This window comes from Castanea sativa, chromosome 1, assembly GCF_040712315.1.
Source record: "Castanea sativa cultivar Marrone di Chiusa Pesio chromosome 1, ASM4071231v1".
In the NCBI taxonomy this organism is placed as follows: Eukaryota; Viridiplantae; Streptophyta; class Magnoliopsida; order Fagales; family Fagaceae; genus Castanea; species Castanea sativa.
In genome coordinates, this window is record NC_134013.1 from 86,918,166 (window position 1) to 87,062,344 (window position 144,179).

Sequence of the window (144,179 nt, forward strand, 5' to 3'; positions counted from 1 at the left end):
ATGGAAGGAGTTTGAATTGGATACTTGTTTTATTTTTTATTTGTGGAATGTATGGATCTTTTTTTATAAATGTGTTGAAATAAATGTATTATTCAAATGTGAGGTTTTAGTAATATAATAACGGGTTACAGGTTAATATCAAAGCCATGAAAAAAATAAAAACAGAAAATAAGTTTTAGTGACGAAATATTTCGTCACTAATGTAGCAAAATTTTGTAAGAAATGGTTTTAGTGACGAAAATTTTCGTCACTATATGTGCATGGATTTTCTTAAAAATAGTTTTAGTGGCGAACTTTTTCGTCACAATATGCATCCGAAAATAGTTTTAATAACGAAATTATTCGTCACTAAATATGAATTAATAAACTAAAGTGTTTTTAGTGACGAAATATTTTCGTCACTGAATGGTGTTTTTAGTGAGGAAAACATTTAGTGACGAAACGTTTTCATCTCTAAAAGTTTTTTTTTTTTTTAATCAAATCGGCCTTTTAGTGACGAAATTTTTCGTCAACGGGACTTTTAGTGACGGGGTTTTAGCAACGAAATGAATTTCGTCACTAAAAGTCCGATTTCGTCACTAAAGGTTCTTAGTGACGAAAAACTGGACTTTTAGTGACGAATTTTTTCGTCACTGAAAATACATTTTGTTGTAGTGCTTGGGTGCAAGTTTTAAGCAAGAAGTACTGTTCGGGAAGAAGATTGAGTGCTGCAAACCCCAACAGCCTTCCTTGTTCTTTAGTCTGGGCAGCAATGAAGAAAGGTATGGGCATATTTGAGAAGGGCAGTAGGTGGACAGTTGGAAGGGAAAGTAAGCTGAGCCTGTGGTATAGCAGCTGGTTGAGCAAGGGCCCCCTCCGAAGTCTTATTCAAGGCCCTCTTTCTCGGGAAGCTAATAAGTTGGTAGTTAAGGATTTCTTGAAAGACACGGGCTGGGATTGGAATGGTCTTTCAATTGAACTTTCTTTGGACATCAAAATGTTGATACAAGCCACTCCCATTGCAATTACAAGCAAAGGTTGTGATAAAATTGTATGGGTTGACTCTCCTCAAGGTACTTTTAATCTAAGAAGTGCCTATAGGATTGCGATGGGGCATGAAGAGAGTCCAAAATTCAGTGTTAGCTGGATATGGAAAGCAAACACCCTATCAAGAGTTAAAACATTTCTTTGGATGTGTGCCCACAACAGTATTGGGGTTAGGAGTTGCCTGATGAGGAGAGGTGTGTGTGAAGAAGCTATGTGTCCTATTTGTCAAGAAACGGAGGAATCAATTTTACATGCTCTTCGTGACTATCCTTGGGCAAAAGCGGTATGGAATCATTTGGGAAGAGTAGAAGTTGACCAAGAGTTTTGAAGAAGTGAGCTGCTGGATTGGCTTAGCAGGAATGGAAGTCAAAGAAGCACATCAGTTACTATGAATCCACCATGGGAAACCTTGTTTTCCTTTGCTGTTTGGAATATTTGGAAGAATAGGAATAACTTCGTTTTTCAAAGGAAAAGACCGAACCAACAGTTGCACATTGAAATCTTGAATCAAACTGTTGAGTTCATTCATTATATGGCTTCCCCTAGATTGATGTCACGTAGATGTGTTAAAAGGATTAGATGGGAAAAACCTCCTGTTGGGTGGATGAAGCTCAATACAGATGGGTCGGTTTTTGGTAGTTTGGGAGTGGCTGGTTGTGGGGGAGTGATAAGGGATGACTGTGGGAATTGGATTTCTGTGTTCACCAAGCACATAGGAATTACCAACAGTTTTATTGCTGAGATGTGGGGCCTAAGGGAGGGTCTTCTTATGTGTTGCAATCTTAACATAGCATCTCTTATTGTTGAACTAGATGCTAGAGCTGTAGTGGACGCCTTCAGTAAGAATCAGTATGTGAACAATTTTATATCTCCTATATTGGATGACTGCAAATTACTCAGCTCCCAATTCAGCCGGATTCAATTTAAACATTGCTATCGTGAAGGGAATCGTGTTGCAGACACCTTAGCTAAGATGAGTTATAGCCAAGAAGCAGATTGTATTGCTTTTACTAGTCCGCCTGTGGATGTATTAAAAGTGTTTGAGGATGACTGTAATGGAGTCTGTTTGAACAGGTTTTGTCCTGGCCCTCTTGTAATCTCTTAGTTTTGTTTAATGAAATCGTCTTTCACCACAACAAAAAAAAAAAAGTGCTATCAATCCAATATGTATGGATAAATGTTCACCAAAAGTCTATTGACACTGGCAGTTGGTCACATTTGACAATATTCCCATACATATATATAAATAAGACATATACGACAATCATGGCTGCCAATCAGCGGTGGTGCTGAAATTACAATTCAAATTCAATACATATACGGCATTAATTGGGACCACAACATCTATATATATATATATATATATATATATATATATATATATATATATATATATATATTTTTTTTTTTTTTTATAAAAATTTTTAACCTATGGCGTCCGCTCCTGATGATAGCTTTTTATCATCAGACCAAGATACTAATCAGTTTTTGGTGTAGGCAGGGATTGAACCCCAGATCTCTTATACAACTATCAGAGACTTTACCACTTAAGCTAAATGGAACCCACTATTAATAGGTAAAACTTAGAGAAAATCTAATTAACTTCTACAATTAAAATCTAATTTTGCACTATGTGTCCTAAATTATTTATTTTTAGAGAGTATTTTATTTCTTAATTTTGGAGTCAAATGTGGAACCACAACATAAATATCTATCCAAGTGAGTTATTGTGTACAAAAACCAAAGAGATTAGAATTAATTAACATAAATTTTTTTAAAAAAATAGACAATTTACATTTTCTACCAATAATATTCTTACAAGACTTTTTAAAGAATTAAAAATATATATATAAGAATAACTATCAATAATATTTAAATTATATACATAAGGATTATACTATGCATCTAAATATATATCTTTTATGTATATCCATGCATATACATGAGGTTACAATGTAGTTTTCATAATATGACATGTTCTTACCAATTTATAATAATTTAGTAGGGACATTATCCTCACCAAATACTTGAGTGGTAGGTTTATTAATTTTAGATGTGAAGTAAATCTGTAAGTTTTAAATTCAATCCACCATATTATCGGTCTATGAGATATATTTTCAATATGTTTTATAGACAATGGGTGTAGGGTAGATCTATGGCAAGCCTCGGGGGGCCATGGCCCCCAAATTTTAAAAAATTCTTTTATATAATGTATAATTATTATAAACTTTAAATATTTAGCTACAAAAATATATAAAAGTTCCCCAAATGTTTGAGTTAATTCAATGATGCTCTTAAAAACCGATAAAATTTGTTAATCAGTCTAGTAGTTATGGAGGCAAGATAGTTTTTGTTTTCTCAAATTTGTTTTTTGTACATGTTTAATGTTCAATTAGATAGTTTTTACATACTCATTGGAATTTAAAAGATAAGAAATTTCTCTAAAAATTTATTTTACAAATATACATATATGAAAGTTGTTAATTTTATATATAATATATTTATAAATTATGACATATTCTAGTATCAAAATATTAATATTTATATATGTGTATGTTTGTTTACGCATGTGTGTGATAGTTTATCTTGATTCGTGATTATTATATTAATGCCAAAATTTGGCCTTCAAACAAAAAATCCTATCTCTACCCCCTAAATGGGTGGAATAGTTTGGCTGAAGGTTAAAATGCAATTTCTTTGTATCAAAAAAAAAATATATATATATATATATAAAAGTTAATTTATTACTTATCTGGTAAAATGTTGGAAACAAACAAGAGTAATCGAAAATTACATTATACGAAACTCTTCGTCCAACCGGCCAATATTTGATGATTTCTTTTGATAATCCATAAGCTAAGCTTCTTCCCATTCCCTAATATATATCATTGACTGTTAACTGGTGCAGGTGGTGATGGAATAGTTGGAATGGTATTCCCTAACACATCAGAGGAGGTGGTATTGAAACTCAAGAAAGGAGATGTCATACCTTTAGCAATGGGAACAGTCTTATGGTGGTTCAATGATGGAGATTCTGAATTGGTTATAGTATTCTTAGGTGAAACTTCAAAGTCATATACTCCTGGCGAATTCACTTACTTCTTTTTAAGTGGGGCTCAAGGTATCATGGGAGGTTTCTCACCAGAGTTCCTTAGTAGAGCTTATAAAATGAATAACGATGAAGCAAATAAGCTCGCAAAATGCCAAACTGGGGTTCTGATAATTAAGCAACAAGAAGGAAAAACTATGCCTAAACCAAACCAAAACTATACTAACAAATTGGTCTATAACATTGAAGCTGCATTGCCTGATATTCGTGTCAAGAATGGTGGACAAGTCACTACATAGACAGAAGCCAAGTTTCCTTCTCTTGATCAAGTTGAGCTGAGCACCAAGCTCGTTAAACTTGATGCTAATGCAATGTTTTCACCAACGTATACTACTGATTCTTCAGTTCAATTGATTTATGTTGTGAAAGGGATTGGTCAGATTCAAATTGTGGGCATTAATGGTAAGCAAGTCTTGGACATTGAAGTGAAGCCTGGTCACTTGCTTGTCGTGCCAAAATTTTTTGTGGTTTCCAAACTTGCAGGTGGAGATGGACTGGAATGTTTCTCTATAACAACATCTAAGAAGTAAGCATTAGTTATATTTTACCATTTTCTATAGACTAATTACACTTTTAAATTTTAGGGTTGTTTTCATTTTAGTTTCTTAATTTTAAGGTTTTTATTTTCTTCTTCATTTTAGTTCATCAAATTTGATCCCATCTTCAAAATGGTCACTCTATCTATCTATGTGGCCGATCTAATTAATCTCTATGATTTAATTTTCAAAATGGTTTTTTTTTTCTATCCATCTCTATGATTGATATGGCTATTAAATGACAATAAAACGACATTAGTTATTGTCTTCTTTTTGTTCCCCCTCTCTTTTAAAGGTCAAATTTGTAACGAAGATAAACATAATGAACACTTTGAAAACAAAATCAAATTAGTAGAACAAAATGAATCATCTCAAACTTAAGGGACTAAAATGGAAATAACTTCAAACTTTATGAGTTGAAGTGTAATTTAGTTGTTTCCATTGTGTACCTTGTCTTGCCGATTGAATGAGATAACTAATCCAATCATACTAATTTAAAATTGGATGGCAATTGTTTTTTTGGTTAAATTTGTCAAAATATTTCATTCAATAAAATATTTTTTAACATCTCTCTCTTCCCCTTTTAAATGTTCTGCAGGCCTGCCTTCGAGGATTTAGCTAGTAAGGCATCAGTATGGCAAGCATTATCCCCTTTGGTGGTTGAAGCCTCCCTCAATGTTTCTATAGAGTTGGAAGAACTTTTCAAGTCAAAAATTGGAAAAAACACTATCCTTATCCCTTTCAAGAATTAATTAGATCCTGGTCATTTAAATATAATGTTTTGTAGTTATGTAAAATAAAAGTAACAACATGTTTTTTTGTTCCTACTAATATATTAATTAATAAATAAAATACATTTATGGAATCACAAACGTATATGTACCAAATAAATATTATTTCAAATGGATTATATGAAATGTTTCTTTTTATGTAATGTTAATTTCATAATATTGAAAGAAACTTTTGGGTTTGCCTCAACAGAATTCCATAAGGGGGTTGTGACAAATTGGTGGGTGACAGCACCCCATTATGGCCCCTAATTAATTTTCTCAAAATATTTGAAGCTGCGTTTTATAAACGCAGCTCTAGATGTATTTAAGGTGCGTTTAGCAAAACGCAGCTCTAAGCATCTTTGAAGCTGCATTTATTAAACGCAACTCCACAAATACTGAAAACAAAAAAAACAAAAAAACAAAAAAAAATCCCTGGATGGGTCTAGAGCTGCGTTTTCAAAAACGCGGCTTCAATCCTACCCAGCTAAACGCAGCCTGAACATTTGGAAAAAGAAGCTCCACCCCTGGTCTATAGCCGCGTTTAGTAAACACGGCTATATACCGGGGGTGGAGCTGTGTTTTCCAGAAATGCAGTTCAAATACAACCATGTAGCTGCGTTTTTATAAAACGCAGCTCCCAAACGCGGCTACAAAACGCATTTTTTGTAGTGTGGCTTGTTGTGAGCAAGGACATGGCTACAGGGGTTTTTCCAAGGGAGCTCGTGGTAAAAGTGTAGAAGCATTGGATGACTCTCAAAACCAACTGATGTTGACATTGATCCCTTGCATGTGGCCTCAAATTAAACAAGTTCTCACAAGAAACGAGGTGATCCTAATGTGGTTGAAGATGATGTTTACCAAGATTTGTCTACACAATTAACTTGGTAAGGTTGCTTCTGCAATAAAAAAGATTTCTGAAAATCAACTAAATTTAATTTGGTAATCGTTATGAAGAAATTATGCAAATGGATGGGCTTGAGAATACTATGCTTGCATCTTCATTTGACCATTTGAATGTGGATGAAAACAAGCTAGGTCATTCACGTTAAGAATGACATGCAAGTTCCATACAAACAATGGCTGTAGAACTTCTTTGATAACCCCTTTGGCCAATTTAGATTATGTAGGTGCATTTTTGTTAGAATTTGGATGCTTCTATATGGACAATTTGACATTTTAGTATTTATCAAACTATTTGTACTAGAATATTTTGTAGATTAAACTATTTAGCCGAATTAAAATGGAGCATATGGTTATTTCGAATTATGAGATGCATGATTGATACAATTTATCAAGGACTTAAATTTTAAAAAATTTTGCAGCATAAGAATGACAATTTTGTTGTCAAAAATTTTAATTAGTTTGAAAACCAAATTCATACTTGGTTTTTTATTTTTCATTTATTTTTTATATTGATTACATTAGTTGGGTTTACATATTACACATGCTTATGCATGTTTTGAATTAAACAAGAAATATTATAAAAATTTTGTATATACCAAACACTAGAAAATTTTCTCAAACTCATTTTTGAGGTCATTACAAAACATCAGAAAATTAGAAAATTTTCCATAAATAAATCCACAACCAGTTGAACAATAAACCTTTGAAGCAAAAATAAATATTCAGTATTGCATGACCCATATGAGACTCACAAATAGTATAAAAAAGATGTGTTTTACCGGTTTATAATAGCTAACCAAAGGCACATTAAATATTACAAAATCAAGATGCATGTTATGTCATTTAAAATATAAATAATGTGATATACTCTATAAAGTTAAATTTAGAAAATAAAATCTTAATCGTGCCATGGACTTTTTAAGGATCAGATTTTTCTATCTTAGGAAAAAGTATTTTGTATCAAATGATACCATATCATCCCTATTAAAATATAATAAATAAAAGATATGTGTGTAAAAATAATTACCCGCTAACACAAGTCTTTCATTTATTAGTGATATAATTATTTTTATTAAATTTTAATACGCTATCATGATAGAATTTGATAGCAAATGGCTTCTCCTATATTAGACCTAACTCCTAGGCTAGCACTTTCTAAGGATCAGATTCGAAATCTATCTTAGACCAAACTCCTAGGCTAGCATGCCGTCCCTCTATAACCAGAAAAGTGTACAACAGCATGAAGTGCAAAAACTTAAAGAGGATAAAATAGAAGGAAGAGACGGCATGAGTTGTAAAAAAATGTCTGAAAAGCAAAACGTCCCAAACGTGGACGTGATCCAAACGCCACCTATGTGTGCACCACGTGAAGTTGTAGATAATTTTTTGTTTGTACTTTCCCACCCTACCAAGTGCCAACTATTTTGTTTAATTTCAGCAAAAAACTCGTTTATGCTTTTTTTGAGGGTGAACCCGTTTTTGTTGACTTCTAATCTTTTTTATCTTTTTTGAAAGAATCGTTTTTGTCCTTATTGTCATCTTCCTTATGAATCCTAAGCATGCCCGTGTCCTTTCTTCCGTTTTCCGTTCTATCGTTTCATATATATATATATATTTGAAATAAATTTATTTTTCATGGTTTAAATTAAATAGGTCTTCTCAAAAAAAAAAAAAACAATTTAAATAATTATGGGAATTCCAAAAGCCATAACAAAATGTTATAATATTTTCACAACATAATTGTTTTTAGTTATAGTGGAGACATGTATACTATTTTATTTTAACGTATGGAGAGTTAATAGCTCAATTTGTTATGACATTTTTATATGCCTATAAAAGAACTAAATTTAAAATTGTATCCACAACAACGTTCTTTAAAATGTTAAATGATGTGATATTTCATATACTATCAAATCTATGAAACAAAACATTAAGTAACCACTAAAAGGACATTCTTCGTTTAAAGTGAACTTGATATGATCATGTTCCATTTATATCCTTGTGTTGATGTGAATCTTCATCGTTCTAGGCATAACATACTAATCTAAAATATGGACTTCTGCCATTAACTTTAACAGTTTTGGACTCGGCCGAATGATATCGGGAAAAATTCCTAATTGAAGAAAACAAGAAATGGGACTCAGTTATATAAAATATATATTTTATTCTTTTCCCGTAAAAGTTTTTAAAAATATTTTATAAACTCATACCTTCAAAGCATCCATTACCTTTTCCAAAAAAATAAAAATAAAAATAAATGATATGGTATTTTCCACAAAAGCGGATTTTAGGATTGACAAAATAAATGCACTGGCACCAACAAGATTGACTAAATAAATGGTGTAATAATAATCTTAATGAGTTTTGACTAGTAGAACCAAGTATGGATAATTGGGCTGGAATTGGGCTCTAAGTCCAAACCGTAGAATCCCACTATTTAGGCTTGTAAGACAACATGGGCTAGCTCGGTTGGTTCTTTGTTGGACACTCTTGTTTTACCAATGCAATGATAAATGAATTGGATAATGTTTCCCAATGAGATGATTAATAGAAATTAACTAAAATTTTAGAGAAATCACATTTACATCTTGATAGAAATAACACGATCGGTTTAATAAAACATTGAGAATATTTCAAAAGAAATTGGGCCAGGAAAAATATTAAATGATCTCTCTAATTAAAATAAAGCATTGTTTTAAAGGGAATCTCTTGTCACGCGTCTCAAAATATTTAGGAAAAAAAATTCGCTTTTTATTCAGAACATTTTGACATGTTGTCCAAGAAAATCATAGAATATTTTTCAATAAAATTTCTACGTGTTTTCCATTAAAAACAATTGCATAACTTTTTTCACCAAATAAATGGCCAATTGGATTTTTTTTTTTTTTTTTTGCAATACCTCACTTGATTTAAGGTTAATTTTCTTAAGAAGAATTTAAGTTTGATTTTTACCAATGAATAATTAAATCCTAGGGAATTTCATATTCTTTAATAAGGTATTACCCTTATCCTGGTTGGATAGTAAGAAATATATTTAAATTTAAGACAAACATGCTCAAAATTGGCTATCTTCAATCAGAATTAGGGTTTGACTATAAATATGAGAAATTCGTCATTTCGAAGTCCGATCAAGGTCAACAAGCCTAGTGAAACCATATCTTTGGCGTCTTTTGGTAGAATAATATATTTGGTACATCCATGTATTGCATGAAATATTTTGAGAAAATTAATTAGGGACCATAATGGGGTGCTGTCACCCACCAATTTGTCACCACCCCCTTATGGAATTCTGTTGAGGCAAACCCAAAAGTTTCTTTCAATATTATGAAATTAACATTACATAAAAAGAAACATTTCATATAATCCATTTGAAATAATATTTATTTCTCACTCAAGAAAATAAATAATATTTATTTGGTACATATACGTTCGTGATTCCATAAATGTATTTTATTTATTAATTAATATATTAGTAGGAACAACAAAACATGTTGTTACTTTTATTTTACAAAACTACAAAACATTATATTTAAATGACCAGGATCTTATTAGTTCTTGAAAGGGATAAGGATAGTGTTTTTTCCAATTTTTGACTTGAAAAGTTCTTCCAACTCTGTAGAAACATTGAGGGAGGCTTCAACCACCAAAGGAGATAATGCTTGCCATACTGATGCCTTACTAGCTAAATCCTCGAAGGCAGGCCTGCAGAACATTTAAAAGGGGAAGAGAAAGATGTTAAAAAATATTATATTGAATAAAATATTTTGACAAATTTATCCAAAAAAAAAAATTGCCATCCAATTTTAAATTAGTATGATTGGATTAGTTATCTCATTCAATTGGTAGGACAAGGTACACAATGGAAACAGCTAAATTACACTTCAACTCATAAAGTTTGAAGTTATTTTCATTTTGGCCCTTAAGTTTGAGATGATTCATTTTGTTCCACTAATTTGATTTTGTTTTCTAAGTGTTCATTATGTTTATCTTCATTATAATTAATTTGACCTTTAAAAGAGGGGGAACAAAAAGAAGACAATAAATAATGTCATTTTATTGTCATTTAATAGTCATATCAATCATAGAGATGGATAGAAAAAATCATTTTGAAAATTAAATCATAGAGATTAATTAGATCGGTCACATAGATAGATAGAGTGACCATTTTGAAGATGGGATCAAATTTGATGAACTAAAATGAAGAAGAAAATAAAAACCTTAAAATTAAGAAACTAAAATGAAAACAACCCTAAAATTTAAAAGTTTAATTAGTCTATAGAAAATGGTAAAATATAACAAATGCTTACTTCTTAGATGTTGTTATAGAGAAACATTCCAGTCCTTCTCCACCTGCAAGTTTGGCAACCACAAAAAATTTTGGCACGACAAGTAAGTGACCAGGCTTCACTTCAATGTCCAAGACTTGCTTACCATTAATGCCCACAATTTGAATCTGACCAATCCCCTTCACAACATAAATCAATTGAACTGAAGAATCAGTAGTATACGTTGGCGAAAACATTGCATTAGCATCAAGTTTAACGAGTTTGGTGCTCAGCTCAACTTGATCAAGAGAAGGAAACTTGGCTTCTGTCAATGTAGTGACTTGTCCACCATTCTTGACACGAATATCAGGCAATGCAGCTTCAATGTTATAGACCAATTTGTTAGTATAGTTTTGGTTTGGTTTAGGCATAGTTTTTCCTTCTTGTAGCTTAATTATCAGAACCCCAGTTTGGCTTTTTGCGAGCTTATTTGCTTCATCTTTATTCATTTTATAAGCTCTACTAAGGAACTCTGGTGAGAAACCTCCCATGATACCTAGAGCCCCACTTAAAAAGAAGTAGGTGAATTCGCCAGGAATATATGACTTTGAAGTTTCACCTAAGAATACTATAACCAATTCAGAATCTCCATCATTGAACCACCATGAGACTGTTCCCACAGCTAAAGGTATGACATCTCCTTTCTTGAGTTTCAATACCACCTCCTCTGATGTGTTAGGGAATACCATTCCAACGATTCCATCACCGCCTGCACCAGTTAACAGTCAATGATATATATTAGGGAATGGTAAGAAGCTTATGGATTATCAAAAGAAATCATCAAATATTGGCCGGTTGGACGATGAGTTTCGCATAATGTAATTTTCGATAACTTGTTTGTTTCCAACATCTTACCAAATAAGTAATAAATTAACCTCTTTTTTTTTTATACAAAGAAATAGCATTTTAACCTTCAGCCAAACTATTCCCCCCATTTAGGGGGTAGACTTAGGATTTTTTATTTGAGGGCCAAATTTTGGCATTAATATAATAATCACGAATCAAGATAAACCATCACATACATGCATAAATAAACATACATATATATAAATATAAATATTTTGATATTAGAATAGGTCATAATTTATAAATATATTATATATAAAATTAACAACTTTCATATATGTATATTTGTAAAATAAATTTTTAGAGAGAAATTTCTCATCTTTTAAATTCCAATGAGTATGCAAAAACTGTCTAGTTGAATATTAAACATATACAAAAAACAAATTTGAGAAAACAAAAACTATCTTGCCTCCATAACTACTAGACCGATTAACATATTTTATTAGTTTTTAAGAGTATCATTGAATTAACTCAAACATTTGGGGAACTTCTATATATTTTTGTAGCTAAATATTTAAAGTTTATAATAATTATACATTATATATTAGAGTTTTTTAAAATTTGGGGGCCATGGCCCCCAAGCTTTGCCATAGATCTACCCTACACCCATTGTCTATAAAACATTTTGAAAATATATCTCATAGACCGATAATATGGTGGATTGAATCTAAAACTTACAGATTTATGTCATATCTGAAATTAATAAACCTGCCACTCAAGTATTTAGTGAGGATAATGTCTCTACTAAATTATTATAAATTGGTAAGAACATGTCATATTATGAAAACTAACTTGTAACCTCATACATATGCATAAACATACATAAAAGATATATATTAAGATACATAGTATAATTCTTACGTATATAATTTAAATATTATTCTTTCTAAAAAAATATTATTAATAATTTTTCTTATATATATTTTTTAACTCTTTAAAATGTCTTGTAAGAATATTATTGGTAGAAAATGCAAATTGTCCATTTCTTTATAAAAAAATTATTTTAATTAATTCTAATCTCTTTGGTTTTTGTACACAATAACTCACTTGGATAGATATTTATGTTGTGGTTCTACATTTGACTCTAAAATTAAGAAACAAAACACTCTCTAAAAATAAATAATTTATGACACATAGCGCAAAATTAGATTTTAATTGTAGAAGTTAATTAGATTTTCTCTAAGTTTTACCTATTAATAGTGGGTTGCAGTTAACTCAACTAGTAAAATCTTTGATGGTTGTATAAGAGATCTGGGGTTTAATCCTTTCTTACACTAAAAATTGATTGGTATATTGGTCTGATAATAGAGAGCTATTATTAATTAAAAACAAACGCCGTGAAACTCTTTAAAAAAAAAAATCTATTAATATATATATAAATATATAGGTATTGTGGTCCCAATTAATGCCGTATATGTATTGAATTTGAATTGTAATTTCAGCACCACCGCTGATTGGCAGCCATGATTGTCGTATATGTCTTATTTATATATGTATGGGAATGTCAAATGTGACCAACTGCCAGTGTCAATAGACTTTTTGTGAACATTTATCCATATATATTGGATTGACAGCACTGGAAACTGATATATATAAATAAGACAATGTACTGTTATATATATTTAGCCAAAAAAAGACTGAATATCTTATGGTATATATAGACTGAATAAGACAATGTACTATTATATATGGTATATATAGATATAGTACAAACTGAATATCTTATCTTATCTCATCAAAGCCTCACAAAATGAGGGAGGGAGAGATGTCTTAGGAGATAGGATTGAGTTTACACATTATGCGTAAGGAATCACGGTATGGGAATTCTTACATGTTTTGGAATTTTTGGCGGTGAAAGCGGAAAATCACAAAACCATTTTTTTAAGAAAAAAAATTATTAAAATTAGTATAAATTTTATTACAAATAATTAAAAATCAACATGTTAATGAATGTGATTAACATTACTTTAACAATATAATAAACTTTTTTTTATTTTTTGAGAAAAATATAATAAACTAGTTGGTAACTCATATGATACACGAAAAAGGTTAACATAGCATAGATTTTTTTCGTTTTTTTCGTTTTTGTGTTTAAATCTGAAATTCAGTGACTATGATAGTTATTGATAGGTGTTTTTTATGATTGTGTTTATATATATAAACAATATAATTAAATTTTAATTAAATTTTTTTGGAGAATATCGTCGTGCATATATTATAAGACCTCAAAATTTTTTGTAACATAATATTATATGATCAACCATAAGTCAAACGTTTACGATTTTGTATATATATATATATATATATATATATATATATATATATATAATAAATGAAGGAAAATATTAAAGTTACTATCAATTTTATTATAAAAGACTTATAAACTGACATGGCAATTAATATGATTAGTGTTACTGCAACAACTAATAAATATAGAGTAATGCTAGAAATATAAACTTTTTAACAAAAACTTTTACAAACTGTTGATGTGATGAGTAGTTAGTAATAAATGAAAAAGTAATGTTAATGGTGCCCATATAAAAACTAATAAAAAGTTGGCCACATCAATGGTTTATAAAAATGTTGTAAAATATTTTGTAACTATAGCATTACTCAAATTATCTTTATATGATTGATATAATATTAATCTGTAAGATTTATGTAGTAAAATTTGCTAAATCTTAAGCACTACTCATAAATGAATTTTTGAATTAATTTTTTATGATTAATTACGTGTAAAACTTATGTAATAATAATAATAATATATATATAGAAAATTAGAGTAGAGTCATTAGTCCTATAATACAATATTTACGAGTGAGATGTAGATTTGTTATGTATAGACATATTGCACTTACCTCCAAGAACATAACCGACTTTGGAAGAATCTGCATAGTGGGGAAGAGCAAAGCCGCGAGGCTGCAGAACAAGCTTACCAGCACCAACCTTGCCCTCACCAAGTATCGGAAATTCAGAACTTGACCAACAGTAGTATGCTCCACCTTCTCCCTCGAAAACCTTTTGTGCAAACTTGGGTGTCAAGTCTAACTCCATCTTTTTCTTGCACTTTACTTAATTAGTACTACCATTTAAAAAAGAAAAGGAAAAAGAAGAAGCATTTTGATTAGTGTAATGTTTAAGACAGAATATATTGCCTTTAATGAATCAATCAATACAAAATTGGGTTGAGAAGTTAAGATGCTGATCACATAAGTGCATTGACAGTCATTTGAAATTTGAACACAAAACATAAATGTGTTTCCGAGGGTGTTGGTTCTATAGATTTGATTCTTGATTTTTACGTTTTGGAAAAAATTAAATGAAAAAAAAAAAAACTACGTTCACTTGTTTGTTTAAAAAACTTGCTTTTTTAGTTCTGAAAATTAGTTAAATTATAGTTATTATCCTAAACAAATGAGACTTTATTAAATTGAACATAAGTAACTAAACTTTAAATTTTTATTTTTAAAAAGGTATTAACAAACATATAGATACACTAACCTAAATAAAGAAAATAAGTAGCTATCAAGGGAAGCCAAACAGCCATAAGATAAATTTAAGATACAGAGAAAACAAAGAGTTATGAACTTATGATGAGTATCTACAAACATAATTTTCACATTATCTTTGTTTTTTAATAATATTTGTTACCGTCAGAGAAAAATAAAGTACAGAAATCAGATATTTAACAAACATAATTTTATTCATAAAAAAAATAAAAAATAAAAAATTCTGGCAGCAATGAATTTCGTGTACCTCTAAATGTATTTGAGGCTAGAAAGAACACTAGCAAATAGCAATTACCACTATAGCGATAGAACTAAGGAAATATGTACTTTTCTTTTTTCTCTTTTGGAAACAAACTTAAAAGGAAACTATATGATGAGAAAAATGAAGAGGTTGATCACTCCATTTATAGGCAAGTTTGAAATTAATCGAAGGTGGTCTTTGGTTGAGTATAAACACTGGCTCTTTTGTTGGAAGTACAGATGTCATTCATTCCTTAGCTGTTTACTTTTCACGTGGAATTTGTTTTTTGTAAGATAAACACGTATACCGTATACGTGTAACTTGGAGTTGTAGATCAATTTTACTATGTCCTTCACCTTGCCAAATCGTTTTTGTTTAAAAAAACCTCTTTTTTGTTTTTTGATGGTAGGGGTGGCGGACTGAAACTGCTTTTGCGCCTTTGACTGGTCAAACCTCTTTTTTGTTGACAACAGTGATGTTGTCTCTTTAAATTTAGAAATTGTATACGTAAGAAACCATCAAGGCCTGTCCTTACTCTCATCGTCTAGCTAGTGAATCCTAGCCTGTCCTTTTCATGGTTTGAATTAAATAGATTTATTTCATGGTTTTCTTATGAATCCTGATTCCCAAGCCTATCCGTTTCATGTTTTGAATCGAATATAATTATTTCATTGTTTGAGTTAAATATGAAAAATTCTAGCGGTTAAAAAAATGTAACAAAATTTTTATAATATAATTGTTTTAAGTTGTAGTGGACCCATGTATATTATTTTTATTTAATTTTATCTTGATGCATGATGGGCTAATAACTTAGCTTGTTATGATATTTTATATAGAAGAACTAAATTTAAAGATATATCCGCAATTATATTATTTAAAATTTTAAATGATATGACATTCTATACACTAAAAATCTAAGGAAAAAAAAACATTAACTATTAAATAGACTTTCTTCCAGGGAAGACAATATATACCATATCAAAAGTTATTTTGGTTTGATTAGAGAAATTAAACATTTTGGTTTTGATAATACTCGTGTACCATTTAGGGTTTATCGTTAATTTCATATATTTAAATATATAGATAAATAGCTAATATAGATATTTATTTATTTACTTATATGCTCATGAGTTAAAATTTTATATAAATTATTAAAAATATATATAAAATCATAAGTTCACATCTCATTTAATATGTTAATGAATTAACTAAAATGTCAAGTTATTATTAATAATAGACAATTGATGTACTATTATTATAATAATAATAGCACACACTGTATTTATTTTTCCTAAATGTGTCTAAGATTTTACCAATGAATAAAATGTTACTGTTTTGTAAGTATATATATATATATATATATAGGATCCACTAGATTAGCCTATGGAATTATACAATTTGTAATAACCTATTAAAAAGGGAATTTTCAGTCAAATGGCGGGATAGCCTTAATTAAGATTGATTAGGTCATCAGTCAGCTTTATATATAAGGACCTCCCTCCTCCAGTTCAGAGAATTACTACAAGATCTTAGTCTAGCCTTGACTCCGTCCAGGTCGCCGGAAAATCTAGCAAAGAATTAAAAGATCTTGCACAGCAACTGCTTCTCATGTCAGAACAATTAGAGTCAGAAGAAAGGGTTTCTCCTGCCTCCTCAGAAGCCTCTGTCAACCGCAATCCAATTGACCCTTTCTAGGATTCACAAGATCCTTACGATGGCTATAATTTGGATAGTGCACCAGTCACTATTCAGAACAGTTTCAGACAGGCTACTATTCATCTACAGTACCAGTCACTATTGATGAACAATTCTGAAATAAAGCAGCAACATAAGGACAAAAGACAGGTTACTATTCATGAACAGTACTCAGCACAATATTCCAGAAGTACTATTTGCAACCATGAGTTAATTAATTAAAATGAATAAATATTACAATATAAATGTAAATATGTGGGATTTGTGAGGTCAATGGACTCAGGAATAGGTGTTGGGCTAGAGGCCCAATCCGAGGACACTGAATGGTCCGAGGATGTGGGAATATCAACCCAAAAGGCAGTACTAATGGATAAAGAAGCGAGGTCTGATCAAGGTTATCCAAGAAAGTGGTCCGAGGAAGAGTATGTCATCGGCTATGTAAAGCTGAGGTAGGAGAGGGTTGTTTGGCGTCTAAAGACGATATTCTAGGAAATCCTATAAGTAAGGGTAGGCATGGTTGATGTACAAGATAAGAAGAAGGGTTACCACCACATTGAATGCTCTATAGCTAACTCTCTGGCCGCATTAATGAGGAAGTGATGCCTAAGCATCAGGGTTCAGCCTTACATATGCCTCCAAAGCCTTCAAGGATAGGTTAATGAGACAAGTATCTAAATCAGTAATATGATCCATATGTGAAAGATGGGGAGAAGAAGGGGATGATATAAAAAGCAAAGGAAGACATTTAGGGAAGGGGATCTGAAAAATGAAGGAGAAAAAGACTATACACATTAGCATCCATAATTGTAATTTGTCTTTGAAAGAGTGAAATATAATATCCATCATCCTCGGCTTGATTCCGATGACAATTTCTATTACATAAATAATTCAATGTGCATGATGTTGCAATCTAACCCATCATTTTTGTTATTTAACATCTCTAAAACCTAGATTTCAAGCCCACTCTTTATAAATTTCATTGTATTAGGCTTTTTGGGCCTATCCCATTCTTACTTTTGGGTTTGGGTGCAAATTGTGACATCATAAGAGTGAATATGGAAGATAAGGAGCTAGTGAAAATATTTAATTCCACATTGAAAAGGAGAGACACTATTTTATTCTTTATAATTGTGGTGATTAATGAGTAGGAATGGCAACGGGTCGGGTTCAAACCGGGTTTTTGCATACCCGGGCCCGACCCGCGAGCCAAGACCCGGAACCCGGACCCGGCCCGATTATTAATCGGGATTTTTTCTCGGGGCCCATACCCTCCCCACCGAGCCCTACGAGCCCCGCAGGCCCCGTTTATCTTCTTGGGCCTAAATCTAGCCTAACAAAAAAAAAAAAATTTTGAAGCCCATTAAATTTTTTTCCTAGATTCAAGCCCATTCAAACCATTTAGGGAGCTAGGGTTACAAATCTCAAATGCTCAATGATATATATATAAGGGGGGGGGGGGTGTTTAGTAATTTAACATAACCGGGTTTTTATCCGGGGCGGGTTTCGGGTCGAGTTTCGAATTTTTTTTATAAAACCCGGACCCGAGCCGAACTCGCTCCGGGTTTTTTTTGTTAAAAACCCATACCCGACCCTATTCTTTATCGGGCCGGGTAAAATCCGGCCCATTAGGGTCGGGCCGGGCCGGGCCGGGTTTCCACGGGGCGGATCTAAATTGCCATCCCTATTAATGAGCTAATATGAATTAATTCAAATATTGGACTAGATACGTGTGCAAGGGGGAGGTGAAAGGTGGAGGTATCAAAATGACCGGCTTTCACTTTAGCGTCCAAGACTTGCTCACCATTAATGCCCACAATTTGAATCTGACCATTCCCTTTCACATCATAAATCAACTGAGCTGTCTTTTCCAGTGGGTCCCCGTATTTTTAGCAAAACTTTCATTAAAATGGGTCCTACGGCACTATTCACACATTTAAAAATTATTTTACTACAATATTTTCTGTTTTTAGTTTTCAACAAAATAAGCGGTATCTAAACACATCCTAAATTAACGAGCTTCGGGCTTCGATGAACTTGATCAGATCAAAAAAAGGAAACTTGGCTTTTGTCAATATGGTGACTTGTTCACCACTCTTCACACGAATATTAGGCAATGCAGCTTCAATGTTATAGACCAATTTGTTAGGGTAGTTTTCATTTGGTTTAGGCACAGTTTTTCCTTCTTGTAGCTTTAATTATCAAAACCCCAGTTTGGCTTTTTGCGAGCTTATTTGCTCCATCCTTATTCATTTTATAAGCTCTACTAAGGAACTCTAGTGATGAACCTCCCATGATACCTTGAGCTCCACTTAAAAGAAAGTAGGTGAATTCACCAAGAATATGTGACTTTGACATTTCACCCATAAATACCATAACGGATTAAGAACTTTGAAAACCAATAAATCAATAGTGTTATGAATTGAATTTAGAACTTCTAAATCTATGTCACATCCTAAACCGAAATCGATAAACCCACTAGCTAAATATTCCATGGGGATGCTCCTACTAAATTATTATACTCTAGTAGGGCACGTGTCATGAAATGTTGTGGTCCTAGTGGTGTATAATAATTGAAGTAGAATTGCCTTGCCAGCACCCTTATGCTAATTGGCAACCATGAGTTAGTGAGAAACCTCCCATGATACCTTCAGGCCCACTTAAAAGAAAGTAGGTGAATTCACCAGGAATATGTGACTTTGACGTTTCACCCAAAAATACCATAACGAATTAAGAACTATGAAAACCGATAAATTAATAGTGTTATGAATTGAATTTAGAACTTCTAAATCTATGTCACATCCTAAACCAAAATCGATAAACCCACCACCTAAATATTCCATAGGGATGCTCCTCCTAATTTATTATACTCTAGAATATTCCCAAAATCGATAAACAGTGCATATTGCAGTGTTTATGACCTCACAAACTCTTTTTTTTTTTTTTTTTTTTTTAATAAACTCTGTTTGGTTGCAATGAAAGGAAGGAAAGTAAATAATGATGTCAAATTTTTGTTGATTGATTTATTGGTGCTGAATTTAATTCTATTTTCTCTTATTTTTTATGTTTTTGGTTTTTGGCTTAGGAATTGAAATCAAGTCTTATATTGCCTACAATTTTGTCAATTGTTTAAAAATGCTTAAATCCTTGTAATTTGTCTTCAATGGGCTTATTATTAGGTTCCTAATGATGAAAGTTTGAACCTTTATGAGCTATTTAACCAAAACATGAATGTTCAAAACACTAAAAGGCTTTCACAGAAAAATTTTGATAGCATATATTTCCATTTGGAGGTAATTATATAATATTGACTTTAAGTGTTCGTTTGGGATTCACTTATTTTGTTGAAATTGAAAACTTTTTGCTAAAAGCACTGTAGATAAAGGTAAAAGTTAGTTGAAATTGTATAGTGGGATCCACGAATAAAACCAAAAAGCGCAGCTAGACCCATAAATAGTACCAAAAATAAGTTGAATTGTAAAATAAGTTAGCAAAAATAATTCATGCCAAACGCACACTAAACTATCCGGGTCTATTTAGGATCCGTTTATTTTGTTGAAACTGAAAATGTTTTGCTGAAAATATTGCAAATAAAGGTAAAAGTTAGCTAACATAGTACAATGGGACACATGAATAGTACCAAAAAGTACATTGAGGCTCATGAATAGTAGCAAAAATAAGCTGAATAATAAAATAAGCTAACTTTTTAATTTGGAGCCAAACCCACACTCTATTTGGCATGGATTATTTTTATCAACTTATTTTACTATTTGGCTTGTTTTTGCTACTATTCATAGGTCTCACTGTACTTTTTGGTACTATTCATGGATATTGTACTGTTTCAGCTAACTTTTATTTTTATCTACAATACTTTCAACAAAAAAATTTCAATTTCAACAAAATAAGTTTTTCTCAAACAGAAAATACTGCTTGTAGACGTGTTGTTAAAAAGGCATGCTTTTTTTGTGTTGACTAATTCATATCGAGTGTAAAAAGAAACTAAATGGGTAGGACAGATGATCAAATTCTTAATTATACAAAATTTACTTTTTCAGATTTTCAATTGTCCAAGCATTCCCAGGAACTACTATAGATGCCCTGGCATACCCACCAGCATACCCATCTGCATAAACAAGCTTTAAATTGACAACAGTCTCAAATGTTTAATGCTATTGTGCTAGACAAAGACAATAGGGAGCACCAACTAGACAAAAACAAGAAATCCAGGAAAGGGAAAAAAAATTCAAAACATTACACAATAAATTATTTTTAGCAAGGAACAAAAAAGAAAACCCAAGCAAATCATCAAGCTTCATACTCAACGAGAAAACCTAGTCACTAATCAAATCAAACTTGAGACAAAATAAGAGCTTGTTTTTCATTAAAAAAAAAAAGCTGAAAATTTTTGTATCAACATTGTGCTTATCATATATAAGAATTATATCAAAACAATATATGATCATGAGAGATGATGACCCAATTGATAAAGGATGGGCTCAAGGTAAAATTTCTTTAGAAGCTATTAAAGTGTGTCATACCTATACAAAGAGAAACATTCAATTATCAAAATTTTCTATCCCTATGACAATAAATTTTTATCACAAAATTTTGATTGCAAACTTGAAATGCAAAGACTAAGAGGGTGTTTGGGAGAGTAGTTTGAGTTATGTTGTTTGAGTTATGTTGTTTGAGTTATGTTGTTTGAGTGTTTTTGATATATGTATGGATGAAAAAGTGTATAAAAATGTGTGTAATGTTATTTAAAATGTGAAAAAAGTTGCTAGAACTAATCTACCAAACAGGCTATAAATCACTACAGTTTAAACATAATTAAGACCTAAAAGCATAGAATTCAACCAATGTAACTCTAGTGATAAACCTCCCATTTAAATAGGATTTTAGCTATATCACCTGTATCACTGACCAATCATTTATTTAATTTTGCTAGACCATATTTCACATATCCATTTGAAAATATGCAATATTCAAGTTGCAGCAGAAAAAACTACCTAAAAAATTCCTGAAAACAAAAACTAAATAATAATTCCAAGGTGAAATATATATCACTAGCAGTAGAACTAAAATCAAACCCCAACTATCCTGACCCCTCACCTAACTCTTCTCTTACTTAGATGGTAAATTGCAATTTTTTCTTTGTTTTTGCTGATGGGTTTGAGTTGGAAATGCTGGCAGTGGTGATGACGGGTTGAGGGAAAGGCAGAGAGCAAGCGTGGAGGAGGGCAGCTGCGCAGGAGAGAGAGAAATTTGATTTTTTTTTTTTTATGAAGGTGGTGTTTGGGATAACTTATATTAGGCTTTTTATTTTATATACTATTTAACTTATTTTTGCTACTATTCATTGGTCCATTACATTTTTAGTATTATTTATAGGTCTTATTGTACTACTTCAACTAACTTTTAATTTTTTTCTACAGAATTTTCAACCAATTTTTTTTAATTTCAAGTAAATAAGTTGTTTTTAAATGAAAAGTTGAGATTTGTGCTATTCCACACCTCTCAATCCAAAATTGAAGATGCTAGAACAGTACTTCTGAAAGATGCCTAACAAGAATGGATTGATGGATAGATCTGCACAGTATGGCTAAAAGCAGTATGCACTTTGTCTTCCTCTTAGAGCAATTGCATCAGTTGGTGTATAAGTGTGTATAATAAAAGAAATGCTCAAATTTACACATTTTTTTTTATCAAAAACAGCCCACATCAGCTCGTGCATAACTGTCTATATTTTACATTTTCGTTCAAATTGCTACAGTACCGTGTAAATTTACACGGGTACTGTAGCATGTGTATTTGATTTTTTTTTTTTATAGTTTTTTCTCTCTCCTCCCTACTGACTCTCACCTCCCTCCCTCTCTCTCTCTCTCTCTTAGACACATCACAACTCTCTCTTTCTCTCATCTCATCCATTTTTCTTCCTCTAGCCACCAATTGCCATCGCCGCCGATAAGAACTAGGTCAAGCAAGCCGAGTCGCCGGACGACCATCGCGAGGAGGTGGCGGTGCTGCGAGGCGTCGATCTTGCTCCGATTCGTTGGTTGTTTTTTTTTTTTTTTTTTCTAGTTTTTGGTTGACTGTGGGTGTCGGTTGGTGGGTTTTGATTATCTTGCCGCCGATTGGGTGGGCAATGAATGGGTTTGGGTGTGGGTGAGGCTCGACGGATCGGTGGGTGTGGTTTGTTGAAGGATGGGTGTGGGTGTGGCTCGGTGGGTGTGGTTTGTTGAAGGATTTTGTTGAAGGGTGGCTGGCTGGGTGTGTAGCTCGACAGAGAAGACGCAGTAAAGAAGCAGTGAGGGAGATGGAGAAGACGCAGTGAGGGAGGGAAAGTGGGTCGACAGAGAAGACGTAGTGAGGCTCGACGGAGAAGACGCAGTGAGGCTCGACAGAGAAGACGCAGTGAGGGAGGGAAAGAAATAATAAAAAATGTAAAAAAATGAATATTTTATTGAATAAATGTGTAGAATAGATAAACTGATGTGGGTGTTTTGTAAAAGTGGAGGTGTAAAATAGAAAAAGTAGGTTTTTTCATGTAAAATAGACAAAAATTTTGAACGAGCTGATATGGTTGCTCTTATCATTGTAACTTGAACTATAAAATCGTCAATTCCTTGATAATTTTGAACTTGAAGAAGCAAACAGGAGCCGAAGTGTGACCAAATTCTACGCATAGCCGCTTCTCAAAAAAAAAAAAAAAATCTATGCACAGCAATTACTTTGTGGATAAATTTCGTTTAAAAACTTAGTGATAGCTGGCTGCCACTCTCATTTTTAAAAAATAACATTATTATATATTTTAACATTCGTTATTTTTTTTGTTCTTGACCCATGTCAAATTTTTTTCATTATATAGGAAGTTATTTACTATTAATTTGAAGTTACAAAAACTTAAAAATTAAATATTTAATTGATAATATAACTATCTCATGAGAAATTCTATATCTACAATATTTTCACAACAAATTTTAAATGACAGATTGCTACTAGTTGTTATTGGTGGGCAAAAAAATAACTTTATTGGAAGTTATTTACTATTAATTTGAAGTTACAAAAACTTAAAATGTAAATATTTAATTGATAATATAACTATCTCATGAGAAATTCTATATCTACAACATTTGTACAATAAATTTTAAATGACAGATTTCTACTGGTTGTAAATGGTGGGCAAAAAAATAACTTTAGTGATGGGTTCAAATTAAAACCAATAACAACTTATTTATGCATATTATTCTAACCAAAAAAATTATGCATTCACTTCTTAAATTTCAATAGATAACATAACTTTTGGCAATACAATTTCTTTATTTTCTATTTTTTTAGGATACAAAGAATTTGAAATATTTGGCTTCCTTTCCACTAGGATGAGGATTTGTTCTACCATCTGAAAGTGATACCAAATTTTTTTTTTTTTGGTACAGCTGAGATTTAAATTTAAATTCTTTTTTTTACAATAAGAAATTTTACCAGTTAAGCGGATTAGCAACCACTTTTTTTAATAATAATTTGGTAACGTTATTTATATTTTTTGAAAATACGTGCAGGTGAAAAAGTGTGTGAAAATACATATAATGTTATTTAAAAATTGAAAACATGTGTTTAAACACATGTACCAGACAAGCCCATATGACACAATTTAAATATAACTTGTCCTCTCTAAAATTACTGGTGGACAAGTGGTGAAACACGTGTAAAAGGAATCAAAAGAGAAAAGAATTGGAATGCCATATTTAGATCCCACTGTCAAAAAGAGGTGTAATCACCTTTCACATGCGAATGGTACTCACAAGTGCGGAGTTTACTTCCATGCAAGGATGGATACATGGTTTTAAACTAGCAAAGCTAGAGTATAAAGAAAAAAAAAAATTTAATAGGCATCTATATAGTACTAAAAAATTATAAATACACCAAATCTTTATTTCTAAATATATTAATTAAGATGCAATCATCTACTAGCAAAGGTAAAAAGAAAAATAAAATAAAGTTTTTTTTTAGGATTTTTATTTATTTATTAAAGTTAGAGCATTCATAGTAGTAGTGCTAAAAATTTTAATTTTTAGTACCTCAAAAAATTATTTTATCTATTTTACCATCTCATTTTACATTACACCTAATATTAAATGTTCTTTATTTTTTATCACTTTATTTAAAATAATATAAACAACTCATTAAAATAATATAGAAGAGAGGGAATTTGAGTTTTTTAATTGAAGAAAAAGATATAATATTAATAAAATATTGTATTTTATTCTTAACAACTTATTATAGTCAACTGGTATTTGTACTACTTTATTGTAGTTGCAAAAAATTTAGCTTTAGCTTATTCAATAACGCATGATTTTTTTTGTTCTTTGTTGCTAAAATAGTTTTTTTTGCTAAAATATAATTACTATTGTGAATACTTTTATTTTTTTTTTATTATTAAGATTTTAGGTTGGATAATTGCTATTTGAATTAGGCTAACTAGACTAATGGTGGAAAATGACCTCAATTACAAAATTAAAATATAAAATGACTAAAAAAAATATGGACCCGGGCCGGGCCCCTTGGGCCCCGCCTGAGTCCGACCTTGTTTCGTATGAGAGAATCGATACTGGTATGCATGTACTACCACTTCCAAAAGGCGAGCCAGTGACTGCTGCCTCAACGAAGGACAAGTTGCGTCTTCTGTCTTATCTATAAAATGTAGCGCTTAGCAATAGCCACTTCATTATATTGCGCATCATTCTCTCAATGCAGTGCATACTTGCTACTGTTCTCTTCTCCTGAAATAAAGGTATGGAATTCTTATGCTGCCACCACTTTCTCCTGTGGAAATTATTCTCAAATTTATAGCTCTCTATTTATGGATAGGAGCACATATATATATTCAAGTATTATTGAGTTTCCTCCATTAGTAACACATACACGGTCTTTATTTATGGGTAGGAGCAAATCTTCACGTACTTTGAGTTCCATTAGCATTTAGCAATACACATACTCTTTTTTTATGGATAGGTAGTAGTGCACATCTTAACGTACTTTGAGTTCCATTAGCAACACACACACACAGTCTTTATTCATGGATAGGAGCACATCTTTGAGTACTTTGACTTTGAGTTCCATTAGCAACAAACACTCAGAGCCGTAGATAATCGTTAGCATCCTGTAATGTGTCTTTTTTTTAATGGGAGAAGAAGGATAATAATTGAACCTTATGTCCTTATGGATGTATTTCGTTGCAATACTAGAAAGTGTCAGCTGAATTTCAAAATTCTTGTCCATTTTAATATCCCTTGAGGCTTTACAAAATGATATTTCTCCAAAATATTGATGAAAGGCACACGCTCATTTGTAGTTTGTATAAACGCTGTAGATATGTATATGTCTAACTCTTCAATTATGGACAAAGTGACACATCTTCATCATGGTGTGTGTGTATATATATATATATAACTGAATAAGTTCATGTTTAAATTTCATAATGAACAGTTACTTTTAAAAAAATAAATAAATTCCTAAAATTTGGATGAAATGATATATAAATATATAGCGAGATTAAAAAAAAAAAAAACAGAAATATTTTGTTAAAGAAGTCGCAATGTGAGAGGGAATAGATGTTTTTGTAACATTTATACAACTCTCGAGGGACCAAGTCATTTCAATTACGATTTGAGGTAGTGTAATTTGGTGAATCTCAAAAGATTGGTATAATTTTTTTTTATTTCAAAAAGATCATAAACATAAAACAATCTAACGATTTTTTTTTTCCTCTTTTTTATTACAAAATTTGAAAATATCTCTCAAAATTTATCGTCCCATATGTTTTTATTTAAATTAATCAATGTAAGGGCACTCAGTTCGTTTTCTTTTTCCTTCTCAAAAAAAAAAAGTTTGTTTTTTTTTTTTAAATATTATTCAATAATCCATACAATGCCTAGAAAATTTTAAAATATAATATGGTTTTGTTTTTCTTTCTTTTATTTTTTATTATTTTAAATATGAAAATTTGATTTTATGAAAAAAATTATGATAATTATTAATAGTAACTGTAATTGTGAATGTATTTTGTATATGAAAATATACATTCTAGCATAGTAGCATTAGACATTGAATTCTTACGATTGAGTTTGTAACTTTGAATATAGAACCATATATTTTATTATTTAAAGAAAATATGTTATGTAGAGATTCTAATAAAGGGTTTAAATATAAAATAAATTTTAAATTCAATTAAAAAATACATCAAATTCATGATGTGTAAAACTGTGAGACCTCAAAATTTATGTGATATAATAGTATGAGGCCAATTAAAAATAAAACCACTTCATTTTTATATATACTAACTTGTAACCTTATGCATATATATGGATAAATTTTAAAAATATACATTAAGATGTATAGTATAATTTTTACATATATAATTTAAATATTATTGATAGTCATTGTTATATATATTTTTAACTTATTAAAAAGTATTGTAAGAATATTATTAGGTAGAAAATGTAAATTGTCTGTTTTTTTTTTAAAAATTTAATTTTTTTTTTGTATTCATTAATTTTAGACTCTTTGGTTTTTGTATGCAACAACTCACTTGGATGGATATTTATGATGTAGTTTCACATTTGACTCTAAAATTAAGAAATAAAACTCTTTTTAAAAATAAATAATTTAGAATACATGGTGCAAAATTAGATTCAATTGTAAAATTTAATTAGATTTTCTCTAAATTTTGCTTATTAATATATATATATATATATATATATATATATATATATAGATTATAGATTATAGATTATTTCAATATTTAACAAGTAAAAAATCAATAATCAAGCCCATCTACCAAGTGCTTACTATTGGAATTAGTTAGGTTAGAAGAGTACTAATTAAGTTTTGACTTTGAAAGGTAGCTAGTTAAGGTATTTCTTCTCGATTTGCTTACTATTGGAATCAAGGTCAGAGGGGAAAAATTGAGTATACTCTCTCTTTACATTAATACTATATATATATATAGTACTAACTAAGTTTTGACTTTGAAAGGTAGCTAGTTAAGGTATTTCTTCTCGATTTGCTTACTATTGGAATCAAGGTCAGAGGGGAAGGATTGATGGTCTGTTTGGATAGAACTTATTGCTGAAAACTGAAAATTGAAAACTAAAAACACTGTAGTAAAATAATTTTTAAATATGTAAAAAGTACTGTTCATTGGCCTAAAATCACTGTTCATGGCCAATGAATAGTGATAGACGCGCTTGAAAAAAAAAAAAAAAAAAAAAGACCAGACGTGGACGTGGATGCGCAAACACGCAATCCAAACGTCCTCTGAGTATACTCTCTCTTTACAGTAATACTAGATATATACTTAATTAGTTCTATATATATATAGATTTTAGATTATTTCAATATTTAACAAGTAAAAAATCAATAATCAAGCCCATCTACCAAGTGCTTACTATTGGAATTAGTTAGGTTAGAAGAGTACTAATTAAGTTTTGACTTTGAAAGGTAGCTACTTAAGGTATGTCTTCTCGATTTGGTTACTATTGGAATCAAGGTCGAAGGGGGAAAATTGAGTATACTCTCTTTTTACATTAATCCTAACGAACCTGCTTGGTTTTTTTTGTGGCATTAATTGAAGTGCAAACAAAGATGGAGTTTGACTTGACACCAAAGTTTGCCCAAAAGTTATTCGAGGGAGATGGTGGATCATACTATAGTTGGTCAACTTCCGAATTCCCTTTACTTCGTGAGACCAAGGTCGGTGCTGGCAAGCTTGTTCTGCAGCCACGCGGCTTTGCTCTTCCCCACTATGCCGATTCTTCCAAAATTGGTTATGTTCTTCAAGGTTAGTAAATATCTATGCATTTTAAATTTTTGTTAAACATATGACATTGATCATCATGTTTTATTATTAGAGCAAAACAGAAACAAGTACTGATTAAAAAGAAAAGGTCAATAAGTATTTTTTTTGATGTAGGCAAGATTTAAATCCAATCCCTTATTCGAAGAAGGGAAACTTGTATTATATATCATTTTTTGTATTATATACCATTTAAATTAATTGGAAACCACAACAGATCTATATCTCTCTTCTTTTTAAATTTGTATACTTTAGACTAAATAATGAGATCAATGATAACAAAAATATTAACATAAGAATGAGACCAATCTTATCACAAAAAAAGAAAAAGAAAAAGAGTTTGGTTTACCTCAAATACTTTTTTAAAATGAATTTCCTTTTGTTTTAATGAGAGATCGTCACATCACCCACTAATTAAATAAAATGTGAGGATTAAAACCTACTATCACTTGTTATTATATATTTAAAACAAAATGACATGTCCTGTTAAAAAAGTACTGAAGGTAAGTAAAAAAAAAATGAGACCAATGACTTATTGCGAATTTAAATTGTTGTAAACCTTTTCTACCTTAAAAAGTGGTGGGCCTCTAAGGTTTAACCCTTAAGAATAATGCTAGAAATACAAATTATTTTACAAAATAATTTACAAAGTGCTTATGTGATAAGTGATTATTCGTAAATGAAAATGTAATATTAATGGTGGGTCTAAATAAAAACCAATAAGAGGTTGACTACATCAATATTTTTATAAAAATATTGTAAAATATATAGTTTGTGGCTTTAACCCTTAATGACAGTTTTTATGTTTGCATTAGAGGGAAATTAATTAATGTTAATATCAATAAGGAAAAGGATCCTTATCATATGTCCATATTTAGTAAAATATTATATTGTATATTACACGGACATCATATCCTTTTTTAAATTCCCATTTATTGTATGAAATTTTTTTTCTAAAAAATACATATTTTCTAAATTAAATTTATAAAACACATATTCAACGTTATTTGTATTATACTTTGTACAAAAATACTTCAATTTGCTTATAAAAAAAAAAGACTTCAATTTGTCTTCCCTTCGATACTTTTATCAACAAAATAATTTTTTATTCTATTATAAGTTGTGCCATTATATATGACAATGAAATAAATTATCAAAATTAGTATTTTTAATTCTATTTTTTAATATTTTTATTAAACATCAACAATACTTTCATATTAATATTTAGCAAAAAAAAACATTTTTGTGTTTTATTATAGTCTTGAATTTTTTTCATCTAATAAGATTTTCTATAATTTGAATGATTATATCTTATATATAATATGTCTGTATGTATAGTAGATTTTAAATAAAAATAAAATTATTTTAAATTATGATACTATGAGATTATTTTTGGATTCCATCCATCAAACCTACAATGAATTAAAGAAAAGACCTAATACTACTAGCTTACAATTGGGGAGGAGATTTAAACCAAATTCTCCTCCATGATGCTGTAATAATGATTAAATAATTAAATTCATAATTTCCTATAAACTTAATCTTTTGAAATAATTAATAATTTATCATGGTTTAAATTTCCAATTTTCCACATGTTAAGTTTTTAATTAGACAACAAGTAGTTTATGGCCCAATAGTTAAATTTATATTATTTCTTTGGATAATCCATGAGCTATTATACCATTCTATATACATAACAAGGCTGTCATATTTGTGAACAAAAATCTTATTAACTTTTAAGTAGTGCAGGTAGTGATGGAGTAGTTGGAATGGTATTACCTAACACAGCAGAGGAGGTGGTATTGAAACTTAAGAAAGGAGATGTTGTACCAGTAGTACTGGGATCAGTGTCATGGTGGTTCAATGATGGAGGTTCTGAACTGGTTATAGTATTCTTGGGTGAAACTTCCAAGTCTTACATTCCAGGAGAATTCACCTACTTCATATTAGGTGGGGCTCAAAGTATCATGGGAGGTTTCTCACCTGAGTTCATTAGCAGAGCTTATAATGTGAACAAAGATGATGCAAATAAGCTCGCAAAAAGCCAAACTGGGTTCCTGATAATTAAGCTTCAAGATGGAAAAAGATTGGCTAAGCCCAACAAAGACAATACCAACAAATTGGTGTACAACATCAATGCTGCAGTACCTGATATTGATGTCAAGAATGGGGGACTAGTCACTTCGTTGACTGACGCCAAGTTTCCTTTCCTTGGACAAGTTGAGCTGAGTGCCAAACTTGTTAAACTTGATGCTAAAGCCATGTCTTCACCAATTTATGCTACTGATTCTTCAGTTCAACTAATTTATGTAGTGAAAGGAACTTGTCAGATTCAAATTGTGGGCATTAATGGTAAGCAAGTCTTGGACACGGAATTAAAGCCTGGTCACTTGCTTGTGGTGCCAAAATTTTTTGTTGATGCCAAAGTTGCAGGCGGCGATGGACTGGAGTATTTCTCTATAATAACAACTAGCAAGTAAGCATCAGTTTTATTTTTCTCTACCTAAGCTTGAATATCTCATACTGGAGAATTCTATGTCAGACACAACTTTTTAATTTTTTAAAATTTTGGTATGTACTGTACTTGCATTACCTTAACTGTTGATACATATCCAACTGTTACCTTATCTAATATATATTTTATAATAATAAATAAACGGTTAAGATTGAGTCTGTTCGGATAGAACTTATTGTTGAAAACTGAAAACTGAAAACACTGTAGCAAAATAATTTTTAAATGTGTAAAACGTACTGTTCACGCAAAAATCACTGTTCATTGGCCTAAAATCACTGTTCATGGCCAATGAACAGTGACAGACACGCCGAAAAAAAAAAAAAAAAAAAAAAAAAAAAAGGAAGCCAGACGTGGACGCTGGACGTGAAAGCTGAATCCAAACACATTCTAGATAGATATAGTACATACAAAAAAAAAAGTATTTACAATAATATAATCCGTTTAGAAATATAATTATTGTTTGTTTAATAATACTTATTCACGCTTTCAAAAAAAAAAAAAAACTTATTCACATAAAAAGTTAATTAACATTTATTTTTTTGCTTTATATATATATATATATATATATATATATATATATATATATTCTTTTCTTTTTTTCTTTGCAGGCCTGCCCTTGAAGATTTAGCTAGCAAGGAATCAACATGGGGAGCATTATCTCTTGGGGTGGTAGAAGCTTCCCTCAATGTTTCCGCAGAGTTTGGGGAACTTTTCAAGTCAAATATTGGAAAGAACAAAATCCTCATCCCTCCAGAGGATTAATCAGCTCGTAAGTCAAGCATAATGTTGTGTGGTTAATTATATAAAATAAAATATGTATCTATATAAAATTGTAAGGAATAAACTGTATTCTCTACATTGGAAGAAGCAGCTGTACAATCTTTTTGTTGGTGTGAGAAGCAGCTGTATAAGCACTTATACTTTGAGTACTTGCAGGCATTTAGTCCAATTTCATTAAAAAATTGCCATAAAAAATATTCTTCTTACATGAAAAAATCTATAAAATTAATATAAATTTTTTATGTGAGAATTATTTTTCAAAAAATATATTTTTTTCATTAGTTAATTGCATACTTACGGTAGCATCTTTCTATCACTTCTTCTTTATCATTAAACCAAAACACCAATTGGTTTTGGTGTATGTTGAGTTTGAACCCTAGATATTTTATTTGATGACAAAAAACTTTACGAGTTAAGCTAATTGAAACTCACACTACATCTAGCAAAACCTAAGGAAAAAATGTGAGAAAACTTAAATTATCGAATTAATACATCAAAAAAGTGATAACAACTAGATTAAGAGGGCTTACCAATCCATGTGGGCTACCTCTCCATTTTTCAACCCTGTCTATACAGATGCTTGCCTGCTCAACTCTGATTACTGTAAAGATGATTATACTCCAGATGATTTTCTCAGTAATTTAGTGTGAAGTCTATCATATGCTCAGATTTCTCTACTTTCTTTTGCTATCCTGCAGTTTTATTCTAGTTGAGTTTCTTAGACAGACTTATTCCAAAAAATAAAAACCTTGGTCATGATCTGAGACAGGTAAAGACAACTTTTTAGTCAATAATTTGATTAACAGTAAATTTTTTTTAGGTGAAAACAAATTATACTGTACATTGCATAACATTACTTCCTTTCCACCTTCACTTTTGTTTCTAGTTGTTCAGAATTTTGATTTACTGCTAAATATCTCAAATGATTCATTTGGATGTAATATTTGGGAAAAAATGCTCTGATTTCAATTTTCAGTTTAAATAGTTTAAGTATATTATGAAATTTACATGTTCTACGTGTGAAAATTATGGATGATTTTTTTTTTGGAAAAAATCGTTGATTATTTTTTTTAATAAAAATCATGTATAAGTTTAAATCTTTTTAACAAGTGAATATAAATGATTAGTCGTTTGACATTATTTTCAATTTATAATAAAACTTTTTTAAATATTTAATTTGTTGGAACAAAATCCTCAAAAGTCAAATACAACATGAGTGCATAGAAATCATATATAATAATTTGTATTAGTAGTTTTACTTCAAATCACTTGATTTAAATCCTTAAATACATAAGCAACTTAAAAGGTGTTTGTGTTATTATAAAAAGATATATATATATATATATATATATATATATATATATATATATATATATATTTATGTGGCCAATCACCTAGATTTCACTTCTAGTTCTGTTTTTATTTTTGAAAATAAGACTCATGGATCAACCTTTTAAGGTTCCCAAAGGGCAAAGTGGTTGGCTCTCCATGTTGGCAGGAACCCTTCCATCCATGAAATGGGGTAAATTAGTTGTAATTTGTCGAACCGTGAGCTGTGCCTTTCCACCTCAAAACCAATTGGTAATAAGGAAGACACACTCAAATCTTTTATGACATTCGACATCACACCATACAAGCTTGCTTTTAGAGCGGTTATAGAGAGTCAAATTGTAGCCCCCAACATAATCCATGTCACGAAAGCATTCAACAATAGTGAAGATAATGGGAAAATTATTGTGTACTTCCGGATTACCATAAATGCCTACTCCCTCCTTTTACATGAATGGTGGATCCCACTAATTAAATTTATGGTGAGACCTATCATTTATGTGAGAAAATGAAGTACGCATTTATGGTACTTCGGGAGTACCTAATAATTTTCCAAGATAAGGTAGTTTTACTGAGGTGAATGAAATGGTCATCTTGACTTTCATGCTGAGTATTATAAATGAATAGATTACTTGACACTTAATTTAGACTATAATTAAAAGCTAATTTAAATTCAATTTAGATTCTGATTGTGCTTAGACTTTAATATAGGATGACTTACATATTTAGTCACTATCTTTTATACCATATTTCAATTTGAACCATAACCTTTCAATTATGTCAATATGGTCCCTAACATTTCAGTGTCATGTCAATTTAGTTCATGCCGTTATCTTTTGGATGAAAATTGCTGATATGGTAAACGGCCAAAATAAAAATTTGTTTACTGCAACATCAATGAAAACTAATTTTTTATTTTAGTCATTAATCACGTTAGCAATTTTTATCTAAGAGATTGAAAGCTCGAATTTGTGTTAAAAACACAAGAGCTGTTTAGACCCCAAATTAAAAAATATGGCTCGGTTGATTTTACTCTAACTTATCTAAGTGCGGAAACAAGAGTAAATGCGAGCGAACAAATAATAGAACTACTCTAAGTCATATTCAACAAATCACAACAGTAGAATGAAAGCTAAAAGAGTAGGGAAGAGAGATGCAAATACAAGATAACACACCGATGTGTTATCGAAGAGGAAACCAAAAAAATTGACGAAAGACTTTATTCCACTGCCCTCCAAGCGGTAAATCGATCCACTAGAGAATAAAGTTGGAGTACACGAATAATAAAAGACCCTTCAAGCCTAGTCTACTCAATAGTCAATATACTGGAGCCCTCCAAGCTCCTGCTACCAAGGGACTTCACGGAGTCATGTCTTCTTTAGCTTTCCAGATCCCGCAATACGCCTAATTGCATCCGCCAAGCCTCACCGGCTTCTTTTAGCAAATTCCCAAAGCTTCCCAAGCTCCAAAACACTCTCTACACTCTGAAAAGATGTGGCTTGTGTTAGGGTACAAATCCCCTCTCAAGATATGACAATGAGAGAGGGAATGAGAAGAGGCTAGGATAATTTCTCACTAAAGATTAGTAAATCTCTCTCTCTAAAAGATGGGTGTGTGCGTTGTAGAAAACCTATCTAGGATTTTTCTCTCTAAATTGGCCTCCTTACACATTTGTGGGTAATGAGGGTATATATAATGTGGGTGAAGGGTAAGAAATTATTACTTAGAAAATCCTCCAGGCAAAGAGTTTTGTGGGTATCTCGCGGGAAAGCCTTACCTGCGAGACACCCGCAAAATCATCCAGGCTAGCTCGACTCTTCAGCTTCCAGCATGTGCTTCTCATTTGCCCTTTTCATGGGATACTCTTCTCGCGAACTACTCGCGAGCCAATCACGAAAATGCACTGATTCTTCATTTCAAGCTTGATTCTTCACCAACTTAATACTAAACCCAATACAATAAAATCCCACAAAAATACAAGGAAACAAATTTATGCAATTACAACACTTTTTGTCATGGAATAAAGCCAACATAAAACATAGTTGTAAATCACAACTTTACAGAGATAACAGTAAGGACTAAATTGACATAATATTGAAAGGTTAAAGACAAAATTGACAAAATTGAAAGGTTATGGATCAAATTAAAATATGGTGCAAATGATAGAAACCAAATATATAGTTTACCCCTTTAATATCTTTTAGATGATAATAAATTAATTAAAGCAATGCATACTTGCCCCACCCTCCCTTAAAAGTTATCATAATTTTTTAGTGAAATTGTGGTATGCCTTTGTGTTAGAACTCATTACCCTCTCTCTTGTGTGTGTGTTTGTTTGTTTCTAAAAAAAAAAAAAAAAATCCATGCTAAAACCTATAAATAGCCTTAATTGCTGTTTGTATTTTGGAAAACATGGACAACAAACATGATTAACAGTACTTATATATCTATTTATTTCTTTGCCATCCTCTTTAATTAAGTTCATACTCATTGCAAACTCTGGTAAGAAGCTTTACTCTCTCTTTTATCCTAGTATCGTTGCATAGCCATAAGCATATTCTTATTTCAAATCCTCTAATTAAGTACAAAATTATATTAATTGTTGCTCAAAATGTTACATGATTAGGATTAGTTGCATTTTAATTATTTTGTGGGAATTTAAATTTCACATTATTACATTTGCTTTTATTTTTATTTTTTTAACTAGCCGTCTTCTAATGCAATTTTGATGTATTTTTGTTAATCAAATATTACGTGGGACAAGCTCATTGTGAGAAATACAATGATTTTGGATGCCTCCTGGGCTGCAACGACAGATGCATGGAAGTAGGGGTGTCCACGGGTCGGGCCGAGTCGGGTTTGTTCCCAACTCGGACTCGACCCAACCTTCTCAGGTAGGGAAAATTTCGACCCGCAACCGACTCATGGGAAGTATCAGATCATTCAGTTCGGGTCGTATCGGGTTTTGAGTAATAATCGGTCGGTTTCGGGTTTGTGATTTTGCCGGATTTTGGCCGAAATCTTGCCAAATCTCGTCAAATCTAGCCGGATCTAACAAGATTTGGCCGATATTCCTTCATATCTATGGAGATCTGGCCAAGATTTGGCCGAAATCTAACAAGATTTGGTCGAGTTAGAGTCAAGCTTACCGGAATGTGGCTGAGTTTGAGTAGATCTGGGCTAGATTCGCCGAATATAAGCATATCTGAGTGAGGATTTGAGCGGATTTGAGTAAATGAAAGCCAAATGTGGCCGGATCGAAGCTAAGAAGCCCAAACGTTGCCGGATTTCAACTTCTTTTTGAGGTTTTGAAGGGTAGATCGGGTTTTTGAGGACGAAACCCACCACTCGACCTGCCGGGGTCAACTTCTGAAGACTGGGATCCGTCACCGACCCATCGGAGGTGTCGGTCCGGCCGTGACGGGTCGGTTTTGATCTGGCTGATCGGGCCCGACGGGTCTTCGGGTACTCTGGACAGTCCTACATGGAAGTCAAGCATGCCCTTTACAGAATTTGTTGTCCATATAGGCTGATTTTTATTGCATGCGTCTGCTACTATTGTTGAGTGCCAACAATCTAAAGATCAAAGTGATGTAACTTTGATTTTCCTTAGATTGTTACTATGAATTAAAGCAACGTATTTTTATATTTTTAAATTACAATTAAGAATCAAAGATTCAAAATCATGCAATTCTCATCTTTTAATATAATTTTCAAAATTATTCAATAAAGAAGTATTTTATGAAATCTTTCACGTTTTTCCTTAATTTTAATGCAATAATGTTTTTAAAGTGAGTTTGAGTTGGTTTCCACTAATTATTAACAGTTTAGTATTCTTTGCAATTGTGAGATAAGATAAAATAAAGGAGGAGCTTCAAAAAATAATAAGTCCCAAGATGAAATTAATTAATGTTTCAATTTCACTATTATAATTACAAGAAAAGGATTATAAATTGCTTTCCCAGCTAGTTTGTGAGCTAACACAATTTCCTTGTCTTCTCACATGGCAGAAAGAGACATTTCTTCATGAAGACTATAAGAAGCTTAATTGAATTATTTGAATTCAAATAGATAACAAAAGCAAATATATATCAGACATTTGAATACAAATAGGTGGTGAAAATAATAGTTTTTTTTTCCCTTCTGTATGTGAGATAGTATTACCCTTCTAACATTTTTTGCTTTTTTGTAGGAATTTTTTTTTTATTAACTAAAGGGTATGTTATTTCAAAATTTGTATGAGGATATTTTGGTATGCCAAAAAATGAAACAAGAGAATCATCTCATTAGCAGTATAGATAAATACTACTAGAAAATAGATAAGGATTCTTGTGATGCTATAGTGATGTGAAGGAACACTCTTGCCTTAAAGGGTAAATTTCACTTAAAACCCTATAGTTTAGAGGTAGTTCAAATTAATCCTTATATTTTTTAAAAGAATCAAATTAAATTTTCAACTTTTGAAAAGTGACAAATTAAGCCTTGGAGTCAAAATTTGTGTGACACCATATAATCAAATGTTGTTGTTAAGTGATGTGGGACGAAAACGCTGGCCGTTCCTGGACGGTCGTCACCTCAGCAGCCGTCCAGGAGTTATCCTCAGAACGAGGGTAACGGGCAAGACCATCCTGAGGATGATGGCGAAGCTCCCTCTCTCGTCCATGGGATGCGCACGGTTTATCCCGAGAAGACTCGTCCACATAAAGATTGGTGGACGAGGATGCTATTGGAATTCAAGCACACTCGACGAAATTCCAGGACGAGGACATTATACTTAGGAAAATCTCCGAATATAATATAATAATCTCTTATTCTACGCATAACTGTCATGTATCCGTTGTGAAATGGAAATGTAACTTCTAAATGGTTATGGCAGTTACATTTAATCCTTTTTGCCTCCTCGGATCCAGGGGAGGTTCCAGTATTCAATAACCGTCTATGGGAACGCTATATAAACACTGATTCTGACAAAGCAAAGGTATGTTCATTTTTACTCCAAAAAAGTTGGAACTAAGATAACATAGAGAGAAAAACTAACTTTGCCATCGGAGGATTTTTGGCCGGCAGCCCCGGTCGCCTTTGATTCGCTTTTCTTTCTTTCTCAGGCCGCAGAGAGAACCAATAGTCCTTTGAAGTCCGAAGCATCCAGCCTACTGATCTTCTTGGCATCATCGTTAAGTATTGTACATAACACCATTAAGGCATGGGAGAATGCATAAGTGGTCGAATCTGGACTTTACACTTGGAGTATCTGTGAGGTAAGGGAGAGTAGGTGATAGCTAAGAGACTTTATCTTGATCAGTGCTAAAGGCATGACTGCCTTGGGAAGGAAGTGAGACTTACACTTGACATGGTACTCAAGTGTTACCAAAAAGAGACATAGTGACTTTTCAGAGTTGAAGGCTATGAGAACATCCCTTATTGGTTGAATGCATAATAAGGGTCCGTTTGGATATAATTTATTGCTGAAAACATTGTAGCAAAATAATTATTAAATGTGTGAATAGTGCTACGGGACCCATTTTTAATGAAAAAGTACGTGAACAGTGTGTGAACAGTAACTTCTGTCCCCTTAAAAGCTAAAAAACTGCCGCAGGAAAAAAGAAAAGTTGAAACGTGAAATTTCCCAAACATGGACACAGACTTCCAATTCAAACAGATATTATGTCACCTTGGAAACACGTGTACCAATCACAGTATTCCTGATGTCCCTCTTGATGACCAAGACTTGTCTTTAAAGTTGTGGCAAAGCTATCTACCCACAAGTCCTAGTGCCACACTGGCGCAATTTTTATCTCTTAGTCAGCAGATAACATCACAACTGTAAAAATATCTCAAAAGAGAGAACATGATGACTTGACACCTGTCCTTGTACTCATCCATGTTCCTTAGAGTATAAAAGGAACATGCAGCTGAACTTCTAGGGCAAGAACCCAAACAGATATTTTGAGATGAAAGTAGAGAGTTGGTAGGAAAGAAAGGCAACTTCATTGTAAACTAATTTCCTTCTAATACATAATACAAGCTGAGCCGAGCAAGAATGTTGTGTTCTTGCTAAAATTGTAGTTTTTTATCCCTTCTCTAGGGTTTTCCATGTACATCATGTGTTGTTTTGATAATCAACTTCTTTTTCTTGTCTAAATGTGCGTCTTTTCCATGTCCTACAATCACTTTCTCTATATCTTGTTTGAGTGTCATGTCCAAACTTGCATCTTTTCGAGCTTTCTCATGTAAATATACTGTTAGATAACTTATTTCACTCTTATAAATAGACTCAAATCTAACTTGTACGTACAAGTATCAAAATTCAAAAAAGAGGAAGAGGGGAAAAAGAAACAGAGGTGATTCTTTTCAAAAGAATATTATAAGAACACCCCCCCCCCCCCCCCCTCTAAAAGGAAAAAAATATAAAGAAAAACTCAAACAAACATTTCATTGTGACTAAATACTTCATCATTCGGTAGGGAAACATCCCATTAACCACTGGCGGAGGGAGGGGGCAGAACGGGGTCATAGCTCTCCTGAGTTTTGAAAAAACCCCTCATTCTCCTTGCAATTTCTATGAAAAATAAAAATTATATATTAATTTTACACGTTTGCCCTCTTAAGAAAATAGTTTGGCTTCGCCATTGACATTAGTCCTTTATTAATTTTATCTTGGACAAAGTTTTCCTTTAAGTTAGAGGAATCTTCCTCTACCCCGATTTGGATATAAACTCCGTACTTATAGTCTTATAGAAAATATTAAGCTGTGAGTAACTTGAACTTATGAATTTCATAAAAGGAGGAAGAATAAAAATTAAAATACTCTTTTTTTGGATATAAGAGTAATAATTTATATTTCTGCATATATATATATATATATATATATATATATATATATATATATATATATATATAAAGCAAGACTTAGATGCTGTTTCTTGGGTTTCTCTTTTAAGATTTTGCCATGTGAATTTTTTCTCATGTGATGAAAATGTATTTTTACATTAAATAGTCACATGGCTGAATTTTAAGAGAGAAACTTAAAGAACAACACTTAAAGTATTGTACCTAAGTTTTGTCCAATATATATAATATGTACATATATATATATATATATATATATATATATATATATATATATATATATAAAGAAGTTTTAGGAAGCTACAATGAGGTAGAAGATAACCAATTATTGAAGACCAATAGTTGTACTAACGTTTAGTGTTAATTGGTTATGTGGCTAACTGAAGGAAGTTTTATGTATAAAATAACACACTAATATTCTTAGGAGATAACATGAGTACATGACACAGCAAGTCACTAAGTCAGCAATGTTCACCAATATAGAAAACCTGTTCACCAATAATTGTGTTAACTCGGAAGAAAACCTTTCATTTATGATAATAGTTATTCAAGAGCCTTAAAGAAGCTAATGAAACTTGTCAATTATGGTAGAACGATGATTATACTTTTTTTTTTCATTGAAGAATTTTGTACAAATCCTTCAAGGTAGGTTTCAAACAAGCCTTTTAAAAAAAATCTTAAAGAATTGTATACAAATTCTTCAAGTTAATTTTCAAACAAACACTTCCCGCTGATGATTCCTTTGATTTCCTCCACTAGCCGCATCCGGTGTTTTATTAAAATTTGCCCCCTATAAACTAAACTATAATTGGAACTTCAATTGGTCCTCTTTGACGAAGCATATATCAAGCAATAGACCAGTTCTGATTAGCCATTAAGCACTTGAAGGGACATCTAAGAATTATAGGTAAAACTCTATCCCATATATTAACTAACTACTTCAAGCTGACACATTCTGAGTTTTTAATAGAGACACTCAACATTTTAAACTCTCCATTCTTCATAGTAACTATCAAATTTATTTAAAAAATACTAAATAAATTGAAGGAAATAGAAAACATAATAGAGATGTGAAAGTGAGAGAGAAAGAGAGAATTACGTGGTTCAGCTTGATGGCTTATGTCCATGGGATAAAGCCCTTGATGGCTACATATTTGACATTTTCAATGTGTGTTGCACTGACCCTAATAAGGTTTATACAAAGAGAATATGAACTTGGGTTAGGTAATATAATTGGAAACTTCTTTTGAGTAGGATTTTGTACTCCCAGGGAAACTATTTTTTGTACTCCCTGAGAAACTTATTCCTACCTCATCAGTTCCTCCCCCTACTTTCTTAGGTATAAACTTGCGCTGAAGGGAGGAGTGTACTATCAGTTATTAATAACTGATGGTACACTACTTCCTTCAGCTCACGCTTATAAGGCAGAAAGTGGGGAAATATTTTTTCGATGTGGGATTCATGAAAAAAGCCAAAACCACGTACAAGTGCAACACTTGCTTGGACAGAAGCTAAAAAGTGTCCCCACATTACTCGTTACTATTATTATTATTATTATTATTATTATTATTAGGCTAAAATGCAAGTCGCATTCTCTAAATTTAACTGAAATTCATCTCAGTACTCTAATTTTACTTTTGTTTAATTTAGATTTTTAAATTTCAAATTTATTCAATTCAGACATTTTGTCCAATTATGTTAAAAATTTGTTGTTAAGTATACAATTAACTAATGAAAAATCTCACATTAAAAATCTATAAAATACTTTATTAATTTTATAGATTTTTTTAATGTGAGAAAAAATTTTCTTTAATGATTTGTTTTTAATGAAATTGGATAAAAAAAAAATATAAATTGAATAAATTTGAAAATTAAAGTATTCAATTGAACGAAAGTAAAAGTTAGAGGATTGACATGGATTTCAGTCAAACTTAAAGGGTGCAATTTGCATTTTAATCTTATTATTATTATTTTAGTTAAAATGCAAATTGCACATGTTAAGTGTGGGGTCATGGATTTTGGGATTTGGCCGAGAGCATGTGGTTTTGATCGAGAAGCATGGGTGGTCCGATTTCGAGGAGTACTATCTCCTCGGATAAAGCTAAACGCAAATCTGGTATAGATCCTAATGATCAATGATGACCTTTCAAGAAGTTCTAATGATAGAAACGAGCATCATGAACGTACAAGAGGGATAAGGACTCAAAAATATCTAAGGGAAGCTGCTACCACCGCATTAATGAGGAAATGACCTCTGAACAGTATTATGAAAGTCTTACAGCCACCCCAGAAGACTTTTAGAGGGGGCTGATGGGACAAGTATCAGCATAAACCATCAATTGTCCACATGTAGTCCACATGTAGGGTAAGGATGAAGGGAGGGATGTAATATAAATAAGGGTAGAGATCCTAGAGAAGGAGGATGATGAAAAAAAGGAGAAGAGAAAGCACTATAGCAATCTCAACAACTGCTGTAACCATTGTCATCCAATATATACTAGAACAGAGCTTCTCGGACTGTGCCGAGGACAAACTTTCTCCCACAAACCGGGTTCAATTCTTGTTGGCTCATCATCCAAAACCATATTAACTGTTATCCATGCACTAAAACCTAGCTCTTTGATTCACTCTCTACAAATTTATTATACTGGGTTCACTGGCCCAAGATCCCTTACATTTTAGGCTTGGTTTGAAAATTGTATCCCTACATTAAGTTTGACTAAAATTCATTTCATTACTTTAACTTTACTTTTGCTTAATTGAGTCCCATAAATTTCAAATTTATTCATTTAATATTTTATTATTATTCAATTTTGTTAAATTTTTTTGAAATTAAGTATTCAATTAAAGAATAAAAATGGGTAAAATGCAAAACTGACTTTCTAATCTTTTCTTCAGATTTCATTTTAGCCTTTTAACTTTGCTTTTATTCATTTTAGTGTTCTAACTTTTAAGTTTATTCAATTAAGGTTTTTTCATTAACTTTTATTATATATTGTGGTTAAATTTTCAATTTTATAATTTTTTCTTCAAACTTTTAAATTAAAAAAAATTCAATTAATGATTGAAAAATATTTTCCAGATTTTTATTCAAAAAATTTTAACAAAAGTTAATGAAAATACCTTAATTGAATAAATTTGAAATTTAGAGGACTGAAATTAATAAAAACAAAGTTAAATGACTAAAATGAAATCTAAAAAAAATTAGAGGATCAATTTTGCATTTTAATCTAAAAAAATATTTTTTAAAAAATTTCCTCACATAAAAAACCTATAATTAGAGAACTGAAATAAATTTCTCTAAAAACTTAGAAGCTATAATTTGCAGTTTATTATTTATTATTTAGATGAAACTGGGGGGAACAAAAAAAAAAAACTAAACTACAGAAGACTCTTTTTCAAGTAGTATTTGGGCGGGAAAACACTGTCACTCACTCACTCTCATTCTAACTCAAAGCCACTTTCCCCTCTCTCTCTCTCTCAAATCTCAACCTACAGTGAATTGAATCGAATTTAGAAAAAAAATGTCGAAGTACGAGTGCCCAATGATGTCTAGAGGTGAAATAGTAGCGATATTGAACGAATCCCAAATCGCCAACATTTCAGAGCACGATCTCTCCAAACCGAACTTCGATTTCGTTTCCGATCTCTACACTCGACTCCTCTTCCACATCGACTGTCTCCACGAGTACTCTTCCTATTTATATTCCATTCCCTCTCTATTCTCTCATTTCTCTCTTCGATTTTCAAAATCCAAACCGAAGAGAAAAACCCTAACTTCGAGGTTTTTTTCTGTGCAGAGAAGAAGAGCATGGACAGTTGGAGTTCGCGGCGCTCGATCACCTCGAGAATCCGGATTTTCACGTCGAATCGGTGCGGATTATCAAGCTCTACAATCGGATCAAGGATGTACTGGCCTCCATGGATTGCCCTAAGAGTTTTACCCTCAAAGACCTCATCAAACCTGCGCCTGATCGGACTGAACTTTTTCTTAGCGCAATTCTCAATTTCGGTCTTCACAGGTTAGGGTTGATAGTGATTTTTGTGGTAGTTGTTGAGGTTTTATATGAAATTTTACTGTTTCAATTGCGTTAGAATTTGTTTGTTTAATTGGTTCTATATAATCTTTGAACTTCTATTATGTGTTAATTTGCGAAATTCTCTGTTGCGACTTGCGATTGAGTAAACCATGCGATTGTTGAAGAATGATGTGTGATTGTTGAGTTGTTGAGGTTTATATGAAAATACTCCTTCAATTGCATTGTTAAAAATGAAATGAAATTATCTGCTAATAGGATTTGTTTGTTTGATTGATTCTATAATCTTTGAACTTGTATTATATGTTAATTTGCGATTAAGAGAACAATTATCTTTTGTGATCAAGTTTGTTTTCGTTGAGTAAACCGTGCATTGTCGGAGAAATGATTTGTATTCGTTGAGTTGTTGAGTTTTATATGGAAATGCTTTTAATTGCATTATGAAATTGTAGTATTAATAGCTTTATCAATGAAATGAAGTTATCTACTATTATAGGATTTGTTTGTTTGATTGATTCTATAATCTTTGGACTTATATTATATTTTAATTTTCTGTCAAAAGAAAAATTATCTTTTGCGATTGAGTTTTTTTTGGTTGAGTAAACCGTGCATTTTTGAAGAAATGATGTGATTTTTGAGTTGTTAGGGTTTGAATGAAAATAAAGAGGATTGGCACATTTTCATAAAACTACTACTTTCAAATGTGTTATTATGAAATTCAGTTATATAGCTTTGTTAATGAAATAAGGAAATTTATAACTGGCCTCACTGTGGTTTGGGCCTATCAAAATTCAGTCCACAAACTATTAGTTGTTTCATTTGACTCTGAAAGGTTTGGACTAAAATGAATTCATTATGGTTCCATCCAAAGTACCCCTAGCAATTTCATTTTAATCCAAACTTTAGGGGTCAAAATGTAACAATTGAAAAACTTATAGGATAAAATTGTTATTGGGTTAAATCACAAGGGGGTGATTTATTTGTCCAAAAAATGCAATTTCTATTAATTTGGATGGAATTTTACAATTTCATTTTAGTCCAAACTTTGGGGGGGGGGGGGGGGGTTCAAATGTTGCAATTGAAAGTTTGTAAACTAAATTGTGACCATACAAAGCCACAAGAGGGTAAAAATTGTAACTTAATGAAATACGTATTAATAGAATTTGTATAATTGGTTCAGTAATCTTTGTACTTCTATTATATGTTAATTGATTGCTTTCAATCTCAGACAGGCAAAACTAGATTTCCTACGGCCAATTGTGGATGAATTGGACTTTCTTGAGGAGCAGCAAAGAGAGTCAGAGGCTAGGATTTCCCAGGTTTCTCTACTATATCCAGAAGAAAAAAAATGAATGCTTCTGTATAAGCATCCAAATGTGCTAAATGTTTTTGCATTGCAGTTGAATGCAGAGATTGAAGAATACAATGAAGCAAGAGAGAGGGAGCTACCTCTTGTTCAAGAGGTAGATGCAAAAGTTAAAGAATTGCGCCAAACCATTGCAGGCCTTAACAATCAACAGATGTCAATGAGAGCTTCTTATCGCAAGTTAAAGGAGAAGGCTGGAGAAATGGATGAGAAGGTCAGGAGGTTATGGAAAATTAGCAGATTGAGTTCTAAGCTTAGTTTTTCAAATTTTGGATTTGCTAGGACAACCAGGGCAATTGTTTGTTGTTTGTTTTGAGTTCTATGCTCAGCAGTATCAAATTGTTTAAAAGTTAATGTGCAAAAACTATTTAACCAATCCAGTGTTTTATGATAAATGTATAGCAAAGACTTGAACTCTTGATTGATCGTATCTGCAAAATAAGGGCAAGCATATGCGTATGCTAATATTTAATCGGTGAAGTTCCTGTTCATTCCATTAGTAGCTACTTCATTTTTGTAGTGCAGTGCTTGTGTCTTGTCCGCTTTGACTGCAATGATATCTGTCAAAGGTGTTACTGTAATTGCTAGATTGTTTAATTATCTTTTCATTATTAGATTGGAAGAGCTAGTGAGGTATGCTGATTATTTTTTGAACCATTACCTGAGTTTTTCCTAGTAAATAATTTTGTATATTCTAAGAAATTTCCCTTTATTCATGTGGAGTTGGCTTTTCTCTTGCTACATTAGCTACATTTTAAGGTCTTACTGCTGTATTGAAAAGAAGTTTCCTGTTTTAAGTTCATCATTTAGATTGGCTATACAAATATGCACGCTTCTTTTTATAGCCACTATTGCTCTTGTTGTTACAATTTTTTTTCTCTTTCTTCCAGATTTCTAATGCTGAGTTTGTTCTAGTACAAAGTGTCCAAGAAAATGCAAATTTGCGTTCGAAAATTGTCCAGTCACCAGATAAATTACAGGTATTGTATTTTTCTCTCATAAAGTATTAAATGGTAATTCATAAAATAGGTACTACATTTATGTTGATTATATCCAATATTTCAACCATTTAGGATACTGAACTTCAATACATGTGCTACAGTTAGACACAAAACAAATATAGTTTAAACTTTTTGGTCTAATTATCTTAGTAATATGTTTTAGCATCTGTTATGAAAACCTCATTGTAGACTAAAGGCCACAATATGATTTTGCATTGGAAGTCAGGTTTAGATTCCACAGTGATATAGACATGGCCTTAGCCCACCTATACTCATTGTAGGCAGCACTCAATTGCTAAATGACTATGTCTTGGCAGTTACGAGATTGAGAATCGTATCATCATACTGTCTGGATCAGTAATATAATGACCCTGATAGCCACTGCATCAGCTGATCTTGGATAACTCTCGGATCTTGCTCTTGAACGGAGGGAAATGAATTTTGAATAATTTAACTCAAATAAATCTCTGGCTCCATTTGTTTTGTGCTATGTTTAGTGCAGCATTTGAAAGAAAATCATGCAGTGGACAACTAAGCATAGAATATGGAAACGACTTGTGCTTTCAAAGGCATAAGTCACTTTTTTGTGAGAGCTCAAGTCATCCACTGTCACTGATGATTCCTCTCCAACCATCAGCTACCTCCTCCAATCATCAGCCAACTCCCTGCAGTTGCTGGAAGACCCTTATCGATCACAGGGCAGTCCCTCACTGGTTGTTGGAGACTCTCAGCTGTTGAGTGAGCACCTTTTGAGTCACTAACTATCATCATTTGCTGCTGACTACAATTCCCCAGCATTTGGGCATCATCATTGTTGTCCAGTTTCATCACTTGAAGCTTAAAATAATAATTAAAAAAAAAACCCTCAGAGTTTTCAATTTGTTCCAATCACAAAACGTACTTGAAAATGTCTCAAATTCGGTGAAAATATGCCATTCAGTCCTATATATGGTCATATTAAAATAAGCCATGTTTTTCTTCACTACTGGTCATTTTAAGTTTTTCTTTTAGCTTTTCTCACTCTTATAGCAGAATGAATCATTAATGTCATGGGTAATACCCTGGATCAACTTAGTTGTTTGACAGGATGATATTTGTTTACAACACTGATATTAGATGTCAAACATGGTGGATTCAAACTGAAATGAATGGTGCTACAGCTTTTTCTCTTTTAGATTCCCAGATGGTGTTTGACATGCTGGCCCAAATGTGTCTAGCATGGGTATACAGCGAAATTAAACATCAGGGTGGGATTTTAGTAACTATCACTTCACTAGAGATGTTAATTTCTTGACTTTAGTTTTTGGATGTCCCAAGTTTCACATATTGGTTATTATTCTCTTCTTGCCATGTCTTCTTATCTTGAACATGATGCAAAATTCATATTTAGCAAAGTCAGTAATGTTGTTAGACTAATTACTCCCTGAACTTAGAACTTCTCACACTTCCTATAATGATGGGCATCTTGTTAATGTTAGAGTAATGATTAAGTGATTAAATTCACAATTTTTTATTAGCTTAAGTTTTGGGAACAATAGAGTCAATGGTTATGACTTTTGAGTTCAAACCTCGTCTCTACTCTACCTCCATTAAAAAAAAAAGTTTCGTTTGTTAGACTCCATTTATTGAGGGGGAGTCTGGGCTCACAAGTGAGTGGGAAGTTTTATAAAAATGGTTCAAGGATAAAATTCACAATTTCCTATCAACATAATCTTTTGGGAGTTTCTAGATCTATATAATATTAGTAGGACAAGGGATGCTTCGGTCTCTGAGGTTATGTGCTTTGTAAATGGGAGAGTTTCTTGGGACATTTAGTTTCGTTGGTTAGTGAATGAACAAGAGTCACAATCTTTGGATTTGTTTATGGTTTTGATATACTCCATAAAGGTGCGGGGTGTTGGTTCCGACGTTCTTTGTTGGATGCTAGCCAGCAGACGAGGTTTTAAGGTGAATGGGTATTACCATTCTATTTCCCCTTCTACTGGCAATTGTTTCCCTTGGAAAATGCTGTGGCAATCGAAGGTTCCTCCTCGGGTAGCTTTTTTCTCTTGGATTGCGGTTTTAGACAAGATTCTAACTATAGACAACCTTTGGAAGAGGCATTTTGTTGTCCTTGAGTGGTGTTTTATGTGCAAAAGGTGTGGGGAGTCTGTAGATCATCTCCTCTTTCATTGTCCTATAGCCTTTGAGATGTGGACTATAATCTTTAGCTTGTTTGGTGTTTGTTGGGTGATGCCTTAGAGGGTAGTGGATTTGTTGGATTGTTGGACATGCAAATTCAGGCGTCATCGTAATGTAGTTATTTGGAGGCTTGTGCCGCATTGTTTGATGTGGTGTATTTGTCGGGAACGGAATTCTGGAAACTTTGAGGGTTGTGAACGGTCCATGATTGAGCTTAAATCTTTCTTCTTTTTTACTCTTCTCGAATGGTGTCTTGTTTTACCATCTTTTTCATGTATTTCCCTTCCTATGTTGTTAGATCATTGTAATATGGTTTCTTCATGTTTTGCCTTTTTGTACATTTCCCATGTACTTGGCTGTGTGTTTTTATAAAATTTCTTTATTACTTGTAAAAAAAAACATAATCTTTTGGGACAAGTGATACTTTTACTTATTAAATTAAAAAAAAAAAAGAAACTTTTGGACAAGTAATACTTTATAAATGTTTAATGCAAAATTTATGGAAGCTACCTCTCTCTTACTTTCCCTCTTTGCCCCTCTCCCCCACCAAATGGTTCCTTTTTTTATTTTTGCCCCATATTCTCATTGGTTGTTCTTTATTTATCATCTATACTTGTGTGTTAAAATTATGGTATTTGTTAACTTGTTCCTCCATTCTTGCTAGTTGAACTGTGCATGCATGGTTAAACATCTGACAACTTGTGTGCAAATATAAAGTCTCTTTTTATACTTCCCAATTCATGTAGTGGTGGATACTATGATCCTCGATCACATATCATGGCTGTTGAATAAAAGGGCTCTATGATGTCATTCTTGTTTCATTAGTTTTTTTCAAAAGTAAAGTATTTTTGATTCATTCTCTGCAATGTGTAGATTATAAAATTGAAATGTGATGCAATCTATTAATTTTGTGATATTTTTCTCCTTCTGATTGGTGTGTTTGTTTCTATTGTTCACACATTAAAGATTTTCTTTATGCTTTTCTTATCAACATTTAATTAATTTCTTCACATTTTTACCTGAAGAGGGCTTTAGAGGAGAAAAAAATAGTTCGCGAGGCAGCAAAGAATGCTGAAAAAATAGCTACACAATCCTATCAGGACAAGACTTCCATTGTTGAGCTTTATACAAAGGTGTATTATCAACTACTACCATTTTAACCATTTATTCTCATTTCTCATTCATTTGCATCCCATACTTTTTTCATTGAACTATTTGTTAATGCTCTCTTTCATTTTAAGATTTTTGGAAGTTTTGCATATCAAAAATTGTGTTAACATGCTCATGTTTTAGAATGCTTGGTTGGGCTGTTTCTTGTAAAATAAAAAAAAAAAAAAAAATTAATGCCTTCATTCTTAAAATGGCTTTTGACAACATGATACACAGTTTACATAAGCTACCATCAACCTTATAAATGAGACATTGTTCTTCAACTCTACTAATCTGATGTTTTCAGCATATACTAATGGCATATTTCACATGCACATGTTGCTTTTCCTTAAGCAATTTGAATGGGGTGTCAATGTGTCATCTTGATGAGTGGTTTTCCATGTATTGAATTACAAGTTAATCACACTAATGCTATTTTACCTTATTCCCTGGATTGGACAAAGATGCATGCTTGCATGCATATATCCTCAAAATTTTCAAATAATTTCAGTCAAAAGGTCATTGAGAAATCATACCATTCATCTTGTTGTTGGTTTCTTTGTAAAATTTTTCTACTGTGTAAACACTTACAAGTTAGTCATTTTTCTAGACTGTGTAAACGCATAGAAGTGAGTCAGCTGTTTAGGTTTTGCTGTCCTCTGATTTATGGAGTCAAGTAGTCCAAGACTAAGCATAGTAGACATGCGTGTGAACAAAAAAAAAACAGTTTAATAAAGGGTAATTGGTGATTTCTTTGTGTGCTTTCTCACAGGTTTCCAAGAAAATGTCAAAGCATTTTGCTCAGATGCAGGCTATACAAGAACAGGTGAGTATATGCTCTGCTGGTTATCTCATGTTCTGCAGTTTACTATTTGACAGATTCTCTGTTTGGTGGGGGGAAAGAATTTGTGTAATTTGAATGAAGTGATGGCCATTTAGAAATTTCCTTATATGTAAAAAATTTATTAGCTGTTAAATGCTTAAGATAAAGTAATTTTTGACTTTGTTCATAATAAAGCTTATAACATCAGCACCTTTAATAGGTAAACTCTGCCAAATCCATTGAGAAGGACTTTAAGGCTTTAAAAGCTAAAATAAGTGATGAAGGAATACTGGATAAGTCACTTGAAGCTAAACTGGTGGAAAGGCAAGCCAAAGGTAACCTCTTATCCATTCTATGTCATGTATTTTCCCTTCCTGAACCAGTAGTTGTGAGCTTAAACCTTTCTTCTTTCATCCCCAGCTGAACAGTTGGATGAATTAAGAAGTCAGTTAGAGAAAGAAAGAGATTTGAAGTGTGAGGAGGCTACCTTAGAGTTCAATAATGTGAGATTGGAGGTGGAATCTAGGAGACGTGAGCTGGAAGCAAGGCAAAAGAATGTTGAAGCTGTGGTAGTGGAGGTATTTTGCATCTCCTCTTCATTTATGGAGTTAGCCATTAATACGAAGTTGCCTAAATTTTAGTTTTTCTGTTCTGCAATTAATAGGTGGATGCCAAAACTTCAAAAGCTAATTCAATAAAAGAATCTGGGGCAGCTAAAGTGCAGGCGTTAATTCAAAAATCTGAAGAGATTGTGAAAGAGGTGAACTTAAATAGATTCCCTTCCTGAACCTATATGTATATGCTTGTCTCTTATGAAATTGAAATTTCCATTTTACCCTTGCAATGCACAGAAACAGATGAACACTGGATGTGAATTTAAGAAAAAAAATGTAAAAATTGTTTACAAAACAAGTAAAATAACAGAACCTTTTTTTTACCAAAAAGGAAAAAAGAAAAGAAAAGAGAAATAACAGAACCTTTATCATTCAAACATATTAGAAACAAGAAACCCTGAATGAAATTCCGAAAGAGAGGGCCTTGGTATAAAGATAGGAATCAGTCATGTAGAGAACCAAATGATTAAAAAATATATTGGTTAGTCTTTTTAAGTGGACAATGCATTAAGAAAAATAACTACGTCTTTGCTTGTGCTTAGTGTCATATATTTTGTTTGTAGCTGGTTCCATGCCCGGGAAAAGGAGGTTGTGGTAGGTTGATGGCCAGAGAAAAATTTAGTCACTTTATTATGATTGGACAATAGATAATTGTACTGCATTACTATAAATAATTGTAATGCATTAAGAAAAATAAACATGAAATAATGCCAAAGATTGTATATGGAACTGAAAATGATTACCACGTCTCATGAAGTAGAGTTTACCCAAAACTCACTCATAAAAGAACAGGGAAAAAAAGAAAAAAGAAAAAGCAATGATGCTTACTTGCTTAGGAAGTTGTCAAGGACGTCTTTCAGAGTTACCAAGCATGCTTTTATTTGTATTGCATTTACTTCATAACATACAACAAAAATATTTAAAAATATTGATTTAAAAAAAAAAAATTAAAAACTAACAGATCAACCAAATGGAATCTAAGATTTCAGAATCATGATTGTGTTGATCCATAGTAATATTTTTTTAGATAAGTGTGTTGAACCATATTAAATGAAACTAAATCAAGCTGTTTCAATAATTTATTATTGCTATTTACTTTCAATTAGGAAATGTGGAAACTAAACTTAAATTCTTTCTTAATACTGCTTTCACCTAGTCAGTTGTTTTGGTTCCTTCAACGTCTGTAAGTTTTGAATTGAAGATAATCCAATGTTTTTTGGCTGGTTGCAGTTTCACCAATACGCAAACTCTATTGATGTCTTGCTGCCAATGACAGAAGCTGAGCCAGTTGTTGGTTGAAGAGTTGGTATGTTATCCTTCAAATAGCATGAGTTCATCATTTCTATAGCTGGTTTGACTGCAAAATGCATCATGTTCCATGCAAAGCTGAATTTTTGGGTCCTGTGATACACAAATGGAAGTCATCCTTGGCCCAATCCTATAGAGTTTAAGTTGGGCTCATGTTTTTCTTGGCTTTTTAGCTAAAGTTCAAGCTTAATGTTATTTTTTTTGCAAAGGCATTTCTTAGATTTTGGCATGGTAATGTTGAGCTTTTGCCAAGCTCTAGTTGTCATACCTCACACTTGTGTTTTTCTTTTTTCTTGGCTTCATTAAGATTATCATATTAGGTGGTTACTATTACTATTATTGTCATTAACTCTCACACTTGTGCTTGTAATAATCATCAAAGGTATAAATTGTCCATGGGGATCATATATGTGCTAAATTATTTATATGTTTAATAATAAGTAGTTTACTTGAGTTTCTCTGGTTCTAAGTTCCTGTTTTTGCTGTTTTCAAGTGATTGATATGAGATTTTGATATGTCATAAACTGTATTTAAAATGTTTATTGTGCATTAATGTTTGAGAAATGTCACACACAGTATTGTTCCAATAGGTAGTAGTAGTACTTACCATTAAAAAAAAGGGTGTGCATTCATGTTCCTGAAATTCAAAATATTTATTTAGTTATGTTGGAAGTATTACATATTTCATGAGCATTATATTTTAAGCATATAGTGCATACGCTACATTACACTGAATGTTGTGAAAGCATGGGTGAAGTTTTATGGTATATTCTAAACTTGATCAGCAGGGGTGAAATTAGTGGGCCTTCCATGGTAAATGTTGTTTTTGATTGTCAATTAGTGAGACGAATGTTGTACCTGGCTTTTGTTTGGCTAAGTCCGACTTGTGATGGATGCCAACCATCTCCTTGGTTGATGAAGCTATCAACCTTGAGGGGAGCGCTGGATACTTGGCTGTAGAATTGCATGTTTCACAAGCCTTTATAAACTTAGCAGATTGGCTGACCTTAATGTTGTTTTAATGGGTAGTTTTGTTATTATGATCATTAGAAATATTTTATGAAATTTAGAAGCATGGATTTCATGATTATGCTGATGTAGTTTAATCTTTCCATGAAAAGTTACTGTGTTGTTTTTAAGGATGAGAAAACATGAGATGCACTTAAGAGAAAATTTATCTGTTTCGCATATTCATATAGCATGAAATGTCTCATTATACATGCATGTTTATTAAATTCTCATGGTACGTAGCCTTTAAGTGGGCTTTTCAGATCTCACATTTGTCCTTTTTTTTTTTACAGTGAACTGGTTCCATTAGAAGCCGTTTTGGTCAAATGCAAGGTGAGGAGTTATATACTCTCTTATGCATCAAACTCGAGATGTATATATACTAATGATTGAGATTTATTTAATTTCTTTTTTAAGAGTTATGTATTTTGAGCTCTAAGTATATGTGTTAGAGCTTGACAAACTACAGATATTTATTTTTTTGGGGTTTTATATATGTATATATGGATTAGACTAACTTGTTTTTGTTCTCGCGACAACTGACAAGATACCAAGGATGCCATGCGGTGGTATAATTATGCATCCAATAGGTGGGAATGAATTTTTATTTATTTTTTTAAAAATAGGGTTTTGGCTTTCTAAACTGTTGCCCTTTCCACAGCACGGTAAAGCAACAATATTAGCAATCAAAATGACAAATACCCTTTAAAAAAAAAAAAGAGAATTGTGTCCCATTTCCATCTGAAAATTCTTGTGGTAATAAATTATTTCATGAGCACTGCTATTATGCACATCCATTTTCTAGCAGAAGAATTGGTAGTCTATTACGCGCATTGACTTGACAATTGCCGGAGTACCATGTTAGAGAAAACAAATCAAGCCATGCAAATAGCGAAAAATTGCATTTATGTATACCAACAGATATCCTAATAGAGAAAAAATTAGGTTAATACAAGTGGATATAGCATGAAAAGGAATAACATGAAAGGCAACTGCTGATTCAGAATTTGAATCCAGTAGAGCATGTAAGCACCAGTTACACCACTTGGTAATTCTCCGTGATCAACTGCGTTCTTTGGGAATGCTTGGGAGGGGCTCCACCCTTCAGAGGTATGACACTCACAACCTGTAAACGGAATTTAAAGACAACTTAATACAAGGCATTGAATCATAAGAGAATAGGAGATGGTGAGTGATGAAATGAATAAAATTTAAGAGAAAAACAATTAGTAGCATATAATTCCAGACATTCTGTGGAGATTCAATGGCCCCATCTTTTCTTCAATACCCATTATCATAAAAGGTGATTTAGAAAAGAAAAAAGAAAAGAAGGCATCACAATAGCTAATGGCATGGGATAGGTTTTGAATTGATCAGATGACCCCAATTCCCTTTTCATTTTCAACCATCTTCGGAAGAAACAAGTCAAGAATATTACATAGGGTTCTACTTTAGTTAAGTGAAAGATAGGTCTTCTACACGTCAGGCAAACTAAATAGTTTTGACTTTAATTGAGAAGACTGAAATTTTTCCTGTCAAGCTTGTGTGATGTTCACTTGCATCAGACTAGAGATGCAAGCTCGTGCAATGTTCAATTACATGCTTTATAGATGGCCAATGGTAACTAAGGCATTAAATTCCATTTTAGTAGTATTGAGCAAATAAAAAAGGACATCTAAGGTTCACATATGATGTTATAAACAAGTACACACTGAATCATAAAGCACAAAAGAGCTTGATTATACTAAGTGAAACTTAAAAAACTAAATAAATCAAATTATGAACTGCCCAAAATGATCTAGATATGAATTACAATAAAGCATATGTGCTTGTTGCAGTTAACAGGGGCAAAGCAAGTAAAGCAGAAAGTAAAACTTACAGAAAGAACCTCAGAAACATAGCCTGTAACAATATCAAATAAGAAGCAAGAGCAAACCTTAAGGTCACTGAATGTGTTAGTAGCTAAGAACTGCACAGATATGGGGAAAAATACAGATGAATCTGCTGGGGGAACAACAAACTCCATTGATCCACTGTCAAGGATTCAAAAGTGAAATATAAGAAATCTGCAAGCACTAGTATTAAAAATATATGTAGCACACAGTTTTGGACAGAAAAATAACACCCCCAAGTTTTGCACACCTGCGGTTTGAGTCATCAATAAGAAGTATGGACCACTCCAAGACGGAATTCCTCGAGTCATACCTGCAAGACATAAGTGGTGCATAAAATATAATGGATACAGAAAAAAACTAAAGAAGCCAAAATGTTTAAAGTTTAAACCGCATGATGTTTGAAAGATATAATTTTAAATATGTTAACTATAAGCATTTTCTCAAATTTTCTGTACAAAAAAAAAATAAAAAGAACAGATTTTGGCACCCTCTTCTGATTATTATTTTAAATTGTGATTTTAAGATCTGAATGTGACAAATAGCTAGAGCTTTACAAATAGTTCTAGATGTATTTGTCTACAAAAAAGAAAAAGATAAAAAAGAAGATGAAAGCCTCTAGGTGTAGCTTGCAAGTGCAATGAAAAGTTTTACAGAGTAATGAATGGAACTCCACCGAGTAAGAATACAAACAGTCAAATCTCAATTCAACACTATTTCCCTGAAGTTTTTCATTTTTTCCCCCTCTCAATAGTTCAGTATTTTCTTTTATAGGTAAGTTACCCACACACCTCAAGGGTTTTAAACCTACAACCTCACGTTCCATCCATTTTTGTGGGAGAAGGAAGTTTCATATGGGCCAAAGCTACTCATGCTTTTCAAACAACTTAGTACATAATGAATTTGGAGGGTTCAAAAAGTTGAAGAAAAATGTGGGACAAAACACAATTTAAAACAGATCCATGTCAACCAAGTCTCTGCTTCCATATATGTAAATTGTGAACATCTTGTGGAAACCACCAGTATCTCACGAAATTTTAACTTTTACCAACCCCTTTTTTGATAGGTAAGATTTACCCAAGGACAAAAAAAACCTGAGTCAAGGATTTCATAGTCTTTTTTATTTTTATTTTTTATAAGCCAAGGACTTCATATTCTATAAGCCACTTATGGCACCCATCAGTAAACCTTCACAAAATTAGAAGTTAGAATTAATGAAAAATAAATAAACTTGAACTTCTCACCTCCATTCCCCATCAATCTGCCTTACACTTGGTGGCTCTCTAAGAGCAGGAAGAGGTACTGCGATCACAACATTTCGTAGGTCAAACATTGACGAAGCTTCATATTCAATGCTGACATAAGTTTCATTTCCAGAAACAGAGGGCCAGCAGTTGACTGTAACATAAATTTATTTACGTAAATGATTAGAGCATACAACACAAATTGTATACCAGGAAGATGAGAAGTGTAAGGCTTTAAGTTTTTAACCCACTTGACAGTGGCACCATTGACTCATCTGTACTTTGCATTCTCCACTTCAAAAGACCAACACCTGCTGCATCACCGCCCTGACCTGTGGGAAAAGGCCTATTTGGGTCCTTCAGTCCTAGAATATTTTCATTGGCAAATAATTCTTTGTTCATGTTAGGGTGTGCCTTGAAAAGGACGCCCGGATTCCCACCAGTTTCAATCTGAAAAATAAGGCATGATATATCATAATTGCAACGAAACAAAGCATAAAATCCATGGTCACTTGTTTCAATACAGCCAGAAACAGATATATATATATATATATATATATATATATATATATATATATATATAAAATTTCATTATTATTTTTATATGTAATAAAATTTATTAGAAATGATAAATCATCGGGTACACAAGTAGTATACTAGAATCACGCTCAACATATTGTATACTAGAGTCTCAACATTTCTAAGTTCTGACATTACAATATCAATAAACTCTAATAAGCTTGAGCAAAAGAGACTTCCTGATGCCGACATCCAATTGAATAGAGTTTGCAGAAAATATGAAGCCAGAAAAGGATTGTTACTAAATAAAAAATTCAAAGCAAGGACAAAAATTTCAATTAAACTTCCCGAAAAAAAATACAACTAGAGAAGTTTCTCTTGGCAAGAACATTATTTTATTATAGTTCCTAAGATGCAAATGAAAAATACAACCCCATTTCTATTGTTTTTACTTACTTAGAAAAGAAAGTCCCAAGTTTAAAATATATTTTGAAACCAAAGTACTGCCTAAATTATGCACACATGTGCGCGCGCACACACAGAATACCTGAACCTGGATATGCCCATCTTCTTGGTTAAGAATTTGAAGTGACAATGTTCCTTGAACATCAAAGTTACTAAGTCCCCCATCTCGTTTCAGTGTCACACTGATTTTCTCCTCAACAGTCAAAGTGATGGGATCAGTAGGTGGTGGAGCAGATGATTTGGAATGGCTTGCTTTTGGCTGAACATCCTCAACAATTACTTCACCTTCTGCTTTCAAGGATTCCAAGAACTGGTTTGTCTTTTGAGATTTACCAAGCTGCATGCCAAGACCTTTTGGAGGAGCAGTGGCAGATGAAGGTGGACGACCTAAGGATGACGCATACATTGTCAAAAGTGTTCTAAGTAAGAAATACTTACCAAACCAAAAACAAATCTAGAAAAAGTCACCTATGTTCTGCAAAGAGGCAACTAATTTAAACCTTACACACACAGCATTGCAGTGCTACTTAAAAGAGATTACAGCACCTGTTTCTAGAGGTTGATACATTTTTTTATAAATAATCAAATGCGCTTAGAAGATTCAGATGAACAGACAGCATGTGTTATTTAACAAAATCATCCACAAATCATCAAAATTGGAAGTGCCCTTGTACAATTCATGAAGATAAACTGGAGCAAACCTTTAGACTTGCTAGAAAAGGATTCAATGTCAGTGCTCAATCCAAAGCCAGAACCACTTCCAAAACCACCTCCACCACCACCAGATATGCTCATATCGCTAAAGCTACTCTCAAGTCTTCCAGAGCCCATTGACTGTATAGACATAGACCCAAACCCTCCTTTATCACCTCTGCCCTTTTCAATCTGCAGAATACACAATAAGAATTCAATAATGGATGACTTAACACAAGGGGAAACGGGCAAAAAATAAGGACAGAAGCCATAACAGGCGTCTGAAATATACCTTGCTTTTGTCAATCTCACTAGCTTTGCGCTTCATAACATCCTTGGTTTCATTGATCTTACTCTGCAATACCAGTTTATGCAACTTTTCTTCATGACTCTCCATCTCACAGTACTGTTTAACCTGTGCAACAGTTACATTTTCCTTGTGCCCAAGAGAGATAACTTCGTCAAAAGCAAAGATAAGCTCAAAAGCTGTCCTGCAAATACCTTCTTCATCTAAAGGATAAGAATATTCAGGTACCTAGAAATATTTAAGGAAAAAACTCAATGCCCCTGTTTGACATCTTTGACATGTATATCTTTTGTGAGCATCTTTAATATAAATATCTTAAAAAGCATTGCACACCACAGAAACTTCAGAAATTGTGAACATAAAAAATTATGAAGAATACAATAGGATCAAAAGAAAAAAAAAATGGAATGCAAATAATATAAAATAATGGTTGGAGGCCAACTGAGGCATTCCATCATCAAGTCTAGTTGATTGTCCCAAATTCAATTATGATTATTGTTATTTTCCCAACGATAGTATGCCCCTGATACAGATGTGTATGGTTTCAAAGTTGTATAGTTGTGTCAGGCATAATCTAGTACTTTCAAGATTTCATGGAATGGAGCAGCCCATTGATGGAGCCATGGAGAAAGGGTGTGGCCGGCGGTTAATTTCAAACTTTCTATTTGGGAACTTTTAATTTTTACTGAGTGGGCTTATATACAACATCCAATGGAGACGTGTTATGTGGATTTGAAGACTAGGTGACTCAGTCACTAACATAGAGTCTAGTTTAGGAGATCCAATATGAACCATGGCAACTAAATTGCTGGGAGTGTAGTGTCCAAAATGGTGAATGCCTCAGAATAAGGATATTCAGTTTAGTTTATTCAAGAAGCTATCAAGATTTCCAGGAATATGACATGTCCACATTTGGTTTATTCTTTGGAAACTTACAACAATTGTTTGTTTAATCGTTAATCTAAATTTAATAAGGATGCTACAATGTTAAATCAAATACATTGCTGAATAAATTGCATAAAAACACACAATTTTTCTTTAAAAAAAACACTTATATGATTGTCTAACAAAAAAAATTCAAATGATACTACTTTTGTCATTCAACTAAAACAGCCAAATTCCCAAGCCATGGGGAAACAGATTCTCATTTTTTTTTCAATGGGAATCCACATCCTCACATAAGCAAAAATATGTGGAAATCTCGATACCTATAGGCATCTTGACTCCTATAAGCCACAGACAACCAAATGTGGGAAGACCTGATAACTTGAGACGATTCCTAGGCATCCTAAAATATTCCATGACCCAAATGCCACATAAAAGTATGGGGTAAAATCAGTTTTTACTTGAGTAAAAAAATTTACTGTTACAACTTAATGTGCAATGGAATTTCAAAATTTCGTAGACTTTTGTAATGAAATTATGTTTATTGATTGATTTGCTTTCTCCTCCACTAAAAACAACTAACCTCTATCTACAACACAACCCAAATCAGAAAAAAATGATTTTCTACAACAAAACGTCATCCAACAAACTTTTTTAAAGCTGTTACCCAGAATTCCCTATAACCTGAATTTATCCTAGAGTCAGTCACTCATGAATTAATGCCCAACCCACTTATAAACCCTAGTCATGCTGTCTCACCTATTGGAGCCCTTAAATTATAGTTTTCCCTAAGCTTAGCTCACCAAATCAGCATATAAATGTAGTCAGCTTACAATCTACCATACGTAGATTGGCCATGTAACCTGTCAACTTAGGAGAGCTAATCCAGAGAATCTTCAGTAGTTTTGAAGCTATTGAAAGAGAGTGTAATCACAAGCTTTCAAGTGTGATTGCTTGGGAAACCTAGGTGCAAGTACCTAGGCTTTTAATTTCTTTATTTTTGTTTTCATAAAACCATCTAAATCCAAATAACCAGACCTTAAACCTTTCACTTAAACCTACAAAGAAAAAAAAATCCTAATTATATTCCAAAATCATCTTCCATCATGCCCTAACAACTGCTAAACCTTTCTATATCAAACCATATTCTAAGGCAAATTTTAGTGCTGAAACTGAAAGTTCCTAAACTGGGATATGGATCGATGCAAATCATGTTATAATTACAGCAACAACTTCATTATTCTCCTAAATATCCAAAATAGGTGGATCAAAAAAATCATGCTGAACTCAATACAAGAATATGAACTGGAATATATATCATCAAGAAAAGGATACAAGCTTAGATAGCAGCCTCAAAGTCTCCAAATCTTCAAGGATGTTGCTCTGTTTGTTTGTCACAAGTAGCAAGTACAAAGCTTCAATTGGTTGGTAAACGTAGCGCACATTTTCTGTCTCAACATATGTGTGTTGTTTTCCAGTTCCTACTAACTTGGGAAAAGCCGCAAGAAGACCTTCAATTCTTATACGAGACATATCCACATACTGCCTTGAAACAAGCACTGAAAAAAAAAAAAGGAATACAGAGCAAGGAATCAGTAACAGATCCCGGTCTAGTCTTGACACATCTAGGAACAGTCATAAAAAAAAAAGCAAAAAGTATTTTAGAAAGAAAGAATCTTTTCATTGATATATATATATATATATATATATATAATATCATAAATACAGCAAATACCATAGTAAACACATTTGACAACAGAAATGCTCAAGGCTCTATGATGATATAACTAAATTCCATAAACAACATACCATGTGGTTTGGCCAAGAGGAAATCGAGTACTTTTAACCAGGCTTTATTAGGAAAGTTGCGAAGATGTGTCATTGGAGTGAAGTACAGAGTTTTAAGAAGAAAAAAAAAAGAAGAAAAAGAAGAAGCAATTTCTCTTCTAGTGGACAGTAAATAGGATGTCTTGGAGGTCACACAATCTGGTAGATTTGATATTTTTTCTTACCATTATGAAGCTTTTACAGAAAAATTTGAAGAATATATGGAAGGTAATGGATCTGAAAGGTTGCAATCTTAGACTGGACAACTGAATGGGGGAAGATTTTTTCAATGAACAATATTCAAAAGTTAGGCATAATTATAATGAATTGGTGTAATATGTAAAAGGAAAGATGAAACAGTAAATCAGCTTTGACTTCACTATGTGGTAGCAAGATATTTAGGTTAACTGTATTTCTTTCAATGTTTGGGGTAAGAGGGATGATTCCATATACAGTTACTAATTTGTTTGCTTGCTGGCAATGAAATCTGACCAGTCTAAGAATATCTATTCCACTATTATGTGGATGATTTCAGGAGAAAGGAATAGCTGGACTTTTGTTAGATGTATCAAAGCAAGATGGTTGATAAAATTGGATGGTTGTTGAGAATCTTGAGATTGATAGCAAGGGAATCAAGGATTTTTTATTACTCAACTAAAAGAAAAAGTGCAAGTGACAAGCAAAGAACTCACCTTTCCCAGACTTGCTTATGATGGAAGCCGCAAGCACAACCTATATCACAAATGAGTGTGATTAAGAAGCAATTCACACACACACACACACACACACACACACAATATTCCTATTCAGATATATACTACAAATATAGGAACAGCCAAAAATGACTCTCCACCCCATAATCCATACTGTTACCTAGTTTATTTATTATTCAGTAAATGATCTGCCCTTTAGGTATAGAGCGGGGATCAAAATGTTCAAACTGGAGTAAATTGTTTGTAAATTTTTATTTCAAAGAAAGGAATTTGAGCATTTTATATGTACATATCTGGTGCAGATAGATAAGAAGATCAAATTAATGCATACGGCACAATTCTTCAAATGTAACTATCAGAGTTGTACAATTTTTCATTTTTTTATTAAGAAGCTCATATAGAGTTCATATAGGAGCCCCACCATAGCAGAGCTCAACCAACTACTTAGTGTTAATAGTAAAAAAAAAAAAAGATTCAGGTATCCTTGTCAATTTAGGGTCGCTTCTAAATTGGTCTCTTGACTTACACCCTGAGTATCACAACAATGTTAATGTATCCCTTCTGTCAACATCCATTAGAATCTTGGTGTTAACCAACCAAAAGCAACATTGTTTTGAACATAAAATAAGGAAAAAGAACGACATCGTTTCGAACATAAAATAGAAAAAAAAGTGTTGTTTGTAGCCAGGGTAACAGCAAAAATGTGAGACCATAATAGAAGGGTCACATTTGACATCGTTTATTTGAAGGTGTATATTGTAAGTTTGAAAGTAACCAAAAACTAGTGTCAAGAGCAATTCAATATCCAGCAAAGAGACTCAACTCATTCCAATTAATGAATTATGGAATGAAATTAAATCCAAATCTCATAATTCCTTTAAGAAACAGCATTCAGAAATGAGAAAACAAATTATTAAGAAAAATAATAATAAAGTATAAAATCTTACCATCTTGGATCTTCGTTATTCAAAACTGAGAACCAACAGAGACTAGCTGCAAAAGGCAGGCAGGAAACACTGTATCAAACACCTAAAGAATAAAAAATCCTCATCAACCTCACAAGTAACACAACCACTTATTATAAACCAAATCATACAACTAACTCTTACACGTGCACGTGCACATACACACACACAACTCATGCAACGAGTATATGCATCCTCCCTCTCAATGTGTGTGAACCCCAAATCTGTTGCACACGTGTACGCACACATTTGTTATATCAATTATCATCTTTTAAGCACGTGCACGCACACAAACACAGAGCTCAACTATAGCAATAATCATCTCAAGCAACAGATATATACATTATAGCAATAATTATCTCATGCAACAGTTATATGCATCCTCCCCCTCACTATATATCCAATCCGACCTTTGTTAACTATAGGCATCATCGTGCATACAATTTCCATTCAATTTGTCAAAATCTAACGAATTTGGAAATTCAGAATCAGATCAAATAATATTTTCCTCCACAGAATCCAAAAAAGCTGCGAAAATATCATAATGACACTGATAATTACAACATTACCACAACAATAATCGGCGAGGTTAAAATCTTAAAATCAAATCACGAAACTCAAAAATTACGAGCGGATCAATCCGGATAGCACAAAAAGATCGTTTGGTTGCCGAGAAAATGTAGGAAAATGAAAGAAAAACTCACTGAAACCTAATTTAGATCTGAAATTCTGATTAACACAATTCAACCACTAGGCAAATTCTACATTGAATTGAATACTACGAAGAGAGCGCTGAGGAAAATGAAGTGAATTCTAGGAATAAAATGAGAGAAAATTCAGAGATTAAAGGAATGAGATCTGATCTGAGAAAGAGAGAGCTTACCAGCTTGATCTACTTGATACTTCGTCTTCTAAATTCTAATTCTCTTTGAGAGAGAGAGAGAGAGAGAGAGAGTGACAACGAAATCGAGTGGGAAATTTTTGTGAAAGGAGAAAGATAAGAGGAGATTAGTTTTATGGGCTTTTCTTTTTCCGGCCAATTATGTAATCAGTTAGGTGGTACACTTTTACATGCAAGTGCTATCCATACCATTGGGCCTTATTGGGCCAGCATTTGGGCTACACCTTAACTTGGACCAAAATTTTTATTTTGATAAATATGATATTACTTTTAATTTATAATGCCCATTTCTAGATAATTGCTTATTATTATCCGGGTAAAGACACCCATTGATTTTGTGTGTGTGTGTGTAGATAGGGTTCAAATTTGAAACTCAAATTCCTTATTTGATGTTAAAAGATTTCATGAATCAAGCTAATTGAAATTCATTATTTTAATTTTTTTTAATTAGCTTAATTCTAACTAACTCAATTCTAAAAGTATAAAATTATAAGGGAAATTAGACCAATCTTCTTTGAGATTTCATCAAATAACACTTCTCCAAAAATTTCAAAAATGACACTTAGTAGGTGTTTAGTTCGCTGTAATGTGCCTTTAATGTGATGCATATTACGATCATGTAAGATTAAATTTATTTATTTATTTTATTTTTTCTAACATTACTATAATTTAAAATTACAAAATATCTCATCACATTCCTAAACAATGTAATGTTGTATTTTTATATTGAGATTATATTAATGTAAGATTACAATAACGTAATATTAAGGCGTAATATAACATCACAACGAACCAAACGACCCCTTAGGTTTTAAATGTTTCATATATCTAACCCAACATTAACAAAAATACTGATTTATATTGACAGCTAAAAAATTTAGCTCAGGATTGAAGATATAAGTATAACTGCAGACGCTATTAAACATAGCATAATTATTCTAAATCATATCCACTATATGATCAATTGAATGGAAATTTTGTCTTGCCCATTAAGATAAAAGACCTCAGTTTAAGTAGAGATGAATGATCATAACTGGAAGGATACAAGAAAACTTTAAAAAAAAAAATTCCCAAAAAATACAAAAATTAAAGTACAATTTCAAATAATAAATATGGACTGTTTACTTTACAAATATTATATATTTGCTGAATTATGCGTTGTTGTTGCTAAATTCATGTTTTTTCTTTTTTTAGTATACACAGTGTATAACTATTATCACTCTTTAACTAGGCTATGCAAGAGAAATTGTACCAAACTTTTCCTCATGAGTCAGCGCACTAAAAAAATTCGGTCCTCAGAGACAGAAATTCCTAAATTCTGACCATGGGGAGGGTCCTCTTATGGCTGCAATTGCCCGAAAGACTTTTTGTTACAAATATCCTTTTTCCTTCACAATGAATGCGACAAGGCAGTGAGGCAGCTCTCCATTTTCATTTGAAGACAAAATGCCAATAATTTTCCGTGTGGACTACAGCATTCCAGTGCATGAAAAAGCCATTCTCTTGGTTGAATGTAGAAAAGTTCTCCTTTTATGCGGGAGCAAAACTTTGTGTAGTACTCCATTGCACTTGATTGGTTATGTTGAACACAAGTCAACCTTTATAGTTCACAACCTATACGGCTATACCAGTTTAGGTGCTATACTATATAGAGGTTTATGTTTAAGGAGGCATTAAACTAGAAAGTAGAAACCGATGGGTATTATTTCCTTCATTCTTATCCATACTTGCATAATATTTTTATTCTCCGAAGTCTCCTTTACACTAGATAGCATTACTACATCCCAATTTATCAGTGAAGAAAACACCTTAGTTTCCCAAGATGGAACCTTCGAACTCGGTTTTTTCAGTTTTGGTAGTTCCAACAATCACTACTTGGGAATATGGTACAAGAATATCCCAGTTAAAACCATTGTTTGGGTTGCAAATCGACTCAAGCCGATCAATGACTCCTCAGGCGTGCTGATGATAAACAATAGTACATGCAGTGTTGTGGTTATGAGTCAGAATAATAGTGCTGTTGTTTGGTCTACAAAAGCACAAAACCAAGCCAAGAATCCAGTGTTAAAGCTCCTAGACACTAGAAATCTTGTACTAACAGTAACAGATGAGAAAGACGAAAACTCAAGAATCACCTTGTGGGAAAGTTTCAACAATCCAACTGATACATTTTTACCAGGAATGAAGCTGGGATGGGACTTAAAGAAAGGCGTTAACTGGTCTTTTACAGCATGGAAGAAACCAGATGATCCATCTCCTGGGGATTTCACCTATGGGATATTAGAAATGGGAATTCATTCATATCCTGAAGCTTATATTTGGAAAGGCAACAAAAAGTTCTACCGTACTGGTCCATGGAATGGCCTTAGGTTCAGTGGTTCACCAGATTTAAACCCCAATCCAGTTTATGATTACAACTTTGTCTCTAATGAGAATGAAGTGTACTACACGTACACCCTAAAAAATAAGTCCCTAATCTCAAGAGTAGTGGTGAACCAAACCACCCATACCCGTGATCGCTATACATGGATTGAAGCAGAGAAAGTTTGGAAGGTTTATTCAACAAGACCTCGGGACTACTGTGACAGTTATGGCCTTTGTGGAGCCAATGGAAATTGTGTCTCTATTGCATCACCGGTCTGCCAGTGTCTAAAAGCATTCAAGCCTAAATCACCAGAATTGTGGAGCTTAATGGAGTGGTCTCAAGGTTGTGTACGCAATAAACCGTTGAGCTGCCATACAGATGGGTTTGTTAAATTTGTTGACTTGAAATTGCCAGATACTACATATTCTTGGGTGAACAAAAATATGAGCCTTGATGAATGCAGGGTCAAATGCTTGAACAACTGCACCTGTATGGCTTATACAAACTCAGATATCAGCGGAGGAGGTAGTGGCTGCGCCATCTGGTTTGGTGATTTAATGGATATTAGACAATTTCCGGCAGGTGGGCAAGATCTATATATCAGAATGTCAGCTTCAGAGCTACTAGGTGTGGGGTTACTTTTGGCTTTAAATTACTTTTTCCAGCATGCTTTGCATTCATTTTCTATTTTGTTTGTTTTGTTAGAATAATGGTTAAAATGATTAAAATTTTATTATTTTCTAGTTGGTCACTGTAGAAATGGTCATATATGGTAAATCCCATTGCTTAATATGGTGTCTTTGGAAGGAAATGAATATTAGATGTTTTGAAGTTAATGAGAGATTCAAATTAGATCTCTAGACTTTTTTCTTTAGGACTATTAGATTGGTTGGTTACTCTGCGAAACCAATCATTCTCTTTCTTTCTTAATTTTTTTGATTCTTGTAATTTTGTTCACCCTTGTACACTCCCTGTGTACTAGGGTGTCCTTTTTTTTATATCAATAAAATTTATTACTTATCAGAAAAAAATTATTATTTTCTAGTAGCTTAAACTCTTGAGATAATCAATAATTTATCATGATATTAGAGTCAATGAAACTAAGCTCAAACCTTGTCTCTACTCTATTTTCTATTTAAAAAGTTAAAATCTCAAGTGTTGGATCCACATGTGAAAGGAAGTGTTTGAAAAAAGGTTAATTGATTAAGCTTAAGCTTTCTAATTCACCATTTTGAAAAAACTTAAGTTTTTTAATTTATAATGTTTAATGCTTCCCTTGCCTTTTCATATCTTTTAGCTGTATTCTAACTATATTTCCTTTGCTGTGTCAAATTCAATTATGAAGAAAAAAGACATGGTACTAAGATCAAGATTGCAGTGACAGCTGCTGCTGCCCTTGCTGTAGTTTCTGGAACACTCTTAGTTGGCTTTTATATTTGCAGAAACAGGACAAACTTAAAAGGTAAATAACTTTACAATGACAATGAGTCAAAAGGCTCGTTTTTTTTTTTTTTTAATAGATGACAATCAGGACAATGAGTTATGGAACTACTTAAAAGGCTTTTTTTAATTTTAATTTTTTAAATGGAATCTATTAGTACTATAAACAGAATCAAGTCAGCTTATTCCCATTCTCATAATACAATATTTTGGACTAGGATGATCATGATGTATGATATAATCTTGTTCAAAGTTTGTCAGTGCTTTGCAAAACAATTTCACAAATTGAGCCGTGGCACTGTCATCAGACTACGCAAACTTAGGCAATTTGTTGCTTGGTGAATGGTATGATATAGACCTTTAATGAACTTGAATTCCATGTGGACATTCTTGAATAGAGTACTCTTTCTGAGGTTGGCTTGTGGCTTACACCTATAAGGCTTTCATCCACTCATCGTGTTATCCTTAATTACTTAGCAAAAGTAAAAAAAAAAAACAAAATATTGGGTTCCAACTTCCAAGTGGACATTCTTGAATATATAGGCCAATGTGCTCATTTTAGTATACATCTGTTGGAATGGTTAAATTAGCAAGATGCTTATTAGACTTGGCCTGGACTTAATTAATTGATACAAGTTGAATTTTAAAAGAATTTCAAGTTTGATTAGCACAGTTTTTATTATGTTAATGGTACCTTGATATCTTTTAAGTCACTATATAAGCATAACTCTGCTCATATTGCAATGTATTGGATTCAGTTTCATTTTAACTTCATTGCTCAAGGTGGATAGTATCTTTCTGGGAGAAAGAATCTGCATTTTTTTTTGATAAACTTCAATGCATTAACAAGAAGGAAAAGAACAAAAGGGGTAATCAACCTTACAGATTGCCGCCAAGGCAGGGGGAAGATTAACATTATTGAAAATTCAAGAGTGTTTAGAGGCAAGAGCAAATTTTGCAGCTGCGTGGGCTGCAGAACTGCAGTTCCTCTTTTCCCACGCTAAAGAGCAGGAATTAAAGAAAACAGCTAGGGAAACAGCATTAGAGAGGTGGTCTGGATGTGCCAGTTGACAGGATGGGTAGGAGAAGAATCTGCGTGTATAAATCATTATTATTGCTGCTATGATAGAAATTTAGTAATCTGAGATTTTGGTTATTATTGCAGCTAAACTAAACCCTGTCATTCTCAATATATTACTTCATGTTTCTTTCATATCTCAGTTCTTTCCCTCTGTTTTTGTTTTTGTTTTATAAATTTCTTTTCCATTTCAGCAAAAAAGGAGCCAAATGGAATTATAAGTCATCAGAACAATGAAGATCAAAAGGAAGATCTTGAGCTCCCATTCTTAGACCTATCCACAGTAGTTGGTGCCACTGACAACTTTGCACTCAACAACAAGCTTGGTGAAGGTGGTTTTGGACCTGTTTACAAGGTAAACTTGTGATATGCTTGTCCAAAAAATGACAGATGATGAGACAATCTTTTATTTTGTTTCTGTTACAGATTTTAGAAATCTTTCTGCATATGAGAATTTCAGGGCATACTAGAAGACGGACAAGAAATTGCTATCAAGAGGCTTTCAAGGAGTTCTGGACAAGGATTGAATGAGTTCAAGAATGAAGTAAGATTGATTGCCAAGCTTCAACACCGGAATCTTGTAAAGCTTGTTGGTTGTTGCATTCAAGGAGAAGAGAAAATGCTGGTTTATGAATACATGCCCAATAAAAGTCTAGACTCCTTCATTTTTGGTTTGTATCCACAAACTTAATACATTTGAGCTAGTGTAACTAAGTTATCAATCTTTCATAAAATATAAAAAAATTTCCAATTTTGGCTGAAATTTAGGGATATATAATTAACTTGAACTTGAAACTTACCAGATCAAACAAAAAGAAAACTGTTAGATTGGTCCATGCGCTTCCATATTACATGTGGAATTGCTCGGGGGCTTCAATATCTTCATCAAGATTCCAGATTGAGAATCATACATAGAGATCTCAAAGCAAGTAATGTTTTACTTGATAGTGAGATGAATCCTAAAATTTCAGACTTTGGAGTTGCCAGAACTTTTGGAGGAGATCAGTCAGAAGGAAACACAAATAGAGTGGTTGGAACTTAGTAAGTATATCATAATATGCTCTTAATGTAAATCTACTTTCTTTCCTAATTAGTCTTTCTCACTTAAAACTACTGATATCCTGTAGTGGTTATATGGCGCCAGAATATACTTTTGATGGGCTATTCTCAACAAAATCTGATGTCTTTAGTTTTGGGATTTTGTTGCTTGAGATCATAAGTGGGAAGAGGAGCAGAGGGTTTTATCATCCAAAAATCAGCAATAACCTTATTGGATATGTAAGTTTCAAGTAGTTGATTTCTTATCAAGATATGTAGTAGAAACATTGTTTTTGTATTCTAAGTCTACATACATCCAATTTCACAACATGTTGTTGACTATTTCAGTAATGATGAAAAATTGGTGCCCCTAACAGAATTGTTTTAAATTTTTAGGCACGGAGACTGTGGAATGAGGGAAGGCCATTAGAATTGACTGATGAATGCTTAGGACAATCGTCCACATTGTCTGAGGTTCTCCGTTGCATCCATATTAGCCTCTTGTGTGTGCAACAGAGTCCTGAGGATAGGCCTAGCATGTCGTCTGTGATTGTGATGTTGGGCAGTGAGGGTGCATTGCCTCAGCCCAAACAACCTGGTTTCTTCTTGGAAAAAGATTCAAATGAAGCACATTGTTTCTCCAGTAAGCAGGAACCATCTTCGACCAATGAAATAACAATTACATTATTGGAGGCTCGGTAAGAACTTTGTACTAAAGAAACTCATAGAGAATTGTTGATACAAAATCAAGTTTGATTATAATCTGTAATCATTTCCTACAATCAAGTAAGCTATGTCAATTCTATTGGTACCTAAGGACCTTTATTTATTTGCACTTATGAAGAGAGCACTGAGGAAAATGAGAGAAAATTCAGAGATATAGGTGGCTGAGATCTGAGTTGAGAAAGAGAGCTTAACCGGCTTGATCCAAATTCTAATTCTCTTGCTGTCTTACACACACAGACTGAGATGAAAGAGTGACAACAAAAACAAGTGGAAAATTTTTAAGAAAGGAGAAAGATATAGGGTGCGTTTAGATATCGTTTATTTTGCTGAAAACAATAATTTTTTTTTTAAAAAAAAGTTACTGTTCATTTGCCTATTTGCACTGTTCATGTCTCATGAATAGTGCAATAGGCGTTGGTTAAAAAAAAAAAAAAAAAGAGAAAAAAAGTCTGAAAACGCAAAACGTGGCTGAAAACGCAAGAACCAAACATGAACAGTGCAATAGATATTGGTTAAAAAAAAAAAAAAAAAAAGCTGAAAACGCAAAACGTGGTTGAAAATACAAGAACATTAGTAGTATGGTTTTATGTGCTTTTTTCTGGGCCAAGTACCTAAACGGTTGCAATTTCTTGGGCCAGCATTTTGGGCTACATATTCTAAAGACTAATTTGGATTAGATAATTTTAATCTTCTCAATCCAAGAAATCTAATTCCAAAAGGTAAATAAATTTTAATTAGTTCAACTAGTAAAATTTTTTGTCATCAAAACCGGTTTTCAAATTTACTCTCTCCATCCCAAATTGTAAGTCCCCCACTTTATTTTGGAATGTCCAGTAATGAAGTTCTCTTTCTAAAATTAATAAATAAAATTTCTATTTTACCCTTTACTTTATTTAAAAAGACAAAAAGTCATTCTTTCTATATAATTTAAATTAATGAGGACAATTTTGAAAATTTGTACATGACCAACATAAGCATGGTTAAATTTGGATTTTCTAAACATGAACAACATTTTTGTACAGAGGGAGTATTAAATTTGTCAATGCTAACGCTCTGTTTGTTTCAACAATGATGTTTTTTAGAAAATGAATTATTTTTTAAAAAGCATTTTCTATAAAACTATCTCATTTTTCAATATTTGGTAGCAATTTTAAATGAGTTGAAAAACAATCTCCTAACTTCCCTTATTTAGCTTGATGTGAGATAGAGTTGTTTTCCCAAAAAAATTAATGGAAAACAATCTCTAAAAATAAGTTATGCTTTTTATGTTGACCAAAAATAATTTTCCTTTGACTCATCTTTTTTTAAGCTACCAAACACTGGAAAATAAGGAAAACTATCTTTACACAAGGTTTTCCATTGAAACAAACGGAGCGTTAAAACATTATGATATTACTGTATTATATTAAGAAATTCATTATTCCTTACTTTCTCTCTCTTAGTGTGTATATATATTATTTATTTATTTATTTATCTGAGATAAAATTTTACTCTAGCATAATCTCTAAGAAAAAAAGTGCATATATGTTTGTGAAGTTCCCTCGTGAAGACATAAACCTTGGCCATTGCCCCTCTTACTCCACAAGAATTTATATTTATAAAGTGACCATTACACCAAGAGCGTTTAGCAAGATAAAGAATAGCAATTAGCTTCTCTCTAGTATATTGGTCCTCAAATAGCGGATCTTTTGGTTTGTGTTCCACGCAAAAAAAGGTCACAGGTGAGGCAAAAAAGGTCACAGGTGAGGCCAATAATTAATTCAATATTCAAAAATTAGATGATAAAAATGCCAATATAAAAATTTCAATTGGAATAATTTAATAATCAATTAAGTATAATCCAATTTAATAATAGGTTAAGTTGGTTCCACAAAATGGAGAGGAAAGAAGATTGGCTCGGAACCATGAGTAGCCTAGTCTAACATTTTGTATGTAGAGCTTAGTTTAAATAACATTTTATTTACGTCCACAGTTTTTTTCTTCTTCCTCATTTTTCCTTTAGATCACATGTCAAATAATACATATTTTTCATTCCTTTTTATGTATGTATATACCCATATAATATAAGTTTTTAAAGTTGTAGTAAAATCAAATATTTCAATTTTTTTAAGGAAAATAAAATCTTTCAAATAGTTTCTCATAATTGAGCTCACTTTTCTCTTCAATGGGTAAATTTTTTTTTAATACTTTGTCAACTTTTTGTTGTCTAAGATTTTTATGGATGTAATCGTGTCTAATGCACCCGTTGAAGTAAATAGGCTTCCACTACTGAAGAGAGAGTTGTATGACATCTTTATCAAGTGCCTAAAGAATAAAGATATCTCAGTTTAAGAAAGGCTTACATTGAATTTCCCCTTGGAGGAATTCATTATGTACCCTAATAATGTGCCTTAGGAATATCACTATTATTACCACCGCACATCCTTAGTGCAATGATCACTCCACAAGTATAAGTATTTGTGAGGTGGGAGGAAGGGAGAAGGGCCGGGGTTCAAGTTTCCAAGAGGGAGTTTCACACACATATACAATTAGATTAGAATATAATAGAATTTATATCTCGTATAAAAAAAAAACTATTATTTAATTGATAATTAGAAGGGGAGGGAGGGGCCAAATCGGGTTTAATCTAACAGACACAAAGTCAAATCGGAGAAAACTCCAATCTAATAGACTCTAGTCTTCTAATAGACACAAAAGTCAAATTTGTTGAAGGAATTTTTTTTTTTGGCTAAATTGTTGAAAGAGTCAAAGGTTTAATTGACTAAGGATTAAACCCACATTTCAATACTAAATGTAATTTTTTTTATAAAAAAATCTTAAATAAAATTTATGAGTATATATTTATAAATATCAGAATTTGGAATTCTTTGGGTATGAGATGCCGTTTACTATTCATAACACATGTAATTTTATGATTTAAATTATATTCATAACGTATTCTTAAAATTTAAACTAAGTAGTTCCTCAAAAAAAAAAAAAAAAAACCAAGTAATTGGTAATAATAATTATTCTTCTAATATATTTATTTAATCCTTAAATCCAAATGTAACCTATAAAATAAATGTTGTATTTAATGAAAAAAGGAACTTAAAGAAATCAAAGAATTAAATTTGAAATATATATAACATTTTAAAAATATGACGGCATCATTTGGAGAAACTTTTCTTTTCTCTTTTAACAGGTGGGTTGGTTGATTAAATTATTCAAAATTTGTTAAACTTCAATTGAAAATATTAAAAGAATGTTTGACTTTTTAGAGACATAAAATCCAAGATTCCAAATTGGATTAATGTTCAGAAAGAAATTTCAAATAGCAGACAAAGACTTGTAAGCACATTGAGTACGAGAAGAAGACTCTAATCTATATAAAAATTCTTGTGTTAAGTACACTACGGCCAACTTTTTTTTGACGGAAACACTACGGTCAACTACTAGTCACACTGAAGAGAGTTTTATGGGAATTAGCTGTCAGGTCAATCACGAAACATGATTCTGATAACTATTTTTGGTTGGGATAAATCCAACCAGTTGGTTTTATTCAAGTTTACTCGGTCTTACATATAAACCTACTGGCTACTGACATGTAAACTTCGGTTTTTCCATGCCTACTCGATTAAAAAAAAAAATCTTTCTTCCCCGAAATGTAATGTTAAAACTTAAAACTTGAAAGAGGAAGTATCACCCTTTCGATCATTAAAGTTACAATTTTATTTTCTTTTCTTTATGAGACTCTTTTCATTGGTTTGGGGAAAAAAAGTCAATTACTAATCAAATGCATGTATTTTTCCAGAACTACCATTCAAATATAAGAATGCATGGCTCTTATATGTTGTGTTGGGCAAAGAGAACCGAGGGAATAAGCCTTGTAAACTCACTTGCATGGTTAGTTGATACACCAGTTCGAAAATCAATGAAAGCCTTTCCAGCTCTCTGTGTACTCTTTCTTACTCCCCTTCTTAATAACCTCCAGTACACCAGACACTATCTCTCCAAATCAATCCATCATAGATGGTGAAACTCTAGTTTCAGCTGGTGGAAACTTTGAAATAGGATTCTTCAGCCCTGGTAGGTCGAAAAGCGGATATGTGGGAATATGGTACGTGGTATCTACGGGGACAGTTGTGTGGGTAGCCAACAGAGAAACTCCACTGGAATATCACTCTAGAGTTTTAAAGGTTACTGATAAAGGAATTCTTGTCCTTGATAGTACAGCAAATACTACTGTTTGGTCATCCAATAATACACCACAAACTGCAGGGAATAAGATAAATAGTCCAACTGCAAAGCTCTTGGATTCAGGAAATCTAGTTGTGAAAGATGAAAATATTAGTGACCAAGAGAAGTTTTTGTGGCAGAGTTTTGATTATCCTTGCGACACATTTCTACCAGAAATGAAGATTGGATGGGGCTTAGGTCTGGACAGGTATATAACATCTTGGAAGGGCACAGATAATCCTGCCCGAGGTGAATTTTCAGGAGGGTTAGATCCTCTCCCGCAAATAATAGTTGCTATGGAAGGAAACACAATAAAGACCAGAGGAGGGTCTTGGAATGGCCTTCATTTTACGGCGTGGCCATGGGTAAGACCGAATCTGTTGTTCAAGTATGACTTTGTGTTGAATGAAAAAGAGATTTATTTTGAGTATAAACTCCTAAACAATTCTGCTTTCTTAAGGTATGTGTTAAATGTTAGAATTATGATTAAATTTACTATTTTTTTAATGGATTAAATTTTTAGGACAATTGGCAATTTATCATGATATATAGTCTCTACTCTACCTGTTATTTAAAAAGATAAAATTCACATGTGTTAGGATCCAATTATTAAGAATAATCTATGCCCACACTTGAGAGGTTTTTTTTAAAAAAAAAATTGATAATCAATGCCTGTTGTTGTTGTCATTGTTGTTCTTATTATTATTTTGTATTTTTTATAATTCAATAATTACAACAATAAAGAGAGAAGAGATTTGAACTCTAGTTCTCCTTATAAAGGAGTTTTAAAATAATTATTTTCTAAGGAATTCAAAATAACAATTATATAATTAGATTCTCTATTTCTTAATAATAACTTAAGTTCTTGCAACAATTAGCAATTTATCATGAGAAAAATATGTATTATGAGTATAAACTTCAAACTTCGAAGCAATTTTGTTTTCTAACGGTATGTGTTAAACCCATCAGGCATTGGGCAGGGCTTTGGATGGATGATCACGCACAAGGTTGGGAGATTTTTGCTACATTCCAGTCAAATGATGTGAAAATTATGCCTACTGTGGTGCATATGCTAGCTGCGATACCAATAACTCCCCTGTATGTGCATGCTTGAAAGGATTTATACCAAAATCTCCAAAAGATTGGAATTTAGAAGATTGGTCCGATGGGTGTGTTTGAGGGACTCCATTGGGTTGCAAAGACAGAGATGGGTTCCTCAACTACAAGGAGATGAAATTGCTTGACACATCTTCTTCTTGGTTTGATAGGAATATGAGTCTCAAGGAATGTGAAGAATTGTGTTTGAAAAACTGCTCATGCAAAGCATATGCAAATTTAGATATTAGGAACGGAGGCAGTGGCTGCTTGCTTTGGTTTGCTGACTTCGTTGATTTAGTAGTACTCCAAATGGGTGGGCAAGACCTCTACAATCGGGTGGCTGCTTTAGTACTGGGTATCCTCCTTACTACTAATACATTTTGTTGTGATTAAAATAACATTAGTTTTCACCTACATCATCAAAAGCCTTATATCTCAACTGACACTTCCTAGTGTTTCTAACATAAACATCTAGGGTTAAAATATCTATTCCCCTATTACAACTATTGAATTATCAAAAAAAAAAAAAAAACTTTCACCTTTGCCCGCTACAAGCAACATTTATTATGTACCAACTATAATAAAATCACATATTATATTATCATTTACTATGTAAAAAAAATGTCTTATAATTGTGCCAAGTGAATGTCCTTTATGTGATTCTCAATAATAAAACAAAAAAATTCCTTTACGTTTCCAATCTTAACATTTTCTTCTTTCCTCATGTGGCAGACTATAGTAATATTTTCTTCTTTCTTCATGTAGCACATACTGTGGGTATTAAAATTATTTACATTATCTGCTCTAAGTAAAACTCAATTGATGATATCAAAAGTTTCATAAAATGTCAAACAAGTTTTACCATGCATCTTAGAAGCTTAACATTAACAGGAGAAAAATTCACACGGCACATCATAAAAAATATATAAAAGAAAACAGAGGAAAATTATATATGGCATATTATGGGTCTATTTGGATAGAACTTATTGTTGAAAACTGAAAAAACTGTAGCAAAATAATTTTTAAATGTGAAAAAATATTGTTCATGCCAAAAATTACTGTTCATTGGCCTAAAATCACTGTTCATGGCCAATGAATAGTGACAGACGCGCTTAAAAAAAAAAAAAAAAAAAAAAAAAAATTCAGACGTGGATGTATACGCGCAAACGCGCAATCCAAACGCCCTCTATATAGTAAAAAAAAATATGATTGTTGACTCTACTTTTGATCTTTCAGATCATGTTGAGAAGAACAAGCACTTTGGCCATTAAAATCAAGTAATAATCATAGTATGCAGTGCAATACTACTCATGGTAATGCTAGTACTGAGGCTGGTCTCTAACGTACGCAGGAAGAAACTAAGAAAGGAAGGTACTTTATAAGACATGTTGATGCAAGACAACCAGAACAAAATTGAAAGAACAATAAAATAAATGAATATGACCTAAAAATTAGCACTTAGGCTTTACTTGGAGTCAGCACCAAGCGGGAAAACCACTAGGAGTTAGCACCTAGGGTGGATCTGGAGTCAGCACCAGACCAAAGAAAGACCAAACGACCATTTTTTCATTCATCAAAAGTATCAACTATCTCCTCAAGGAGTACAATAGGTTGCTTATAAAGGATTGCTAAACCCTAGTTCTAATTAGTTAAGAAATCCTAATTGTCTTATTACAAAAATAACCTTGCTTCCAAATTAAAATACTAATAGCCTAATAAATTACTAGGACTTATAACATAAAAATACAATTAATTTGCAAACATAAATAATATTAAATAATAATTTTCTTGCATCTCCCGCATCACATGGATTCTGATAATTTCTTATGTATAATAACAAATTTTTAGCTTAGTATTTTGAATCTGAAGTCTTTAAATTGAGAAGAAACATTAGATAAGGTGGTCAACAATTTTCTTTTACTAATAGAATTGTAGAAGTTAATTGTGCTCAATGACTCCCTCACAATATCAGGAATGAATGTGAGATGCCAAAATGATTATAACAATGTAGACAAGAAGGAAGAGATGGAGTTACCGATATTTGATTTGACAACCATATCTAATGCCACTAATAACTTTGCAAGCAGCAACAAGTTAGGAGGAGGTGGCTTTGAATCTGTATACAAGGTAAATAAACTTAACTAACTGAACTATTTCCTTTTCCAAACTTAAATAACTTTTTCCTTTTAGGGTACATTGCTTGGGGGGAAAGAAATAGCTGTAAAGAGACTTTCAAAGAATCCTGGATAAGGATTGAACGAGTTCAAAAATGAAGTTATAATAATTTCCAAACTTCAACACTGCAATCTTGTGAAGCTGCTCGGTTGTTGCATTCAAAAAAATGAAAAATTGTTGATCTATGAATACATGCACAACAAAAGCTTGGACTCATTTATTTTTGGTTTGAACTTAGATCTTCATTGAATCAAGCACATTCATGTTTAGCCATTTCATCTTTTATTGATGAATTATGTTGTTGAGATTGTAGTTGAGTATGTACTAACAACAATATGAAAATTGACAGACCAAACAAAGAGTAATCTACTTGATTGGCGTATGCGCCACAACATTATTGGTGGCATTGTTAGAGGGCTTCTTTACCTTCATGAAGACTCTAGATTGAGAATTATCCATAGAGATCTTAAAGCTAGCAAAATCTTACTAGATAACAATATGAACCCAAAAATTTCTGACTTTGGCCTAGATACAACATTTGGGGGAGATCAAATATAGGCTAATACCAATAGAATTGTTAGAACATAGTGAGTATTCTTAAACTTCTTCTATAGTTTATGCTTGGAGAATTGTTTGACTTCTTTTTATTTTTACAGTGGTTATATGCCTCCGAAGTATGCTGGGAATGGACACTTCTCAGTGAAAACTGATATTTTTAGCTTTGGAGTCTTAGTACTAGAGATCGTGAGCGAAGAACAAGGAATTTTGAACTCTAGCCAATGCCTTAATCTTCTAGGATATGTAAGTATTAACATTGACATTCCACTATTTTAGTGGTATTAGGATCTCTCCATTGGGTTGCAATGATGGAGATGGGTTCCTTTTAGTGTATCTAGTGTTATTAAAACTTTTAAATGATAGACACTTGTACAAAAAATGCTATCTGTGAAATGAACTCTCCATTTCAAGTGAGTATTAACATGTGAAATCATTCAGTCATACATTGCTAATGTAATTCTAGTGTTCCAACAATATCTGATTTTTGTTTAGGCATGGAGACTATGGATTGAAGATAAGCCAATGGAACTGATAGATGAATTCTTAATCTCACACGACTCATGCACATTATCTGAAGTGTTATGATGCATTCATGTGGGCTTGTTATGTGTACAACAAAGACCAGAAGATAGGCCAAACATTTCATCCATTGTTCTAATGTTAAGCAGTGGGAATTCATTGCCTAATCCAGGGCAGCCAGGTTTTAATACAGAAAAGGCTCCACTTGCAGAAGATTATTCATCAAGAAAGCTTGAAGCGTCTTCAACAAATGAAATCACCTTTACATTGTTAGAAGCAAGGTAGATTATAGTCACTTAAGACTTGACAGCAAAAAGGAGTGACCAAAGAAGAAAGATGCAAGGTGCTGTTGTTCACGACAAAATGTACGGTCTAATAAAAAAGAGTTAAAAGCTTTCATCCAGAGGGATGAAGCTTTTACAAAGAAACTTGTTAATTTGTTCGCTTGCTGGCAAGGGAAGTCTGATCAGTCTACGAATATCTATTCCATTATGTCTTACATGGACAATTTCGAGAAAGAAGGAATACTGGACTTTTGAAGGAATTAAGCTTCTATTGATTTCACTTAAATCTCTGTTCCTTTTTTTTTATAAGTCTTAAATCTCTGTTCCTGACAACTTAATATGATTGTATGTTTGCTAGTTAGTCTTCATTCATCTTTTGCATAATTTGTTGATCTTTTAAAACTTTGATATTGTAATTCTATAGGAGTAATCTGGTGTGCTTCTTGTCTATCATAGACTATTGCAGATCTTGGAATTCCATCTTTTGCTTATTAATATCATACACACACACACACACACACACATGAAAATTGAATATAGACATGAGGTGTAAAGAATAGCTTGACTTTGAATTAAAGCAAGCATCAAGGAAACATGCAATGTTCAAAGCCTCAAAAAAAAAAGGGGATACTAACCCATGTGTTTGGCTGTGTTCACATCAAAGATTCTAACGAATGCTGATAGAAGGGATACATTGACATTGTAGCAATACTCGATGGTGTAAATGACTAGTTTTCATATTCAACAGACCAATTTAGAGGTGACCCTAAAGGTAAATAGTATTGTAGCAAAAGAAAAAATCATCTCCTGATTTCCAGTCTATAACTAGAGGGGTAGATCATTTCCTGAATGATAAACTGTGTATTAATATGGATTATGGAGTGGAGAGTCTAAATCTTGGTATTATATGATAAATTCTCTACTTTCCTCAGTTTTTTCTCCTTTAAGCAACAGCATTCAGAAATGAGAAAAACAAATGATTAAAAAATATATATAATAAAGTAAAAACTCATACCATCTTGGTTAATCGGAAACGAGAACCCACAGAAACCAGCTGAAAAAGGCAGGCAAGTAACACTGTACTTGCATCTAGCACCTAAAGAATAAAACATTCTTGTCAACCTCATAAATATTACAACATGAATCACAACCGCTTATGGCCACAATCATACAACCAACTCTTATACGCGCAAATGCACACGCACAACTCAACTATAGTAATAATTATTTCATACATCAGTTATATGCATCTTCCCTCTCACATGAATGGGCCCTACAATTATATGGGACCCACATTCTTTGAGAGGGACGATACATTTATCGAGAGCCCACAAAGCTCAACTGTAGCAAAATAGTAATAACTATCTCATGTAACAAATATATGTATCATCTCTCTAACAATCGTGTAGTACCTATACAATGAAACAGATGCATGTGGTATCATCATCATCATCATATAAAGAAGCATGTAATTGCAATGCCATGTCTACTCTCTAATGCTTTACAAAACAACATTCAATTTGTCAAAATCTAAATAATTCGGAAATTTTGAATCAGATAAACCAGAATTATACTCCACAAAATCTTTCTTTTTTATTTATTTTTTAATTAAATTGCAACACTATCTTAAAAATAATAAAAATACTCAGTGAGGTTTAAAAAACTTAAAAATAAAATCGCGATTGCAAAAAAGATCGTTTGGTTGCCGAGAAAAAGTGGGAAAATGAAATAAAAACTCACCGAAACCTAATCGCGATCTGAATTCTGATTAACACAATTCAACCAAACGGCAAATTTTACTTCGAATTGAATACTACGAAGAAAGTGCTGAGGAACATGAAAAGAACTTTACGAATAAAATGAGAGAAAATTCAGAGACATAGAGGGTTGAGATCTGATCTGAGAAAAAGAGAGCTTACCAGCTTGATCTACTTCGTACTTTCTCCTCTAAATTCTAATTTTCTTTCACAGAGAGAGAACGAAAACGAAAACGAGTGGGAAATTTGTATGAAAAGAGATGGTTATAGGAGTTTGGATTTATGGGCTTTTTTTCTGGGCCCAAGTGCTTAATGAGAAGCCGGTTATGTTATCCGTTGGGTACACTTTTGCATTTGACCCAAACTATTGGGATTTCTTGGGTCAGCATTTTGGGCTGCCTTCTGACGTGGAGGAAATAATTTTAATTTTTTTAAATCAGCTCAATTCTAAGAAGCCCAATTTTAAAGTTTAAAAATCATAGGGAAAATTACACAAATCCTAACCTTTGAAGAAATGACTTCCGAAATGCCATAATGTTAATGGTAATTATAACAAGTGCAGTACTTAGGTACAGTACTTAGGTGTTGTTTTTTAAGTTCACCTCTTAAGATTTTATCATGTGAATTTTTTTTCCATAGAATAGAAGTGTATTTTTTAATCAATTAGCCACATGGTTGAATCTTAAAAGGGGAACCTAAGAAACAGCACATAAAATACTGTACCTATATTTTGTCCTTATAACAATAGTCAACTAGAGTTTGACAAGAAATACCGCAATATGCATGAATGGTAATTATAACAACAATAGCGTAGGAATGAAACCCATTAATAGCATTCAAAAACGTTGTCACCCATGAATAGTACCTAAAAACGTTGACACAATAGCCACCAAAAACATTGTCACATTGGAATTGAAGAGAGCTTCCATGAACACAATAGTTGATGCACATACACAAAATAAGTTAATTTTTTCCAACAATATGGACTTATAAATAATGCAATGGGACTCATGAATAGTACCCAAAAGAAAACCTAAAAGCTGATTTTTTTTTTTATAGAAACAAACACACACACACATACACACACACGAGAGAAAGGGAAAATAGGTTTTAATATAAAGGCACAACACAAATTCCACTCAAAAGCCATGGTAACTTTTAAGAGAGGGTGGGATAAGTTATATTATATACAACACACTCTCTTAAGCAATGTGGGACAATTGCCCTCTTTTTTTTTTTTTTTTTTTTTGAGAAACAAACACACATACACAAGGGAGAGGGAAAAGGCCAAAGTTGATTTAATCTAAAGCTTAAATCTAATTGCAAACGTACTGTTTAGTGTAGGAATAGCAATTCATGTTCGCGTGTCAAGTTCGTGTCGTGTCGATTAATGAGTATTCGACTATATGAGTCAACACTAATCCGACATTTTATCAAATGGGTCGAAATTTCTTAACCCTAACACAACCTATTTATTCAATGGATTAGTTGTGTTGACCCATTTATTAGATTTTATCAAAGCGAAAAAAATTACAAATTTTTGTATTAACCAAATCGATCTAAATTATGAAAAAAAAAAAATTAAATATAAAATTTAGAACTAAAGAGTAAATGCATCACAAATAATCATTTAAAATTAAAACTTATCTCAATATCACAAATAATAAATCACAAATGTTAAGGGAAATAAACCACAACAACTAATAAGTTTATATACCTAAAGTTTGAAGGGTATATTGGTGAAATATCATTTAATTAAAACTGGTCAGACTGGTCAAATGGGTTCTATGAGTTGGACATTAACCCAACCCGTTTATTAAATGAGTCAGTCATGTCAACTTGAATATAACACGAATCTGTTAAGTCTCCACCTATAACCTGCTAATTTCATGTCAAGTCATGTCGTGTTTACAAGTCGTGTCAAATTTTACCACCCCTACTTTAATGTAAGAAATTTCATCTTATCCATTGAGATAAAAGACATCATTGTGTGTTTAAAGCTAAATGATTTTTTTAAGGAAGTGGTTCATTACTCCTTACCTATATGACACCTTGAAACACTATAATATATTGAGCATTCACATTCGGTTTCTTCAAAATATTTTATTTTACCATCTCAAAACTTATTTTATCAATTATACCATACCATTTTACAATACATTTAACATCTCAACTTTTATTTTCCTCTATAACACATTAAAATAATATATTTACACAATAAAATATATAACCCAAAAAGTAGGAGAGAGAAATTTTGTTGGAATTATTAACAAAAAGTAGAAGAGAGACTATTAAAAAACAAATTTTAAGAATACCATTATGCTACAGTAGCATCATATAAATAAGATGCTATTGTAGCAAAATTGTAATTTTTTTTTACATTTACAATACCGGATAATGCATACTTTTGCACACTTTTATAATTTTAATGCTAAAATCTTCTAACATGTACCATTTGCAAAATCCAATGCGAATGCTCTGGACAAAAATTCCTAACTCTTGAGTTTTGAGTTTTGACCATGTCCAGGTCCTTTTTTCTAAAAGTATTCACATTGGATATTGTAAATGCCATATGTTGATAATATTTAGCATCAAAACCTCAAAACACCACATTACTCGGTCTTGCAAAATCTTACAATTGCAAAAAAAAATTTTGCAATTGTGCTACAATGGCATCCTAAATGTAAGATGGCATTGTAGCACTATTGTATCTTGTTTTTTAATCACTTTTACTCTCTCTCTCTCTCTCTCTCTCTCTCTCTCTCTCTCTCTCTCTCTCTCTCTCTCTCTCTTTGGGTTGAGATGGTCTCCTTTCTTCCTCAACTCTCTCTTTCTTCATCTTTGTTTTCTCATCTCCCCTCTCTCACTCTTTGACTTGTTGTTGGCCGAAGCATGCTTCGACGTTCGAGACGAGCAGCCACTAGATCTCCTTCAGTCCCTCTCTTACGGCGCTGATGGTGTTTTCTAGGTATTTTTTGTGGCGATATTGGTGTGATTTAGGTGGATATCAGTGTGGCAGTGATCGACGAGTTGTTGTGAGTTACTGGGTTTCTAGATTAGCGAGTTATTGTGGGTTTCTGGCGGTGGAGATCGGTGAGTTGTTGTGTGGGTTTCTAGCAGAGCTTGATAGCAAGAATGCTTTGTCCGGGTCATGCCTATGGAGTTGAAAAGGTTAAAAAGGTTGAGGAGTTTGAGGCAGATGGATATTGGGGCCAATGTTTCATTGTGGGTTCATGGTGGTGGAGGTGGGGGATTGTTCATGGTGGTGACGGTAGTGGTAGGTGGTTTTTGGATTTTATTTGGGTATTGGTCACAGTGGATTTGCTATGATGGTGGGTTTTGGTGTGGTTGTGGCTTTGTCGTTGGTTGTGGAGTGGTTGTGATAGAGAGGAGCAGTGATAAAAAGTATAGTATTATTTTATTATATAATTTATATTATTTTAATATGTTATATGATAAAATAAAAGTTAAAATGTTAAATATATTATAAAATAATATTATATAACAGATAAAGTAGTGTTTAAGGTTACATGCTACATGTAAATGCTCTAAAAGCATGCATTTTCCCTCACGAGAAAGAAAATTTTCATTTGAAGAAAAAATGCCAATAATTAATTTTCCGTGTGGACCACGGCAATCTGATGCATGAATGCTCTATTAAAATATGGAAAGGTTGTCACATCTTCATTTAATCCCTTCCTCCTTTTTCTTTGGAGCAAAGCTTTGGTCACATCTTCATTTTCCCTCGTGAGGAAGAAAATTTTCATTTGAAGAAAAAATGCCAATAATTAATTTTCCGTGTGGACCACGGCAATTTGATGCATGAATGCTCTATTAAAATATGAAAAGGTTGTCACATCTTCATTTAATCCCTTCCTCCTTTTTCTTTGGAGCAAAGCTTTGGTCACATCTTCATTTAGCGACCTATGGAGCAAAGCTTTCGTCACATCTTCATTTAACAGATAAAGTAATTTTTAAGATACTAAAATAAGGCGTTATTTATGTATTGAATGTGAATACCCTAAAAGTATGCATTTTTCCTAGCTGAGAAGGGCATAAGATTTTAAGCTAAAAGAACTAGAGTAAAAAAAAAAAAAAAATTCAAATAAATGTTCATATAGTATTAAAAAAATTATAAATACTTAAAATTGTTATTTCTAAATATATTAAAATGTAATTATTTATCAACAAAGACAAAAATAAAATAATGTTTTTTTAATACTAGGCTGGTTAGAAATTTTTTTTTGGTTGAAGTTAGAGCAGTTATAGTGGTAGTGCTAAAAATTTTAGTTTTTAGCATATTAAAATGCTATTTTATCTATTTTACTACCTCACTTTCTAATATCAAATGTTCTATTTTTTTATCACTTCATCTAAAATAATGTAAACAACTCATTAAAATAATAAAGAAAGAGACAGAATTTGAGTTTTTTAATTGAAGGAAGAGAAATCATCTTAATGGAATATTGTATTTTATTTTTAACAACTTGCTACAGTCAATTGATATTTATACTAGTTTATTGTAATTACAAAAAATTTAGCTTTAATTTTTTAATAACACATAATTTTTTGGTGGCAAAATAATTTTTTTTGTGTTAAAATACAATCACTATTGTAAATGTTTTTATTATTTCTATTAAATTTTTAGATTAAATAGTTGCTATTTGAATGAGATTAGGTAAACTTATCGAGGAGAAGAAAGATTTAAGATTTAAGATTTTGGAAGGGTCGAAACGAAAAAACTTAAAAGTATAATAACTATAAATTTTTTTTAAAAATTAAAAAAAATATGGACTCAGGGAGTGCCCGGTCCCTTTGGGCTCCCACTTGAGTCCGTCCCTGCAAGGATGTAAAGTTTCATTTGAAGAAAAAATGCCAATAATTAATTTTTCGTGTGAACCACGGCTATCTGATGCATAAATACTTTATTAAAATATAGAAAAGTTGTCACATCTTCATTTAATCCCTTCATACTTTTCTGTGGAGATTTAACGATTTATGAGCAAAGCTTTGGCCACATCTTCAATTAATGACCTATGCTGTTTTCGGTGTCCATATGGGTTTAGGTTTAAGTTTAAGTTGTGAGTGACCCCATCAAAAAAAAAAAAAAAAAGTTGTGAGTGATGAGCATGGTAGTCTTAAACAAAAAACCAGCGGACATTATTTCCTTTATTCTTATCCCTACTTATTTACTATTTTTATCCTCCATAGTTTCCTTTGCACAAGATAGCATTAATCAATCCCAATTTGTCAGTGAAGCAAACACCTTAGTTTCCAAAGATGGAAGCTTCGAACTGGGTTTCTTCAGTCCTGGTAATTCCAACAACCGCTACTTGGGAATATGGTACAAGAATATCCCAGTTAAAACTATTGTTTGGGTTGCAAATCGACTATACCCGATCAATGACTCCTCTGGCTTGTTGATGATAAATAGTAGTGGAGGCAGTGTTGTGCTTATGAGTCAGAATAAGAGTGCTGTTGTTTGGTCGACAAGTTCACAAAGACAAGCTAATAATCCACTGTTACAGCTCTTAGACTCTGGAAATCTTGTACTAACAGTAACAGATGAGAAAGATGAAAATTTAAGAATCTCTTCGTGGGAAAGCTTCGACTATCCGACTGATACTTTTTTACCAGGAATGAAGTTCGGCTGGGACTTAAAGAAAGGTATTAACCGGCTTTTTACAGCATGGAAAAAACCAGATGATCCATCTCCTGGAGATTTCACTCATGGGCTATCAGAAATGGGAATTCATTCATACCCTGAAGCTTATGTTTGGAAAGGCAACAAAAAGTTCTACCGTGCTGGTCCATGGAATGGCCTTAGGTTCAGTGGTTCACCAGATTTAAACCCCAATCCAGTTTATGATTACAATTTTGTCTCTAATGAGAATGAAGTTTACTTCATGTACACCCTCAAAAATAAGTCTCTAATCTCAAGAGTAGTTGTGAACCAAACCAGCCATACCCGTGATCGCTATACATGGATTGAAACAGAGAAAGTTTGGAGGGTTTATTCATCAAGACCTAGGGACTACTGTGACAATTATGGCCTTTGTGGAGCCAATGGAAATTGTGTCCTTGCTGCTTCACCGGTCTGCCAATGTCTAAAAGCATTCAAGCCTAAATCACCTGAATTATGGAGCTTAATGGAGTGGTCTCAAGGTTGTGTCCGCAATAAGCCATTGAGCTGCCATACAGATGGGTTTGTTAAATTTGTTGACTTGAAATTGCCGGATACTACATATTCTTGGGTGAACAAAAGCATGAGCCTTGAAGAATGCAGGGTCAAATGCTTGAAAAACTGCTCCTGTATGGCTTATACAAACTCGGATATCAGCGGAGGAGGTAGTGGCTGCGCCATCTGGTTTGGTGATTTAATGGATATTAGACAATTTTCGGCAGGTGGGCAAAATTTATATATCAGAATGTCGGCGTCAGAGCTACTAGGTGTGGTGTTACTTTTGGATTTAAATTACTGTTTCCATTATGCTTTGCATTTTTTTATTTTTTTGAGTAGTGGTTAAATTATTAAATTTTATTAGTTTTAATAACTTAAATTTTTTGGACAATATGTAATTTATTAGGATATTAGAATCAAAGAAACTAAGATATTTTTTGGCATTTAGCATTATTTTTGAAATTGAAAGCTCAATTATTGTGAAAACACTAAAGGTTGTTCAGACTCCTAATTTTAAATTATGGTTAAATTACTTTTACTTTAACTGAAGCGTAATAAACCGGTAATACTACTCTAAGCCATAAGCAACCACAATGAGCAATAAAAGTAAAGTTTAAAGAGTAGGGAAGAGAGATCCAAACACATGATAACACTGAGACGTGTTATTGAAAAGAAAATCGAAGAACTCGGTAAAAAATCTTTCTGCGACCCTTCAAGTCGAAATCGATTCACTAGTGAATAAGTTGGAGTACACGAATGTCAAAAATACCATCCAAGCCTAATCTACCCAATGTACTTGAGCCCTCTAAGCTCTTACTACCAATGGACTTCTTGGAGTCTTATCTTTACTAGTTATCCGAATCCTGCAATATCACCCAATTGCATCCGCCAAGTCTCATCAGTTTCTTTTGGTAAATCTCAAATGCTTCTTAAGCTCCAAAACACTCTGAATAGGCGTGGGTTGTGTTTACGTACAAATATCTTTTCAAGGTATAACAATGGGAGAGGGAAGGATAAGATTACAATGATTTCTCACTAAAGGATGAGTAGCTTTCTCTTTAAAAAATGAATGTGTTGTAGAAACCTCTCTAGGGTTTTCTTCTGAGATAGCCTCCTTACAATTTTGTGGGTAATAAGGGCATATATAGTATGAGTGAAGGGTAGGAAAGTCACCCTTTATTTTTTTCCAAATAGAGAGTTTCACGGGTATCTTGCGAGATGACCTTTCTTGCAAAGTACTCGTGAAATGACAGGCTGGCATGACTATTTAGTTTCTAATCATGTGTTTCACACGTGGCTTTTTCGCGGGTACCTTTACTCGTTAGCTAATCGTGAAACTACACTGATTTTCATTGCATGCTTGATTTTTCACCAACTTAATACTAAATCCAATACAATAAAATCCTACAAAATACAGGGAAATAATTTATTGCAACTGCAATACTTTTTGTTATGGAATAAAACTAACATAAAACATAGTTGTAATCACAACTTTAAGAATATTTTAGTTAGTTGCCAAGTTTGTAAAACTATTTAGCAAACTAGCATCTTAAGACTCTAAAACTCAAGTTCAATGTGAAATTCGAGTCTCTAAAACTACTTAAGTTGTAGGTGGCGATAATCTGATGTGGAAGAAAAAATTCATGTCAAATTCCAACCATTATATCTCCAAATCTACCAAATCTTTTTCTTCTTCTTTTCTTCCGTTCTCCACACTTCTCCTCCTCCTCCTTCTATAGAGTTCCATGTCACATATGCCAGCACTAAAGCTCAAGTTTTGAAGGCTTGGAACTTGTCACTGAATTCAAGTCTCAGAGACTCAAGATACTAGTTTACGAAATAGTTTAAAAAATGTGCTTACCAACGAAAATGTTTCAAAAATCATGTTAAATGGCAAATTTCCTCAATGAAATTGAGTTCGAACCTGGTCTCCACTCTATTTTCTATTTAAAAAGTTAAAAATCTTAAGTGTTGGACCCACATGTGAAGGAGAGTGTTCAAATAATGGTTAAATAATTAAGCTTAAGCTATGTAATTCACCATTTTGCAACAGCTTTTAACTTTTTAAATTTATTATGTTTACTGCTTCCCTTGCTTTTTCATATCTTTTAGCTGTATTCTAACTATATTTCAGTTGCTGTGTCAAATTCAATTATGAAGAGGAAAAACATGGTCCTAAGATCAAGATTGCAGTGTCAGTTGCTGCTGCCCTTGCTGTAGTTTCTGGAACACTCTTAGTTGGCTTATATACTTACAGAATCAGGACAAACTTAAAAGGTAACATAACTTTACTTTGACAATGAGTTATGGAACCACTTAAAAGGCTTTTCAAAATGGAATCTATTAGTAATATAAACAGAATCAAGTCAACTTATTCCCATCTCATAATACAATATTTTGAACTAGGATTATAATGATGTATGATAAAATCTTGTTCAAAGTTTGTCAGTGCTTTGCAAAACAATTTCACAAATTGAGCCGTGTAGTGTCATCAGACTAGGCAAACTTAGGCAATTTGTTGCTTGGTGTATGGTGTGATATAGACCTTTACTGATCTTGAATTCCAAGTGGACATTCTTGAATAGATTACTCTTTTTCTTTTTGAGTTTGGCTTGTGGCTTACACCTATAAGGCCTTCATCCACACGTCACGCTAACCTTAATTACTTAGCAAAAGGAAAAAAGAAAAATATTAGGTTCCCACTTCCAAGTGGACATTCTTGAATGGATAGGCCAAGGTGCTCATTTTAGTATCATCAGTTGGAATGGTTAAATTAGCAAGATGCTTGTTAGACTTGGCCTGGTCATAATTGATACAAGTTGAATTCTAAAAGCTTTTCAAGTTTGATTAGCATAGTTTTTATTTATTTATTTGGGGTTAATAGTACCTTGATTTCCTTTAAATCACTATATAAGCATGACTCTGCTCATATCACTATGTATTGGATTCAGTTTCATTTTAATTTCATTGTTCAAGTTCGATAGTATCTTTCTGAGAGAAAGAATCTGCGTTTATAAGTCATTATCATTGCTGCAATGACAGAAATTTAAATCTGAGATTGTGGTAATTATTGCAGCTCAACTAAACCCTGTCATCCTCAATATATTACTTCGGTTCTTTAAATCTCAGTTCTTTCCTCTTGTTTTTGTTTTTTTTTCTTTCTAATTTTCCTTTCTATTTCAGTAAAAAAGGAGCCGAAGGGAATTATAAGTCATCAGAACAATGAAGGTCAAAAGGAAGACCTTGAGCTCCCTTTCTTAGACCTATCCACAATAGTCGGTGCCACTGACAACTTTGCACTCAACAACAAGCTTGGTGAAGGTGGTTTTGGACCTGTGTACAAGGTAAACTTGTGATATGCTTGTACAAAAACTATGACAGACGATGAGACAATCTTTTATTTTATTTCTGTTACTGATTTTAGCAATCTTTCTGCATATGAGAATTTCAGGGTATACTAGAAGATGGACAAGAGATTGCTATCAAGAGGCTTTCAAGGAGTTCTGGACAAGGATTGAACGAGTTCAAGAATGAAGTAAGATTGATTGCCAAGCTTCAGCACCGGAATCTTGTAAAGCTTGTTGCTTGTTGCGTTCAAGGAGAAGAGAAAATGTTGGTTTATGAATACATGCCCAATAAAAGTCTAGACTCCTTCATTTTTGGTTTGAGTCCACAAACCTAATACATATGGTTGAGCTTGTGTAACTATGTTATCAATATTTCATAAAATAAAGAAAATTTTCAATTTTGACTGAAATTTAAGGATATATAATTAACTTGAATTTGAAACTCTTACCAGATCAAACAAAAAGTAAATTGTTAGATTGGTCTATGCGCTTCAATATTATATGTGGAATTGCTCGGGGGCTTCAATATCTTCATCAAGATTCCAGATTAAGAATCATACATAGAGATCTCAAAGCAAGTAACGTTTTACTCGATAGTGAGATGAATCCTAAAATTTCAGACTTCGGAGCAGCCAGAACTTTTGGAGGAGATCAATCAGAAGGAAACACAAAAAGAGTGTTTGGAACTTAGTAAGTACATCTTGACACGCTTTTAATGTAAATCTACTTTCTTTCCTAATTAATCTTTCTCACTTAAAACTAGTGATATCCTGTAGTGGTTATATGGCGCCAGAATATGCTCTTGATGGACAATTCTCGACAAAATCTGATGTCTTTAGCTTTGGGATTTTGTTGCTTGAAATCATGAGCGGGAAGAAAAATAGAGGGTTTTTTCATCCAAACCATAGCCATAACCTTATTGGATATGTAAGTTTCTAACTCTTGATTACTTATCTAGATATGTTGGACAAATGAATGATAAATCATGTTTTTATATTCTATGTCTACAAAGACCTAATTTCACAATATGTTGTTGAGTATTTTCAGTAATGGTGAATAAGTCAATGAAAATTTTGTGTTGCTAACAGAAATTTTCATATTTTTAGGCATGGATACTGTGGAATGAGGGAAGGCCATTAGAATTGACTGATGAATGCTTAGGACAATCATCCACATTGTCTGAGGTTCTCCGTTGCATCCATATTAGCCTCTTGTGTGTACAACAGCGTCCTGAGGATAGGCCTAGCATGTCATCTGTGATTGTGATGTTGGGCAGTGAGAGTGCATTGCCTCATCCTAGACAACCTGGTTTCTTCTTGGAAAAAAATTCAAATGAAGCACATTGTTTCTCAAGTAAGCAGGAACCATCTTCGACCAATGAAATAACAATTACATTATTGGAGGCTCGGTAAGAACTTTGTAATAAAGAAACTCATAAAGAATTTTCGATACAAAATCATGGTCATGATTATAATCTGTAAACATTTCATACATTCAAGTAAGCTCTGTCAATTCTATTGGCACCAGGGGCGAAACTAGGGGGGGGGTTGAGTGGGGGGCAATTGCCCCCACTGACCTCACCCAAACTAACACCCCCTTAATATGTATCTTCCTATATTTTCTTTGTGTATGTTTTTGTTTGCTTTAAGCTTATATTCTGCAACTCTGCATGTAATATTCTGCTATGGGGTTGTCACTTTTGGCTGCACTTGTAATGCACTTTTCTTGGCTGATGATTAGTAAGAAGCTCATTATATTCCCCTAAAAAAATCATTTTTAGTAACAATAGCTTCGACCTTAAATTTTATTTTGAAAATATTTCAAACTCGTCTAATATAATGAAGAGAAAAATTCTTATATGTACTATATGTAGTCTCGAAATTAAAAAATGGTATCACAACATCTCCAACCAATATGCCAAAATTTTTATGTTTCTTTCTTTAATTCTTCTATAATGCTTTTACGATAAACATAATGTAACATAGAATTAATAAGCATCAATACTTTTATGATTTAAAATAAAAAACGTCATACAATCTATTTCTAAAAAAATTCTAATGCTATGCACAAGGAAAAAAGAAGAAGAAACAACTTAACGTTACATTATATTTTATATGCTAATCAAAATTTTTGATTAATTTGTTAAGTATTTTTTAATTATACTAATTAAAAAAATTGAAATTGGTTTTGCCTTCAATTCTTTATTTTCATCTTGCCCCTCCTAAACTCGAATCCTAGCTTCGCTATTGATTGGTACCTAAGGACCTTTAATTATTTGCACTTATGAAGAGTGCACTGTGGAAAATGAGAGAAAATTCAGAGATAGAGGTGGCTGAGATCTGATTTGAGAAAGAGAGCTCAACCGGCTTAATCTAAATTCTAATTCTCTTGCTGTCTTGCACAGAGAGGGACTGAGATGAAAGAGTGACAACAAAAACAAGTGGAAAATTTTTAGGAAAAGAGAAAGATAGAGTAGTTTGGTTTAATGGGCTTTTTTTTCTAGGCCATGTACCTAAACGTTTGCGATTTCTTGGGCCAGCATTTTGGGCTACATATTCTGTAGATTAACTTGGATTTAATAATTTTAATCTTCTCAATCCAAGAAATCTAATTCTAAAAGGTAGATAAATTCTAATTAGTTTAACTGGTAAAATTTTTTGTCATCGAATAAAAGACCGATGTTCAAATTTACTCTCTCTATCCCAAATTGTAAGTCCTCTATTCTATTTTGGGATGTCCAGTAATGAAGTCCTATTTCCCAAATTAATAAATAAAATTTCTATCTTACCTTTTACTTTAATTAAAAAGATAAAGTCATTTTGTCTATATAATTTAAATTAATGAGGACGATTTTGAAAATTTGTACATTTTTAACTAATAGACATACATTAAATGATGTTCTCTTAAAAAGTTGAATTTTCTAAACTTGACCAACATTTTGGTACATAGGGAGTATTAAATTTGTCAAACCATTATGAAATTATAGTATTATATTAATAAATACATTTGTGGGGGTAAAATAGATAAAATGTTTGTTTGGGTCTTGGGCCTGATTTGGTAGTGTAAGTTTGTCCGAGTAGAGCTTTTGAGAACCACAAGCCAGTGCACATTACAAGAGGTGGAGGAGTCGTCCGAGGAAGAGTAGCTCTTCGGACGGGCCCAGTAAAGGTCATGGGACATACCAAGGGATTTAGAGACAGAATTCCGGAAGATCTATTGGGTAAAGGCGTGATCCACACAGTGGTTAGAAGGAAGAACGTGTGAGAAATATCAGAGGAGAAAAAACTGCTACCACCGCATTAAAGACCCTACACCTACCTTCCTGGCCGCATTAATGGGGAAATGACCTCTGAGCAGTGAGGTTCAGCTTTCCAGCTGGTATTTGGAGGTTTAAAGAAGGTGCTAGATGGGACAAGTATCTAGGGAGAAGATTGGTGATACACGTGGAAGAAAGAAGGAAGAAGAGGACAGATTCAAGAGAAGAAGAAATATATAAAAGGTCGAGGGGGGCAGAAGGAAGAGGGGATCGAATACTTGAATTGTAATTGTAATATTGTTCTTAAAGGAAAGAAAGGCAATACAAGTTGTCCTTAGCTTACGTCCGAGGAGAGATTCATTACTGTTCTCATCTACTAAACACGCGGATAACGGCAATCTAGCCTGTTTTTCCCTTGTCCAACATCCACAGTCTAGGTTTCAAGCCCACATGCTACAAATTTTTATTGTATAAGGCTCTTTAGGCCTGAATCCACCTAGTGATTGGACCGGGTACAGATTGTGTACTTACAATTGGCGCCGTCTGTGGGGACCTAGTGCTGAAGGAATTGGAGCGTTATGGCAGGCTTAGATTCACATTGTACAGAGTCTCAAGGGTCCTAGCGTGAAGATTACTTTGAGCATCTCGAGCGTCAGAGGGATCGAGAGGGAAGTGTGCATACGGCACCCCGGTGCAAGCCATTCGCGTGGTGGAAGTAGAGCCACCCATGAGGATGACGCCAAGGCCATGCAGAAGGAGATTAACCATCTTAAGAAAAAATTACGCCGTGTTAGACGAAAGCGAGCCTCACCTCTTTCCAATCCTTCCTCTGGGGGCTCTTAGGGAAGCAATTATAGTCCAAGGACTAGGACTCCTCCTAGCAAAACCTTCTCTTACGAGAAGGAAGAGCTTCCGGGTTGTAGGCATAAAAAGTTTCCCTTCAGGGGCTTAGGAAATGACACTATGAGCAGGGCATTGCATCAGATCTCCAAGTCCCCCTTCTCACGTAGGATCGAGAAGGGAAAACTTTCATGACGGTTCACCTAGCCCACCTTCACCATCTATAATGGTAGGATGGACCTAGTTAAGCATGTAAGTCATTTTAATCAGAGGATGGCGGTACACTCTCAGAACGAGACCTTGATGTGCAAAATCTTTCCCTTTAGTCTAGGACCTATTGCTATGAGATGGTTTAACGGACTGAAGGCGGGTTCTGTTGATTCTTTCATGGAACTCACTAGGGCATTCGCGTCCCGATTCATTACATGCAGTAGAGTTCCTCGGCCTTTGGACTCATTGTTATCTATGGCCATGAGAGAGGGTGAGACCTTGAAAACGTATTCTGACAGATACTGGGAGATGTTTAATGAAATCGACGGCGATTTTGACGAAGTGGCGATTAATACTTTCAAGGTGGCCTTCCAACTGATCACGATTTAAGGAAATCTTTGACCAAGAAGCCTGTGCGGAGTGTACGTTGGCTTATGGATCGCATTGACGAGTATAAAAGGGTTGAGAAAGACTAACAATAAGGTAAGGGTAAGGCGAAGGCTATCCCTCAGGAGAGGAGGGATTTCAGGTCAGATAGGTACAGTAACAACAGGCCGAGGAGAGATTTCTCTAGGCAATTTGGTTCAGCCACTTCTCAAGTAGTTAACACCGTATTCCAAGAACTAGTAAACCAATTGTTGGAGAAAGTCTGCAAGGAGCCCTATTTCAAGTGGCCTAGTAAGATGGCAGGGGACCCTGCGAAGTGAAATCAGAACCTTGTTTGCCAATACCATCAGGATGTAGGCCATACTACCGAGAACTGCCGGACACTTTGGAATCATTTGGAATAGCTGGTCAGTGAAGGAAAGTTGAAGCAACATTTATATCAGCCTAGTGGGTAAGGAAGCAATTCGGGTTCGATTAACTAGAGGAATAATTCGTCTCGGCCCCCCTTGGGAACAATTAATGTCATCCTTGCAGTCCTAGGCAGGACCGGTTCCTGTCCTACTAGGGTGATGTCCGTATCACATATTCTCACTAAGGAGTCTAGCTCCAGGCCGAAAAGAATTAAAGGTGCTTTTTCGCCTATCTTGGGCTTCTCGGATGAAGATAAAGTTGGGACCATCCAACCGCATGATGACGCCCTGGTGGTTACTCTAAGGATAGGGAACTATGATATAAAGAGGGTGATGGTCAATCAGGGTAGTGGTGCGGATATTATGTACCTTGATTTGTTTAGGGGGCTCAATTTGAAGCTCGAGGATTGTACGGCTTACGATTCACCACTGATAAGTTTTGAAGGGAAGGCCGTCATACCAAAGGGATAAATTCGTTTGCCGGTACAGTCAGGTTTGAAAATAGTTGATGTGGATTTCATCATGGTTGACGCTTATTCCCCATATACGACCATCGTTGAAAGACCTTGGCTGCATGCTCTGGGTGCTGTTTCCTAAACTTTACATGTCAAAGTAAAGTTCCTGTCGGGAGGACAAATTGAGGAGATTCTTGGGATTCAACCGGTAGCAAGGCAATGCATATCGGCTGTAATACTGCCTCAGGCCGAACCAGAATCCTCGGCCTCGGCTGTGGAAGACTTATAGCAATTAACGACTCTGGATACACCGGGTGCGGTGACAGTAGAGGAGGCAATGTGTGAAGAATTGGAAAAATTTCTTATTGATGATGACCCTGAAAGGTTCTTTCAGGTTGGGGTACGACTACTACATCAAGAGAAGGTGGAATTGGTGATGTTTTTGAAAAGAAATATTGATGTATTTGCATAGGATGCTTACGAGGCTCCGGGGGTTGACCCAAGCTTCATTTGCCATTATTTAAATGTCAATCCTGTCGTTGTCCCTAGGAGGTAACCACCTCGGCGTTCTTTTAAAGAACATGCCGAGGCCATCAAGGAGGAGGTGCTCAAGCTCAAAAAGGCTGGGGCTATTAAAGAAGTTTTCTATCCAGAATGTTTGGAGCATACTGTTGTGGTAAAAAAGAAGAGCGGGAAGTGGAGAGTATGTGTGGACTTCACAGATCTGAACAAAGCCTGTCCCAAAGACTAATTTCCAATGCCTCGCATCGATTAGCTGGTGGACGCCACGGTTGGGCATCCTCGGATGAGTTTTTTGGATGCCTTCCAAGGCTATCACCAAATACCTTTGGTGTTGGATGACCAGGAGAAAATCGCCTTCATTACTCATACGGGAAATTATCACTATAAAGTGGTGTTGTTCGGTTTGAAAAATGCAGGAGCTACTTATCAAAGGATGATGACCAGGATGTTCGAGTCGCAGCTTGGAAAGACTATTGAGGTATATGTGGATGATATAGTGGTGAAGAGCAAGATGGTGCCCATGCATGTGAAAGATTTGGATGACACCTTTCAAACGCTTAGGAAGTACAAGTTGTGCCTTAATGCCTCTAAGTGCTCTTTTGGGGTAGGCTCTAGGAAGTTCCTAGGCTACATGGTGACTCATAGAGGACTAGAGGTAAATCCGACACAGGTCAGGGTCATCCATGGCTTGCGACCACCTCAGAATCCAAAGGAAGTTCAAAGGTTGACTGGGATGACTGCTGCCCTCAGCAGGTTTATCTCTCAGTCTGCTGATAGGTGTAGGCCCTTTTTCCAGCTGTTGAATAAGTGGAACGGATTCAAATGGACAGAGGAATGTGCTTCGGCTTTTCATCAACTTAAGGAGTATCTTTCCCGGCCACCCATCATGTCTCTACTAGAGATCAATGAAGTCCTGTTTGCATACATAGCTGTAGCTATCCGTGCAGTCAGTCTGGTTTTAATACGGGACGATAACGGAGTACAGAGACCGGTTTACTACGTTAGCAAATCTTTGAATGAAGCCGAAGTGCGATAACTACTTTTGGAGAAGGCGATTTTGGCCGTAGTTCATGCTACGTAGAAGCTTCCTCATTACTTCCAATCCTAAACCGTTGTGGTTTTGACTCAACTTCCTCTCAAGTCGGTACTACAAAGCGCTGACTACTCAGGGAGGGTAGCCAAGTGGGGAACTATTTTGAGAGCTTTCGATATCAAATATATGCCTCGCACCTCCGTGAAGGGCCATGTCCTTGCTGATTTGGTGGCAGAATTTGTTGAACCTTCATTAGAAGAAACCGCAAAGGAGTTGCACATGGATGAAAAATCAGTTGGCATGGTCACATGCGAAGGGCTTCTAGTCTGGAAAGTATATGTCGACGGGGCGGCAAATCAGAGAGGGTCAGGTATCGGGCTTGTTTTGGTATCCCCTGAAGGAATCACCTTTGAAAAATCGTTGAGATTGGCGTTCTCGGCCACTAACAACAAGGTTGAGTATGAAGCTGTCTTAATTGGTATGGGTATGGTTCAGAGAATGGACGAAAATCAGTTCATATGTCCTCCGATTCTCAGTTAGTCGTGGGCTAGGTGATGGGAACCATAGAGGCAAGGGATCCGAGAATGCAAGAATACCTGGCTAAGGTCAAATGTTTACAATCCAAGTTTGATTCTTTCATCCTAACGCATGTCTCTCGAAGTGGAAACATACATGCAGACTCATTGGCCACTCTGGCAACATCCTCGGCTCAGGGCTTGCCATCCGTATCCATTAGGTAAGACTCAGACCTAGCTGGATGGACCCCGTAGTTTCTTTTCTAAAAAGTAATGTATTGCCCGAGGAGAAGTCTGAAGCAGATAAGATTCGTCGAAAGGCACCTCGATTCTGGTTATCTGAGGATTAGAAGCTATATAAACGCTCCTTTTTCAGACCATACCTGCTATGTGTACACTCTGAAGCGACAGAGGCACTTTTGGAAGAATTGCACGAAGTGATTTGCGAAAGTCATACTGGAGGGAGATCCTTAGCCCATAGAGCTCTGACCTAGGGATATTGGTGGCCCAATATGCAGAAAGAGGCTCAGAACTATGCGAGAAAATGTGACCAATGCTAGAGATTTACACCTAACATCCATCAGTCTAGTGGTGTCCTTAATCCTTTGTCTAGTTCTTGGCCATTCGCTCAATGGGGACTGGATATAGTTGGGCCTTTCCCTAGAGCTGCGGGAAATAAAAGGTGGCTACTCATGGGAACTGATTACTTCACCAAGTTGGTTGAAACTGAGCCTTTATCAAATATTAGGGATGTAGACACCAAGAAATTTATCTAGAAGAACATTATCACTAGATTTGGGGTACCTCACACACTTATTTCTGATAATGGCGTGCAATTTGATAGTAAAACTTTCGGGAAGTATTGTAATGACTTGGACATCACAAATAGATACTCCACTCCAGCTTATCTTTAGGGAAATGGGCAGGCCGAGGCCGTTAAGAAAGTGATAGTCAATGGACTTAAGAAGAGGCTGGATGATACAAAGGGTAGATGGGTAGAAGAATTGCCACACATTTTGTGGACATATCGTACTACACTGCGAAGATCCACAGGAGAAACACACTTCTCCATGACTTACGGGGCTGAGGTGGTAATACCTTTGGAATTTGGGTTTTCGACATTAAGGACGAGTTCTTTCAACCCTGAAAATAACGATGGCTTGCTAGAGAAAAGCCTGGATTTGGTTGAGGAACGGCGAGAGACCGCCATGGTACAACTGGCTTATTATCAGTAGAAGCTCAAACGGGGATATGATGTTCATGTGAAATTAAGGCCACTTGCGCCTGGAGATTTGGTCTTGAGGAAAGTCATGGGTACTTCCAAGAATCCAGCGTGGGAAAAGTTAGCACCAACTTGGGAAGGATCATACCGAATTAATTCTGTAGCGGGCATAGGGTCATATTGCTTAGCTGATCTAATTGAAAAAATTGTACAACGCCCTTGGAATGTAAAGAACCTATGAAGGTATTACTATTAATGAAAGACACTTTTGCCATTTGTTACTCAATTATCATTATGCAATATTTCGATTTACTTATTCTAAATGTCAAACAGAAACTTGGTCATGCATGGTCCTCGGACCACATACCTCGTGGAAATTGATATCTTGTTAGATGTTAAACAGAAATTTAGTTATGTTGGGTCCTCGGACCTTCTACTTTGGGAAAATTAACATTTCAATTCGCTATTCTAAATGTTAAACAGAAACTTGGTCATGCATGGTCCTCGGACCACATACCTCGTGGAAATTGATATCTTGTTAGATGTTAAACAGAATCTTAGTTACGTCGGGTACTCGGACCTTATACTTTGAAAAAATTAACATTTTAATTCATTATTCTAAATTTCAAACAGAAACTTGGTCATGCATGGTCCTTGGACTACATACCTCGTGGAAATTGATATCTTGTTAGATGTTAAACAGAACCTTAGTTACGTCGGGTCCTCGGACCTTCTACTTTGGGGAAAATTAACATTTTAATTCGCTATTCTAAATGTCAAACAGAAACTTGGTCATGCATGGTCCTCGGACCATATACCTCGTGGAAATTGATATCTTGTTAGATGTTAAACAGAACCTTAGTTATGTCGAGTCCTTGGATCTTCTATTTTGGGGAAATTAACACTTCGTTCCATCATTCTAAGCACCCAATACAAACCATGCCTTGTGGTTACATGACTCGTGGAAATTGACGTCCCAATAAACCATGGTAAGTTTGATGGTTTACTTTGTGCCCCTAACTAAATATTAAGTTAAGTCTCAGACCGTGTGTTGTTGTACTTCATATATTACAATTTCGATGAATGATTTATCTGCTAATGAATAAGATTGATAAAATGAATGTACTTTTATGGGGGGTTGTTGATGTTTGAGGTGTTGTAAAGACTTCACTTTGCATTAAGGTGAAACGAATTAGTATTTTCCTTCTGAAGATTGGAAACCAGTTGAATAGCAACCTTTCAAACGTCTCTTTAATCTTTGTCAATGGATACATTGGAAATAAAATTCTGAAATAAAAGGGTTAAAATAAAAGTCCTAATCCAAAAACTCATTACATAAGGAAAAAGGGTCCTAACTGGCCTAAGCCTTAAGCCTTGGTGGAGGGGTCCTGCTTGGATGTGCTGGCAGCCCCTTTTGCTTTGCTGTCCTCCTCTGTTTGTTTTAGCTCCACTTCGAGTGAGGTCTGAACTTGTTTCCCTTTGTCCTTTGCCATTGGTGGAGGAACATTGGGCTCTGCATCCTTGCTCGGAGGCTTCTCGGCTTCGTCGCTTTGTTCCTTCTCTTTGTCAGAACTAGCAGGTTCTTTAGGAGTTGAAATGGGTTCTTGAATGATAGATGGATGCGTTGAAGGCGCTGTCTCGAGGGTAGGTGCGACAGGAGGAAGCTCTTCGAGCACTTGGATATCTTGAGGAAGCAAAATGTTCTCAGGTTTCCTCAACTCGGAAGTCGTGGGAATCCCTGCTACGTTCAGGGCTTCTGCTCACACTTGTTGGCAATACTCCCTGCATAACTCTGCCAACTCCTCCGTCAGCCGATCTTCTGTCGCCTCGACCCCTTCATTGTAAGCAGCCTTCTTGGCAGCCTCCATAGTTTCCTTGAGGTTGCGAGCCTCTTCCTTCACTTGGGTGAGCTCTTTATTTAAGGTAGAGTTTTCTTGCTGAGCTTTAGACAGGTCCTCGTCCCTTTGATGCAAAAGTTTGCGTTGCCCCTCCACCTGAGTTTTGATCGTTTTAAGGCTGGCCTCGACACCATTTCTCTCCCTCTTATCCTCTGCCAACTGCTTGGTTAGGTTCTCGTTCTCCGTAAGGGCTTGGCCTAAGGCCTTCTCGATCTCCGGTCTGACCTCAAGTTCAACTGTAGCCTTCTTCCGAGAGTCTTCCACCCATTTCTCTGCAGTAAAGACTTCTTGTATGTCCTAAATTGAAATGTCGAATAAATGTATTATTATTTATGATTAATTCAAAATGTGTGCAAACGAATTTGTGCTAAAATGTGATTACAACAATAATATGGAGGTAATTGGAAGACACTCACCAAAGCTAGGTCCCTTTTAAGGGAGAGAAAGAGATGTGGCTGACTCATTTTATCTAGAGCTTCCATATCCTTTGGTAGGAGAAGAGGTTGCTCCAAGGCGTTAGCCAGGTGGTGAGCGTGTCCTTGCTGGAACGCCTTAATGCTGGATTGGTAGGAAATGGGGGCCCCATCTAACTTCAATGCAGGAGACCAGTTGGCTTGTGTACGGCGTACCTCAGCTAGGTCACGGCTTTCCTCGCTTTTTACTGAGGAAGCATGCGACTTACACTTGCCTGCTTTCTGTTGTTGCTGTTGTTGCTTAAGCTTTTTTTGCCTCTCCATATCTGCCTCCTCGCTCTCGTTCTTCCTTTTCTTCTTAGGCTCCAGGATGGGGATCTTAGGATCAGTGGGAGGAGGGGGTGGTGGCAGAATGGGAGGGGGTTGCGACCCAACCGCGCCCTTCTTGGGAGCCTGTGTGCCCCTTCTAGACATCAGCTTTCTAAGGGTAGACATGTCATCTTCCTCAGAGCTGGAGTCGAATTGTGCTATTACTAAACTCTTTATACCGGAAGTTTTTGCGGGCACCTGTTCTTCGTTCGAGAGGATGACGAGGTGATCCTCTTGAGGTCTTTCAGCTTCTTTAAGGTGAAACTGATCAATTTCCTCGTTGAGTGATTGTTGCGAGGACACAGGTTCTTCTCGGATGGCTGTTGTTTGGGAATGTGCCGAGAGAGGAACTGCTGCGATGGGGCGGGAGTATAGGATGATGGAGAGGTTGTCTAGGAGTTCGTGGATAGAAAGGAAGCCTTGTCTTGAAATATCTATCCTTTTGCGCCTTTGGTCTCTTGTGGTGATCGCGTTGCCAATCTCTTGGAAGTCATCTGATAAAGGATCGTATCCTAATATCAGATGGGCTGCCCTCACTTGTAAGTCTTGGCTAACAAATACTTCGGATCGAAGAACGTGATTAAGGTCGGCGATGCTGCAAAGGCTCAGACGAGGCCGTAAGTGTTTTTTGTCTACAAAAAACATTCAAATAGACAAGTATAGTTAGGTTATCAGTGAACATCAACTACAAGGGTAATAATAAACAGTATAACCAGAAATGGTGAAGATAATACGACTAAGTCACAGGTTAGGGAATCTAACTCCTATAGAGTCACACCTGGGTCTCCCCATTTGACTGGGCAATGAGGACCGTCAGACTAGTTTCCTGAGGTGATAATATAGTCGTCTTTCATGCCTTTGTTGGATTTGGGAAGACAGGATATGAGCCTAACAATGCTAGATCTGGATTTAAGGTAATACCCTACGTCCTTAAGTTTATGACATTCATACATGTAAACAACGTTGTGCCATGTGAGGTTCAGACCCATTTGTTCATTTAGAGTATCGACACAACCTAATATTCTAAACACATTTGGTGTGCATTGATTTGAGCATAACCTATGGTTACGTAGGTACTTGCTGGTTACGTTTCTCATGGGAAGGGTCATCCCACCCTCTAGGAATGCGATAATGGGGATGATAACTTCTCCCTTTGTTCTAGCATTACCTATGGCTTCTACAGGGCAATATCTCAAGCCTACGTCTTGGGGAATATGATATTTGGCTCGAAAGCCCTCCATATCGGCATCGGTATCTACTAAACACTTAAATTTACCCATTTAGTGGGGGTGTGAATGTATGTTTGGAGAAGGAAATGGTGTAATCGATGGCCGAGGACAATAGCCGAGAAGAAATAAATAGAAAAGATTGAGAACTTACGGGAAATAGTTAGACGATTCTCCACGAGCTTCTTGGGAGGAAAGAGAATGAGTAATTCTTAGATGTGATTGATTTATGAAAGGATGGATGAAGATTCGGTTTCCTAGGCGTTTTGGTGTGTGGGAGGCGGCCTCGAATCAGAGTTATCCCGCCCAAAATTTTGAGAAGGAACTTGGGCCGTTAGATGCGAATCTCGCCGTTGAACGTGGGGAACAAGATGTAACTCGTGGTCATTAATTCGGATGTTGCGGGTTTCGAAGTGTCAGGGGCAGTTTAAAAGAAGCAAACTGACCCTTACACATGTGACAGTTCGTGGACCATGTAGAGGTTTTGCCGTTGGATCAAAACTCCATTTCTCTCCTCGGATGGGAAGAAAAATGAAGTTTTGAGGGGCTATTGTGGGGGTAAAATAGATAAAATGTTTTTTTGGGTCTTGGTCCTGATTTGGTGTTGTAAGTCTATCCGAGCAGAGCTTTTGAGGCCCACAAGCCAATGCACACTACGAGTGGTGGATGAGTCATCTGAGGAAGAGTACCTCTTCAGACGGGCCTAGTAAAGGTCATGGGACATATCAAGGGATTTAGAGACAGAATTTCGGAAGATCTATTGGGTAAAGGCGTGATCCATGTAATGGTTAGAAGGAAGAACGTGTAAGAAATATCAGAGGAGAAAAAGCTGCTACCACCACATTAAAGACCTTGCACCTACCTCCCTGACCGCATTAATGGGGAAATGACCTCTGAGCAGTAAGGTTTAGCTTTCTAGTTGGTATTTGGAGGTTTAAAGAATGTGCTGAATGGGACAAGTATCTAGGGAGGAGATTAGTGATACATGTGGAAGAAAGAAGGAAGAAGAGGACGGATTCAAGAGAAGAAGAAAGATATAAAAGGTAGAAGGAAGCAAAAGGAAGAGGGGATCGAATACTTGAATTGTAATTGTAATGTTATTCTTAAAGGAAAGAAAGGCAATACAGATTGTCCTCGGCTTACGTCCGTGGAGAGATTCATTACTGTTCTCATCTACTAAACACGCGGATAACGGCAATCTAGCCTGTTTTTCCCTTGTCCAACATCCACAGTCTAGGTTTCAAGCCCACACTCTACAAATTTTTATTGTATAAGGCTCTTTGGGCCTGAGTCCACCTAGTGATTGGACCAGGTACAAATTGTGCACTTACAACATTGTTCTAAAAAAGAAAGAAAAAAAAAGAAAAACATTTTTCCTTACTTTCTCTTACTTTCTCTCTCTTTATGAGTGTGTGTCTACACACACACACACAAACACACACACACACACACATAAAATTTATTTATTTATTTACCTGAGATAAAATTCTACTCTAGAATAATCTCTAAAAAAAAGTGCATATATGTTTGTGAAGTTCTCTCGTAGAGACTTGAACTTTGACCATTCCCCCTTCACTCTACAAAAATTTATACTTTTGAAGTAACTATCAAACCAAGAGTGTGCAGTGGTAAAGAATAGCAATTAATTTCTCTCTAGTATATTGGTCCTCAAATACCGGATCTTTTGGTTTGTGTTCCACGCATCAAAAGTTCATAGGTGAGGAAAGGTCATAGGTGAGGCCAATAAGTAGTTCATTATTCAAAAATTAGATGTTAAAAATGCTAATAAAAAATTTTCAATTGGAATAATTCAATAATCAGATAAGTATAATCCAATTTAATAATAGGTCAAGTTTTTTAATTTTTGAGGGAAAATTGTTAGGTTCTAAGACTTAGGAACTAATGTATTAGAATTTCAATGTGTAATATGTTGGCAAATCATGATCAAAACATAAAGTCTAGGTTTAGGCTTGCTCAAAGTATGTTTTATTGTAAAGTTAGAATCGAGTGATTGCAGAAATTAGTGGAAAAATTCTACAAGGCTCGATTGATCGAAAATTAGATTTGATCGATCAAAAATCGTGCAGAATTTATTTTTTGTAGAATTTCCAACTCAGCCCAAACCTGTTTGATGTGTTGGGTTTTATATTTTACTTTACATATAAAAAGGAAAAACCCTAGTTACATTTTAGAGGCTTTTTGATGTGCTGTGTGTTGAATCTCTTGTAAGATCTAGAGGTGTTTACCTTCATACATACTTAGGGTTATCAAGATCAAGATTGATGTTAAGAGCTTGGTGATCGCTTCAGTTGCTGTATAAAGAACTTAACGAAGATTTGAAATCTTTGAGTGGAGTCTCAAAGTCACAAGAGGAGAACTTGTGGTTGCAATGGCTCAAAGGAAAGAAGTAGTCCGTGGACTCGGAGCTGTCATGTGGTCGTGGTAGTAAGTTTTCTACTCGAGGTAGCAATAGGATGTAGTGGTCTAAGTTTTATTATACAAACTTCAATTCTTTCATAGTGAATTTGTTTTACCTTGAGGATAGCTAGGTTAAATCCTCTCTAGGTTTTTTACCTGTTTAGTTTACCTAGGTCATGAGATTTTTGTGTTCTTTATATTTCCGTATTATATTTATTTTACACATATTGGTTTAACCTAGTTTTAATTAACAAACTTGTTAATCAACTTGGCTTAATATTAGGTAAAACATATTGTGTTAAGGGGTCTAAAACTTTACAAAAATAATAGGTTAAGTTGGTTCCACAAAATGGAGAGGAAAGAAGATTTGCTCGGAATCATGAGTAGCCTAGTCTAACATTTTGTAAGTAGAGCTTAGTTTAAAATAATTTTTTTTATTTATGTCCACAGTTTTTTTCTTCTTCCTCATTATGTTTTAGGAATTAGATCACATGTCAAATAATACATATTTTTCATTCCTTATATATGTATATACCCATATAATATAAGTTTTTAAAATTATAATCAAATCAATCTTTCAAAATTTTTTTTTGAGGAAAATAAAATCTTTCAAATAGTTTCTTAGAATTGAGCTCACTTTTCTCTTCAATGGGTAAACTTTTTTTAATACTTTTTAAACATTTTGTTGTCTAAGATTTATATGGATGTAATCGTGTCTAATGCACCCATTGAAGTAAATAGGCTTTCACAACTGAAGAGACAGTTGTATGATATCTTTATCTAGAGTAAAGATATCCTAGTTTAAGATAGGCTTACATTGAATTTTCCCTTAGTGGAATTCATATGTACCCTAATTATGCATCTTAGGAATATCACTATTATTAAATCGATAATTAGCAGAGGAGGGATGGGCCAAATCGGGTTTAATCTAATAGACATAAAAGTCAAATCTGAGAAAACTCTAATCTAAATATCTAATAGACCCTAGTCTTCTAATAGACACAAAAGTCAAATTTGTTGAAGGAGTCTTTTTTTTTTTTGGCTGAATTGTTGAAAGAGTCAACGGTTTAATTGACTAATTAGGATTAAACCCACATTTTAATCCTAATTGGAAAATATTTATTAAGGGGAAAAGGTTGAAAAATAATATTAAAGAAAAACTAATTGGAAAAATGTTAAGTAATATAAGTAACAAAATAAATTAAAATTTAATTGTCATACGAAATATTATGCACGTGTAAATTGTTATTGCAATGACATAAAAGACAAACAAATTAAAGTTTAGTTATGAAATTAATTGTAGCCTTAGTTTACTACCTTAATTACTCAATATCTTTTTATTAAATATATCTTCTTCTTATATCTTCTATTCTTGCAAAATTTCTATAAAATTAAAGATCAATAGCTATGTTTTCAATAAATTGTTTAAATTGTAAGTTTTTATAATTTAAAATGATACATAAAATATAAGCTTATAGATCATATAGGAAATAATATCCGATTGATACAAAATTTGACATGCATATTAAAAGCGTAAAAAACATGCAGTTCAACAGTTAAATTTTCAAAATATATATTAATGTTTATTTTATTGAGTAAAGTTTTAGTCTAATGCTACAACTAATTTTGTAGTTAAACTTTGTTATTTTCTTGCCCCTAATTTCACACCTTACTATTACCTTGCTCCAATTCTTCCTCTTACATTTGCTTCCAAGTATATGTGTTATTACTCTCTCTACACCACTCTCTCCAATTCATTCTATGTTCTACCCCCACACAGACAAAAAGCAACTACTTTTTTCTATTTCTTCGATTTCTTTTTATCTAGGCAGACTTTTGTTTTAGAGATGGGTTCAAGTTACACCTGGTGTAACTCTAAAGAGTTACATATTTCTAAATCATTGGATTTAAGTAGATCTAACGGTAAAAAAATGCATTCATTAATGCTGATATTCTAATAAGGATCTTATTTATTATCCTTATTTATAATATTCTATACCTATCTCTAATCCCAAAAATAGGTATATTTTTCTCTCTTCTCTTTCTTTCTCATCCACTACACGTTTCTCTCTCCTCCATTGCTCTTCCACCTCCATTTTCATAAGGTTCCACCTCCACAGTCACATAGAATCTGATGAATCAAAAACTCGAACTAATTAAACATAAGGCTGAAGTAAATAACTTAATCACAAGTTGTTGGTTTCCCAGTTTTACTAGGTGCTTGTTAGGCATTATTGCTGCGAAATTAACGAATGTGCTTATGGTTGGCGAGATTGGGAGTCAATCAAACCTTTGATTTTTTTGTATTGTAGCACTTGTTAGGTTATCTTTCAAATTTGAATGATGTGTTATGTAATAAACTTTGTCCCAAAACTCTTTAGTTTTAAATGCATTTCCTTTCTACCAAAAAAAAAAAAAAAAACTTGGTCATATTTTCTATCACAGCCACATATTGAAGGCAGCAAATGCATTATTGCACAAACTGGCAAAAAATAGATTGTGATTGACATTTCTGAGTGTGAGAGCCATGCCAGCTGTGTGAACCTAATGGCATTGATGATTTCCTGCACAGTGAGACTTTCAGTGCATGAGATTGGAAGTAAAATGATTACTCTAATATATGATGAATCAGCAGTACTCTGTTAGATAGATGATTCATATATATATATACATGAATCATATCCCGTTATGGGACTATTGGACTAGTCAGTGGAGCAGTTGATGCTATGGACTTATTAGGGCCTTAGGAAATTAGGGATATAGGCAAAGAAGTCAGATTTCACTTTGTAACATTTAAGATTCAAGCTAGTTGCCATTGGGGTAGAATTGTAGATCTAGAGTTTTCTTATTGATTTTCAATTGGATAAGTCTTATTGCAATGAAAGCACCGACGCAATTTCAATTATTTGACAAAATTATTTGTCATTTTCTTACATATTAACTTTTGATGAATTCTTACATATTAACTTAAAAGCTGTCCTGTGATAGAAAATATGACCAAGTTGTTTTTTTTTTTTGGTAGAAAGGAAATGCATTAAAAACTAAGGAGTTTTGGGACAAAGTTTATTACATAACACATCATTCAGATTTGAAAGATACCTAACAAGTGTATAATACAAAATCAAAGGTTTGATTGACTCCCAATCTCGCCAACCATAAGCACATTCGTTAAGTACAAGCTTATTAATAGTAACTTCAACATATATCATTTTTTTGTCAATGAATAATAGGATGTTTTGAACTCCACAGTCTCTAATTTGTTTCTTCTGTAAAAATCTTCAAATTGGTGCATTAATCTATTATATTATAACTATTGGATCATACATTCTCACGTTTTCATTTATATAAAAAAAAATTACACTCTTACAAGATACTTCACTTTTGTGAAAAAACACATGTTAATAGAAAAATAATTATAAAACCTTGTAACGTTAGCCAAAAGACATTACTTAAATTTGAGAGCCATGGGACTTGAAAATGATCATGTTTCCAATAAGCCTAAATTCTAGAACAATTCTATGAACAACAATATTTCAAATATAAACAAATTTATAGACTAAATTTCCTTTATTTTAAATGCATATAGCCATTTAGTCGTATATTTATAGACATCAACATTCAAGTTGTGACTTTTGTGTTGAGTCTAACTTGCTCAAAAATAAAATCTAGAGTGAGAGAAAATCATTGACTATGGAATTTACGAAAAAACTTATGGTGGTGATGATGAATTGGGCTATCATTTTTCTAGTGGAAGTTCCAGCCAATGACATTACCACTGCATCCTTCCATCATTCTTCAGTTCCAATCTCGCTTCCTTATTCCTCCAAACTTGATAATATACTAGAACCAATGCATGTTTGCCTTAGAGAACGGGTTGAAAGGTGTTGAGGTCATACAAACGTAGAAAACCCAGGACCTCGTGCACTATGTGTTATCACGCAATTTTGAAGCTGCTTTGCGGAGCCCAATATATATAAAAATCCGGACCTACCATTTTATCAGAAGGTTTATAGTGCTAAAGAAGATTGCTTTAAAAAACTTAAGTCCGGATGGGATAATTACGCCTATGGAAAATGTTTATATAGCTGGTACGAGTTGCACATCAAGAGATACCTTCAATTTATTTATATCTGGTAAATAGCAGGGCCGGCTCACCTAAGGCCCCAAATAAAAGAAGCCCTCTTGTAAAAAAAAAATTATATATATAATATATTAATTAAAAAATTTTTAAAAACTTTTATTGGTCAATAAAATGCATTAAAAAAGGTCTCATTATATTTTAAAATACAGAAAATTAAAAAGAAAAAAAAAAAACAAAAAGAGTCAAATTTCAGCTACCAAAATTAAATTTTAGGAGACAAATTTATTAACTCATTCTTGAAATATGCTAAAATCAAAATTAATACCAGACAAACTCATTAATAATATAACATAATTGTCTTAAAATATGCTAAAATAAATATTATAAATTTCAAAAACAAAAGAAAAATCTCTCATCTCTCTATCTCTTTGACTCTTCATCTATATTCTTACCTTTCTTTTCTTCATCTTCATCTTGATTCTTGATCTTTTTCCATATACTCAGTCAGTCAGTCTAGCTTGAATTTTTTCTACCAGAGATAATCTTCTTCAGTTCTTCCCCTCTGTCTTTCCGAAAATGAGAGTCTTCTATTTATTTAACTTAAATTATATATATATATATATATATATATATATATTATTTTTTTTTTAAGTTTATTTCATTGATGGGAGTCCCATCATGGGACACGTTTTTTTGCAAGGACCTTTTCTGCTTAGGGCACATTTTTTGCTTTAAAATTTAGGGATAGGAAGATAGTACAGGCCCTGCTGGCTTGCTTACATGAGTCACATCTGCACTGCACAGGCTGCAACTGTGTAGTGCAGCCCACAGTAACTAATTAACATGGTTTTTCACTTTTTTTTTTTTTTTTTTTTTTATAATATGAACACGATTTCTCACTTTATTTATTATTATAAATTATTATACTAATTAATAATTTAATGTGTATTATATCAATTTATTTATATTATAGTGACACTAATTTATTGAACTATGTATTAAATTAATTTTTATTTGTGTAGGTTTTGACTTTAAAGTTGTCATGGTTTTAAAAAAATAGCAATAATTAGGTTCTATTTTTCTACTATGTCACAAGAAAGATTAAGTAGATTAGCTATATTATCAATTGAAAAAAAATGTTAGAAGAATTTAAATAAAAAAAAATTAATTAGTAATTTTGCATCTCAAAAGTAAGAAAAATAGATTTTAAATTAAAAAAAATTCAATATATATATATATATATATTATTTGATTAATATTTAAATATAAAAATGCCCCACTTAAAATTTTTCCTTAAGGCCCTCAAAGTTGTTGAGTTGGCCTTGGTAAATAGTTTTTAACGTCTCTCTCTAGAACTCCTACGATTACACAATTAGACCTCATTTATAATTTGGGCCTAATTATTAAAAAAAATTATTTTCATCGCAAGGGCACAAGGGCTTTTGGAGAATAGGAGACTCACTTATGATAACTGAAATTTGAAGGACTTAGAGATGGACTTAGCTTAGTACGTACATAGTCTAAATTTCCATAAGATTACCATTGAAGTAAATGTCAGGTCAGCAGTTGGCATCCACTCATCAAATAACATCCTAGCTGACTCTTCTCACTTTTATCAAGAAAAAGGTAGGTAGAACCACCGGGGGTGTGGTTCAACTGGTAGGTGACTGCTGTGGCTTCACCATATCTCAGGTTCAAGTTCTCATGAGAGCTGTAATTGCAATTTCTAAAAGTTTCAGAAACCAATAAAGCCTGGGATGTGTTGTGATTCGGGGTCTCCGAGCTCCAGTTCGAGCTGGTAGTACCTATGAGCTTACTCAAATGTACCATGGGGCGTGAGACAATGATTACTACACGCGAGTCCCTTTTTTATTTCTCAAAAAAAGAAAGAAAGAAAGAGGTAGCTAGAGAGAAAAAAAAAAAAACAAAAAAAGAGAAAGAAGTAATAAAATATTAGTTGCTGAAATTTTTTAATGAAAAAAAATCAGTTGCTAATCTGCAATAGCCCATCAAGTTTGAGAGAGACTGTTTTGGAGTCGTTTTTTCCTGGTTACACTCTCTACAATGGAAAGTATTTTGGTTTTACCTAATCTATTAGAGATGCTCTTAAGGTCGGCTAGTGCAATTCCTAGTCCTTGTTGTTCACGGCAAAACAAGCAATACGTGTGACTTGGTTTCCAATACCAAGTAGAAAAAGTAACGGACTTTGATTTCCAAAGTCGAGCCATGTATATTACAACAGCGATGGACATCTCTTTCCAAAGAGTATGCATTTTCCCTCACAATCTAATCAGACAAGGCAGTCAAGTCATCTCTCCAGTTTCATTTGAAGATAAAATGCCTATAATATTCCGTGTGGACCATGGCATTCTGATGCATGAAAAGTCAGTGCTGGTGGTTAAAATGTGGAAAATTTGTCACATTTTCGTTCATTCCGTTTACACTTTTTCTGTGGAGCAAAGCTTTGGTCTAATACTCAGTACACCAAATTGGTCGTGTATGTGTATATGTGGAATACAAGCCAGCCATTGTAGTGTCAACGATCTATGCTGTTTTTGGTGTCCAACATATAGGTTTAAGTTTAAGTTGTGAGTGATGAGCAAGGTGGTCTGAAACTAGAAACCAATGGGCACTATTTTCTTTATTCTTGTCCATCCTTATTTACTAATTTTATCCTACAAAGTGTCCTTTGCACTAGATAGCATTAATACATCCCAATTTATCAGTGAAGCAAACACCTTAGTTTCCAAAGATGGAAACTTCGAACTGGGTTTCTTCAGTCCTAGTAGTTCCAACAATCGCTACCTGGGAATATGGTACAAGAATATCCCAGTGAAAACTATTGTTTGGGTTGCAAATCAACTCAACCCGATCAATGACTCTGGCTTGTTGATGATAAACAGTAGTTCAGGCAGTGTTGTGGTTATGAGTCAGAATAAGAGTGTTGTTTGGTCAACAAGTCCACAAAGACAAGCCAAGAATCCACTGTTAAAGCTCTTAGAATCTGGAAATCTTGTACTAACAGTGACAGATGAGAAAGATGAAAAGTTAAGAACCTCAGTTTAAGTAGAGTTGAATGATAATAACTGGAAGGATACAAGATAACTTAAAAAAATATTCCCAAAAAATACAAAAATTAAAGTATAATTTCAAATAATAAATATGGACCGTTTACTTTACAAATATTATATTTGCTGAATTATGCGTTCTTGCTAAATTTGTGTGTTTTTTCTTTTTTTATATACGCAGTATATAACTATCATTACTCTATTATTAGACCGTACAAGAGAAATAATAACAAACTTTTCCTCACGAGTCTGCGCAATAAATAAAATTCGGTCCTCAGAGACAGAAATTCCTAAATTCTACCATGGTGGGTCCTATTGTGGCTGCATTTGCACGAAAGACTTCTTGTTACAAATATCCTTTTTCCTTCACAATCAATGCGACTAGGCAGAAAGGCAGCTCTCCGTTTTCATTTGAAGACCACATGCCAATATTTTTTCCGCGTGGACTACAGCATACCAGTGCATGAAAAAACAATTCTCTTGGTTGAAATGTAGAAAAGTTCACCTTTTACGTGGGGGCAAAACTTTGTGAGCACGCGCTTCCCACGTTCAGTGCTTCCCACGCGCTTCCCACCTGATTGGTTATGTTGAACACAAGTCAACCTTTGTAGTTCACAACCTATACGGCTATACCATAGATGCTACACTAGATAGAGGTTTATGTTTAAGTTGTGAGTAATGAGCAAGGAGGCATTAAACTAGAAAGTAGAAACCGATGGGTATTATTTCCTTCATTCTTATCCATACTTACATAATATTTTTATTCCCCAAAATCTCCTTTACACTAGATAGCATTACTACATCCCAATTTATCAGTGAAGAAAACACCTTAGTTTCCCCAGATGGAACCTTCGAACTGGGTTTTTTCACTTCTGGTAGTTCCAACAATCACTACTTGGGAATATGGTACAAGAATATCCCAGTTAAAACCATTGTTTGGGTTGTAAATCGACTCAACCCGATCAATGACTCCTCTGGCGTGTTGATGATAAACAATAGTACATGCAGTGTTGTGGTTATGAGTCAGAATAATAGTGTTGTTGTTTGGTCTACAAAAGCACAAAACCAAGCCAAGAATCCAGTGTTAAAGCTCCTAGACACTGGAAATCTTGTACTAACAGTAACAGATGAAAAAGACGAAAATTCAAGAATCACCTTGTGGGAGAGTTTCGACTATCCAACTGATACATTTTTACCAGGAATGAAGCTGGGATGGGACTTAAAGAAAGGCGTTAACTGGTCTTTTACAGCATGGAAGAAAGCAGATGATCCATCTCCTGGAGATTTCACCTATGGGATATTAGGAATGGGAATTCATTCATATCCTGAAGCTTATATTTGGAAAGGCAACAAAAAGTTCTACCGTACTGGTCCATGGAATGGCCTTAGGTTCAGTGGTTCACCAGATTTAGACCCCAATCCAGTTTATAATTACAACTTTGTCTCTAATGAGAATGAAGTGTACTACACTTACACCCTCAAAAATAAGTCTCTAATCTCAAGAGCAGTGGTGAACCAAACCACCCATACCGGTGATCGCTATATATGGATTGAAGCAAAGAAAGTTTGGAAGGTTTATTCATCAAGACCTAGGGACTACTGTGACAGTTATGGCCTCTGTGGAGCCAATGGAAATTGTGTCCTTACTACATCACCGGTCTGCCAATGTCTAAAAGCATTCAAGCCTAAATCACCAGAATTGTGGAGCTTAATGGAGTGGTCTCAAGGTTGTGTACGCAATAAACCATTGAGCTGCCATACAGATGGTTTTGTTAAATTTGTTGACTTGAAATTGCCAGATACTACATATTCTTGGGTGAACAAAAGAATGAGTCTTAAAGAATGCAGGGTCAAATGCTTGAAAAACTGCTCCTGTATGGCTTATACAAACTTGGATATCAGCGGAGGAGGTAGTGGCTGCGCCATCTGGTTTGGTGATTTAATGGATATTAGACAATTTCCGGCAGGTGATGGGCAAGATCTATATATCAGAATGTCGGCGTCAGAGCTACTAGGTGTGGGGTTACTTTTGGATTTAAATTACTGTTTCCATTATGGTTTGCATTCTGTTTCTATTTTGTTTGTTTTTTTAGAGTAATGATTATATTATTATTTTTAAGTTTTAATAATTTAAATTTTATTAGATTTAATAATTTAAATTTTTTGGACAATAAGTAATTTATTAGGATATTAGAATCAAAGAAATTGAGATATTTTTTTTGCATTTAGCATTATTTTTTAAATTGAAAGCTCAATTAGTGTGAAAATACTAAAGTTTGTTCAAACTCTCAATTTTAAATTATGGCTAAATTATTTTTACTCTAGCTTATCTAAGTGCGGAATAAAGGTAAATGAAGCGTAATAAACCGGTAACACTATTCTAAGCCATAAGCAACCATAATGAACAATAAAAGTAAAGTTTAAAGAGTAGGGAAGAGAGATGTAAACACATGATAACACCGAGACGTATTATCGAAGAAAAAATTGAAAAACTTGGCAAAAAACCTTCCTGCGACCCTCCAAGTCGAAATTGATTCACTAGTGAATAAGTTGGAGTACACGGATATCAAAAAGATCCCCCAAGCCTAATCTACCAAATGTACTTGAGTCCTCCAAGCTCTTGCTACCAACGGACTTCTCGGAGTCTTATCTTCATTAGTTATTCGGATCCTGCAATATTACCCAATTGCATTCACCAAGTCTCACCAGTTTCTTTTGGCAAATCTCAAATGCTTCCTAAGCTCCAAAACACTATGAATAGGTGTGAGTTGTGTTTAGGTACAAATCTATTTTCAAGGTATAACAATGAAAGAGGGAAGGAGAAGAGACTACAATGATTTCTCACTAAAGAATGAGTAGCTCTCTCTCTAAAAGATGAGTGTGTTGTAGAAATCTTTTTAGGGTTTTCTTCTGAAATATCCTTCTTACAATTTTGTGGGTAATGAGGGTCTATATAGTATGGGTAAAGGGTAGGAAAGTCATGCTTTATTTTTGCCAAACAGAGAGTTTTGCGGGTACCTCGCAAGATGACCTTTCTTGTGAAGTACTTGTGAAATGACAGACTGACATGACTATTCAGCTTCTAATCATATGCTTCACATGTGGCTTTTTCGCGGGTACCTTTACTCGCGAGCTAATCGCGAAACTGCACTGGTCTTTATTGCATGCTTGATTTTTCACTAACTTAATACTAAATCCAGTACAATAAAATCCCACAAAATATAAGAAAATAATTTATTACAATTATAACACTTTTTGTCATGGAATAAAACTAAAATAAAACATAGTTGTAAATCACAACTTTACAGGAATATTTTAGTTAGTTGCCAAGTTTGTAAAACTATTTAGCAAACTATCATCTTGAGATTCTAAAACTCAAGTTCAATGTGAAATTCGAGTCTCCAAAACTACTTAAGTTGCAGGAGGTGGTAATCTGATATGGAAGAAAAAATTCATGTGAAGTTCCAGTCATTCTCCAAATCTACCAAATCTTCTTCTTCTTCTTCTTCTTCTTCTTCCCTTTGTAGAGTTCCATGTCAAATATGCCAGCACTAGAGCTCAAGTTTTGAAAGTCTTGGAATTTGTCACCGAATTCAAGTCTTAGAGACTCGAGATGTTAGTTTACAAAATAGTTTAAAAACCATGCTTACCAACGAAAATGTTTCAAAAATCATGTTAAATGGCAAATTTCCTCAATGAAACTGAGTTCGAACCTTGCCTCCACTCTAGTTTCTATTTAAAAAGTTAAAAATCTCAAGTGTTGGACCCGCATGTGAAGGAGAGTGTTCAAATAATGGTTAAATAATTAAGCTTAAGCTATGTAATTCACCATTTTGTAACAGCTTTTAAATTTTTAAATTTATTATGTCTAATGCTTCCCTCTGTATGCTAACTATATTTCTGTTGCTGTGTCAAATTCAATTATGAAGAGGAAAAACATGGTCCTAAGATCAAGATTGCAGTGTCAGTTGCTGCTGCCCTTGCTGTAGTTTCTGGAACACTCTTAGTTGGCTTATATATTTGCAGAATCAGGACAAACTTAAAAGGTAACATAACTTTACTTTGACAATGAGTTATGGAACTACTTAAAAGGCTTTTTTAGATGGAATCTATTAGTAATATAAACAGAATCAAGTCAACTTATTCCCATCTCATAATACAATATTTTGAACTAGGATTATAATGATGTATCGTAAAATCTTGTTCAAAGTTTGTCAGTGCTTTGCAAAACAATTTCACAAATTGAGCCATGTAGTGTCATCAGTCTACGCAAACTTAGGCAATTTGTTGCTTGGTGAATGGTATGATGTAGACCTTTAATGATCTTGAATTCCAAGTGGACATTCTTGAATAGATTACTCTTTTTCTTTTTGAGGTTGGCTTGTGGCTTACACCTATAAGGCCTTCATCCACTCGTCACGTTATCCTTAATTACTTTGCAAAAGGAGAAAAGCAAAATTTTAGGTTCCAACTTCCAAGTGGACATTCTTGAATGGATAGGCCAAGGTGCTCATTTTAGTATATATCAGTTGGAATGGTTAAATTAGCAAGATGCTTGTTAGACTTGGCCTGGTCTTAATTGAGACAAGTTGAATTCTAAAAGCTTTTCAAGTTTGATTAGCATAGTTTTTATTTATTTATTTGGGGTTAATAGTACCTTGATTTCCTTTAAATCACTATATAAGCATGACTCTGCTCATATCACTATGTATTGGATTCAGTTTCATTTCATTTCATTGTTCAAGTTCGATAGTATCTTTCTGAGAGAGAATCTGCATTTATAAGTCATTATCATTGCTGCTATGATAGAAATTTAAATCTGTGATTGTGGTAATTATTGCAGCTCAACTAAACCCTGTCATCCTCAATAAATTACTTCATGTTTCCTTCATATCTCAGTTCTTTCCTTTTGTTTTTGTTTTTTGTTTTTTCTTTTCTTTCTAAATTTCCTTTCTATTTCAGTAAAAAAGAAGCCGAATGGAATTATAAGTCATCAGAACAATGAAGGTCAAAAGGAAGACCTTGAGCTCCCTTTCTTAGACCTATCCACAATAGTCGGTGCCACTGACAACTTTGCACCCAACAACAAGCTTGGCGAAGGTGGTTTTGGACCTGTGTATAAGGTAAACTTGTGATATGCTTGTACAAAAACAATGACAGATGATGAGACAATCTTTTATTTTATTTCTGTTACAGATTTTAGCAATCTTTCTGCATATGAGAATTTCAGGGCATACTAGAAGATGGACAAGAGATTGCTATCAAGAGGCTTTCAAGGAGTTCTAGACAAGGATTGAACGAGTTCAAAAATGAAGTAAGATTGATTGCCAAGCTTCAGCACCGGAATCTTGTAAAGCTTGTTGCTTGTTGCGTTCAAGGAGAAGAGAAAATGTTGGTTTATGAATACATGCCCAATAAAAGTCTAGACTCCTTCATTTTTGGTTTGAGTCCACAAACCTAATACATTTGGTTGAGCTTGTGTAACTATGTTATCAATATTTCATAAAATAAAGAAAAATTTCAATTTTGACTGAAATTTAAGGATATATAATTAACTTGAATTTGAAACTTACCAGATCAAACAAAAAGTAAACTGTTAGATTGGTCCATGCGCTTCAATATTATATGCGGAATTGCTCGGGGGCTTCAATATCTTCATCAAGATTCCAGATTAAGAATCATACATAGAGATCTCAAAGCAAGTAATGTTTTACTTGATAGTGAGATGAATCCTAAAATTTCAGACTTTGGAGCAGCCAAAACTTTTGGAGGAGATCAGTCAGAAGGAAACACAGATAGAGTGTTTGGAACTTAGTAAGTATATCTTGACAAGCTTTTAATGTAAATCTACTTTCTTTCCTAATTAGTCTTTCTCACTTAAAACTAGTGATATCTTGTAGTGGTTATATGGCACCAGAATATGCTTTTGATGGGCAATTCTCGACAAAATCTGATGTCTTTAGCTTTGGGATTTTGTTACTTGAAATCATAAGCGGGAAGAAAAGTAGAGGGTTTTTTCATCCAAACCATAGCCATAACCTTATTGGATATGTAAGTTTCTAACACTTGATTTCTTATCTAGATATGTTGGACAAATGAATGATAAATCATGTTTTTACTTTCTAATTCTACAGAGACCCAATTTCACAATATGTTGTTGACTATTTCAGTAATGGTGAAAAAGTCAATGAAAATTTTGTGTTGCTAACAGAAATTTTTAAATTTTTAGGCATGGATACTGTGGTATGAGGGAAGGCCATTAGAATTGACTGATGAATGCTTAGGGCAATCGTCCACATTGTCTGAGGTTCTCCGTTGCATCCATATTAGCCTCTTGTGTGTGCAACAGCTTCCTGAGGATAGGCCTAGCATGTCATCTGTGATTGTGATGTTGGGCAGTGAGAGTGCATTGCCTCAGCCCAAACAACCTGGTTTCTTCTTGGAAAAAGATTCAAATGAAGCACATTGTTTCTCAAGTAAGCAGGAACCATCTTCGAACAATGAAATAACAATTACATTATTGGAGGCTCGGTAAGAACTTTGTACTAAAGAAACTCAGAGAATTGTCGATACAGATTCATGTTCATGATTATAATCTGTAAACATTTCCTACATTCAAGTAAGCTATGTCAATTCTATTGGTACCTAATGACCTTTAATTATTTGCACTTATGAAGAGATCTGATTTGAGAAAGAGAGCTTAACCGGCTTGAACCAAATTCTAATTCTCTTGCTGTCTTGCACACAGAGAGTCTAAGATGAAAGAGTGACAGCAAAAACAAGTGGGAAATTTAGGAGAAAGATATAGTAGTTTGGTTTTATAGGCTTTTTTCTGGGCCAAGTACCTAAACGGTTGCAATTTCATGGGCCAGCATTTTGGGCTACATATTCTAAAGACTAATTTGGATCAGATAATTTTAATCTTCTCAATCCAAGAAATATAATTCCAGTGTTCAACTGTAAAATTTTCTGTCACCGAATACTAGTGTTCAAATTTACTCTCTCCATCTCAAATTGTAAGTCCTCCATTCTATTTTAGGATGTCTAGTAATGAAGTCCTCTTTCCATAATTTAAAAATAAAATTTCTATTTTACCCTATACTTTTTTTAAAATGACAAAGTCATTCTTTCTATACAATTTAAATTAATGAGGACGATTTTGAAAGTTTGTACATTTTTAGTTGATAGACATATATTAAGTACCTGTTTGGATTACGCGTTTAGCAGAGCATTTTCGCGTTTACGTTTTGTTTTGTTTTTTTGTTTTTTCCTTCTGCTGTTGCACGCGTCAGGGGGGGCAAATTCCACTGTTTATGCTACTGTTCATGAACAATAACCGTATATTGTTGACTTTTCAGCCCCTTTTCATCACATCCGTGGGTCCGGTGCACTATTCACGGGACCCATAAACTTTACTTTTCAACAACTTTTTCATTAAAAATAGGTCCCACGATACTATTCACATATTTAAAAATTATTTTACTAGTGTTTTCAGTTTTTAACTGTATCCAAATGGAGCCTAAATGATATTTCTTTAAAAAGTTGGATTTTCTAAACATGACCAACATTTTGGTACAGAGGGAGTATTAAATTTGTCAATGCTTAAACCATTATGAAATTATGGTATTATATTAAGAAATACATTATTCCTTACTTTCTCTCTCTATGTGTGTGTACGTATATATGTATATATAATTTATTTATTTATTTATTTGTCTGAGATATAATTCAACTCTAGCCTAATCTCTAAAAAAGAGTTGCATATATGTTTGTGAAGTTTCCTTGTAGAGGCTTGAACTTTGGCCATTGCCCCCCTCACTCCATAAAAATTTATACCTATGAAATAACTTTCATGCCAAGGGTGTGCTGTGGTAAAGAATAGCAATTAGTTTCTCTCTGGTATATTGATCCTCAAATAGCAGATCTTTTTGTTTGTGTTGCACGCACCAAAAGGTCATAGGTGAGGCCAATAAGTAGTTCAGTATTCAAAAATTAGATGTTAAAAATAGTAATATAAAAATTTCAATTGGAATAATTCAATAATCAAATAAGTATAATCCAATTTAATAATAGGTTAATTTTTTCTTCTTCCTCATTCCCCCCCCCCCAAAATGGCAGATAGTGGTGTTTGTGCGTTCAGATGTAGGGTTTGGAAGAATTATGTTTTAGGAATTAGATCACATGTCAAGTAATACATATATTTCATATATTCCTTTTTATATATGATACCCATATAATATAAGTTTTTAAAATTGTAGTAAAATCAAATCTTTCAAATTTGTTTTGAGGAAAATAAAATCTTTCAAATAGTTTCTCAGAATTGAGCTCACTTTTCTCTTTAATGGGTAATATATATATATATATATATATATATATATATATATAAATACTTTATCAACTTTTTGTTGTTGTCTAAGATTAATTTATATGGATGTAATCGTGTTTATGCACGCATTGAAGTAAATAGGCTTCCACTACTGAAGAGAGAGTTGTATGATATCTTTATCAAATGCCTAAAGAGTAAAGAGTAAAGATATCTTAGTTTAAGATAGGCTTACATTGAATTTCCCCTTTGTAAAATTCATCATGTACCCTAATTATGCATGTTAGGAATATCACTATTATTTAATTGATAATTACCCGGGGAGGGAAGGGCCAAATCGGATCTAATCTAATAGACACAAAAGTCAAATCCGAGAAAACTCCTATCTAATAGACACAATAGTCAAATCTGTTGAAGGAGGTTTTTTTTTTGTTGCTAAATTGTTGAAAGAGTCAAAGGTTTAATTGACTAAGGATTAAACCCACATTTTAATCCTAATTGGAAAAGATTTATCAAGGGGATCGGAAAAGATTAAAAAATAATATTAAAGAAAAACTAATTGGAAAAATGTTAAGTAATATAAGTAACAAAATAAATTAAAATTTAATTGTCATACAAAATATTATGCACATGTAAATTAATTGTTATTGCAATGACATAAAAGACTAAGGATTCATAAAATTTAATTGTCATAACTAAGGATTCAAAAAAATTTTAGATGAAATTTACTTGCACAAGAAAAAGTTGCATATCGATTTTGGTTTAAAATTTCAATATTAAATGTAATTTTTTAAAAATATTAAATAAAATTTATGAAAGTGTATTTTAGTAATAGCTGAATTTGGAATTCTTTGGGTATGAGATGCCATTTAATATATATTCATAACACAAGTGTAATTTTAAGATTCCAATTATATTCATAATGTATGAGTAATTCTTAGGTACTCCCAGAGCACGGAGAATGGTGCTCCCTCATCTCACATTCATGGTGGAGTCCGCTCATTAAATTCATGATGGGGTCCACCATGAATGTGAGAGGAGGGAGCACTATTTCACTATATTCCGGGACGACCTAAGAATTTTCCTAGTACCTAAAAGAAAAAATCCCTTATTTAATTGAAAAGCGCAAAAAAGGTGTTGAAACCCCTAAAAAAACAAAAAAGAAGTAAAATACCAGAAAAACTATCAAAAGTTCAATGAATCCAAGAAGTCTAAGCAGTTCCCAGTAGAGAAAATATTGCAAGTCGAAGACAACATGGACATAAGCCTTGTTGGCCTTGTTTCAATAATAATTTGAATTTTGTGAATCCTACCGTTTATGTTGTGTTAGTGAATGCACCTTCTTAGGGATTTTATATTTAAGTTGTTTTTATGTATGTAAGTTATTTGGAACCTCTATTTTTTTTTTTTTTGATAAGTTCTTTGGAACCTCTTTGAGGTGGGATTAATAGTTTCTTGAGTTACATGAGTGTTAGGTTATCCTTGGTTATGCGACAAAAGTAAAAAGTTTTGATTCTTGGAATAGGTGTTCTGTGCAACCAAGTTTGAGGTTTTCTGGGTTTAGGCTTTTCGTTTTATGGTATGCTTTGAACTCAGCCAATAGGATTGGTATTAATATGCCGGTCATGTTTGTATTAATATTGGGTCAAGTTTAGTTAGTGCGTTTTAATCTCAGGTTTAGGATTGGTATGAAATTTCCTTTCACTAATCCAGTATGGGTGGCAGCACGTATTTTCAAATTTTTTCTCTCAAAGAATTTCAAAGTCTAAGCAATTAATGTAGGAGTGCAACTATTGTGTGAATCTTTCACTAATCCAGTTTGCACATACGTATAACTATTGTGTGAATCTTTAAAATTATTAATGTTAAACTGTGTTCATACTTCAGGTATGATTGTGGCATGTATGTTATTAAACACATGCATACAAAAATTATCAAAGAGAATCTAACCTTTTTGGTAATAAATTTATTGGAAGTATATTTTACAGTTTTCGCATAATTTGCTTAAGCTGCTTTTTCATCAACAGTGTCTACTTTTTGTAGGAGAACTGGTTGGAACGTTTTTGATTCAAGTTGGCATCAAATTTAGTGCTTTCAAAGATTACACAACACTATTTGAACTGAGGTGCAATACTCGCTCTATTTAAGGAGATTCAAGCCCGTCTCTGACTTGTCTCCCCTAGGATACAACAGCCCAACAAGTGTCGTATGGCTAGAACAACCTCTGCACAAAGTGTTCAAGCCCAAAGCTCCACCAGAAAGAACACCCTTTATAGCCTGAATCTCTCTCAACAAGTGTCGTATGGCTAGAACAACCTCTGCATAAAGTGTTCAAGCCCAAAGCTCCACCAGAAAGAACACCCTTTTAGCCTGAATTTCTCTATTTTTTAGTGTATTGCAGTAACTTGGATTGTGTCTGAATGAGTCTATTTATAGGCTCAATGGGCCTTACGAAATTACTACCCAAATTAATCTGATTAATTAGGTCCATTATTCAAATATAGTGGGTGTTACAAGATTAATTTTTGGATATTATTCTGATGGGCTAGAGTTACACAATTAATGGTGAGATAAGGAGTTTTCTGAATAGTGAAAAGGCCCTCCACCCTTCACCTCCCTCTTGCGCACGTATCTGTCCCAATATTTGAGACAATTCATATTAGCCCATTAATCACCACAATTAAAAAGATCAAAATAGTCTCTCTCATTTTCAATGTGGGATTAAACATTTTCACTAACTCCTCATCTTCTACATTCACTCCCACATCTTTACATTTATGTTATAACATTTATTCATTTTATTCATTTAATATTAAAATGCTCAAACAGAATTTTTATCTTTAGCATTAAAAGAATTGTCCTTTTTTTTTAAGGGAGACTGATTTTCTATCGGTCAAAAATAAAATTAGTATTTGACAAATTATTATATGAGAAGCTTTGGATATGCAAGCTGTGAACCAGAAAAAAATAGCTGAAAAAATTATTATATGAGAAGCTTTGGATGTGCAAGCTTTGTTGTGGTGCTTTATTTGCATGGAATTTGTGTTGGAGGAGGCATAATATAAACTGTACACATTGAGAATCAGAGAATATATAAATAAGTAAATCTCCTTCGTAAAGGTTATTTTTCTTTTCAACTTATAAAAAAAGTGAGAACGAATAATATTGATAAGGGGGAAACGTGTAATTTTATGAAACAAAATTGCCAAAATTCATACCTATGTATATGATAATATATATATATATATATATATATTATATATATTTAAAAACTTGGGGGGCCATTGCCCCCCAACGTCCATGTCTCCCTTAGCAATACAAAAGCCAAATGACAATAGTTAAAACCCAGATGGAAAAATAAAGAATAAGGATGAGACGTACTAAGATTTAGAGACAAGAAGCAGTGGAGATTTTGAATAAAAGGGAAGAGAGAGAGAGAGAGAGAGAGAGAGAGAGAGAGAGAGAGAGAGAGAGAGAGAGAACACCGTGGCCAAAATCTGGAGAATGCATAATTTATAGGTTAATGAAGGTATTTTGGTAATATTTGAGGCATTGGGGTATTTTAGTAATTTTATATATTTTTAAGACTATTTTTTGAAGTCCTTAATTTCCAGGTATTTTTGTTAATTTTCAAGTTTATAACTATTTTGGGAAGATTCATTGTTAACATTTTAATTATTACCAAGATTATAATGAATTGACAAAAGTACAGTCATATTTGATGTTGGTATTGCCTAATGTGACTAAAAATAATAGAACTAATTTTTTTTTGGAGAAGAAAATAATAGAACTATTGAATATAACAAAAGTATGATCATATGTGATTTGGTGCTGCCCAATGTGACATTAGAACCATCAAATGTGAGAAAAGAATAATGGTATCACCAAATGTGATAGAAGTACAATAAGATTTGACGATGGTACTGCTTGAATATGAGAAAAAAACTTGAGTACCACCGAATGTGACAAAAGTATGGTCATTTTTAAAGGTTTTTTAGTGTATTTAAGTAATTTTTTAGGTTACGGGCTCAATTCCGGTCATTTTTTAGGTTTTAGTGTCATTAAGTTATTTTAAAAGGTTTTAAAGGGTTTCAAAGGTATTTTGGTCATTTTCAAGTGTTATGGAGTATTTTTGGTCATTGTTTTAGGATTTTTGGTTATTTCAATCATTTTTTTTAATATTTATGTTTTAGGGTAATTTCAGACATTTTTTTTTAGGTTTTAGGGTTATTCGGTCATTTTTTAGGTTCTAAAGGTATTTTGATAATTTTTTAGGTTCTAAGAGTATTTCGGTAATTGTTGAGGGTTTCGGGGGTATTTTGGTCATTTTCAAGTTTAATAAGGTATATTGGTCATTTTAAGGTTTCAAGGGTATTTCAAATTTTTTTAAGGTTTTAGGATCATTTTGGTAATTTTTAAGGTTCTATAGGTATTTCAGTAATTTTTTGGGTTTAAGGTGCATTACGGTCATTTTTTGGGTTCAAGGGCATTATTGTCACCTTTTAAGTTACAAGGTCATTTTAGTCATTTTTTAGGTTTCATGGTTATTTAGGTCTTATTTTTTAGTATCTAAGGGTATTTCGATTATTTTTTAGGTTTAGAGGGTATTTCAGTCATTTACTAGATTTTAGGGTCATTTCGATCATTTTCTAGGTTTTAAGGATATCCTAATAATTTTTTAGAGTTTTGAGGTTATTTTGGTAATTTTTAATTGTTAGAATGCATTTTGGTAATTTTAGTATATTTAAGGGTATTTCAGAATTTTAGAGACTTTAAGAATATTTTTGTTATATATTCATCGATTATTAGGTAATTTGATGGGTTTGGGTTATGTTGGTTATGCCCATATGTAATGTTGGTACGACTTAATGTGACGATAGAACTGTCAAATGTGAGTAAAAAAAAGAGAACCATTGAATGTGACAAAGTTACGGTCATATGTGATATTGGTATTGCCTAATATGACGATGAAAATGTCAAATATGATAAAACAAATTAGGGTACTACCGAATGCGACAAAAGTACAGTTAGAAGTAATGTTTATATTGCACAGTGTGATAATGAAACTGTCAAATGTGAGAAAAAAAAATAAGGTACCACTAAATGTGAAAAAAAGTATAGAAAGATGTGATGTTGGTATTGCCTAATGTGACAATGGAATCATCAAAATGTGACGATAGAATTGTCAAATGTGAGTAAAAAAAAAAAAGAATCATTGAATGTGACAAAAGTGTTGTCATATGTGATATTGGTACTGCCCAATGTGACGATGAAACTGTCAAATATGATAAAACAAATTAAGGTACCATCGAATGTGACAAAAGTATAGTCCGAAGTGATGTTGATATTGCATAGTGTGATAATGTGACTGTCAAATGTCAGAAAAAAATAGGGTACCACTAAATGTGAAAAAAAGTATAGATAGATGTGATGTTAGTACTGCCTAATGTGACAATGAAACCATCAAATGTGAGAGAAAAAAAAAAAAAGAGAACCACCAAATGTGACAAAAGAACAGTCATATGTGATGTTGGAACTGCACAATATGAGGATGAAACTGTCAAATGTGAGAAAAGAAAATAAAAGAACCACCCAATGTGACAAGGTACAGTCATATGTGATGCTGGAACTGCACAATGTGAGGATGAAACCATCAAATGTGAGAAAAAAATAAAGGAACCATCGAATATGAAAAAAGAACTGTCACATATAATGTTGGAACTTCAGAATGTGAGGATTGAACCGCCAAATGTGAAATAAAATAAGGGAACTACTAAATGTGACAAAAGAACTATCACATGTGATGTTGAAACTGTACAATGTGAGGATAGAACCGTCAAATGTGAGAAAAAAAGTAAGGGAACCACCGATGTGACAAAAGAACTATCACATGTAATATTGGAACTAACAATGTGCGGATGGAACCGTCAAATGCGAGAAAAAAATTGAAAGAACCACTTAATGTGCAGAATGTGAGGATGAAATCGTCAAATGTGAGAAATAAAATAAGGGAATCACTAAATGTGACAAAAGAACTGTCACATGTGATGTTGGAATTGCACAATGTGAGGATGGAACTGACAAATGTGAGAAAAAAGTAAGGGAACCATCGAATGTGACAAAAGAACTTTTACATGTAATATTGGAACTATACAATGTAAGGTTGAAACTGTCAAATGTGAGAAAAAGTGTGAGAACCATTGAATGTGACAAAAAAACTATCATATGTGATGTTGGAACTGCACAATGTGAAAAATGAAACCGTCAAATGTTAGAAAAAGGTAACCTGGTATAACAGGTTACCTACTAGTGAGTACTATACCCCTTTTTTGAGGGGGTACGGTAGAATTACCCTTGAAAAATATATAACATATTAAATATATGACGACAACATTTGGAGAAACTTTTCTTTTTCTTTTAATAAGTGGGTTGGTTGATTAAATTATTCAAAATCTGTTGAACTTTGATTGGAATGTTTGATTTTTTAGAGACATAAAATCCAAGATTCCAAATTGTATAAGTGTTTAGATAGAAATTTCAAAGTAGCAATTAAACACTTAAAAGTCAAATTCCAATAACTACCACACAATGTGGCTGGTAGTAACTAGTAAGAGTCCTCGTGTCATTTTATATAATGCTTGGCAGGTGTTAAGTGGTTTGAATAATAGCATTTCAACGAATCTTTTGTGCCCGTGATGATAAATCCATCAAGACCCTAGTGAAGTACACTAATCTATATAAAATTCTTGTCTGAAGTCAGGGGCGGAGCTAGGGGGATCAAGGGGGGCACTTGCCCCCTAGCCCCACCCAAAAAATCTATTAATATTTCTTCTATTATATTATATAATACAATAAATGTATTTAAAAATTATATAAATAAATGGTTAATATAAATAGGATGATTTTTTAAACCAAAATCAAAATCAAAACCCAAACCAAACCAAAACCAAAACCAAAACCAAAACCCTCCTATATAACATTTTTATAACTACAATTTCAAAATGATTTTTTTTTATATAAATAAACCCCTAACAGATAAATAATATAATGAATATCTTATTTCATTTTGAATTTTCTTGCATTCAAATATTGATTAATATGCACATGAAAGAATTGTTATTTTGCAAATTGATCTCAAATGTAATTTTTGTCCCCCTCAAATTAGATCCTGGCCCCACCATTGAGGGGGGACAAAAATTACATGATTCTGATAACCTTTTATGGTTGGGATAAATCCAACCAGTTGCTTTTATTCTAGTTTACTCGGTCTTACATATAAATGTACTGGCTACTGATATGTAAATTTCGTTTTTTCAATGCCAATTCGATTAAAAAAGAAAAAAGAAAAATCATTATTCCCTGAAATGTAAAGTTAAAACTTAAAACTTAAAAGAGGACGTATCGCCCCTTTCGATCATTAAAGTTACAATTTTCTTTTCGTTTCTTTATGAGACTCTTTTCATTGGTTTGGGGAAAAAAAAGTCAATTACTAATCAAATACATGTATTTTTCCAGAACTACCATTCAAATATAAGAATGCATGGCTCTTATATGTTTTGTCGGGCAAAGAGAACCGAGGGAATAAGCCTTCTAAACTCACTTGTATGAATAGTTGAGATCCTGTAGTGGTTATATCTTGACATTCTTTTAATGTAAATTTACTTTCTTTCCTAATTAGTCTTTCTCACTTAAAACTTGTGATATCTTGTAATGGTTACATGGTGCCAAAATATACTTTTAATGGGCTATTCTCGACAAAATCTGATGTCTTTAGTTTTGGAATTTTGTTGCTTGAGATCATAAGTGGGAAGAAAAGTAGAGGGTTTTTTCATCCAAACCACATCCATAACCTTATTGGATATAAGTTTCAAATACCTAATTTCTTATCTAGATATATTGGACAAATGAATGATAAATCATGTTTTTATATTCTAAGTCCACAAACACCTAATTTCACAACTTCTTGTTGATCATTTCAGTAATGGTGAAAAAGCCAATGAAAATTTGGTGTCGCTAACAGAAATTTTTAAATTTTTAGGCATGGAGACTATGGAATGAGGGAAGGCCATTAGAATTGACTGAAGAAAGATTAGTACAATTGTGCACATTTTTTCTGAAGTGCTCCGTTGCATCCATCTTAGCCTCTTATGCGTGCAACAGCGTCCGGAGGATAGGCCAAGCACTTCGTCTGTTGTTGTGATGTTGGGCAGTGAGAGTGCATTGCCTCAGCCCAAACAACCTAGCTTCTTCTTGGAAAAAGATTCAAATGAAGCACATTGTTTCTCAAGTAAGTAGGAATCATCATCGACCAATGAAAAGACAATTACATTATTGGAGGATCAGTAAGAATTTTGTACCAATGAAGCTCATACAGAATTCTAATTCTCTTGCACAGAGAGAGAGAGAGAGAGAGAGAGAGAGAGAGAGAGAGAGAGAGAGAGAGAGAGAGAGAGAGTGAGTGAGTGACAATGAAAACGAGTGGGAGAATTTTATAAAAGGAGAAAGATATAGGAGTTTGGTTTTAGAGCATTCTGATCAAAGATTGTAAAATTTTTAGCATTTAGCATCTAAAAAACCAACTTTATAACATTCAACACATCACTTTACAATACAACCTACATCAAAACTTCTATTTTTTTACCACTTCATTTAAATATTCTTTCTTTATTATTTTTTATTCTTCCTCTCTCTCCCTGTCTCTCTCTCCTCTGTCTCTCTCTCTTTCTCAACCAAACTATTCTCAACGCCGGCCACCACACTACCAATAGTCACCACAAAACCCACCACCCACCCATAGTACAACCACCACAAACCTACCACCCATGCCATAACTAACAAAAAAAGAAAAAAAAAAAAAGAAAAGAAAAAACCATGGCAGGAAAAAAAAAAAAAAAAAAAAGAAAGAAAAGAAAAGAAAAGAAAAGAAAGAAACCTCCACATCCACATCCACCCCACATCCACCCACCACCACCACAAACCACAGTAGAATGAGAAAAAAAAAAAACCTCCACCATCGCCATCACTAGCAAACTCACCAAGCAAAAAACACACACACAACAAACCCACATCCCAATCCACCGTTGCTAATCAAACCACCAAGCAAAAAACACACACACAACAAACCCACATCCCAATCCACCGTTGCTAATCAAACCACCAAGCAAAACACACACACACACACACACACACACACACACACACAAACCCACCATGGCAATCCTCCAACCTGGATTCAACCCACAACATCAAACCCACCACGGTAAACCTCCACAAAAGCAAACCCATCATGTCGATCTACTGCACCCAGGCCCACTACAACCTAGACCCACAACCCACCATCCCGCTGCCACCAGATTCGACTCACACCCCTCAACCAGTAGATCGGTGAAGACTCGGACCAGTAGATCGGTAACCCATGACCCATAGGAACCAAAACCATGACCATTGGACCATTGGACCCACGACCCAAGCCCATCGGACCATAATCGCCAACCATCGGACCATTGCCGCTACCACCCACCACCCACAACCCATGACCATCGGACCACGACCCACGACCCGAAATCAAAACCCACAGTCATCGGATCCATGACCGTGACCATTGGACCACGCCGAACCACAGGAGAGAGGAGAGAGAAGAGAGAAAAGAGAAGTGAGAGAGGAAAGAGAGATAGGAATGAAAAAAAATAGAGTTGTTGGTTGAATAAAAAACAATTTTTTTATTTTTTTTACAATCCAGCTACAGTGAGCTGTAGCTCAATGCTAAAATTTTTAGGATTTAGTATATTTGATGTAGGTGTGTTTTTATTATTTGAGGTGCTAAAAATGCTAAAAAATAGCTTTTTAGCACATTTGATAAGAATGCTCTTATGGGCCTATTTTTGGGCCAAGTGCTTAATGAACCAATTATGTTATGTCATCAGTTGGGTACACATTTTGCATGTAAACTAAACTGTTGGGATTTCTTAGGCTAGTATTTTGGGCTACATAGTCTAAATACCAATGTGGATTAGATAATTTTAAGCTTCTCAATCCAAGAAATTCAATTCCAACTAGATTTTAATTAGTTGGCATTTATTATCGAATAAAAGACTTGTGGGTTCTAATTAGCTTAACTAGTAATGTCTCTGATGATTGAATAAAAGATCTGAGATTTAATCTCCGCCTACTTCAAAAATCGATTTGTGTCTTGGTTTGATGTCAATACTTGAACCATTATGAAATTACGGTATTATATTAAGGATACATTATTCCTTGCTTTATCTCTCTTAGTATATTAGTCCTCAAATAGTACTTTTTGGTCTGCGTTCCACGCCCCAAATTTATTGTTTAAAATTTTTATGGATGCAATTAATCGTGTCTAATGAAGCACGTTGAAGTAAATAGGGCTCCACCACTAAAGAGAGAGTTGTATGACATCTTATTCAAGTGCCTAAAGTCTAAAGATATCTTAGTTTAAGAATTAAGATATTCTTTTAAAGATAGGCTCACATTGAATTTTTCTTTAGTGGAATTCATTATGTACCCCACCCCCCTTTTTTATAGCAGAAAAAATAATAGACTTTATTATTTATAAAAAAATCATGTTTACAATGGAAAAGAGAAAAGAATGGCATTTTTCTAATCAAACAATGACCACTTCTTTCTCTTTTGCGACACTAGCCAAGGCTAGATTGAGCAACACAATTACATCGTAAAAGATTGCTAATAAAAAAAAAAAAAAAACTATCACTAATGTTTTCAAGGATCCAAGCAACCTCAAGAGAGCAGTTTCTATCATTATTCAGAAAATCAACTGAGTTTAGAAAATTTCAAATTGCAAGGTTATCCTCATCACTGAAACTGCAGTACAAAGTGGGTTCAAATTCCTCTTCACTTGTGTATTGAATTTGATAGATGATGCACATAGAAACTAGTTAAGCACCAAACGACAACCTCTTGATTTACCAAAGCATCAATATGATATGGGAAAGAGTCTTTAATCCAGCAAAGCCAGTTATGTCTAGCTCTTGTCATCCAGCTGTTGTCTGCATATTTTCTCAATAGATTCACCGGCCATTGGAATATGAAGTTGCTGTTGACGGAGTTTAGAAGGTACATCAATATTCTCTTCCCCCTCAGTGGCCGGATTAACCTCTTCTTCATCATCACTAGACCTTGGTTGGCTAGGATTTCCTTTTTTCTGATTGATTTTTGGAGCTATAGCGCACATCCATGCACCAAATTATGGACCAAATTATTTACCCTAATTATGCATCCTAATTATGCATCTTAGAAATATCACTATTATTTAACTGATAATTATGAGGGGCCAAATCGTGTCTAATCTAATACCCACAAAATACTACCACGCACCCTTGGCGCGATAGTCACTTCATAAGTATTAAGTGTTTGTGGGGTGTGGGGGGCAAGGACTGAAATTTAAGTCTCCAAGAGAGAGTTTTACACACATATATACTTAGATTAAACTAAAGTAAATTTTTTATCTTATATTAAAAAAATATACCCACAAAAGTCAAATCCGAGAAAACTCCAATCTGTTTAAAGACTAGTCTTCTGAATATCAAGTAAAGAAATTTGTTAAAGGATTTTTTGTTTTTGTTTTTTGTTGCTAAATTGTTGAAAGAGTCTTGTGAGCATCAATTTCATGCCATCAATTAGTGGTTTGACTTGGATCCAGCCAAACATAGAGAAAATGTTGGAAAATGAGAGATGTCAGTGTCATGCATGAACTGACTAAGGATTTAATTGAGGGAAAAAGATTAAAATAGTTTGTATCTCTAGCATTATTCAAAAAATAATATTAAAGAAAAATTCATTGGCAAAAATGTCAAGTAATATAATTAACAAAATAAATTAAAATTAATTATCATACAAAATATTATGCACATGTAAATTGTTATAGCAATGAAATAAAAGACAAGTCATAAATAAGGATTCAAAAGGAGATTAAAAATTTTTTTGGATGAAATTTACTCTTTTAGTTTAAAATGTCAATATGAAATGTAATTTCTTTTTTTAAAAAATCTTTAAAAAAAATTATGAATAGAATTTTATTAATATCTGAATTTGGAATTCTTTCGGTACAAGATGCCAATTAATATTCGTAAGTCGTAACACAAGTGTAATTTTAAGATTCAAATTGTCAAATGCTATATTTGTGGGGGGTAAGAGCTATTAAATAAACAAATGGGCTTTGGGCCTGATCAATTGGTACCAGTCTGTTTTTGTTAGGGGGTCTCTAAGCCCACGAGTCAGCTTACACTGCAGATGTCCAAGGAGTTATCCGAGGATGAATGTCTCATCGGACAGGTCCGCTGATGACCCTGAGACTTGCCAAGAAGGTTAAAGGCAGAATTTTAGAGAAAGCTAATGGGTAAGAGGGTGATCCAAGCACCTTCTAGAAGCAAGGGCGTGAGAGAAATATCTAAAGAAAATGCTACAACCTCCACATTAAAGACCCTACACCTACCTCCTTGGCCGCATTAATGGGGAAATGACCTCTGAACAGTAGAATCCAGCATTCCTGCTATTGTTTGAAGACTTCAAGAAGGTGGCGGATGGGACAAGTATCTAAGGAGAAGATTTGTATGACACGTGGAGGAGCCAGTGAATAAGAAGTATATATGAAGACAAAAGAGGAAAGAGAGGGGGATTGGTACTTTCTACGAGGGAAAAATAGGAACTAAGGATTGTAAACTTTGGCCTAGAAAAGAGAATATTTATTCGAATCGTCCTCGGCTTACGTCCGAGGAGATCTATTTGTCATGTTCGTTCATTGTTTGCGCAGATTGTAGCACACTGGCCTGTTAATCGAACTTCCAACATCCCGAGCCTAGATTTCAAACCCATACTTTACAAATTTTATTGTATAAGGCTCATTGGACCTAAGCCCAACTTTCCTTTTTGGGTTCGGGTACAATTGTACACTTACAATATTCATATCATACTTTTAAAATTTATACCAAATAATTGGCACAAATAATTATTCTTCTAATATACTAGTACTATTTAATCCTTAAATCCAAATGTAACCTAAAAAATAAGTGTTGTACTTTCATGAAAAAGAACTTAAAGAATTAAATTTGAAATATATGATGGCAACATTTATTTTTGGAGAGAATTTCAACCTATGACGTCTGCTTTTAATGATAACTTTTTATTACGTGATAGTCGATTTTTGATGTAGATGGGGATTGAACCTCAAATCTTTTATTCAACTATCAGAGATTTTACCAGTTGAGCTAATTGAAACCCATAATATGATGGCAACATTTGGAGAAACGTTTCTTTTCTTTTCTTTTAACAGGTGGGTTGGTTGATTAAATTATTCAAAATTTGTTAAACCTTGACTGAAAATATTAAATGAATGTTTTGATTTATTAGAGACCTAATATCCAAATTGGATAATTGTTCAGACAAAAATTTCAAATAGTAATTAAACACTTACGTCAAATTCCAATAGTGATATTAATTTGTGAAGGTCATAATCAATAATTATGATTAGGACTAGGTGGGTTTGGCAGATCAGGATGCAATCCACCCCCGACAAAAACCACCCTGTCTTCGCCATTGTCGAATCTTGAATCTAACTAGTCGTTGTAGCGAGCAAAAAGACTTGTAAGCAAGTCAAGTACGAGTAGAAGGCTCCAATCCATGTAAAATTCTTGTGTGAAGTATATTATGGTCAATTAGTGGAATGAATAAGAAAACTCCCTGAAAATCCAATTCAAGTTCTAAAGATCCACGAGAGAATAGAGAAGAAAACTCTCTAAAATTTTATTAATCAAGTTCTAAATTTCCTTTGAGGCTACAATGCATTTTAATAGAAAAGAAAACCTAGACCCTAATATACTTGTAGCTCAGCTAGGAGACGCCTAAAAACCCTAAATCGTGTTAAGCATGACATTAGACTAGAAAATAAGAAAAATTACCTAAATTGACAAAATTACAAAATCAAATAATGCAATCTCTATGAGACGTCCCTAAACATATGGACTTTATTTTGATTCTTAAATTGAAAGTTATAAGAAAAAGAAAAATTAACATAGATAGCAAAAACAAATTGATTAAAGGCCTAAACAAAAGAATTTGCCTGAAAAGAGGCATAGATCATCGCTGTGGAGCAATGAGTTCTGATCCTCATGACAATTCCCTTCTTGTTGGCTCACTAAATTTCACTTGATTTCATTGTTGGCTCTGATGATTTCTACTAGTACTTCTTACTTCCAGAATTTCTTGTGTGTTGAATTTTGACCATCTTTTTGTTTAAGGAAAGTATGTGAGTCCGTTTACATCAATATTCATTATAGGTTTAGCTTAATAGATATTTGTCCGGTGAAATGTACAAGATCCTGTTTTCGAAAAAAAATATGTTCTTTGTCTAAAAACCATACAGCTCAAAATTCTATTTCCAACAGCAACTCAAACAGGCTATAGAAGGGTGAAACTCTATGTACTGTGACCACGAGTGGATGTGATGTACAATTTTTGTTCCTTTCTTGTTTGCGACTGTTTTCATTGGTTTGTTGGAAAAAATCAATTACCAATCAATTACGTCTAATTTTTTCAAAACGACCATTCAGGCTGTCTTTTTAACTGCTTCACAATCACATACCTCTACAAAATTAGGAGTGCATGGCTTTTGAAGTGTTGCATTTAAGGTCCATATTTTCTTCTCTTCAGGCAAAGAAAACTGAGGAATTGGAAAATCAACGAATTCTTTTTACGCTCTGTTTGTATTCTCTTTCTTACTCTCCTTCTTAAGAACCTCCACTACACTAGAAACTATCACTCTAGTCAACACATCAGAGATGGTGACACTTTGGTTTCAGCTGGTGGAAGCTTTGAATTAGGATTCTTCAGCCCAGGTAGTGCAAAAGGACGATATGTGGGAATATGGTATGTGGTATCTAATGGGACAGTTGTATGGGTAGCCAACGGAGAAACTCCACTTTGAAATTACAATGGAGTTTTGAAGGTTACTGATAAGGGAATTCTTGTCCTTGATACCACAACAAATACTACTGTTTGGTCGTCAAATAATACATCAAAAACTCCAGGGAATAACCCAACTGTACAGATCTTGGATTCAGGAAATCTTGTTGTGAAAGATGGAAATATTAGTGACTCAGAGAAGCTTTTGTGGCAGAGTTTTGATTATCCTTGTGGCACATTACTACCGGAAATGAAGATTGGATGGGACTTAGTTAGTGGTCTAGATAGAAATTTAACATCTTGGAAAAGAACAGAAAATACTGCTCAAGGTGAATTTTCTGGAGGGATTGATCGTCGAAGGCTGCCACAATTACTTGCTAAGAAGGGAGACAAAATAAAGGCCAGAGCAGGGTCTTGGAATGGCCTTCATTTTACGGGGTGGCCATGGTTAAGACCAAATCCGTTTTTCAAGTTTGAATTCGTGTCGAATGAGAAAGAGATTTATTTGAGTATAAGTATAAACTCCCAAGCAATTATGTTTTCTTAAGGTATGTGTTAAATATTAGAATTACGATTAAATGATTAAATTAACTATTTACTAATGGTTTAAGCTTTTGGAATAATCAGTAAATTATCTTGATATTGAAATAATTTTAATTTTAATTTTACTAATATTTTGATAGCTACTTTGAGCCTTGGTTCTCCTTATAGAAGAGGGTAGACAATGTTAGGTGAGGGGGAGATAACTTTTTTCTTTTCCCTAGTTACAACAATTTGAGGGGAAGGGATTTGAACCCTTGTTCTGCTTATAAAGGAGAGAAAACAATGTCATGTGGGATTGTTAAAATTAGTAATATTTTATGAGTATAAACTTCTAACTTCTAAGCAATTTTGTCTTCTCAAGGTACGTGTTAAACCCATTAGGCAATGGGCAACGGCTTAGATGGATAGATCACACACAAAGTTGGGAGATTTTCCATATAGCCCACTCAGATGAGTATGAAAATTTTGCCTACTATGGTGCATACGCTAGCTGCAATAGCAGCAAGTCTCCTGTATGTACATGCTTTAAAGGATTTATACCAAAATCTCCAAAAGATTGGAATTCAATAGATTGGTCCAATGGGTGTGTTCGAGGGACTCCATTGGGTTGCAATGATAGAGATGGGTTCCTCAAGTACAAGGAAGTAAAATTGCTTGACACATTTTCTTCTTGGTTTGATAGGAGCATGAGTCTCAGTGAATGTGAAGAATGGTTTTTGAAAAATTGCTCATGCAAAGCATATGCAAATTTAGATATTACAAGTGGAGGAAGTGGCTGCTTGCGTTGGTTTGCTAACCTAGTTGATATAGTAATACTTTCGCTGGATGGGCAAGACATTTATATACGTGTGGCCGCTTTAGTACTAGGTATTTGTACGGGGAAAAGCCATGGGCCCATTAGGCCTTGAACCCTAGCCTTGTGATAGCATACGAGCCAGGACCCCAGGCCCATTGGGCCATGGGCCTCCATCTTGAAGTACAACACCTGACTCAATCCCCCTTGTATCGACGGCCTCGATCAGAACATATGTATGGGGAAAATCCATGGGCCTTGAACCCCAGCCTTGTGATAGCGTACGAGCTAGGACCCTAGGCCCATTGGGCCATGGGCCCATATCTTGAAATACAACACCCGACTCAATTCCCCTTGTATCAACGGCCTCGGTCCGAACATACCTCGGCCCCCGACGAACCCCCTCTCCAAGGATGTTACTTCTCGGGGATATAAGGCCCTAGCGGTGCGATATTGCCTTGGGGAGTATCGTTGCCGAACAACCTTTTGGAAGCAGGAACCAGTTCCAATGCCATTTGCACGATCCCTAACGGAGTCTCCACTAGGACCACTTTGAAGCGATAGAATTGGACCCCCATTCCCACTAATAATCAAGAATAATCATGACATCTCCACTTGTCTCGGGCTATAAATAGGAGGAAAGAATGAGGGCAAGAGGGTTGGCAGTTTCAGAAAGAAACATAGAGAGAAGAGAGAGACTACCATAATAAGAGGGTGAAGGACTTAGAGAAATGGAGGGCCTTGCAAATTCTTAAGTGATTACCTAGGTCTCAAAGCAAAGGATCACCCATAGTAGGAAACTCAAAACCCACAAAACAAATAGATTGTAAGCCCAAAAATAGGTCGAGCCCGTTAACTACATATTTTTGGCCCGCACAGTATCCTCTTTGCCTTTTCTTTTATTTTTGATTAATTTTATTTCGACAAAGACAACACTTTTGACAACTTTTTTTTTTTGTTAGGATTTTTTATTTTTTTTATTTATAGAGTTTCAACCTATGATGCCTGCTTTTGATGATTATATTCTTTATTATCAATTCAAGACACCAATTGGTTTTTGGTGTTAGTAGGAATTGAACCCCAGATCTCTTATTCAACCGTTAGAGACCTTATCAGTGTCTTTTTTTTTTATTTAGGGAAGAGACTTTACTAGTTGAGTTAATTGGAACCCACACCAAAAACCATATACCGTGTAAAAAAAATTGTCTTATAATTGTACCAAGTGAGTTTCCTCTATATTTATTTCTTAATTTTCTTTTTTCTTCACGTGGCACACAATAGTCATATTAAAATTATTTGCATAATCTACTCTAAGTAAAACTCCATTGCTGCAGTTTAGATTTACAATTTCGAATAAGACTTTATGACCAAAACTCCAAAAGTTTCATAAAATTTCAAACAAAGTTTTATTGTTTATTTTAAATTACTGCGCATGTAAAAAACTTGCCCTTAAAAAAAGAGAAAAATGGATATATGTGTGTATATATATGTATATACACACACATAGTAAAACAGATATTGACTACTCTACTTTGATCTTTCAGATCTTCAGATCATATTGACAAAAACAGGCACATCGGCCAGAAAAAACAAATAAGAATCATAGTCTGCAGTGCAATGCTACTCATGGTAGTGCTATTACTGGGGCTGGTCTCATATGTAAGAAGGATGAAACTTAGAAAGGAATGTAATTTATAAGACATGGATTCTGATAATTTCTTATGTGTGATAATAGATTTTTAGTTGAGTAATTTGAATAATTTCTCATGTGTGATAATAGATAAGGTGGTCAACGATAGCTTTTAACAATAGAATAGATGAAGTTATTTGTGCCCAATGAGTCAATGACTCCCTATCTGTTTCAGGAATGAGAATAAGATGCCAAAACGATTATAACACAATGAAGGCAAGAAAGAAGATATGGAGTTACCAATTTTTGATCTGACAACCATATCTAATGCAACCGATAACTTTTCAAGTAGCAACAAGTTAGGAGAGGTGGCTTTGGATCTGTATACAAGGTAAATTAAAACCTAATGGGGTGAACTATCTTCCTTTCCAAACTTGATTGAACTTTTGCCTTTTAGGGTGAATTGCTTGCGGGCAAGAAATAGCGGTAAAGAGGCTTTTAAAGAATTCTGGACAAGGATTGAACGATTTCAAAAACGAAGTTATTTTAATTGCCAAACTTCAACATCGCAATCTTGTGAAGCTATTGGGTTGTTGCATTCAAGAAAATGAATAGTTGTTAATTTATGAATACATGCACAACAAAAGCTTGGACTTATTTATTTTGGGTTTGAACTTTAATCCTTATTAAAATAAGCACATTTATGTCTAGCCACTTTCTCTTTTATTAATGAATTCTTTTGCTGAGATTTTAGCCAGTTGTACTAACAAGAATATGCAATTGGCAGACCAAACAAAGAGTAGATTGCTTGATTGGCATATGCACAACAATATTATTGGTGGTATTGCTGTAGGGCTTCTTTGTCTTCAATAAGACTCTAGATTGAGAATTATCCATAGAGATCTCAAAGCTAGCAATATCCTTTTAGATAATAACATGAACCCAAATTTTTTTTGACTTTGGCCTTGCTAAAACATTTGGGGGAGATCAAACAAAGTCTAATACCGATAGAATTGTTGGAACATAGTGAGTATTCTTGAACTTCTTTTATAGTTTACACTTGAAGATTTTTTTTTTAAAACTTCTTTTTACGTTGTAATGATATTTTACAGTGAATATATGTCTCCTGAGTATGCCGGGTATGGACATTTCTTAGTGAAAACAAATGTTTTTAGCTTTGGAGTTTTAGTACTAGAGATCGTGGGTGGGAAGAAGAACAAGGGATTTTGTAACTCAGGCCAATGCCTTAATCTTCTAGGACATGTAAGTATTAACGATGAGATACCATTATTTCAATGGTATTAGGATCTCTTAATTTAAAATAGATACATTTCATACTTCATATTAAATATTTACAAATTTAAATGTGTATCTAGCGTGACGTCATTAAAACTTTTAAATGACAAACATTTGAACAAAAAATATTACGCGTGAAATGGACTCTCCATTTCAAATGAGTATTGACATGTCAAATCATTCGATAATACAATGCTCATGTGTTCCAACAATATATGGTTTTTGTTTTAGGCATGGAGACTATGGATTGAAGATAAGCCAATAGAACTGATAGATGAATTCTTAATCTTAGGCGACTCATGCACTTTATCTGAAGTTTTACGATGCACTCATGTGGGTCTGTTATGTGTGCAACAAAGGCCAGAAGATAGGCCAAACATGCCATCCATAGTTCTAATGTTAAGCAGTGAGAATTCATTGCCCAATCCAATGCAGTCAGGTTTTTATACAGAAAAGGCTCCAGTCGGGGAAGATTATTCATCAAGAAAGCTTGAAGCGTCTTCAACAAATGAAATCTCCTTTAATTACATCGTTAAGCAAGGTAGGATATCATCACTTGAGACTTGAGAGCAAAAAGGAGTAACCAAAGAAGGAAGATGCAAGCGATTGTTCACCACTGAACATAAGTTCTAATACAAAAGAGTTAATAACTTTTGTTTAGAGATGGAGCTTTTACAAAGAAACTTGTTAATTTGTTTGCTTGCTGGTGAGGGAAGTCTGACCATTCTAAGAATATCTATTCTACTATGTCTTGCATGCATAATTTCGCGAGAAAGGAATATCTAGACTATTTAAGGAATTGAGGTTCTATTGATTTCACTTAAATCTCTGTTCCAGGAAACTTTTTATGATTGTATGTGTGTGCTAGTTAGTCTTCGTTCTTGTTTTGTAAAATTTGTTGATCTTTTATAACTTTGAGATTGTAATTCTTTAGGAGTTTCTCTGGTATGCTTCTTGTATATTGGAGCACTTTCATCTTCTTAAAGAAATGATGATCTACATACATCCCCAATTCTTTAGAATATTGCAAACTGTGGAATTCCATCTTTTAATTATTAATATCACACACACACACACACACCTATATATACATATACATTGCAATTGAATATGGAGATGTCAATCCTTATTTATCAGCATTCAGCAGAAATGAGGTAAAAAAGAATAGTATGACTTTGAATGAAAGTGAGCATCAAGGAAACGTGCAATTATTCAAAGCCACAAATTTAAATAAATAAATTAGAAGGCAAAACTACATTAAATTAATTTTGTTAGATGCATCATAGCAAGACTGTTGATCAAGTTGGATGGTTCTTGAGATTGATAGCACGGGAATCAAAGATTTTAGTTATGCAACTCAAAGAAAAAGTACAAGTGACGAGCAAATAACTTGCCTCTCGTGGACTTGCTTATGATGGATGTGACAAGAACAACATGCATCACAAAATGAATGTGACTAGGAAGTAAGAAGCAATATCAAACACAACACAACACAAACAATCAAACAAAATCCTATTCAGATATATACTATAAATATAGGAAAAAGCAATAACAAAAATGCCAAAAAATGAATTGAACCAGTATCCAAATAGGTTCAATCTTGACAAATATTGGAATGAAGTTTGGAATTAATTTCATACCATAATTCAGCAATTGGAATGAGTTGAGTCTCTTTGCAGGATATTGCATTCATAATAGTTCATCATTTTCCTGAATAGCTGACAATTTTAACTTCCTAATATTGCTTTCAATTGCAATGCCACCCTCAGAATTGTTATCTTCGTAAATGTTGGCGTTGCCATAAAATGATACATGATTGTTATCAGGTGGTTTGTTAGAAGTGTAGAATTCTTTTGACTAAAATGTACTTTACACCCTCTAAGTAGGTCCTAAATCAGTCCCTCGATTATAAAAAATTTCAATTTACACCAATGACAATTATAGTGATATCAATGTGCCCTTTTGTTATGATGTCGTTAACCCACCTAAAAGCAACATCAAATTTTTTCCTGGTTTAATTTTTTATATTTTGTTCAAAACGACATCAAAATTCTAATGGATCTTGACAAAAGGGATACATTGATATTGGTGTAATACTTAATGATATAAATTACAAGTTTTCATAGTCAACAAACCAATTTAGAAGCGATCCTAAGGTAAACGCAATTTTAGCCGGAAAAAAAATTATTCGGGTTTGAAAAAAAGAAGTCATGAAAAGAGATAATTGACAAGGAAACTTGAATGTTTTATTCAACTATTACGTTTTAGTTGGTTAAGTTTTGCTACTTTGGGGCACCTATCCTATATGAACTTTTTATGAGCTCCAAAATAAAAACTGAACAATTATATAAGATGCAATAGTCAAATTCAATGATTGTGTGCTATGCAAGAATTTGATCTTCACATCTATCTGCATCAGATATACACATATAAAATGCCCAAATATTTTTCATGGAAATAAGTCTACGACTTACTCCAGTTTAAATATTTTGATTCCAGTCTATGACTTATGGGAGATCATTTCCTAAATAATAAATTATGTATTATTATGGATTATTGAGTAAAGAGAGTCTAAATCTTGGTATCATTTGAAAAATTGTCTAGTTTCCACAGTTCTCTCCTTTAAGCAGCAGCATTCAGAAAGTAGAAAATGATATGATTACCCACAGAGACCAGCTGAAAAAGGCAGGCAAGAAACACTGTACTTGTATTTAGCACCTAAAGAATAAAACATCCTCGTCAACCTCATAAACATTACAGCATGGTTTAAAAAAAATGAATAACAACTGATCATTACCCAAATCACACAATCGACTCTTACACGTGCAAGCGCACACACAAAGCTCAACTATAGTAATAATTATTTCATGCATTATATATATGCATCTTCCTTCTTAGAGTGGATGGGCTTCATAGTTATATAGGACCCGCACACTTTGAGAATGATGATGCATATATCGAAAGCACACTCAATTATAGCAAATTAGTAATAATTATCTCCTGTAACGGATATTTGTCTCCCACAATGTGTGGGCCTCGCAGTGGGACCGTAACAATGTCAATGTGAGAGATGCATGAAATATTTTCTTCAACTATAGGCATCATCATCATCAATATCATCATCACAACATTACATGTAAAGCAAAAAACAGTTGCATTGCCAAGTACACTCTCTAATGCTTTACAAAACAGCATTCAATTTTGTCAAAATCTAACGGATTCGGAAATTTTGAACTGGATCAAATAGAATTATAATCCACAAAGTCCACCCCAAAAAAAAAAAAAGGCTAAATTTTCAATAAAATCATGAAACTTAAAAATTTGCGGGCTGAACAATCCGGATAGCATAAAAGATCGTTTGGTTTCCA

The 144,179-nt window shown here is 33.6% G+C and overlaps 8 protein-coding genes, 1 long non-coding RNA gene and 3 pseudogenes across 13 annotated transcripts; 9 read left to right on the forward strand and 3 right to left on the reverse strand.

Moving 5' to 3' along the window:
• Positions 1 to 1,414: 1,414 nt before the first annotated feature.
• Positions 1,415 to 5,574, forward strand: LOC142636285 (cocosin 1-like; annotated as a pseudogene).
• A 4,126-nt stretch (positions 5,575 to 9,700) lies between these two features.
• On the reverse strand, positions 9,701 to 15,410 carry LOC142622940 (glutelin type-A 3-like). Its single transcript, XM_075796510.1, has 4 exons — positions 15,275 to 15,410; positions 14,377 to 14,600; positions 10,655 to 11,381; positions 9,701 to 10,049 (listed from the first exon to the last, which is right to left on the reverse strand). Exons 2-4 carry the CDS (start codon positions 14,570 to 14,572, stop codon positions 9,896 to 9,898), a joined length of 1,077 nt encoding a protein of 358 aa, XP_075652625.1. The 5' UTR covers positions 14,573 to 14,600; positions 15,275 to 15,410; the 3' UTR covers positions 9,701 to 9,895.
• A 13,102-nt stretch (positions 15,411 to 28,512) lies between these two features.
• Positions 28,513 to 32,258, forward strand: LOC142622255 (glutelin type-B 2-like). The gene is made up of 3 exons (XM_075795702.1): positions 28,513 to 28,799; positions 30,564 to 31,290; positions 31,938 to 32,258. The coding sequence occupies exons 1-3, from the start codon at positions 28,604 to 28,606 to the stop codon at positions 32,089 to 32,091; spliced, it is 1,077 nt and encodes a 358-aa protein (XP_075651817.1). The 5' UTR covers positions 28,513 to 28,603; the 3' UTR covers positions 32,092 to 32,258.
• Positions 32,259 to 43,718: 11,460 nt separating this feature from the next.
• LOC142617784 (kinetochore protein NUF2 homolog) lies at positions 43,719 to 54,578 on the forward strand. The gene is made up of 12 exons (XM_075790754.1): positions 43,719 to 43,975; positions 44,088 to 44,309; positions 45,553 to 45,643; positions 45,725 to 45,904; positions 46,581 to 46,670; positions 49,898 to 50,005; positions 50,794 to 50,847; positions 51,065 to 51,179; positions 51,265 to 51,422; positions 51,509 to 51,604; positions 52,689 to 52,764; positions 54,068 to 54,578. The coding sequence occupies exons 1-11, from the start codon at positions 43,812 to 43,814 to the stop codon at positions 52,755 to 52,757; spliced, it is 1,347 nt and encodes a 448-aa protein (XP_075646869.1). The 5' UTR covers positions 43,719 to 43,811; the 3' UTR covers positions 52,758 to 52,764; positions 54,068 to 54,578.
• Positions 54,579 to 54,656: 78 nt separating this feature from the next.
• Positions 54,657 to 64,302, reverse strand: LOC142617773 (coatomer subunit delta-like). Of its 2 annotated transcripts, none has more exons than XM_075790741.1 (12): positions 64,168 to 64,302; positions 63,267 to 63,348; positions 62,299 to 62,338; positions 61,115 to 61,338; positions 58,880 to 59,122; positions 58,596 to 58,779; positions 57,977 to 58,281; positions 57,162 to 57,360; positions 56,911 to 57,064; positions 55,917 to 55,979; positions 55,711 to 55,807; positions 54,657 to 54,900 (listed from the first exon to the last, which is right to left on the reverse strand). In XM_075790741.1, exons 2-12 carry the CDS (start codon positions 63,267 to 63,269, stop codon positions 54,811 to 54,813), a joined length of 1,602 nt encoding a protein of 533 aa, XP_075646856.1. In that variant the 5' UTR covers positions 63,270 to 63,348; positions 64,168 to 64,302; the 3' UTR covers positions 54,657 to 54,810. The 2 variants fall into 2 exon arrangements, with proteins under 2 accessions (XP_075646856.1, XP_075646848.1); XM_075790733.1 differs by having other exon boundaries at positions 63,267 to 63,312; positions 64,168 to 64,265.
• Positions 64,303 to 65,866: 1,564 nt separating this feature from the next.
• LOC142642109 (G-type lectin S-receptor-like serine/threonine-protein kinase At4g27290) lies at positions 65,867 to 70,920 on the forward strand. The gene is made up of 7 exons (XM_075816462.1): positions 65,867 to 67,177; positions 67,896 to 68,012; positions 69,263 to 69,423; positions 69,529 to 69,739; positions 69,872 to 70,109; positions 70,196 to 70,346; positions 70,503 to 70,920. The coding sequence occupies exons 1-7, from the start codon at positions 65,881 to 65,883 to the stop codon at positions 70,806 to 70,808; spliced, it is 2,481 nt and encodes an 826-aa protein (XP_075672577.1). The 5' UTR covers positions 65,867 to 65,880; the 3' UTR covers positions 70,809 to 70,920.
• Positions 68,946 to 81,677, reverse strand: LOC142642117 (uncharacterized). 2 transcript variants are annotated; one of them, XR_012845592.1, is made up of 4 exons: positions 81,601 to 81,677; positions 81,422 to 81,508; positions 80,697 to 80,777; positions 68,946 to 69,082 (listed from the first exon to the last, which is right to left on the reverse strand). It is a non-coding gene; the product is annotated as an uncharacterized LOC142642117 (long non-coding RNA). The 2 variants fall into 2 exon arrangements; XR_012845590.1 differs by lacking the exon at positions 68,946 to 69,082 and having other exon boundaries at positions 80,153 to 80,777.
• LOC142616700 (G-type lectin S-receptor-like serine/threonine-protein kinase At4g27290) lies at positions 73,970 to 79,682 on the forward strand (annotated as a pseudogene).
• A 5,069-nt stretch (positions 81,678 to 86,746) lies between the features above and the next one.
• Positions 86,747 to 92,492, forward strand: LOC142621972 (G-type lectin S-receptor-like serine/threonine-protein kinase SD1-1). Of its 3 annotated transcripts, XM_075795372.1 has the most exons (7): positions 86,747 to 87,888; positions 89,780 to 89,896; positions 90,803 to 90,963; positions 91,071 to 91,281; positions 91,419 to 91,656; positions 91,743 to 91,893; positions 92,073 to 92,492. In XM_075795372.1, the coding sequence occupies exons 1-7, from the start codon at positions 86,862 to 86,864 to the stop codon at positions 92,376 to 92,378; spliced, it is 2,211 nt and encodes a 736-aa protein (XP_075651487.1). In that variant the 5' UTR covers positions 86,747 to 86,861; the 3' UTR covers positions 92,379 to 92,492. The 3 variants fall into 3 exon arrangements, with proteins under 3 accessions (XP_075651487.1, XP_075651489.1, XP_075651488.1); XM_075795374.1 differs by lacking the exons at positions 86,747 to 87,888; positions 89,780 to 89,896; positions 90,803 to 90,963 and having other exon boundaries at positions 91,145 to 91,231; XM_075795373.1 differs by lacking the exons at positions 86,747 to 87,888; positions 89,780 to 89,896; positions 90,803 to 90,963 and having other exon boundaries at positions 91,215 to 91,309.
• Positions 92,493 to 97,677: 5,185 nt separating this feature from the next.
• LOC142636293 (putative mitochondrial protein AtMg00860) lies at positions 97,678 to 98,082 on the forward strand. Its single transcript, XM_075810465.1, has one exon. The coding sequence runs from the start codon at positions 97,678 to 97,680 to the stop codon at positions 98,080 to 98,082; it is 405 nt and encodes a 134-aa protein (XP_075666580.1).
• A 14,764-nt stretch (positions 98,083 to 112,846) lies between these two features.
• LOC142622943 (G-type lectin S-receptor-like serine/threonine-protein kinase At4g27290) lies at positions 112,847 to 119,824 on the forward strand. The gene is made up of 8 exons (XM_075796513.1): positions 112,847 to 113,180; positions 114,348 to 115,304; positions 117,219 to 117,335; positions 118,252 to 118,412; positions 118,520 to 118,730; positions 118,866 to 119,103; positions 119,190 to 119,340; positions 119,519 to 119,824. The coding sequence occupies exons 1-8, from the start codon at positions 112,847 to 112,849 to the stop codon at positions 119,822 to 119,824; spliced, it is 2,475 nt and encodes an 824-aa protein (XP_075652628.1).
• Positions 119,825 to 133,984: 14,160 nt separating this feature from the next.
• Positions 133,985 to 141,378, forward strand: LOC142636300 (G-type lectin S-receptor-like serine/threonine-protein kinase At4g27290; annotated as a pseudogene).
• The last annotated feature ends 2,801 nt before the right edge of the window (positions 141,379 to 144,179 follow it).

What these genes read in the sequence shown, in the direction of transcription:
- LOC142642109 (XM_075816462.1), top strand. Translation starts at nt 65,881, where the DNA reads ATGGGTATTATTTCCTTCATTCTTATCCATACTTGCATAATATTTTTA. An exon ending in AATAGAGTGGTTGGAACTTA is followed by an intron (nt 70,110 to 70,195) that starts GTAAGTATATCA and finishes GATATCCTGTAG; the next exon opens with TGGTTATATGGCGCCAGAAT. An exon ending in GCAATAACCTTATTGGATAT is followed by an intron (nt 70,347 to 70,502) that starts GTAAGTTTCAAG and finishes TTAAATTTTTAG; the next exon opens with GCACGGAGACTGTGGAATGA.
- LOC142617773 (XM_075790741.1), bottom strand. An exon ending in TGAGGCTGCTATCTAAGCTT is followed by an intron (nt 59,123 to 61,114) that starts GTATCCTTTTCT and finishes AAATATTTCTAG; the next exon opens with GTACCTGAATATTCTTATCC. An exon ending in ATGGGCATATCCAGGTTCAG is followed by an intron (nt 57,361 to 57,976) that starts GTATTCTGTGTG and finishes CTTATTTTTCAG; the next exon opens with ATTGAAACTGGTGGGAATCC.
- LOC142621972 (XM_075795372.1), top strand. Translation starts at nt 86,862, where the DNA reads ATGATAAATAGTAGTGGAGGCAGTGTTGTGCTTATGAGTCAGAATAAG. An exon ending in GTCGGCGTCAGAGCTACTAG is followed by an intron (nt 87,889 to 89,779) that starts GTGTGGTGTTAC and finishes TCAATTATGAAG; the next exon opens with AGGAAAAACATGGTCCTAAG. An exon ending in AAAAGAGTGTTTGGAACTTA is followed by an intron (nt 91,657 to 91,742) that starts GTAAGTACATCT and finishes GATATCCTGTAG; the next exon opens with TGGTTATATGGCGCCAGAAT.
- LOC142636293 (XM_075810465.1), top strand. Translation starts at nt 97,678, where the DNA reads ATGGTGACTCATAGAGGACTAGAGGTAAATCCGACACAGGTCAGGGTC.
- LOC142617784 (XM_075790754.1), top strand. Translation starts at nt 43,812, where the DNA reads ATGTCGAAGTACGAGTGCCCAATGATGTCTAGAGGTGAAATAGTAGCG. An exon ending in CACATCGACTGTCTCCACGA is followed by an intron (nt 43,976 to 44,087) that starts GTACTCTTCCTA and finishes TTTTCTGTGCAG; the next exon opens with AGAAGAAGAGCATGGACAGT. An exon ending in GGTGGAAAGGCAAGCCAAAG is followed by an intron (nt 51,180 to 51,264) that starts GTAACCTCTTAT and finishes TTTCATCCCCAG; the next exon opens with CTGAACAGTTGGATGAATTA.
- LOC142622940 (XM_075796510.1), bottom strand. Translation starts at nt 14,572, where the DNA reads ATGGAGTTAGACTTGACACCCAAGTTTGCACAAAAGGTTTTCGAGGGA. An exon ending in AGTCGGTTATGTTCTTGGAG is followed by an intron (nt 11,382 to 14,376) that starts GTAAGTGCAATA and finishes TAACTGGTGCAG; the next exon opens with GCGGTGATGGAATCGTTGGA. An exon ending in TCTATAACAACATCTAAGAA is followed by an intron (nt 10,050 to 10,654) that starts GTAAGCATTTGT and finishes AATGTTCTGCAG; the next exon opens with GCCTGCCTTCGAGGATTTAG.
- LOC142622943 (XM_075796513.1), top strand. Translation starts at nt 112,847, where the DNA reads ATGGGCACTATTTTCTTTATTCTTGTCCATCCTTATTTACTAATTTTA. An exon ending in GAGTGTTGTTTGGTCAACAA is followed by an intron (nt 113,181 to 114,347) that starts GTCCACAAAGAC and finishes GGTCTACAAAAG; the next exon opens with CACAAAACCAAGCCAAGAAT. An exon ending in TCTAGACTCCTTCATTTTTG is followed by an intron (nt 118,731 to 118,865) that starts GTTTGAGTCCAC and finishes GAAACTTACCAG; the next exon opens with ATCAAACAAAAAGTAAACTG.
- LOC142622255 (XM_075795702.1), top strand. Translation starts at nt 28,604, where the DNA reads ATGGAGTTTGACTTGACACCAAAGTTTGCCCAAAAGTTATTCGAGGGA. An exon ending in AATTGGTTATGTTCTTCAAG is followed by an intron (nt 28,800 to 30,563) that starts GTTAGTAAATAT and finishes TAAGTAGTGCAG; the next exon opens with GTAGTGATGGAGTAGTTGGA. An exon ending in TCTATAATAACAACTAGCAA is followed by an intron (nt 31,291 to 31,937) that starts GTAAGCATCAGT and finishes TTTTCTTTGCAG; the next exon opens with GCCTGCCCTTGAAGATTTAG.